At 38.7% G+C, this 123,265-nt stretch overlaps 2 protein-coding genes across 2 annotated transcripts; one reads left to right on the top strand and one right to left on the bottom strand.

Annotated features, from left to right (window-relative positions):
* Nucleotides 1–2,791: 2,791 nt before the first annotated feature.
* On the top strand, nt 2,792–28,629 carry LOC121384291 (vitelline envelope sperm lysin receptor-like). Its single transcript, XM_041514606.1, has 10 exons — nt 2,792–2,849; nt 7,712–7,766; nt 8,389–8,431; nt 9,425–9,636; nt 10,763–10,914; nt 11,678–11,817; nt 22,507–22,591; nt 25,401–25,554; nt 27,298–27,343; nt 28,381–28,629. Exons 2-10 carry the CDS (start codon nt 7,716–7,718, stop codon nt 28,608–28,610), a joined length of 1,113 nt encoding a protein of 370 aa, XP_041370540.1. The 5' UTR covers nt 2,792–2,849; nt 7,712–7,715; the 3' UTR covers nt 28,611–28,629.
* A 431-nt stretch (nt 28,630–29,060) lies between these two features.
* LOC121383621 lies at nt 29,061–65,451 on the bottom strand. The gene is made up of 15 exons (XM_041513714.1): nt 65,406–65,451; nt 64,923–64,970; nt 63,076–63,183; nt 60,420–60,476; nt 53,856–53,960; nt 53,148–53,276; nt 52,575–52,601; nt 46,736–46,840; nt 46,338–46,364; nt 44,238–44,354; nt 43,223–43,360; nt 37,610–37,657; nt 36,074–36,652; nt 29,705–29,822; nt 29,061–29,234 (listed from the first exon to the last, which is right to left on the bottom strand). The coding sequence occupies exons 1-15, from the start codon at nt 65,449–65,451 to the stop codon at nt 29,132–29,134; spliced, it is 1,755 nt and encodes a 584-aa protein (XP_041369648.1). The 3' UTR covers nt 29,061–29,131.
* Nucleotides 65,452–123,265: the final 57,814 nt, after the last annotated feature.

Raw genomic sequence — 123,265 nt, 5'->3', positions numbered from 1 at the left:
CCTAAACACGCTACCACGATTATCATCGCTTTCACCACTGCAACACTAATCCTTACCACCCTGCCACCATTATCATCACTTCTACCATTATAACCCTAACCCTAAACACGCTGCCACCATTATCTTCACTTCCACCATTACAACCCTAATACTTAACACGCTGCCACCATTAGCATCACTTCTACTACTATAACCCCACTCTAAACACACTGTCACCATTATCATTACTTCCACCATTAAAACCCTAACCCTAAACACGCAACGACAATTATCATCACTTCCACGATTATAACCCCACTCTAAACACGTTTCCACCATTATCATCACTTCCACCATTATAACCCTAACCGTAAACACGGTGCCACAATTATCATCACTTCCACCATTATAACCCTAACCCTAAACACGTTTCCACCATTATCATCACTTCCACCATTATAAACCTAACCCTAAACACGCTGCCACCATTATCATCACTTCCACCATTATAACCCCACTCTAAACACACTGCCACCATTATCATCACTTCCACCATTATAACCATAACCCTAAACACGCTGCCACCATTATCATCACTTCCACCATTATAACCCTAAATACGCTTCCACTATTATCATCACTGCCACCATTATAACCCTAACCCTAAACATGCTGCCACCATTATCATCACTTCCACCATTATAACCCTAACGTTAAACACGCTACCACCATTATCATCACTCCCACCATTATAACCCCACTCTAAACACGATGCCACCATTATTATCACTTCCACCATTATAACCCTAACGTTGAACACGCTACAACCATTATCATCACTCCCACCATTATAACCCCACTCTAAACACGATGCCACCATTATTATCACTTCCACCATTATAACCCTAACGTTGAACACGCTACAACCATTATCATCACTCCCACCATTATAACCCCACTCTAAACACGATGCCACCATTATCATCACTCCCACCCTTATAACCCGACTCTAAAGACGCTACAACCATTATCATCACTTCCACCATTGTAAGCTAACTCTAAACACGTGGAACCAGAATAAAAAAAAAAAAAAATACATAATATTTTTTTTGTAACTGCGTCGTGTATGGAAAAGAAAGAAATGTTTTATTTAACGACGCACTCAACACATTTTATTTACTGTTATATGGCGTCAGACATATGGTTAAGGACCACACAGATTTTGAGAGAAAACCCGCTGTCGCCACTACATGGGCTGCTCTTCCGATTAGCAGCAAGGGATCTTTTATTTGCTTCCTACAGGCAGGACAGCACAAACCATGGCCTTTATTGAACCAGTTCGGATCCCAGTACCTACCTGCCTGTTGACCGATGTCCTAATCACGACGCCACAGAAGCCGGTTCTTCCTTCCATGAAGCCGATTAACAATTCACTGACAGTTGAACGCTTTAACAGTTCTTGATTTAAGGGGTGCTCGCTTGATGAGCTGTTTTTTTGGGATCGACTGGTATATCAAAGGCCGTGGTATGTGCACTCCTGTCTATGGGATGGCATATATATATATATATATATATATATACGATCCCTTGCTACTAATAGAAAAAAAAATGTAGCGGGTTTCATCTCCAAGACTATATGTCTAAATTACCAAATGTTTGACATACAATAGCCGATGATTAATAAACCAATGTGCTCTAGTGTTGTTGTTAAGCAAAACAAACTTTGGACTAGAATTATGAAATAAATTGTCAATTCTTCAATCGTTTCGTTACTTAATCAGTATCACCTTTTCTTTTCAAAAAACGATTTGATGAATTGCTTATAACTATTATCAAATTAACACAAATATTTTTTTTTTTAAACTTTCTGAACATTCGCTGCCACTATTTAATGATAGTATAGTGAGAGTCACAGTAACTTATAATGTTTTGATAGTCAAGACAAGGTTTTAGGGGGATAGGGTGGGGTCGAGTTATGCTCTCCTGAAAAATTTACTATTAAAAAGGACAATTGACTTGGAGCGAAGGGAGGGGTGCGACTCTCCACCCTCCTCCACCTCTGCACACGCACCTTGGGCTAATAAATATTTGACAGAAAGAAAGAAGTGTTTTATTTAACGACGCACTCAGCACATTTTATTTACGGTTATATGGCGTCAGACATATGGTTAAGGATCACACAGATTTTTTTAGAGGAAACCCGCTGTCGCCACATAGGCTACTCTTTTACGACAGGCAGCAAGGGATCTTTTATTTGCGCTTCCCACAAGCAGGATAGCACAAACCATGGCCTTTGTTGAACCAGTTATGGATCACTGTTCGGTGCAAGTGGTTTACACCTACTCATTGAGCCTTGCGGAGCACTCACTCAGGGTTTGGAGCCGGTATCTGGATTAAAAATGCCATGCCTCGACTGGGATCTGAACCCAGTACCTAACAGCCTGTAGACCGATGGCCTGCCACGACGCCAGTCAAATAAATATTTGACAGACGGTTATGTTGTGCAACCATACGCATGTGTCAGTAGTAATAACTACACAAGTTTAATGTCACGGTGTCCCTCACGCCCCCCGTCCTACCCCCCCCCCCCCCCCCCCCGCTTCCGACACCTATGGGATAGTGTCAGCGGGTTTCTCATCTAACTGTACTCCAGTGTGCAACTTTATTACCTAGTAGATTGTAAAACTATAAAGAATCGCTTGTGATGATATTTACACAAGTAAAGCAATACGTGACACCTTTAACACAATGTAGCACATGTTTTACATGTTGACACAATGAGCATGCTGCACGTGCAGGAAAAAGCATATAGAACAGTCTCTCAAGCTCAGTGGGATTCGGTGTTTTGCCGTCAAGGATATATTGTGCAGGTAAGAGTTTTAATATAGGCCTGCATTTCATACAGCGTATATGTGTTATTTCGCCCATTGATGTGGGTCAGTCGTAAAGCTCTTGTCCGTGCCTTAGATCAGTTTTTGTTTTTAAAGAAATATTTGCCTTAAAACATACTGTTTATTATAAAACGAATCCTTGTAAAAAAAAAACATTCTAGATAAGTGGGCAATACAATTGTGCTGTGCTGTGATGTTATTACATTTATACACTTCTTTCCTTGGCAAGAGTTCCTTATTTTGGAAGGACTTTCCTTCGTACCGTCACTAACCCTAACTCTATTTATAAGGTCGTAAGTCACTAACTGGTCACCCTACAAAGGTAGAGCCGTTGCAGTTTTTCTAAAACACCAGTTTTTAAATGTTGCTACAGCCCATAATAATGGTCCTTTTACAATGATTTTGGTATCAAAAGAAAGGGAAATCTGTCTAGTTTACTGTGGGGGGGGGGGGGGGGGGGGGGGGGGAATATATAATACTTTATGAGTTATGTAGAAAAATATGAATTAAGTCGGGGGTGGAGCATGCAGGAGTGGGGTGGTAGTGGTTGTATTCATTTATGACTAAAGACATCTATGGGTGTTAAAACGGCTTTAGTTTCAGGTTTTACCACTAAATGTCAGTTAATAGCCATAGAAGACAATAGAGGGCAGGTAATTATACATGTCAAGATGTTTTCTTGAAGCCATGCAGCTCCAAGCCTTTGTCTTGACATTTTAATGACAAATTTGCTCATTCTTACCATTACTCTATGGTAAATGATTACTCATGATACATGATCATACTTATGATATATCAGTTAGTGAAAAGGTAATTAAAGTAAATGACTATCCTGTTTTTGTCCAGAAGCCAGTGTTCCAAATCCAATGCAGTTAGCTAGACAAGACAGTCATATGGTCATTTCACTGTCTTTCAGTTGGATGAAGTTCCGACAATGGTTGTCATGTTTTATACTCATTTAGAAAGCGGAAACACGTGAATGTACCAACTTAATTCATAAATAATCTGATATAATAGTTCTCATTTTGGTAGTCACATGTAGGTCCATATTAATTTTCTTAATTGACCAGTAGGTTGCAGGACAATGTCACTCAAACATGTGACGATGTCTTAATTGCAGAGTGATTCAGCCACATCTACAGGATTAAGATTTTTGTGGGATTGGCATTCACATTTTATTAGATATTGCATCTAAATTCAATTATATATGTCATTTCAGGTTTATTTGAATCATATGAGATCGCTTTTTCATCTGTGCTGATATGCCGTACTTGCGGAGACAAATTTTCACACGGATGATATAATGTGTTTCCTTAACTAAAGTCCAACAAAATGTTTCCCATGCTTTTTATTGAATCTTAGGGGTGTCATAAACGCCAGTGGTTGAATCTCTTCTAAATGGAAAGTTTTAAAGATTTTTGTGAGAAAAATTAATTTGAAATTCCAGACAGTTCAAACAGTTCAGACCCACCTTTTTGTACAGATATTTAGATAATGTTCTCAGGATCATTGAAATCAGATGGATATTATTGTCTAAGGCCAATTGTATCAGGGTAGGTACGATTTGAGAAAATGCCAAAAACGTGTGTACAGTGTAATGCATTTTCTATTAAGTTTGTTACAAATTTTAATATCTTTGCTAATTGAAGGAATTTATTATTTCTGTTTTAAGTTTTCTGACCACTAGTGTTCTATTGTCCGAACCAAATTGTTAACAACTACGAAAAATTACTCTCCTACCTTTAATTGCCGTTAGATTTCCTCCAAAGTTTGTCCAGAAACAAATCTTGAAAAAACCATTACAATGACAGATTCCACATACCAGAAGCTAACCATGTTATCTATATCGACTTCGCTGAGAGCGCATAGGGAAAAAAGCATGTAATTTTGTATCAGCTGCCATTTTGACTTTTTATGGAATATTCTTCAAGAGGGGTGAAAGGATAGGATGATTAACAACGTCATAACATGTTATGATATAAAAGCAAACATGATGACGTCATATTATTTTTTGTTATTATAATTAATATTTTAATGATACCACTAGAGATCATCGATTTCATTAATTGTGTCACATACTTTGGAGGCTTTCACCCCTCTTGAAGAGTGTTCCATAAACAAACAACATGGCAGACGGCAGAAAACTGCATGTATTTTTCCCTATGCAATCTCAGCAAAGACAATATCGGCGACATCAGTGCAGTCTCGTGTGTGGAATCTGTATATTTGTAGTGGTTTTTTTGCGATTTGTGTCTGGACAAACTTTGGAGGAAATCTAACGGCAATTAAAGGTAGGAGAGTAATTTTTTGTAGTTAACAATTTGGTTCGGACAATAGGTATTCATACCAAGAATAGTGAAAAAGTGGTTTGACCTCGCAACGCAAATTAGGACCAGTTAGTGACTCATGACCATAAGTATTTATTTATTATTACGTTTTATTATTGTCCCCAGAGCAATATGGCAATGCCAAGGTTGGGGTGCCTTGAGATCATGACCTTACAGTGTCAAACTATCATCACATATACATTATATGAAAATAGTAATAATAATGTCTTGATATATATTAACATAATACAACATTGTTGAATATCTATAATATGGGAAGTTAAAAATACTGAGTTCAACATGAAAATTAGGAAAAGAAAAAGGAAAGAAAACAAAATGAGTAAGGATTAAAATAAATGAAAGGAGGAATGGAAGAATCTAGCTAAAAGGAAATGAAAAGGAGGAATGGAAGAATCTAGCTAAAAGGAAATGAAAGGAATGGAAGAATCTAGCTAAAAGGAAATGAAAGGAGGAATGGAAGAATCTAGATAAAAGGAATATAATTTGTACTGTATTTGTATTTCCAAGCAAGCTGTGTTTATAAAAAAATAAAAACATAAAAACCCACTCATTTATATTTATTATAAATATTTTAATTAAAAAGGTCAAGCCTTGTTTAATAAATAATTCATAGTTACAATTTTTAAAAAGAATATATTTTTCTGTATCAAATTTTGTAATATGTCTTTAACGCTGTTAAAATTTAACTTCTTTTTTTTGTACTTTCATACTATAAATATAATATTTTACTTTAAGTGTTAACCAATTTACAAAATAACGGTTTTTGTTATTAATCATACCAAATAAGACATATCTTTGTTTTCGATAGTATCCATGCCTTTACATTTTTCCGTATATTATGAACCTTTTCACATTTAAAAAATAGATGTTGCACGGTTTCTGGATAATTATTACAAAAGTTGCAAATATTAGAATGTATATAATGGATCATGTGTATAAATGTATTTATAATGTTCTTTAGACGTGACGGTGCCAAAGCAAAGTCCTACCATTATATACAAGGAAAGATAAAAGGGTCGAACTCATGTCATATACAATACCTTTTAAAACAATTTGTTCTATAAAACCAACATAATGTTTATATTTCGTAATCCAGTATCGCTATATTTTGCCTTTGAAAAATTTGACATTTTGACAATTCTGTGTAAAATGTACTCCACAAGAGTGTTTTTGATGGTGCTTTTGTTAGAAATATAGCACAGAAGACAAAATGAGGCATTATTGGACTAAATCTTCGTTTTATTCCGTAGACGTTCGGTTCATTCCGTCAAAATACACCCTATAACATTTATAGGTATTAAAATGAAGTTTCACTTGTTAATCCACGGCGTGGTCGAGTGGTTGGAGTGCTCGACTAGTCCCGATGATCTGGAGTTCGCATCCAGGCCTTGCACTACGTCATTTCATTTGTAGTGTTTAATGCAATACCCAATTGATATGGCTAATTAAATACCCAAAATGTGGGGAAAATACGGAACTCTTTCCTTTGAGTTTGCGGAAGGCAAATGAGCTGAACTACCGAAGCGAGATTCGCAGGTATGTTTGAGAATATGATCCCCCAGAGAATTTCGAAATAAAAATGCTGTAAAGGTACAAGACGGGGGGAGCAACTGCTATCCCCGAATGTTAAGAGCAAATCCTCAAAATTCGGGCAAAATGAGCTAGCTTGAAACCTTATCACCAAATTTATATATTCTCATCATTCTATCCACAATATTACTTGTAATCCATTGAAACGCGCAGTGATTCTTTTGCAACCCTATATAGCTGTTCAGCAGTAATGCTAATATGAATTAATGTTATCCAGATTCTGACATTTTCATTTAATTCGGGCAAAAATCAGCCTGCCACACTACAAAAATGGGAGCCCGTACGCCTATGAAAGATACCCAGACGTGTTCTCAGGGCAAGTGTATATTGTGGATGATGAATTTCAAAATTGTCACTATAAAGGGCACTTCAAAATGGCGGGGGTAGGTGGGGTCGGCACGGGACTCCTATAACCCACTCTAGACCCGCCTATGGATAGCACCTGTTACGTACCGTTGGACTTCACACTTAGGCCTAACGATGATCTATAGAATGATATCAAATGTTCTTAATTGAGAACTCTGATCCGGATCCATAATACTGAACACGTTTTAAGAAGAAAACAAGTTGTTATTTTATACAGGGCTCGACCTTAGCGGGCGGGATGTAGCCCAGTAGTAAAGCGCCCGACTGATACTACGTACATTTCTGTGTGGCAATGCATTAGGGCAGGACAACGATAAATACGGACAGGGCAGCCCTATAGCGATGTTGGGCAATGTGTGTGTGTGGGTGGGGGTGGGGGTGGGGTGAATCTTGCTCTTCCGAAAAATATATTGAAAGAAAAGAAATTGCTTTAGCTGTGGGAGGGGATACTGGAAAAGCCTCCCATTGCACACACGCCTGCTAGTTTTAACATTGTATTATTAGTATGCACATGAATGTAATTAAACTTGTTTTTAGAGACATGGAGTCGAGCATTAGCTGGTTGTTACTGGTGTTGGTAGCGACAGGTTGGGTGAGTAACACTACTTTTATTACCAATATTCACCATCACTATTCTTTGTGTTCCATCTATACATTTATGGATGTATGTATGTAGTGATATATGTATGTAGTGATATATGTATGTAGTGATATATGTATGTAGTGATATATGTATGTAGTGATATATCTATGTAGTGATATATCTATGTAGTGATATATGTATGTAGTGATATATGTATGTAGTGATATATGTATGTATTTATGTATGTATTGATGTTGAATATCTATATATTGCATGTATGTCGAGGTTGACGATTACATACAGATATTAACACACTGGCGCAGGGGATAATTAAATCCTTTCTGGCAACACAAATTGTCCCATGCCGCTGTTGGGACTCGAACCTATGACATCGAATCGCCCGCAACTTGCAGACTTGCCACGATACCTTCTGAGTTATTGAAGAATCCATAACAAGGATGCTCTTTAACTCAACCATATGCAAGGGGCCTACAAGCTACGTGGTCAATTCCGCTTACGTGCATGAAACCTGGTTAGTTTATGATCTTAACCTTTAACGTTTTGCTCATGGTTTGCTCATGGTTTGCAAACGAATGGTCAAATAACAGGAACGTATCAATATTTATTTCAGCTCACTGCAGATGCTCTGATCCCTCCAGGATATATCCTACAAGGTATTAAATGTTTAGTATTTATGTCGTACACGGGAAATGTGATTTTATCATTAACACGGCCAGCTTGAAAAATTTGGCTATCTCTGAAAGTCGTACAATTAATAAGAGTTGTTTGATTTAAATCATGATTTAAATCACTGCAAAAAAAAAAAAAAAAAAAAAAAAAATCATGCATTTCGATTTAAAAAAACAAACAAATTATGCTTCATTTGATCTTTATGATTATTGCATTTATTTTTATTGATTATTTTGTAAACATATGATTTATCAATTAACTTGCAGTACAAAAAATGAAGTGTTATTTAAAATCAATAGTTACTTACGCTAGATAATGATTTTTACATATATTTATAATTGAATTGCAATTAGGTTTCAACACCATGTAGTCTTAAAAAGTCATACTGATCAGTGACAATTCCCCCAAATCTATGTTTGGGATGATCCTGGGAGATCAACAATATAGAAGGTGTCAAGTGAAGCCACTCTGCTTCAATGTGGTAAATTGGACGAATTTGGGGATGCTCTATAGAGTCGGATCTAACAGATGTGAAGTCAGCGACTTCAAGTCACGTGTCAAATCACCTTATATAGCCATTCTGGCTAAACACCAAGTACTTAAACATTAACACGATAATCCCCAAAATGCATGTTGCCTCATTTCTAGATATTCCTTTCAGAATGCAGTGAAGCTTCCAAATCGTGTATTTAATAGGGAGCAAGTATTCAATTCAGCAGCTCCAAATTAAAGTAAAAAAAAAAAAAAAAAAACATTTTTTTTCAACCCTGAGTAATAAAAAATAAAATCAGAACAAAATCAACTAAAATGTATAAAGCTCACATATAAATTATTTACAAAACAAATAGTAGGGCATCATCGTACTACGGTTAATGCTAAAATATGTCGAGGCATAATGTAGAACCATCATAACTTTTATATAGCACTATTTAATGATTATACAATAGCGGAAATGTTTCTGTTGGTTTACATTTTAGTCAAGCCGTACTGTGGCCTTAGTGCGACAGCTTCAAATGGCTCCATCCACATTGTGACCGACCTAGAAATAGAGGCCAGAGCTGAGTGTGCTAATGGTGACGTCGACTTCAACAACGCCGACAGCGTCAACTTCCACCTAGCCATCAGATACCCAGAGGCAAACAGCAAGTTAAACAACACGAGAGCCAACACGGGCTATTGTATGCTCTATGTAAGTGTATTGGTCAATAAACCAAAAGAGAGGTCTTAATGGTATAAATCATATTGTGTGCCTGCTATTTTAGCCATTAGTAGTTTAGTTTTGTAAATTATTTTTAAAATTAAAAAAAAATTAAATACAAAACTGGATTTGTTTTTAAAGTAGCAAGATGTATCTTGTATAAGCAATTCTTCCCAAATCGTAACCGACGAGAAAATATTTATTTGTAATAGAAATATATTAGAATCTTGAGTTCCATCCAGAATTTTAGTTTTTTATACAAAGTTTAAAAATTCTGCTAATCGTGCAGGGGTTTTATTTGGTGCCTGCCCTGACCAAAACCGACGAACAGTGAGTGATTACTCGCATGGTATTTGCGCTTTTTTCAAACCTAGTAAAAATCTGGTGTCTTTAATACGAATAAATGCATGACTAACGACACCAGTACAACATTTCACATGGGTATTGGGTGTCTAACAAAGGTAGGTATATGAATGGGATTCATTTGAATATCAAACTTATAAAACACCCCCTCCCCCTCCTCCCCTCCCCCCCCCCCCCCCAAGAAAAAAAGGAAGAAAAACGGTGGATGATTGGTAGGATTTCTATTTGCAAAGTAATGTGGGTTCCATATTCCCTTACTGTGTCGTTGCTGCCTGGCATGATCCTCTGGCAAACATGATCAAACATGATCAATGTCATAGGTATATTTAGAAGATGAAAAATTGCTCGAAAGCTAGGATGACATCGTGTCTAGGTTTGACTAGGTTTGACTTGGCTGATGAGTTTCCATACTTAAAAAAAAACACGTATTTTTAGTGTGTATGAGTACGAGCGCTTAAGCGGTATTAACAGCAAATGAAACCTGTTCGGCCAAAAAGTTTCGCACGAGGCTCAACTACACGAAGAAAAACAACAAACACTGTTATAGTATATAAAGTTTAGCGTGGGATGTACATTCAGTTTGAACTACCGTTTTTAAGGTAACTGGGTGAAAATAATCGGTGTGTGCGCTTCGCGTACTGACATACAATTCTTAATGTAGTAAATGTTTCGCATCCCTCCTTTTCAAATTGCTACATTCAGTCATATAGTTGGATATAACAAAATGGTTATTCTCCGTAATGCATTCTTTCAGGAACGTGCAGACAGTTTGTTCACGGTAAAAGTGTTGGTGTCGTGGGGCGAGACTGGCAGTGTGATTCACACGAACGAGGAGCAGTACCAGGTGACCTGCACATTCTCCCACAAAGGAATTGACGAAACCGCCAACAAAACTATCGTAGAAGGGTAGGTACCGCGCACACACAGGGTAGGCAACACACACACATGCATGCAAGCACACGCACAAGCGTAGGTAGGTATCGCACACGCAAGGATAAGTAGGTACCGCACACTCAAGGGTAGGTGGTATCACACAGGTATATCAAAGACAGCTGGGTGTGCAAGTCCTAATAAAGCCTGGATGAACCAATGTTTTTAGTCTTGTTTATCAGTACCATGTAGTTTTCCGAATTTGTTTCTTCAGTGCCTGAGCTGAAATTCTGTGTACAGTTTGATCATGTACGGTTTACAGATCAAGTTTGATCATGTACGGTTACAGATCAAGTTTGATCATGTACGGTTACAGATCAAGTTTGATCATGTACGGTTACAGATCAAGTTTGATCATGTACGGTTACAGATCAAGTTTGATCATGTACGGTTACAGATCAAGTTTGATCATGTACGGTTACAGATCAAGTTTGATCATGTACGGTTACAGATCAAGTTTGATTACCATGGGAATTTACCCTCGAATTTACCCTCGATGGACCCATTCTCCTATCTTTGGAAAATGTACTGGGCTTCTTAGAAGATTGAGTCAAATGTACGCAATATTTCACATCCTATAACCAATGATTAATAAACCATATGTGGTCTAGTGATGTTAAACATATAACTTTTTTTCATGGGGATTTACAAGCTTTATCAAACCTTGTGTTAATTTGTTTGTTGATTTGGATGATTGTTTTGTGTACATTATAGAAGTTCATTGCAATTGGTTTTCCAGCTTGATTGCTGCAAAGACTATTCAGTCTTATCACGGGAACACGAACTTGACCATGACCCTGGCCGTAACCGACGTTATCGGTGACACCATCACTAGCCACATCCACATAGGTCGCAAAATCAGGCTAAAAGGAAGCATAGGTAAGCAACACCGAACCTTTACGTAAATATGGATCACATTTAAAGCCCAACTATTTACATAAAAACATCTTGGTGCTGTGCATACAATCACTGGTCGGTGTCGCATACAACCACTTGGCGGTATACCCGAGGTGTATGCGTAGCAGGATAGAACTACCTCAGTGAATCCATTCAAATGAGGTGTTCTCGTTATAACCAGTGCATCACAACTGGTCAAAGGCTGTGGTATGCGCTTTCCTGCCTGTGGTAAAGTGCATATAAAAGATCCCTTGCTGCTAAAGAAAGAAAAAAAAAAAACGCTCGCTACCGACGCTGGTCGGGCTGCTTGTGTTCTTGCACATGCCAGGCGCGAGCTGTCCCCTCTGCCACCCTCACCCGGCCGCCGCTAAATTTTGTGAAAGTTATAATTTTTATTATATATTTATTTTCTTCTTTTTTTACGATCCCCCTCCAAACCTCCCCAACAGTTCCCTTGGCATTCCGCCTCATGTCATTCGCGCCCCCCCCCCCCCCCCAACAATTGATTGTCTGGATCCGCCACTGCCAACGTCATATAACCGTAAATAAAAATGTATTGTGCATCGTTAAAACATTTTCGTTTGATCTTACATTTACTAGAATATTGTCCAATGTCACTATTTATTCATGGGGTTGGGGAGAGACAATCACGGTGTACAAACCAAGACAGTTATTCCCCTTAGTACAAAACAAAGAAAAAGTACAAAACAAAGAAAAAGTGCTATAGTATTGAAAGAGGTATTTTTCTATAATTTGGTACCTATATATCAAGTATTGAAAGAGGTATTTTTCTATAATTTGGTACCTATATATCAAGTATTGAAAGAGGTATTTTTCTATAATTTGGTACCTATATATCAAGTTTACATGTACATGAATCCTATTAAATTTTAAAAACAGGCCGTTGTTATTTATAGATATATATTCGTAACCGTCATCGGTGACGCAGTGGTTAAGCCATCGGACTACAGGCTGGTAGGTACATGATTCACAGCCCAGTACCAGCTCTAACCCAGAGCGAGTTCTTAAGGGCTCAATGGGTAGTGTAACGCCACTACGCCCTCTTCGCTCACACTAACCAACCAACTAACTCACTGTCCTGTACAGACAGTCCTGATAGTTGAGGTGTGTGCCCAGGACAGCGTGCTTGAACCTTAATTGGATATAAATACGAAAATAAGTTGAAATGAAATGAAAAAAAATATATATTCGTAATAACGGATCGCATCTTTAGCCCTCGATGGGGTGGGGGGATGGGGTGGACACGAAGCTACACAGTTAAGTAATGACGCGTGACGTCACAGCAGGGCTTAGCTCCGGTATTGGAGACCGATACAAACACGTGGAACCAGAATACAAAAAAAAAAAATACATAACATTTTTAAAAAATATTGTAATGTGTGGATAGTCTTTGACACATTCTACGATAATAAATAACTGCGTCGTGTGTGGAAAATAAAGAAATGTTTTATTTAACGACGCACTCAACACATTTTATTTACGGTTATATGGCGTCAGACGTATGGTTAGGACCACACAGATTTTGAGAGGAAACCCGCTGTCGCCACTACATGGGCTACTATTCCGATTAGCAGCAAGGGATCTTTTATTTGCTTCCCACAGGCAGGATAGCACAAACCATGGCCTTTGTTGAACCAGTTATGGAGCACTGGTCGGTGCAAGTGGTTTACACCTACCCACTGAGCCTTGCGGAGCACTCACTCAGGGTTTGGAGTCGGTATCTGGATTAAAAATCCCATGCCTCGACTGGGATCCGAACCCAGTAAATACCAGCCTGTAGACCGATGGCCTACCACGACGCCACCGAGGTCGGTCCGCGTCGTGTATGGATGCACAAAAATTGCTGTGAAAGGTATTGGAACTCTGCGCATCCACGAATTACCAATACTGGCAACAGAACTTTGTCTACATTCGACAATCGTAGCCCACAGGAAAGAACCTTATAGGGTAGAACATGCAGCGATAATCTTTTACCAAAGACTACGATAATCACAAGTGTCAAGTGGACGTTGTGGGGGTTTTTTCGTGAGTTTTTTTTTTTTTTTTTTAAGCAACAAAAAATGCTTGAAAATGTTTTCTGTTTAACATTACTCGTGGGACCAGCACACGTGACGACCTGTAGTACGATTGGGCAAACTTGAACATTTAATCTGAAAACGTTTGATATCGGTTAATGGCAAACATTCTAAATGGCTGCCATAAATGACAATTTTCGTAATGTTAGATTTATTTTTAATATATTATGGCTTGTAATATATAATTTGTTACGATTTTCATGATGTTTACCTCAAATATGATGTCCAAAATGTGATTTGATGCATGGATATTATTTACTGGCAAGGTATAGAATCACATTAATTTTGTCTAAAATGTTGTATCCAATCGTCCAGGTGCCAGATCCCATGTAAAGATTGTTTATAGTTATCAGAGATGCCATCCAATATTCCGTTGCTGTTTTATTCATTAGAGTAAATGAATATAGAAATACAAAATAATGTGAAACATTGTATAAAAGGGAATGGGAATTCAAAGCCTAACAACCTAATGGAAGTATTCTCATGTGAATAATGATATACTTATGTAAGAAACCAACCAATTTATAACTGTAGGTACTGGTAATAATCTAGTAGCTGACAGTGTTTGTATTGAGTAGATAAACACATGTACACCAGTTAAATCTCCAAAATATACTTTGTAATGTAAAGGATACTCGATATTATTGTTGTAACTTGTCCTGATAGTAACAACTGAAGAAGCTATTATTGCATTCAACTCATTATCATATCAATGACATGCTTATAAATGGATATGTTTCTTGTGCCTATTAGTAAGACAACACGACTGTTGACTGGAGTTGAGGCCATACTGTCGAAGTCTGGATCTAAGTCACTAGGTTCTTCTATTTATAATTTGCGGCTTATAAGTCTCATTGGTTTCATCTGTTTATTCCAGATCGATTATTTTAGTTTCTTCTCAAATTTCTTTCTTTTCAACCACGAGCTTGATACCGTTATCTTATGTTACGTATTGCAATGTAGCTTTCATCTGTCATTGTTAACCAAGCTCATGCTCCAGTTATCTTTCATACTCTTCATTTTTCTTCTATTATAGGCATTCTTGTCATGTTATCATTAAATGACCTTACCACCTTATACCCTTTTTCTGTTTTATATTTCTCTTCTCATAGCCTTTTTTCATCTTTGACCAAAACCTTAGGTCAATAAAGCGATATTCTGTTGTATTTATCAATTCACTATACAAGTTCTCAGCTACTAGATTATATGAAGTATCTAAAATAGCTTTCTTTGGTTTCTTGCATAAATATATCATTGCTGCCATTCCCTCGAGAATGGGGCGGGACGTAGCCCAGTGGTAAAGCATTCGCTTGATGCGCGGTCGGTCTGGATCGATCCCCGTCGGTGGGTTATTTCTCTCTGCAGCGAGTATACCACGACTGTTATTTCAAAGGTCGTGATATTTCAAAGGTCGTGGTATGTTATTCTGTCTGTGGGATGGTGCATATATAAGATCCATGCCAGTGTTTCTGCCAGAAAGACATTTTTGGGTATGGCACCATCGAATTGAATATTTACTATTGTGTGTGATGAATGCAACCACAGTCTATAGGGGGTATGGGGGACCTCCCTCGGAAAGAAAATGGGTTTGGGTTAGGGTTAGGGTTTTTAAAAAATCATTGCGTCAAAAGATTAACTTTAAAAAATAAAATCTGCGAACAATTTGGGTATGGCGCCATACCCGTTTTACCCTCTGGCAGAAACCTTGCTTACTGCTAATTGAAAAGTGGCGACAACGGGTTTCCTCTCTCAGTATCTGTATGGTCCTTAACCATATGTTCGACGCCATATAACCGTAAATAAAATGTGTGGAGTGCGTCGTTAAATAAAACATGTCCTTCCTTCACGAATAGCCTCATTTTGTAGCTTGGTAGTGACTTTGAATATACATTCTTATGTCATTCCAGGCAAACGTTCTTATGTTTGCCTTTTGAGTTTCAGTATCAGTTTATTGTACAACATAAGTATAGGATAGAAACAAGGAGAACTTCGACCAATCTGTACGGCTATAATCTTTCACCTGGAATAATGGATTCATATAGAATACTAAACGAGCTGGTCTGTCACCATTTATGACTTGAGTGAACAGTTTTGGTATAGGACTAGTAAAAGCGAGTCGGATACCAACACTGTTCACGAGCTTCATAAACATGGTAAGGGCGGACTTTATTTCAGTCGGTTGAGTGCTCGCCTGAGGTGCTTGCGTCTTGGGATCGAATCGCCTCCACCGTAAGTGAGTGAGTGAGTGATATAAATAAAGAATCGCGTAGAATCTTGTTTACAATCTCGATTACACCGCAACGCTCAACGAAAAACAGTCCCTAGAGATTATATATATATATATATACATACATACATACATACATACATACATACATACATACATACATACATACATACATACATACATACATACATACATACATACATACTACTACTACTACTACTACTACTAAGAATTTAAGGGTCAAAAATTTATAACCAAATAAGTTTCAGAGTGTATTAGATTGATGATGTAAACTACACCAACATTTTTATTTTTTGTTCCATATTTACAAAAGACCATAAACGTCACTGTATACAAGAAAGTCACATGACATGCTGTCAAAGTTGAAGGTTGTCAAACATGGATTTTACACATTAGAACATTCGTTTAATAGTGGGTGAATCCACCCCTAGCGCGAATACACTCGACACATCGTTGCCTCATGCTGTTCATCAGACGTCTGAAGAACTCTTGGGGAATGGCCTGCCACTCTGCCATAAGAAGTTGACCCAGATCATGAAGGTTGGCCGGAGGGGCATGGTTATCCCGAACTCTCCTGCCTAATTCGTCCCAGGTGTACTCTATTGGGGCCAAGTCAGGCGAATATGCTGGCCAATCCATCCTGGCGATACCTTGTTGTCTGAGAAAGTCCGTTACCACCCTGGCGCGGTGAGGTCTGGCATTGTCATCCTGCAGAACTGCCCGGCCGCCAATCTGCTGAAGGCCTGGGAGAACCAACAGCCGGATAATCTCATTCCATTCAGATTGCCATCCACCACATAGAGGGGGGTCCTGTGGTGGATAGAGATGCCGCCCCACACCATGACGCTGCTACCACCGAAACGGTGACGTTGTCTAACGTTAACGTCAGCGAAGCGCTCCCCAGGATGTCTGTAGACACGAACCCGACCGTCGTTGAACTGGAGATTAAACCTGGACTCATCAGTGAACATCACTCGACCCCACTGAACACGTTGCCACCGCAGATGAAGCGTGCACCAGTGACGTCTGGTCGTTCTGTGACGTGGTAGGAGTGGTGGTCGAACAGCCTGGCGACGGCAGCGTAGATTATTGGTTCTCAGACGATTGCGTATGGTTTGATCAGACACTCGAGTTCCAGTCGCAGTCCGCAGATTGTCACGTAATCGGCGTGCAGTGGTTGTGCATTGACGTAGAGCCATATTGGTGATGTAGCGGTCCTCTCTATTTGTAGTGCTTCGGGGTCTTCCCGAACGTGGATGATTTCGAACAGAATTCGTTACTTGGTACCGTTGCCACAGTCGGCCAACGACACTCTGACTGACACCAAGTGTCAGAGCAACATTTCTTTGCGTATTGCCATCCTGAAGCCAAGCAATAGCCCTTCCTCGATCTTCGATAGTCAGTTGAAGTCGTACCATTGTCGAATTTGGAGTGTGCACCGTACACGAACGCAAGCTCCAATTATACGGAAATTCAGCATTGGGAACATGGAATACACGTGCAAAGCGTGCAAATGAAGCGCTTTGTGAAAAAGCAAGTTATGGGCACTTGGCAGACCTTTCGCTTTCGCCCTAATTTACGTGCAAATGTAAACATGTTTTCGCCATTAGAACTAGTCGACAGTGTCAATGACAGTGGATTTTAATTCATTTATGGGTTGCTTAGACCCACTTTCGTCAAAATGGAACAATACCATGCGTGACATTATGGTCTAGCTAATATAATTGACATTCAGAAAATAATGTCGAAAATATCGTCTGACCCTTAAATTCTTTTGAGTAGTATATTTATGTATAGGTATAGGCATCTTTAGGACACCAACTTACATGTTTCTTAATTTAAATATTTCAACTCTCACTTATTATCTCAAGGGAGCAGGATCTAGATGTCGGTAGAGTGCTCATCTAGGGTTCTTTAGTTACAGGAAAGAATCTCCTCGGTGAACTATTTTCTGAATGTTTTTGTCCATTCCAACCAGTGCCCCATGACTTGGATGTCAAAAACGCGTTGTCTCAGCTGTCGATCAAGATGATCCCAGAGATGCTCTATGGGATTCATGTCTGAAGAACATGATGGCCAGGGCAATACGTTGACGTTAACGTTTTTTGAGATAATCCTGAAAAGTCTGGCTGTATGAGGTCGTGCATTGCCCTGCTGTTGACGCAAGAATGGCACTACAACAGGTCGCAACACTTCATCCCTGTATCTTTGACCAGTCAGATTTCCACGGATTATGAGAAGCCTTGTCCGTACGTCGATAAACACGAACTCGGCCATCATTTCGGAACATGTTGAAGTGACTTTCATCCGTAAACAGCACCCTTTACCAATCACGCCGCTGCCACCGACGTACAGTTCGTGCCCATTGTAATCTGCGTTGACGGTGTGGAGGGGTCACGGCCATTCCACGGAAGGGGCGGAAAGCTCTGATACCAGCCCTGCGGAGTCGTCGTAAGACTGTTCATCTGCTGATGGGATGTCCCATTGCCGTCGCCGCCTGTGACATCGCCGTCACGAATCGGTTCAGCAGGTGGATTGTCCGGATGTTGCGGTCTTCAGCTGGCGTTGTGACCCTTGGTCTTCCCGATCTTGCACGGTCTTCTGCCTGGCCTGTCTGCTGATAACGATAACGACTCAACAAGTTGCTGATGGCGGCTTGACTGCAGTTGAAGGTTCTTGCAATCTTCCGTTGAGGCCCCCATATCGCCCATACCGATAGCTCTGTTGCGTTCTGCTTGGGTAAGTCTCGGCATCTCTCTGATGTTCTTTTTGATACTGCTTCCTTGCTTTGTCCCACACCGCTATTTATGCAACAATCATGCACGAGCATTTTTAACAAATTCAAATTATGCTGTTTTTCACATTTTTCATGACTGCACGAAATTCACTAAATCCGGAAACAGTGACTTTTTGGAAACACAGGGTGTGTTTTGGCGAATGTTTTCTCATTACTTTCAAACTTATTGCAGTATCTTTAATTCAGATAAACTTATTTTAAGTGATAAGTTTCTTTTGCCCGTTAGTTTATGTCTTTGTTTTGCAATTCTCTTTTCGGCTCGGACGGGGTTTAGCTTAGTCGGTTGAGTGCTCGCCTGAGGTGCTTGTCGCAGGATCGAACCACATAGGTGGATCCATTCAACTGAGTTTTTTCTCGTGCTGGTATGTGCTTTCCTATCTGTGGGAATATGCATATAAAAGATCCCTTGCTACTAATGGAAAAATTTAGCTTATTATATTGAGCTCTCAACTTATTATTTCAAGCTATCAATGTATTATCTCAAGCTGTCAATGTATTATCTCAAGCTATCAATGTATTATCTCAAGCTATCAATGTATTATCTCAAGCTATCAATTTATTATCTCAAGCTATCAATGTATTATTATTTCAAGCTAGCAATGTATTATGGCAAGCGCTCAACATTTTAATTCTCGTTAAGATGCATGTCTTTTTCTTTAGCAATTCTCTTTTGTCTGTGCAGTACTGATGCAAAAGTCGAGAGCTCAAGATAACGAGTCGAGCACTGGAGATAATAAATCAGCACTCGAGATAATAAGTCAAGAGTTTAACATAAGCTGAGCAATCAGGATAATGTGGCTCGAGATAATGTCAATCACTTAATTCAGTAAGTTGAGCAGTTGAAATAATAAGTCAGCACTCGAGAATATAAATCGAGCGCTTGAGATAAACAGTAATGTGCTCAAGATAATAAGTCAGAGCTTGAGATAATAGTCCATAAGCCAGGACCAAAAATTTAGCCAATTGGTACCACCTGGGGGGAAGAATGCTCAGTGATTTTTGTCAAGGACTACATCCCTAGGAATAGAAAATGTATGATAGCATTGCAGGACTCACAGCTTTCTGTGTGTATACACCCATTTTGTGGCCCTAACCCTATTTCCACGACAGTTATATTTTTTATAGAATTGCCAGAAGGTGACTAGTTTAAAAGCATTGTAAAATATTTGTTAGGGCATTTAGGAATGCAAAACGTGGAGGATTGGGATGTAATGGATGGGTGAATTCAGATATTTTACCAATATTGGAATCCTTTGAGGATTAGGGTCTCGTATAACACTTTCTGTAAAGTTACAAAACAATTCAATTTTTTTTTTCAGTACAAATTTAACAAAGTTTAGGCTCAGCACCTCAAATAACTCTTTTTGAAGGATCATATCGCAGCAGAAGCTTGTTTTGACATCTAGTTAATATTTACATCCTATATTAAAAAAAAAAAAAATTGGAAGTGTTTTTGTTTAACAACCTTTTGATAACCCTACCCTCTTTCCTCAAAAGCAGTATTTCAAAGGAACTGTTAACAGGATAACTAAATAAAAACATCCGACAATATTTATTAAGATATACATTGCAAATCTAAAGGTAGACAGTTGATGGGATATAAATCCGAGAAATAGAAGCAATAGTGACCATTTGAAGGTTAGGGTCTCACATAACACTTTTTGTTGAAAACTAATTCCAGTTGAAGTTTAGGTTTACACCTTTTTAGGGCTTTAATATACCTGAATGTTTGTTGGACTCCACGAATTATTTAGATTTCCATATATAAAGCATTTCTTAAGCTTTTTGAAAAACAAAATGTTAATACAAATTTTATTATTTTCTAATATAAACCATTAAAGGTTCCTTTCAACTTAAAATGTACTTTGATCACATATTTATTGTTACATGCAGGTGATAATAAATAGTATTGTTTAAAATCATTGCTGTACAAAAGTCAAAACAATAAATCGGTTGGAAATGGATACATTGCCTAGATAGATTAAAAATACCGCGATAAAGATACATTTTTGTGCTACATTTCCATCACGGTCTTCATCCGGGTTGTCAAAATCTCCAATTATGAACATTATGAACATTATACCAGTCTATATAGATGTTGTATGTTATAGTAGTCTTCTTCTGTTTCTGTTTTCCAGCTTGTATCAACGGCACTTGGTGTCACTCTACATTACAATCTGGATGGTTGAATGTTGTGTAAATACTGTTTTATCAAACAATCCCTACATAGTTACGCTTGGTGTATTTCGAGGTTGATTGCATGCTGTGTATGTTTTATCAATCACTGCATAGTTACTTTCGATTCTGCCCTTCGATTCAACCCTTCTTTGCACAGAACAGAAACATATCCCTGGCAGGCTCTAATCTAGAATTGAAAAAGTAGAAGTGAATTTCTCCTTTTCAAGAAGAAAGAAGAAGTATGATACAAATAGGCTTATTACCAGTAATATGGCATATAGTCATAATCCATTTAAACGTTTGTCTTTGGAAACTCTTTATGATAAAACATTGATGTTTTGCTGTATCTGTTTAGCAGGAGAATTTAGCCGTAACCCAGTTTTTGTTCACTTAACTTAGTGTTTTTTAGGAATGCACCCACAAATATTGTTGTCATACATCTGATAACAAATGCTGTCAATCTGAAAGGCTTCAAACATATCCGGGTGCTCAGTTGGAAGATAGGTTTTGTGCATAATAAGTCGGTGTGTGCTTAATAAAGTCGGTGTGTATGTGCCATAATACAGCTTGTCAAAACAGCACCGTGGAATCACCAACTTAATAGCCCTAAAGAGTAATTCCCACATGAGATGTTCGTAGAAGGCTAAGCAATACATATATGTAACTGCGAGGCATCAAAAATGCTGAAAACTTCATTTCTGTGTGACAAACATTTGAATAAATCTTTTTAGAGATTGTTTAACTCTGCTAAAACTTAGTAAACTGCTAGGCTGTCAAATTTCATTTGGTACAAGTCTTTAACCATGCTGGGGGTTTTTCTTTGGTTGGATTTTTGTCTAAATAGTAAACTGACCAAGCTGGTCTTACAATACTTTTAGACCTTCATGATATACTTGTTCATGGTTGTACATCTTTACTTCAAGGACTCAACTACGTCTACAGCAATCGTATACCACTATACCACTACACCTATGTACAAGCCTTGAAATCACCATCATATGATGCCTATAGCATTAAGAATAATTACATTCTTAAGATAATGACATAGCCGTCTTTATGCCTTTGCACACTGTTTGATTCATCAGTACGTCAATGGTTTGTAAAGGTGGTTTTATTCTGAGATGCTCTGGTTCTGGTTCACAATTTGAAAACCAATCATCGGCTCTGAATAAGATGTATTGATAGTAGGCAGGGATATCATTTCGATGGGTTGGTTGTATTCCGAATCACACTAGGTGCGGCGTTCATTTAGTGAACAACAAACTGTCTCGAGAGGTTTTAAAGCGTACAGTGTTGTATATTTGATAAAACGTGTATATGCTAGTAATGAAGTACTATATAATATATTTCAGATTCTCTGGTAAATGGATTGCATGCTGTGGGCTGTGACGCAATAGGGAAGAATAACAATAGAAGATATGCAATTATCCGAGCTGGGTAAATATGTATTTTAGCACTTTATTTCTAGCTTTGATATGCGAAACTATTTGATAATTACAACCCTGGGTAAACCACTTACAGGAAATGGTCACGTTCTGAACTGCAATTTTTGTGTATTAAGCTATAGACATAGCACAATGTTTTTGAAAAATGCTAATATATAATGTACTGTTTAATATTTTAAAGTTTTTAAACTTTAAATTCAAACTAAACTTAATGGGTGGACGATGGCCCGAAATGTTTTGGCAACACGAGCTAACTACATCTGTCAGATCTGATCAAAAGAAGCCTACTAGGTTTTTGTTTTCTTCTGTACTTCGAGGAGTTTCTCACTTCACAGATCAGTTTCTCACTTCACAGATCAGGCATCGAAATAAGCATTGTCTGGTAACCCATTTACAGGTTACCACGCAATATAGCCTGGTAACCTATAGGTTACCACAACTATGATAGTTAAAATTGAATTCCTGTTACTACTACCTTTTGTGTGCCAGATTATTTTAGTATACTTGCATTTATAAACGTTCTGAAATTGTATCGGTGCGCGCAAACATCGGTACGAGAAACGAAATCCTGAAGTAAATTTATCTAGTGGGCGCTGCTTAAGGTAGCACTAAACCAATTAATTTCCGGCTGGCTCAAAGTTCGAAGTGCACCGAACTTTTGATAAATAAGTTAACACCACAGGTCCTGTGATTGGTTATAAATGTGAGTGTTGGTTGTAAAACAATTAGTTTCATCTGAGCTAAAAAAAAAGACTTAATTTTTGTGTGAAACTAGGGGTATTGTAGAAACATAAGGTTATACCGAAAATGAGCCATGAAAGGTACCATTTTCTGCAGTTAATACCTTGAGGTAGAGGTTGTAATACTAATATTTATAGGTCATAGTTTGGTTGACATATTGCATATAGTGTTTTTAAACACAAACGTTAACATGGTCGCCTATGGGATCTTTAATTGGTATAGTCCAACCTTAAACGCGGATTGCCAAAATTTACTTGCAATTGCACAAGTGCGCACGAACGTCAGTGCAAGTTTGAGCGAGATAATGAAATGCGGAAGTAAATTTATTAAGTGGACGCTGCTTAAAGGGACATACCCTAGTTTCAAACCGTGAAAATTAACACTAAGTTTAGTTAATCTACAAACCTGAAACACATTTGGATAAAGTTACAATTGAGTGAAACATGAGTCTGCGACTTTGAAATGGTGAAAATGCACTCTAAAAATAGACTAAAACTCGACTTCATAACTGTTACTTCTCAGACGCACGTGCATTTTTAAAAATATGACAAATGCAAATGCATTTTGTGATATTAAAAACATCAGGATTACTAAAAACTATCGAATGTACGGAAATGGATAATCTAAACAATAAAATCTAAAGTTTCAGTTTTCAAAAACGGCTCTAATAGTAAACAAAATATGCCGTAGTGTTTAAAACCTAGGGTATGTCCCTTTAAATGCGGAATGACTATAATTGCTTGCAATTGCACAAATGCGCGCGAACATTGATGCAATTCCTTACTAGAAAATGAAACGCGGAAGTCCGGAATACATTGCCTTGGTTTACGTTCGGAAACGAAACTACCGTTCGTTGAAATTTTTGTCGAGAACAAAACGCCTGACATCCAAGCAAACAATGGTATCGAGTAGTGGGATATGACACAGGAACCTTTTTAATGTTATTAATAAGCGATAAGGTACAATGTTCTCCACACAATAAACAAAGCTCATTTAAAGTGTAATCGTCCTACTTACAAATGTCCCCGCCACTGGTCACCCCTAATTTCCCGGCATGCCCCCCCCCCCTGCCTCCACCCCCCGGCTACGCCACTGCGTGGAAGTAAAACTATGCACTGGCGCCAGAAAAGGGGTCACTATATTTTCGAATGTTTATAATCAACTATGGTCAAACAATTTTAAATATGAACTACATTCTTATGAACTGTTGAATTAACGAAAAATAAATATTCAGTAAATCCATATTTACATCGTCTTTCATCTGGGGTAAAGATACATGGGATATTGTGGGGGATTACCTGGAGATGGGGGGGGGGGGGGATTGTGTTCTAATGCCGTTCTCCCCACTCTTCCGACGTCTGTTATATGCTATTGAAAATTTCCTCTTCTGGGCCCAATTTCACAAAACATCGTAAACCTAGTTTTGCACGTAAATGTAAATCTACGACTAAACAAAATTCTTATTACTATTGCAGTACAATTTCCGTAATGGTGTAATTTTCTTCGTGAAATAAGATACCCAAAACTTGTAAATGTATGCCCGGTATAACTGCTAGTCGCAGACGTACAAAGTTAAGTTGTTTTGTGAAATTGCAACCTGTCCTCGTTTTGTTCTCAACTTCTCATCCACTTCCTCTGTCCCTGCTACAATTAGTGGCGTCTACCATGATTCAGTTTTAGATGAGCCCCACAATTTTATTCCCCGCTCAATTCGCATTCGCGATATTATAATTTAAATATTCTTCAACTGTATGTAGACAAATTTAAGATTATTTATTGGTTATTCATCAACGAAGTATAGTCATATATACAACTGAGATTATACAGGTATGAGGTTTTATGCATAAAACCTACAGAAATCGCAAAACCGTCTTCGACGTGAACCGCAATTTCGTTTTCTAGTTACGCGTTGTAAATGGTAACATCTCTAATATAAATGGCCTGTGTACATATGACTTTCGCTAGTAATGACAATATGCACACGTGTTTACGTTTCCCATACACATATACGAAATGCCACGTGTGGTTTTTGTGTGTTTTTTTTATATTTGTATATACAGTTGTGGTGATGGTATAGTGTTCCAAAAGGATGCTGGTTTTAAAACTAAAGACAACGTCACCTGGAGTCCATACTTTGAAGCGTTCACTCTTCCCGGAAACACTGCAATAAGCTTTGAGTGCAACTTTACTGTGTGTACACTACCGTGCACTGCCGTGAGTTGTTTTGACAGATAAATGCCTATTAAATGTGTATGTACGTAAGTTACTGTAGATTTCCATACGCGTAGGACGATGCCACAAACCGATGATGTGAGGTAGAGTGGAAGCTGTTTAAATTCATTTCAACTGTATGTCAGATGGGTGGGGGACCAAGGTACAGTTCGGTTTTTAAATGCAAACATTGGAAAGGAAACTAGAACATGCTTTTATTTTTAAGTTATTTATTAATGGCCACAGTATCTTGAATCCACAAGTGCATCAATACATCTGGTTGGTATACTGGAAATTAAAACTACGAAATAACGCTCTTCGGTGTGGACAATGTACCACTATTGTTTTTAGCACATACTCGGAGGTATCATCCTTGCCCAAAATATCACGTAAATGTTAATGGAAGAACGATGGAAATAACTAGTTGGCACGTTTTTAACACAAATAATTAACTTGAGCACATGCCCTGTGAGGTTTGTCATTGTCTTGAGAAAACTGCCGAATCGCTGTAAGTTGCAGTTAGGTTTCATCGTACCGTCACTAGTCGGGAGACGAATGGACATCAGATTTATTCTCCATTTGCAATGACACCCCATTAGACACAGCCGCCTCAGTTTTGTGAGTCGTGAGAAAATGGGGAGGTTTAATTAATGCTTAATTTTTTTTAAAGTAATTTATTGATTTTTAAATTAAATGTTCAGTAGGCAACTACAAATTACGATATATTGTATCATACTACAAACGAAGTCATATAAATTAGAGGCTATTTCATGGGGTTTTTTCGAATACTGTTTTTATGTCAACGAGTGATGTGTGAAAAGCATATTTTTACGAATTGCGAAGCATAGTGAAAATATAGTATTCACACATCACGAGTTGACATAAAAATCGTATTGGGAAAAACCCCACCCCCATGAAATGGTCTAATTATTATGTACATTTTTGCTAATTTTTTTAGAATATATTTCACTTTTTGTTAATATCTTTCGGTTATCCTATCGAAAACCGTAACGCCATGATATATTTCTTCCGATGGAACTTTTCCCAAAAAATTTACTTCACCATCGACTTTTTAAAAGATATTTGAAAACAAATTATCGTTATTTAATTTAATTAACATTTAATAATGCTGCTGTGCAAACATACCTGACAAAGTGATCCTTAAAAAACCCACCCCAGAAACATAAAAAAAAATCCTACAAAAAAACCCCCACAAAAAAACAAATCACAAAACAAAAACAATCGAACGTCATTAAGTTTTAACTTGAACTCAGTGACAGAGGACATTGTCATCATTATTTAGCTTCGTATTCAATTCGTTTTAGATATTTATCTTAATTGCACTTCATATCCATCGTACAGTTGTTTAAATTACTTCTTTTTTTTCATTTTTCAAATACGATCAAATGCATTGGTAATTCAAACCAAAATACCAAGAAACGACACAAAGGGAAATAATTTAATCATGAACTTTTACCAAAAGTAAATATGATTTGTATATTTTCACTGTAGCTAAAATATTGAGAAAATATGACACTTCACTGAATATCACTTTTATGGTTTCTGTAGATCTATGTATTTTATTGCTATTCATATAATAAAGATATCACGTACACTTCGTGTGTATAGTAAGGAAATCAAATAGCATAAAATTCAAACGTTATGCATAGGGTTTTCTGTTTGCGCTAAATATGGCTAAAACAACTTGATGAAAATGTTTTGACTACAATTGATGACATTTTTCAGAATACCTGCACAAGCCGAGTTAAGAGGCAAACGAATGAAGATGAAGGTAGACCTAAACTGTTTTGGTGAAATCTCATTGCATTGTGTACTTGATGCGTCTAAGATAAAAATTAAGTTTATCTTTCTTAATTATAATTTTCATAGTAACAAAATTAATGGCAGTTGAATGGTGCAAAAATTCACAGAAAGTATTCAAGAAAATATTTAATAGAAATACCTTAACTACGAAATTTGCGCTGAACTGTTGCTTAGTTATTTGGAAAATGGTATGTTTCTATATTGCATTAATATTATAAAGTTAAGACCGGCCTGGGTGGTGGTGTGGTAAAGCCATCGGGCATAAGGCTGGTATGTACTGGGTTTGCAGCCCGGTAACGACTTTTAACGACTCATTGGGTAGGTGTACGACAACTACACCCTCGTTTCTCTCTCTCTCTCTCTCTCTCTCACTCACTCACAATAGCTACTAACCCACTGTCCTGGACAGACAGCAAGAAAGAAACGTTTTATTTAACGACGCATATTTACGGTTATATGGCGTCGGACATATGGTTAAGGACCACACAGATATTGAGAGAGGAAACCCACTGTCGCCACTTCATGGATTAATCTTTTCGATTAGCAGCAAGGGTTCCTTTACATGCACCATCCCACAGACAGGGTAGTACATGCCACGGCCTTTGATATACCAGTCGTGGTGCACTGGCTGGAACGAGAAATAGCAAAATGGGCCCACCGACGGGGATCGATACCAGACCGACCGCGCATGTGAAATTCAGCTATGTGTATATTCCATCCATTAAAGAAGCCTAAACAATTTTAGTAATCTTGAGTTAACATGAATTATTTAGGAAATGTCGGCCACTAATTTTGAGTTGCTTTATAATGTGTTAAACGAGAAATATTGACTAAAAACCGTTTTTTTACGAAAGGGTCGTCATGTACGTTTAAAATATTTTTCCCATTTTGCAGTTAAAAATTATTTACACGGGCTCTTTTACTCAGTACTATTGTAGTTATATATACAGAATATTTTTATTGTGGCGAGACTTAACATGAAGACTTCGTGACTGTTTATTCCAGACGAGTTGTACATCATGATGCAGTCTGATCCCATAGCGATCAGCCCGGAACAAGGGCCATCTGGCACTGTGGTTCACGCGTCGAGCGAGCGGGGTCAGCAGACATCAAACGACGTGAGGTTCTGGGTGGCAGTCGGCTTCATCACCGTACTGGCCACTACTTCACTCGTCCTGTCTGTGTGCGCGCTCCTCAACACCAGTAAGCGGAGTGACGTGCAATACAAAGTGTAAATAAACTATTTCCTGCACATCGAGTGTTCGTGTTTCTTTATTGGCGTCATAAGATGTAGCCCTCTCAAGGAGCACTCATCAAGATCTGAGGGGATATGGGATGCAGGATCATCACAATCTATTGGCTTTTTTCTCATCGTCCCAACGAATGGTCAATAAAAGGATGTGGTATGCACTGTCCTATCTTTGGAAAAAATGCATGTAAACCATCCCGTGTTCTGTCGGTAGTTGTCCATCTGGCGGCAACAGGTTAAAACTTGGCTCAGCTAGAGGACCAAGAGGGCCATGCCCCCCACCCTCCACCCTCCACAATCGCATCTTTTTCCTCCCATCACCTTTTTAGTTTTGCCTGTCGATTCGTAGGCAGTGTAGTTGCCCGTTTCCCCTGATAAATAAATAGTACTTTACTTGTTTTAGCAGATCAGAGCCGTGGGATATCGTAATGACACGTTAATTTAACCAGTTTTATTATAACTTGTAAGTTTGTTTACGGACACTGCGAGAGATCTAGCAGCAGCCGGTTATTTGCCTTTGTGCACAGGGTGGTGGAATGCACATTCTAGCCGTGGACAGCATTGTCCTGGAATTGAGACCAGAACGCAGTCTTTCTGTTCTTCTGGACACCTGTTGATGACAAAACCAGTATTGTATTAAAATTAATTTGAAGTACAAAATGCGGTAATGTAAATATTTTTTTTATTTTTTTTTTTAAAAAGGCAGCTGGAGCGTTTTAAGAATTGTTGAATTTCTTAACATCGTTAAAAATTGTAATTCTGGTACATTGCAATGGCAAAACCAGATAAATAATATGATTCTATTTTATTTATTTATCGAGTTTGTAGTCCTTGTAATATGTTCGGCCTTTTTTGTAATTGTTACAAATGTTTTTAATAGCTCAATATAGTTTTTATGCTCAAAATATTTAACTAATTTCCTTTCAACTTTCATTTAAACCTATAGGTTTTATTACCCAGTCGAGTATTACATGTAATACTAGGTATATTAACCTAACTGCATAGTCGAGAACGGCATTGGTTATTAATATAAATAATTTTAAAACCCGATTCTTTCAATAGTGTTGTATATCTACATACTTTAGTGGCTGACATTTGATGATGTTGGACGATGCATGAATACATTTACAGGACTTGTCACATTCCGGAGTAGTCCATGCTTGGCCCTCTTCGTAGCCCATACCCCCTTGAACGCATTCTGTATAATATAAAAAAGAAAGGTAGGTGTGTCTATATATATATATATATATCTATCTCTTATCATCCATCCAGTAAGACAGTTGTTTCCCTGTACCAAGAATAAACGTAACGTCTTGTTCACTGTCGAGGTCACCATGAGAAATAATAAACAAATGTAAGTGCTTTTCCAAATTCAAGCACTTTCCAATTCAGTATTAACATCAAGGGACTTCCAATTACATAAATTTAACGGAACTAATTACACTAGGCTCGGTGTTCGAGATAACGGTATCCCGATATCCCAATATCCCGGGGATACCAGATTTTAATTTTGGATACCATATAATGTTGGGGTTTTTTAATCCTGAGTTTTTATTTTTCGTTGAAACCATGAAAGTGATAGTTTTTTCGAGCTCGTACCCAGTCTAATGCTACGCCGAACAATACCACCAATACCCCCCCACCCCCCACCCCCACCCCCCCCCTTATCTCGTACCCAGTCTAATGCTTCACTGGAGCAATAGCAGCATAGCAAAAGATTGGGAACCGCCGAGTCGCTGTTGTTTTTTGTTGGGATGTTTCCTTCCAGTTAAGTTCTTTAATTAGGCCAAGTGTTCTTTAATTAGGCCTAGTAATTCGTCTATAAAAACACTGAAAAGGCAAGTAGACATTATAAAATGTTTTCAACCAATACACCCCTTTTTTATTTACTAAAATTAAAATTGGCTTGCTTGATATTTGAATGTCGGGTAACCATATGCAAAAGTTGGACACTAAATTCTCAGGTGGGATACTAGATTTTGAAATGTTAGTATCCAAATGGGATACTGTACAAAACCTTTTTAATCTCTAACACTGCTAGGGACGTTTTGTTTTAATGCAGTCTGGGTATATCATCTGGGCAATTCCACGGTCACGGGCGTTACATTCAGGGAGGTTGGAGGTCATTCCAACTGACCTGATTGCTAGAGTGGTACATCCAGTATATTGGTATTGTGTATGATAATTGCCAATGTTGGTGTCTATTTGATGCCACAGAGAAATTTTCTAGAACTATATATGGCTTGGTGGGTTATCAGAAATATGTGCGAGACGGACTTTACTTCAAAAGGACATGGGCTAACTTCATTTACAAATTGTGTAAAACCTTTAAATTGTACAAATCAATGTTCGCCCTTGAAGTAAAGGTAACATGACTATAGAAAACTACCAATTACAATTCAGCTCTAAACAAAAAATGTGAGGAAAAGTATAACAATTGTGTGTAACGGATGTTACATTTTGTCCACCGACATAAAATGAAGTTGTGTCTATAGAAAGCAGTATATTGTCCACTGATGTGATGATAAAAGTATTTTAATGCATGGTGCATATCATAATTTTGATTAATTTTAATTCCACAGACTTTCAATTTAATACAAAGCCACCGAGGATTTATCAATATATCCATAATATCTTAAATATGTGTCATGCAACAGCTTTTAATTTTTTTTTAAAGGAAAACGATCATGAACGCAGTCAGGTTGAAGACAAACACTGCCCTAAAGTGGTTTCAAAAGGTTTTGCAAATAAAAAGGAACCTGTGTTATATCGGGGTGTATTGATTACCATTGTATGGAAGTATTTCATTACATGTCGCAGTAGTTACTGGTGTCGTACGATATGGATTAATTAAACATAGGTGTATCAAAAACAATGGTTAATCAAAATTGGGGAATCTCGCCTGGCCCCCACCACGCAACCCCACCCCAGTCATCCATTGTGTTCATCATGAAGGGTGGTGGCAGGGTTTTCTTTATCTTCTATCTAACACGGACGATTTTGTCCTCTTTGAATGGCCATTTCCAGGTAGTACTTACCTTCGTGATTTCCATCATAAATCTGAAAAGTGTTAATCATTATACATGTGGTCAATAACCCACCAGTCAGGGGCGAGACGTAGCCCAGTGGTAAAGCGCTCGCTTGATGCGCGAGCTATTTCTCGCTCCGGCCAGTACACCACGACTGGTACATCAAAAGCCGTGGTATGTGCTATCCTGTCTATGGGATGGTGCATATAAAAGATCCCTTGGGCGTCTTGTGAATTAATTTGGACTCTTTGTATAATGACAAAATGGAATTTAATAGTTCCTGTTATGTCCCTTGACTCGCGGAATTGCCCATCTATCAATCTGATTGAAATTAGCTCTACTGGTCTACCAGGTGACATTTCGTCTGTAAATAATAATTAAAATATTGACCAATCACACTTCGCCTTTTATAACGTTATTTGGGAGCATACCAATTCTAAAAATATCGGGCGAGACTATGTAGCCGCCGTACGGTACCACGAACCATACCAATACGTGCGTGGGCAGGGTTAAGCGACTGCTCAACTGCAATATATTATATTGTACTAGTATCTAAATCATTTTTTTAACATTACAAATTATTTATTTTATAAAATAAAATGTTTTAATGCATTGGCATGATCGGTCTGGTGAGATACAAAGTTACTGCAAAGGTGGGTTTTTTGGTGTGTGGTTTTTTTTGTTTGTTTTACGAACTACCAATAACTACGGTGGTAAATGTAGGACACAAACTTATATTTTTCTTACTGCAAAGATCTCGACGTATTATCTTGAGTTCAACTTGTTATGTGGAGTGCTCAAATTATCTCAAGGGAGCAGAATTTAGCTGTTGGTAGAGTACCCACCTAAGGTTCTTTGGTCAGAGGAACGAATCTCCTCAGTGGACCATTTTCTGAATGTTTCCCCGTCCCAACCAGTGCCCTATGACTGGTATATTAAAGGCCTACCAAGGCGCATATAAAAGATCCCTTGCTGCTACTGGAAAAGGTATGTTGAGCTACTGATTTATTATGTCGAGCGCTCAACATATTAAATCTCATCATAAAGTATGTCGTTTTCTTTTTGGCTGGACAGTCCTAATGCAGAAGGTAAATGCTAGACATAATACAAGCGCTCGAGATAATAAGTTGAGCCTTCAAAATAATATGCCAAGTGTTCGAGATCTTTAAAGTAAGTAAAATAAGTGTGTCATAAATATATTATGGTGGTATATTTAGGGCTCTCGACTTACCATCTCAAGCTATCGACGTATTATGTCAAGCGCTCAACATGTTAACTCTCGTGAACATGACTGTCTTTTTCTCTTCGAATTTTGTTTTTGTCTATACAGTACTGATGCAGAAGTCAGGAGTTCAAGATAATAAGTTGAGTGCTGGAGATAATAAGTGAAACGCTGGAGATAATAAGTCGAGCACTCAATATAAAGTCGAGTCCTCGAGATAATAAATCGAGCACTCTACAAAAATGTCGAGCACTCAATATTATAAGTCGAGAGTTTCAGATAATAAGTCACACAGTCAAGATAATAAACTGAACACTCGAGATAATAAGTCGAGCACTCAAGATAATAAGTTGAGCACTCGAGATAATAATTCAAGCATTTGAGATAACAAATCGAGCACATGAGATAATAAGTCAAGCGCTCAAGTTAATAAGTTCAGCAGTTGAGATAATAAGTCTAGCACTCAAGATAATAAGTCAAGCCATTGAGATAATAAGTCAAGCACTCAAGTTAATAAATTGAGCACTTCAGATAAGAAGACGAGTGATTGAGATAATAAGTAATTCTCCCAAAATAATAAGTCGAGAGTTTGAGATAATAGGTCGAGCACCGATGATAAGCCGTGCACCTGAGAGCTCGAGATAATAAGCTGAGTGTGCATTCATCATGCGCAGAAAAAATAGTCGATCGATGTTTATTTGTGTCTTAAAAAATACTTTGGTGACGTCAAATTATAAAAACGTAGATATAAAAATGCACGTTTCCGTGCGCAGATCACGTTAATGGAAAGTGGGCCTTATGTTGAGACCTCGACGTATTATTTTGAGATCTTGACTTATTATCTTGAGCATTGCATGTATATTTTGAGATCTCAAACTATATTGTTGAATGGTATATTTATCTCTTATCTCGATTAAACAAGTCCAGATTTTAAGATATAACTCGAAGTTCAATATCTTTAAAAGAGAGAAAAAAAAACTCTGTGTCCTAAATACCGGCCTCGGTGGCGTCGTGGCAGGCCATTGGTCTACAGGCTGGTAGGTACTGGGTTCGGATCCCAGTCGTGGCATGGGATTTTTAATCCAGATACCGACTCCAAACCCTGAGTGAGTACTCCGCAAGTCTCAATGGGTAGGTGTAAACCACTTGCACCGACCAGTGATCCATAACTGGTTCAACAAAGGCCATGGTTTGTGCTATCCTGCCTGTGGGAAGCGGAAATAAAAGATCCCTTGCTGCCTGTCGTAAAAAGAGTAGCCTATGTGGCGACAGCGGGTTTCCTCTAAAAACAGTGTCAGAATGACCATATGTTTGACGTCCAATAGCCGATGATAAGATAAAAAAATCAATGTGCTCTAGTGGCGTCGTTAAATAAAACAAACTTTACTGTGTCCTAAATATGCCACCATATTAATTAATTGATGTTTGTTTTGTTTTTTTAGATTGTATGAAAAGAAAGTTTGAGGCCTCAGTACATTTTAAATTACTGGTGTTTATTTTGACATTGTATGGCCGAACGTTCATTCATTTCTGTGACAACGGGATTAAATATTAATCGTAACCATTTTTAATTAAATTTATATAGGCAGTTTTCGGCTGTTACGGACGTGGTTCACTCAACCGCTCCAATTCAATTACATTGTGACTGTCGCTATAGTCGCGAACACATTGGCCTATTTCAACAATAAAAAAAAAATACACTGGGGGAGGGGAGCGCAATAATAAACTCTGTGTACTAGAATAAATAGATTTTATGGCTATACTCTCAAGGGGTTTTTTCCGTTTTGAAACGAAAGTGCAACATTAAAATTTTATATTGAAATTAAGTTCCGGCATACTTCGTAATTCACCCGAAGCATTTCGTATACCCTCGGCATAATTCCGAATGTTTTCATTCATTTATTTCAACTTATTTTTTTGCTTATATCCAATTAAGGTTCAAGGACGCTGTCTCGGGCAAACACCTCAGCTATCTGGGCTGTCTGTCAAGGACAGTGAGTTAGTGGTCAGTGAGAGAGTAGAGGGTATATCAGTATTATGTCCGATGGTTTAACCACGATACTACCGAGGCCGGTGAATGTTTTCAAATTCTTTTCAAATCACTGGCATGATTCTGCAAGTAAGGTTTTGATTGGTTGAATGAAAGGTCAACTGGACATGAGCTTCAACGGGATGCTGTTAGATCCACAGGTAATAGTTATTAACCAGTGGAGCTAATTTTAATCATATTGATCATCTGTTTATGGCGAATTACGGTAATGTTTTGTAACGTTAGTTTATAAAATTACCTTTGTTCCACTCGAATAGAATGCATATTGTAAAATAATTGTTGTAATATTAGATTGGTAAACCTAATGTTTTAGTGTCGACGCTTAAAACGTCCATGTAATAATCATGTATTGTTTCCTCAGAGTGGTCTTGATTTCATGCAAGTATGAACCGAAAAACTCTACATAGAGGTTGTATATGACGACAGTCAAGTTGTAAGGGTGCTCAGACTAGCAACTGGACAGTCATAGAAGTCCAGAGATCGGCGAGTTGTTCAACTCCGACGTGACAGTTGGTAGTCTGAGTCTAGCTTAAAGTCGGCGGCTTTAAAAAAAAACAAGTGTCTGGGTCGTATCACTGTCGTAGAGGGGCACGGGGCCATGCCCTCCAAACATTTCTTTTTTCAAAATGTTTTATAATCGAGACCGCCAGAGCTGGTGAAGGTGAGGGCTATGCCACCACTGTTTAGAAAGTCAATGTTATACGTTCATAGTTTAATAACAGAATCCTTACTTTTGTAGTTGTGACACACTTCTTAACTGTAGGATTGCATAACTCTTCCAATCTATGGCTATGCCAGTGGATCGTCGTCTTCGCAAGCCAAGGTACCATTCCGTACAGTGTGCTACGAAATGCAGTGTGCTGTACTTTCCGGAAATTACCTTGGCTTGCGAAGGTTCTCGATCGTCATCTTCGCAAGCCAAGGTACCATTCCGTACAGTGTGCTAGGAAATGCAGTGTGCTGTACTTTCCGGAAATTACCTTGGCTTGCGAAGGTTCTCGATCGTCATCTTCGCAAGCCAAGGTACCATTCCGTACAGTGTGCTACGAAATGCAGTGTGCTGTACTTTCCGGAAATTACCTTGGCTTGCGAAGGTTCTCGATCGTATATATTAAGACCGTTAAGTTTTAAATAAAAAAATGTTATACCTTTTTTAGTAGGATTACTGGGTGTAGAAGAGTAGGATTCCATACTATAACTTTTTGTCGCCGATTGTTCATGTGTTCCAGTTGGTACCTCATTTGTTCCAGTCATAACCTCCATTGTTTCAGTTGATACTCCCATTGCTTCAGTCGGTCCAATCACTGTTCCATTTGGTATCTTCATCGTTCCTTTCGATATATCCATTGTTCCACTTGGTACCTCAGTCGTTCCATTTGATATTTCAGTTTTTCCTGTTGGTATATTACTTTGTCCAGTGGGCACTTCTGTTTTTCCGTTTGGTACTTCTGATTTACCAGTTGGTACTTGAGTTTCTCCAGTTTTGCCAGTCATTGGTACTCCAGTTACACCTACTGTTGGTACATGCGAGTTTCCTGTTGCTACTCCTGTTAATCCAATAGTTGGAACATACGAGCTACCTATCTTCCCAGTTGGTGGTACACGAGATTTCCCTGTTGGTACTCCAGTTTTCCCAGTTGTTGGTACTCCAGTGTTAGCAGATGGTAATTTAGCTGTTCCTGACTGCATTTCTGTTTTCCCCGTCAGAATTTTAAGTGTCGTTGTCACTAACAATAAAAGACATAAAATGAAAGGTACCCAGACTTTTACCCGACAAATTGTCGCTAACAGACGTAGTTCATTATTCGTGAATATAAGAAATTAATTTCTCCCATACTTGCTAATATATACTGGTTACTAAACAAAAGTAGATAACATTTCACAGCATTTGGCATCGCATTTTTAAAAATTAAATTTTTTAATCTGTTGCTCTTTAAACAATAGACCGGCCTCGGTGGCGTCGTGGTTAGGTCATCGGTCTACAGGCTGGTAGGTACTGGGTTCGGATCCCAGTCGAGGCATGGGATTTTAATCCAGATACAGACTCCAAACTCTGGATGGCTCGATGGGTAGGTGTAAACCACTTGCACCGACCAGTGATCCATAACTGGTTCAACAAAGGCCATGGTTTGTGCTGTCCTGCCTGTGGGAAGCGCAAATAAAAGATCCCTTGCTGCCTGTCGTAAAAGAGTAACCTATGTGGCGACAGCGGGTTTCCTCTTAAAAAAAAGTGTCAGGATGACCATATGTTTGACGTCTAATAGCCGATGATAAGATAAAATATCAATGTGCTCTAGTGGCGTCGTTAAATAAAACAAACTTTACTTTAAACAATATTTGACCTATAAGCCTACAATTTTCTCTGAATATGGCAAATACCCATATAGTAATGAGTGAAATATTATAATCAGTCCCAATACCTTTCTGCCAATTCCATATTCAGTAGGATTATCGTTTATTTGGGGGGGGGGGGGGGGGGGTGGGGGGGGGGCAGCCGATATATCCATAAATCATAAGTTCAGTTTGCATCAAGAAATATTACTGGTTCAAAGCATCGGTGATTGTGATGTTATTACCTGTTCAGAATAGAGAGCAATATGTAAAATTGGATTGTTTTTCATTACATATGTACGCTTATGAGCCGTAAGCTACGCTGTTAAATAGTCGTTATTTCTCTTACTTACTGGTAGTCATCTGCGAAGTTGTCGTACCACATGTCGGCTCAAAGGGTTCTGCAGTGAGACAAACAATACAAGGTTTAGCGTAAACAGAGTAGTAGTTATACATCTGACAAAGAAAAGGAGAATACTATATAAACGACTGTGAGATATCATCTATCCTACAATCGGAGCCAGGCGTAGTTCAGTGGCAAAGCGTTCGCTTGATGCGCGGTCGATCTGGGATCGATCCCCGTCAGTGGGCCCATTGGACTATTTCTCGTTCCAGATAGTGCACCACGACTGGTACATCAAAGGCCGTAGTATGTGCTATCCTGTCTATGGGATGGTGCATATAAAAGATCCCTTGCTGTTAATCGAAAAGAGTAGCCCATGAAGTGGCGACAGCGGGTTTCCTCCCTTAATATCTGTGTGGTCCTTAACCATATGTCCGACGCCATATAACCGTAAATAAAATGTGTTGAGTGCGTCGTTAAATAAAACATTTCATTTCCTTTCTTTCTATCCTACAATCAGTTTAATCCCAACTCATAAAATGAGCGAAAGCATATATATGTATATATACACAAATAACGAGTTCTAAGATGAGTGGTATCTAATGGTTACAATTTCTTACTACTGTTTGATAGGTATTGGTAGTGTTCATTTCAATGGACGGTTTTAAAATCACCACATAAGCGTAATAGACGGGGGGGGGAAGGGGGGGGGACAACATTAGTTGTGATCCATGTCAAAAGTCGCAGTGATTTATTTGCAACCTTATATAGCTGTTTGGTAGTAATGCTAGTATGAATAAATGTTATTCTGATACGGGTATTTTCGTTTAATTCGAGAAAAAACAAGCATGCCACCGCCCCCCGCCCCCCTCCCCCTTCTACAAAATGGGAGCCCGCACTCCTATGCATCACCATGACGAAACTAATCATAATGCCTTTAAATCAATACCAATATATGTGTGATATCGTTCTATGATACAACAAAAAATCACCAGCGAGTGTAAGAAATTAATTTCTCTCATACTTGCTGAAATATATACTGGTTCCTAAACTTGACAACAGTGATCTCCATACACCCATTTAATACGTGTGAGAGTTGTATAACTTAAAGAGACAATTTCAACGACAAAAATATAGTATTATTTTTTCTTGTGAAATATGTAGATTATTCCTTGAATTAAGTGCTCACAAAGACTAAAATAAAAGCATCACATTTACTAGTATTTTATAAATTGATATCCTTGCATGTATTGAAACACGGGGCAGGATGTAGCCCAGAGGTAAAGCACTCGATTCCCGTCGGTGGGGCCATTGGGCTATTTTTCGTTTCTCCTGTACCACGATTGGTATATCAAAGACTGTGGTATGCACTATTATGCCTGTGGGATGGTGCATATAAAAGATCCCTTGCTACTACTAAAAAAGATTAGCGGGCTTCCTCTCTAATACTATATGTCAAAATTACCAAATGTTTGACATCCAATAGCCGATGATTAATAAATCAATGTGCTCTCGTGGTGTCGTTAAACAAAACAAACAAACAAACTTTTCATTTTTGTGTAATCAACGTATACATTTTTCAGATTACATACTTTTAGAATTTGATAACTCTGCAAATTAGATGCAAATTACGTGTAAATTAATCAGGTCACGGCACTACATTTATTGACATTTAAGCAAACGTTATACGGTGACACTTCATAACTGACGTACGCAGTCATAGGCAACAAACAAAAACATTTCAATAGTTTGAGGTCATTTCCATTCAAAACAAAACTGTGTCACATATTTTTTTTTTTTTTTTTTTTTTTTTTTTTTTTTTTTTTTTTTTTTTTTTTTTTTTTTTTTTTGGGTTTTGGAGTTCTGCGAAGATTTATTTATTAAAATATTCCTTCCATTACACACACGCACACATATATAGACTTTAAGATGAAAAAGGTATATTTACATATCGATGTACACCGACATACACATGAATGTTCAGACTCAGAGTAATGGCCGACTGGAATTAAAGTTGCGTATACAGTTTATAAAAACACGTTAAGTTTGAAATAATATGATAAAGAGATTATTACCCTTCTTTGTTTCGGAATCATCAATATGATATATTAGAAATAAATTAATGTATTATGCTCGCCAGAGGCTCGTATAATACAATTTTTATTCCTAATACATGATATTTGACCTTCTTACACACCCTTTGGTGAGAACACCATGCGTTATTTTTGGTTACAAATGGTTGTTTAGACATGAACGTGTGTTAACAATTTTAAGACATACGACTGGTTGCTCCTAGGTGATGACCAGGTCACCAATGCCATATATCCAATGAAAAACTACACGTTGGAAATCTATTAGACTGTTAGGTATAGTTAACCTGATATTCATATGTCTGTGACGCGTAAGTCAGCTACAAGTGCAACGGCTGTAAAAAAAACTTTTAGTCGAAAAAGATGTTAAAACTTGCTTAAAACCATGTTTTTTGAGGATATGTAAGAAACAGAATACTACTTTCGTGTCCGTTAGATGCCATTTATCTCACAACTCGTTGTTTAAAAACGTATCAAACTTGATTTCGCTCGTTAGATACATTTTAAAACAACTTGTGAGATAAGTGGTATCTAACGGCCACTCATGTATTATTCTCTATATACCACATAAGCGTACGAGACGGGGGGTAGGGGTGGGGCAAATAATCAAATTTGGACAAAATGAGCTGGCCTGAACCCTTATCACCATATATTTCCATCATTGTACCCACAATATTGGCTGTAATCCGTGTAAAAATGCATAGTTATTAGTTTGAAACCCTGTTTAGCCGTTTGGCAGTAGTGCTAATACGAATAAATATTGTTATACAGATTCGGGCATTTTCATTGAATTCGGGCAAAAATCTGCTTGCTCTCCCCCTCTCTATAAAAATGGGAGCCCGTACTATACCGAAACACACCCTGGTAATACCCCCCCCCCCCCCCCCTCTCTCTCTCTCTCTCTCTCTCTCTCTCTCTCTCTCTCATATATGTACGAGTGTGTACACACACACACACACACACACACTTAGTGCAAACCGGCATCTGTATAAAGTTGCACAGTTGTAAAGTCCTTCCAGCTACCTATTAAAATTTCAGGAAGAAGTATTCACCTGGCGTCTATTGGTTGACAAAAAAATCTGAAATGGTTCTATTAACTATATTGTGTGACAGTTTGTGAGTACGGACCATAGTAACTTTCATTAGTTCGATTTAAAACAAGAGGACATTGCACGGCAGTTTTGATATTAGTGAAGATCGCGGACTGTTGGTTAGCGAACAATTATTGAAATACTCCAATTTAATCCAATTGGACATTGCTTTGTGTAGTGGCATTCTTCCATTGTAAGGTACTATTTCACATGAATGTGTGTGTGTGTGTGTGTGTGTGTGTGTGTGTGTGTGTATATATATATATATATATATATATATATATATATATATATATATATATATGGTTGAAAATTGGCAGTCGCCTGGAATTTTACAAAGGTCTGGCGAGTAAGGTACCAGTTGAAAAAGAAAGACACTGAAACTGAATTGAACGTATTGAAGACACTGCGTGTATTTTTAAAATCTGGAAGTGGTCGGCTTATTGGAATGGGCTGGATATACCATAATTACCAGGTAGACCTACTATTTGACAATTGTTATACATTGTTATGGTAAAAAGGAATCATATTTAATTAGTTTCTGGGACAAAATCAAAATCTATCTTGTAGTTTTAATTCACATTAACGTGAGTGCATACAGGCATATAAAAATAACAATGAAATGTTCCATTACTACAGGGCTTATTCCAAAAGTAAGTTAATTGATTGTCGTTGTCGGTATTGTTTTAAGTTTAAGCGATTTGCATGAAATAAGAACAGATTAGATCTAAAGTGACACCAGATCTAGTGTCACACGATGTCATAACCGTCCAAATATTACTGTAATAAACAATAAGTACGTTTTTATGCTTTGTAATATAACTTAAGTCCATCGTATATTTTTGTCAAATGTTGTTGTTGTTTTGTGCTTTTTATACAGATTTATTTTCCTTTCGACATTTATTTTATTAGTAGCCTACTACTGCAGCATTTATAGTATCCAAATTAAGCGCACATGTGTGCGTGCTTCGTCTATAGGATGATAGCCACTCCAGAGGAAATCCTTTACTGAATATTTTACTCCTCTTGCATCGCCACATTTTAGTTTTGATTTTTTCTGCACAGTTAAATTTCAATTTGATAATTGGATGGCTAGTTGAAGTTGAGAAAGGCCAGTAAGATTTTTCTACTACTGACGACCATGGTTTTCATTTTCATATTAATTTTCAACCATATATATATTTATATGTGTGTACATGACAAAAATATATTTTGTCTTCATCACTTAGAACACTTTTACTATTTAAAATCAATTTGATGTTTGGTGATCTGACGTCAAAGTCAAATAACTTCCAGATGGGTCAAACTTCGAGGTGAACCAAACTTTTGATAAAGCATTTAACACCACAAGTCCTGTGATTGGTGTTAAATGTGAATGTGTTGGTTGTAAAAAAAAGGTTTCTTCTGGGCAAAATATGTATGCAATTTTATTTCGTCTAATACCACTGTGTCATGTAGCCTTGTGCTTGAAACATGTATGGAGTACCTATAAAAATATTCAAATTTGTGAGGAATTAGGGTAGTCATAGACGCTTCCCGTTATCTCTGAAATGAGCTGCTTGACCCCCAATTTTTTCTCATTCACTTTAACGGTGAGGGGTGGTAGTATTTATATCCGTAGTGTTTATTGATACGATGTAGGTAGGAGTTTTAGCCACGTATGTTACTATGGTCGTCTATGGGATTTGATTTGGTAGTATACACCCTAAAATATGCATTCTCAAATTTAAAACCGCCACATTTCGCTTTTTATCCATGTATTTGTGATAAATAATTACAAATTAATCGACCCCACATATAATATTTGCATTATAAATACAATAATATCAAAATTGTAATGTCCTGCCACTCAGTGTAAACAGCTGTTTTGACAATTCTTAGCAAACAATGTAAAGTACAGAAACATAAGTATCGCATATCCATTAAAATAGCAGCTAGTTGTTTGTGAGGTATGCCGCCGAAGTAATCGATACTGAAGGTTAAACTGTATGCTTTACCATGGCTGTTCCATCAGTTGTCTTCATACCTTTATCACAAATAAAATTTAACCTATGCAATTTAATGGTAATTTGTAAAGAAACTCTTTTTTTATTTTCATTGATTTTTGTTGTTGTTGGTATGGTATGGTTTGTTTGTTTGTTTGTATGGTTTGAAGTTGGTATGGGTTTAAAATATAATTATATGTTTTTACATGCATTTTAACTTCATTCATTATAGAGTTACATGCCATTTCATTGGTTCCCTTTTTACGCAAATGGACTATAGTACATTTGTTTCAAAAAATGCGAGATAAATTTAATCAAGTCAAGTGAGATAAAAAGTAGGCCTACAACCTCGGTGGTTACCTTTTCTGTAAAGAAATATCACGTGAACTGTTTGATAGAGCTATTCATCCACGAACAAAAGTGCTATATGTAAAACAAGATCTACAAAGTTCCTTACGCTCGCACACTTTACAGAAGCCAGCACAGTTTTCTCTCACGTAGTTGTAAAACTTGATATTAGTGCAGAGATCAGAGTTCATTGAAGCACAAAGCGGGTTTCGATCAAAACAAATCCTTGGTGTGGTAACGGCTGGTGCTGCAAACAAAGCAAAGCATAATGGTTGTGGTGGTGGGGATGATGATGATGATGGTGATGACGACGATGATGATGATGATGATGATGATGATATACCAGCTTCGGTTTGTTTTGGGCCTAAATGGATATTTCTGCTGTACTGACAAAGGAGTTTGGTTATCTTAAACGTTGTATAGCATTTCTGTCAAATATCACAATTGCTTCTTTAAAACACTTCTAGTCATATGGAATTTATGGTGTTTACAATTTTTTACAAATTCATCAGACAATACACAAACCAAACATTTCAAATCTTGTCTAAAGATGAGTGCATGTTTATGTGTACGATCGGAGTTTTCGATCATAAAAATAATTAAAAAGAAAAAAAGGGGAAAACAGTATCATAAAACAATTCATCAAAAGGTCACACGAAACACATGCTTGGATCGTCTGCACATCTTAGAACAACCACAAACAGGCTGAATACTCAGTTCTAAGTGACATATTCCAAGTAGAAACATCTACTACGGTGAACATCCAGGAGTATCATGCAATGATTTCAGGGGACGTTTAAGTACAATCATGCTTATTTTATTAAAGCAACTTTCTATCAGTCTACATGGTGCGTGCCTGTGTGTGTGCGTGTGCGTGTACTTGTACGTGAACGTGTGTGGTGTGTACCAAGGGCCTGGGGTACACACGTGACGTGTATATGTCTGGTGTGTACCAAGGGCCTAGGATGTATGCGTGAGGTGTACATGTGTGGTGCTTGCCAATGACTTGGGATACACGTGTGACGTGTACATGTGTGGTGTGTACCAAGGGTCTGGGATATACACGTGACTTCTAGTTCCCGCCCTCCCCTCACTCTAGACTTGTACAGACCAGTGTTACTTACTACAAAATCCGCACCATACAGGGCAGTTCCATCTCGCCCAGGCGTAGAACTCGCCACAGCACTGTGTTTTCTTGTCTGTGTACCCTTGACAGGCTGAACTACGATCAACACATGCAACTGAAAATAGTGACATTAAACAATATGTTAATTGTTTATTTCTGACCTTTATCAATAATAAGACGGCCTATTGGACAGATAATACGACGTTACCACCTTGATACATATATAGATTAAATTACAATTCACGATCCAAGTGAGAATCAGGAGCGGCTTCATGATATATCTACGGTGGAGGACTAACGTCAAAAAAGGGCTGCTGTAGTACTCACAAGTATACTAGTAGAGCTGTCAGACCTGTTATGGAATACGGATCATCAGCCTGGCAACTGCTGCAAAGACAAACTCCAACAGACTGACAAAGATACAGAACACAGGAATGCGCCTTATAACAGGTGGCATGAAAACCACTCCAATCAGTGCACTGGAACAAACAACAGGACTGCTGCCACTAGACACACGAAGAGAGGAGAAACTCTTAATCACGGCCGGGAAACTAAAGAGGCTTCCATCTCACCCAGCACATCAACAACTCCAAGAGCGAACAAAAAAAAACGTTTAGAACGAAGCACCATAAACCATCTTGCCAGACAGCTTGGACACACATGCTCTAATATCCTACCAAGGACACCTGAAGAACGGGAACCCTTGATAGATGTAGAGGATTGGACAACATCATTAAAGGGACATTCCCGAGTTTGCTGCATTGTAAGATGTTTCCGACTAATAAAATATTTCTACGATTAAACTTTCATATTAAATATATTTTCTTGTTTAGAATATCTGGTCGTCTTAATATTTGTAAGACGCCCAAACTGGATTTTGTCTTCAAATATTTTTTAGGAAATAAAATGAAAATTAACCTAGTACAAATATTACAACGATCAAACACACGTTTAATATACAGCCACTAATATTCTAAAGAAGAAAATATATTTAATATGTAAGTATAATCGTAGAAATATTTTATTAGTCCATAACATCTTAAAACATTGCAGCAAACTCAGGAATGTCCCTTTAAAAGAAATAACCATTGTAGAGGATGTTCCAGGAATCACCAGGAAGGGAGAACAGTCAGATGCCATCCTAAAGTCTCTCACACTGGAAATGCTTCAAGACAAGTACAACACCTCACAGTGGACCCATGTCTACACAGATGGCTCAGCTGAAGAGGCAGTAAAGAATGCTGGTAGTGGTGTCCATAAGATTTTCTGATGGACGAGTAACTTCAGGATCATACCCAGCAGGAAAACAGGCAACAAACTTCAGAGCAGAAACAAATGCCCTTCTTCAAGCCACTAGAATCATCAATTTGGAGAATTTACTTCCATCACATGTTGTGTTCCTGACAGCTTGCAAATCTCTCATTCAGAGCATACAGTCACCTGAAGACAACCTAGTAATAACAGTTCAACAGGGACTGGCTGACCTTTCTCTACACATGCAAGTTGTAGTCCATTGGGTTCCAGCACATTATGTTATTGCAGGGAATGAACATGCTAACAGGCTGGCAAAGGATGGAAGCACAATGGAACAGCCAAATCATCCAATCTCTTTTAGAGAAACAAAAAACATAATTAAGAGAAAGTTCCGATGCACCCACGCTACAACCATCTGGAGAGATACCAAGAGACAACGATTATCAGGCTAAGAACCGGTCACTGCCATCTCAGATCCCATATGTACTGCCTGAAACAGGCAGACATTGGTGAATGTCCATGTCAAACAGGACCACAGTCCCCAGAGCACATCCTGCAATTGTGCCCCCCTCTACAATGAAGCCAGGATAAAGTACTGGCCGAACGAAGCAACACTGGCTGTCAAGCTTTGGGGTTTCAAAGAAGACTTGACAGAGACAGCGTTTTTTATCACCACAACCGGACTCCAAATCTAAAGCATGATCAACTCTAACTTGAACGCAGAAGAAGAAGAAGAAACACGTCCGTCCGTATTTCTTCGCACGGAGGTACACAAACCTTTACAGCCATTTTGCCAAGAATACAACTATTTTCGAATGCATTTAAAATACTGAAAGTTACTTACTTTGAGTTGTCGGTTCAGTCGTTGTAACTGAAAAAACAAAACAATATAAATGAATGAATGAATGTTTATCGTTACAACAGCATGAAAAATACATTGGCTATTAGGTGTCAAACTATACAAGGTAAATGAAAATATGATGTTAATAAATACAATAACTCTCTCTCTCTCTCTCTCTCTCTCTCTCTCTCTCTCTCTCTCTCTCTCTCTCTCTCTCTCTCTCTCTCTCTCTCTCTCTCTCTCTCATGACTTTCTTCCTCCCTCTCCCTACCTCTATTACTCTTTCACACAAACACACGCGCGCGCATGTATGTATGTGTATGCATATACGTGCATGTGTATGTGCGTGTGCGTGTGTGTGTGGACACAAAATGGTGGAGGATTACAAAAGGCCATCATACCACATCGACCGCAGTAACCGGAACACCAGTGGTTAGCCCAAGCTGAATGTTTCACGCAGACGTCACGTCCAAAGTGTGCACACCGGTCTGTGTAATCCTTGCATTCTAAAACACAAAATCAGTATTAGTCTTCGAACCACGTAAGGTTCAAACATGATGTCGTGGGCAGGAAACCCACTGGCCGAACTTGCACGCCTAAACATGTGCTAATAAGTTGCTGAATGAGTTACAAAATAGCTGATTTTACTATCGAATTAGCAGCAAGGTAGCTCTTAAGTCCTTCACTCAGGGTGAGACTTGAGCCATATCGTACATAGTGCCAAAACGGTCAACTTCAAAAAGACGATTAAACGGTCGTTAAGTACCGTTTCCAAACTGCCCACGGTTCCATAACTCACACGCCATGAACCTTTGGTGATTATTTTGGAGTTTACTCATAACATTAAACGTACAAGTTGGTGACTAGTACAATCGCTAAAATAACAAATCCGACATCTCGAAACACAGAGGGAAGCAGTTTCGGATAGCCGTGCTGTTTTTGTTTCTTGTAGTGTTTGTTCTAGTCACTAACAGGCACTTTTAATAAGACCCAGATGAACTGCCAACAATCAGTGTAACGATATATGGCGTCAGGAAAGCTTGTATAGCAGAGAACAGGTGTTGGGTGATTGGTAGCATTAGAAAGGACACTTTATAGCACCAAGTAAGTCCTAGACTTAGGTTCACAAATATAAAGAGGATTTCCTTGAAAGGAAGTAAGGAATGTTTTATTTAACGACGTACTAACACGTTTTAATATAGCTCTATGGAGGACCACACAAATAATAAGAGAGGAAACCTGCTGCCACCATGCAATGGATTATTCTTTACGAGTAGCAGCAAGGAATCTTTTATATGCAGAATATTTAAAACTACTGCACCCCTTAAGCAATAATACGTGTTAAAGGAAAGCTTAAGCAAGGCTTTTGGACTGGTATGCATATTCAAAGATATATAATGCACATTATTGCTTAATATCAACAAGTATAGTAATATATTTAATTAATAAAACGGTTAAATGTGACGGTTATTAGATATAACGGGTGCAGCCATTTTGTTCCATTCCAGTGAATACGCCCTCCTGCGAGCTGGTGGTTACGTAATACTTAACACGTAACGTCAGGAATGAATCTTAGAACTAGAGAAACCAAATCTACCTGATTTTTGGGGGATGATAAAATAGTCATGCATTGCAATGTTCTGTAATAAAATACATCCCAGTAAGCCAGCAATAAGTATATATTATTTTTCAATATAAAATAAAACACCATTGTCAAAGTGGCTACATAACAAGTCGAAATAATTATACCATGTTTTCTCCATGCATTAACCTACACGTACGTACGGAAATGAGTGTTTTCTTAGCTAATTGGTATATGCTGTTAGTTGCCTCTCCCTGTGATTCCTGATTGGCAGGTGTGCATTTGGCATTGTGTAATATTACCTGTCGCCCCTAAAATGGCAGTGGGCATAGTTTATTACTGTAAATAGTTCTGTAAAGCTATTGATTAAGTAGATTTTCCCATCTAAAACCACAGAACTAACCAATTACGTAATCCCAAAGAAAAGAAAATTATCACTTGGGTACCGTGGGTTGTCGTTTTTGCTCCAACGTAGCATACCAAGAGGCCTAATAGTGTACATTTTTCCTTTGGATTATTTAACAGAGAAAAATATTATAACCCCATTTTGTTCGTTAATGCAATTTGAACTATATTTAGTTAAATAGTTTATTATATTATCACGTCATTTATGTTGTTTTACAGGTTGATCACAGATTCACAGAGAAGCGCCTTGTCGAAAGTTACTCTTTTTGTTTACGCTGTGCATACAGGAGTTGGTCAGCAGCTGACGTCAGTTCGCCCCAAGCTAGCTGTACCGGACGCCTCGAAAAGAAAAGAAAATGACTGCCCCCAGTTAGTAGGAATAATCACGTTTTTTTATTAACACTAAAATTGGTCGTTTTTCATTTGTTAAAGTGTCAATATGTGTTGGTGGTCCGGGTACGCATGTTTCCAACACATAAGGCTCATGTTTTAGTTTAATCTCCCTTTAAACTACTCAACTAGGAATGTTAAAAGTGTGTACAATAATACATGTTAAACTACTCACCTAGGAATGTTAAGTATGTACAATAATATGTGTTAAACTACACACCTAGGAATGTTAAGTATGTACAATAATACATGTTAAACTACTCACCTAGGAATGTTAAGTATGTACAATAATATGTGTTAAACTACACACCTAGGAATGTTAAGTATGTACAATAATACATGTTAAACTACTCACCTAGGAATGTTAAGTATGTACAATAATATGTGTTAAACTACTCACCTAGGAATGTTAAGTATGTACAATAATATGTGTTAAACTACTCACCTAGGAATGTTAAGTATGTACAATAATACATGTTAAACTACTCACCTAGGAATGTTAAGTATGTACAATAATATGTGTTAAACTACTCACCTAGGAATCTTAAGTGTGTACAATAATACATGTTAAACTACTCACCTGGTAATGTTAAAAGTGTATAATATGTGTTAAACTACTCAACTAGGAATGTTAAAAGTGTGTACAATAATACATGTTAAACTACTCACCTAGGAATGTTAAAAGTGTATAATATGTGTTAAACTACTCAACTAGGAATGTTAAAAGTGTGTACAATAATACATGTTAAACTACTCACCTAGGAATGTTAAGTATGTACAATATTATGTGTTAAACTACTCAACTAGGAATGTTAAGTGTGTACAATAATATGTGTAAAACTACTCACCTAGGAATCTTAAAAGTATGTACAATAATATGCGTTAAACTACTGATCTAGGAATGTTAGTGTGTACATAGACAAAACTACATCGGGGTTTCCTGCAGGAAATACACGAGTGGAATACAGAAATCAGAAAACCACATACATGTAGTTTTTTATTTATTGCATACCCTAAATTTGAATTTTATTTCCAAATAATAGTTTAAAACGTGTAACACTGCTAGCTAATAACGGGGATTTACCAATTTACGCAACTAGGTCAGCTGTGTTACTACGTGGACCGATGAACCACGAATTATTACACATAGGAATATAGCTCTGTTTAAACAATAAACTGAAATAAGAAAGACTAAGTGAAAAGTTACCTATAATTTCAATGATATTGTTTGAAATGCCTTTTAAAGACTATGTAATAGCTAAAATTCACGAAAAATGTAATATTTAATTTGTTCGTAATACGTCACAAAACCTTCAGCGCGCCAATTTTATCAACGAAGAAAAAATGTCAAGAATAATTGTTCACTCAATGTCTGTGTGTCATCGGTGTGTTTTCTTTTATTGATGTTCACTGAATTATTCGTTGCTGAAAAGTTGAAGTTCATATTAAATGTGTCTCCATAAATCATCGCTCCACCGAATAATCGGTTGTTAGTTCATCCAATTTTTCTACGTGAGGAGACGGTGCGTGCAAGTCATTGTTGCTAAATTCGACGAAAGTCACTTTTCGCACCCTTGTTTTGGCTTCCTACACAATAAATATAACATATCTTACCGTAATTTCACTAGAAATCCATATTTCGTAAAAGGTACAATTTTTTAATCACAAGATTTTGTTCAAACACATCCAGATGCATTAGTAATGTTAAAAATATTCAATAGCAATTTTGCATTGGAATTTTTTCAATATTCTTTATGGTTATTGTAAGGAGATGCAAAGTGACGTCATTGGAATACTGACATCATTTAAATTCAAAATTAGATATATTATCAATGCTTCGCCATATTAAAATAAAAACTAGTCTACTAACCTTGACCCCAGTGAAATTCCTATAACAAGCAGACAACGCTGTTTACAGGTCAGTATTTTTTTCTTTTTTTTTATAATCCTGGACAAAATATTAATTTTAAGTTTTAAGAGATGAAAGAAATAAAAAGTACCTTTTGTCAAATATATCATATCACAAAATTAATGTTGGATATGTTTTATTTATTGTGTAGGCCTACGTAGCCAAAACAAGGGTCCAAAAAGTGACTGTCGTCGACCTTAATCGTGGATTAAAAGCTCGTTGGTGAGTAGTGTTCCCGTCTCCAGTTTTGGTATCGCGCTCTCGTCTGTTTTCAGTTCAAATGTTCCACGAAATAGCATTTTAAACATGCATACCAGTTAACTGCTTTAATAGGCAATTCAAACCAAGCACCAACTGTGTTTACATATCGCTAAGGGCATTCCCGGTAACCATGTGCTATAAACAGTAGCGTTGAATACGGCATAGTTCCGGCAGTTGAGTTGAATACGGAAAAGTGTATTTCATTTTTGTATTCAGGACTGTATTTATATAGTAAGATTTAATGGGTATGTAATAAAATAATACATGTTAAACTACTCACCTGGTAATGTTAAAAGTGTATATTATGTGTTAAACTACTCAACTAGGAATATTAAGTGTGTACAATAATACATGTTAAACTACTCACCTGGTAATGTTAAAAGTGTATATTATACGTTAAACCACTCATTTATGAATGTTAAGTGTGTACAATAACATGTATAAAACTATTCAACTGTATAATAATATGAGTTAAACTACTCACCTAGGAATATTAAAAGTGTGTACAATAATACTGTTAAACTATTCACCTGGTAATGTTAAAAGTGTATAATAATATGTGTTAAACTACTCACCTAGGAATGTTAAAAGTGTGTAATAAAAAGACGTAACATACATTATGACGATAAAGAATCTGCCATTATTATACCTCAGCACCAGACGAATTCCAAAAGATGTGATGGTAAAGTCGCACTATGACTCGCGGCTGTCACGTGAAAGAACCGTTCTACAGCTAAGTGCACACACGTGTGTGCATGAAATCAATTAGTTTGTTTAAGGAACAATAAGTATCTTACAGACATACCGCTCAAATACACAATATCACAAATATACATACTGAATAAAACAATGATAATAATATTAACAGAATACATTTTTATTTAACGACGCACTCGGTTATAATATGGTTAAGAACCACGCAAATAGCGAAAGAGGGAACCCACTGCTAGCACGCCATGCATGGGTTATTATTTTTTACTATTAGCATACCACAGCCTTTGTTACACAACTTGGGAAGCACTGGCTGGAAGGAGAAATGACCCAATTGTCCCGACTTGGAGGATCAATCGTAGACCAATGACGCACGAGGCCACCGCTTCACCACTGGGATACGTCCCGCCATCACGGCGTCGGAAGTTACTATTATATCAATTCGCATTTTAACCAGATGAGCATACATAAAGAGTCGGGGTGAACCAGTATCCTCCTGCAAATCACCCGACACTTATCCCATACACCGATACTTGCTAAGATGCAAGTCTAGTTAACATCACTAATTTGAAGAACGGATTTCCCCTCAAGACGTCTTATGGTTTCTTGATTTCCAGATTAATCTGTTGATGCGAATAAGACTTTCCGATCGCCGAATATTTACAAATGTCGATGGTTTAGCAGACATTGGCATCTCGACTGTAGATGACCAGATAAGACTGTCTGAGACAGCAGAGTTGACCAAAAAAAAACCCCAGAAAATTAGTTGTCTGTCTGCCAGATATAATTTGCCTTTCGCTCTTCTCTGTTTTATACACAATGCTATACATGCAAACTACATAACCATTGGCACCATTTGGAGTCTTACACAACACTTCTACTCTACGCATTACAATCACAACTGTTCATATGAGACTATCAATGTGTATATAGGTTTCCAAATTACGATGACTAATTAATTTGAATATTAAGAACTACATACCTCGTGGCGGTTTCTTGGGTGTTTGCCCTGAAATCGAGATAAACCAATCAGCCATGCATTTTGTATTCAAGAATATTTATAGCTCTTTATTTAGACCAGACACTTTCTCTTTCAGCTACTTTAGATCACTCCTTTCTACAAAACATTGTCTGTATAACACTGAGCCGAATATTATGAAGATGCTTTCTTCCCCTGGAGTATCATCTCTCATGGACAACGAAAACTAAGTAAAAATAAATTATAGGGCTTTCTTTGTCTTGCCGTGTCTGGTTGTTTATCATTAAAAAAAAATCAAAAAAACATTTTGTTCCCAGATGCTTTATAATATAATAATAACAATATCATTTCTAAGTAATCACCAAAAACAAACAAAACAAAAATCTGACTTGGAATAACAAGCAAGATAATATAACTGTTTACTCTCTTATTAGACATAATGGATGTGGGGCTTTCTTTATGGTACCATTCCGCAAAATCAACCAGTCCACAGTTTGAGTTCATATGAAATATCACATCCTACATTGACTATTCTATCACCACACCATACAAGGTGAGTGCTGTGCGGTATCTCACCTGGACAGAGCCCACAGAATCGTCTGCAGTGTTTGTGTCGGAAGATCCGGAGTCGGGGCGCCCAGCAGAGGTCGCTATCCAGCCTGTCACAGTTAGGGTCGTCGTCTTCACACACTTCCGGCTCGGGAACTGCACACATATTAAAACAAACGAACAGTCCACGGGCAGAACGAGCAAGTCACATTTTGGTGGAGTTTTTCACTATCCTAATCTGCTGACAGCATGAGTGCATTGTGCATTTGTGAAACAGATTAAATTGTTATGTTCCACTCGGGCGCGTGTTCAGAAGTGTGTGTATGTGTGTGTGTGTGGGGAGGGAAATTCAAAGATCGAAACTCCCCAGTACCAAGCGAATTTGCAGTGACGTAGCGAGGGGTGGGCACGGGGGCAATGTCCCCTCTTAATTAAACTTCTGGTGGGTTTTTCTTTTACCGTATTAAATTTTATAAAATCATACATACATACATACATACATAGTGGGGTTGCCCCATCCCCTCCAATAGTGGGTTGCCCCATCCCCTCCAATAGTGGGTTGGCACCTCACACTATAAAATATGCATTTTGTCTGCATACTATATATTCCCCAAAGTAGGTGTCATATTTTGTTTCTTTGGTGCTGTATTTTGTTGTTGCTTTTTTTCAATAGTTTTAAGTGTTTAAAATATGTACACATGTATATAATATCACTAAGACACATGGAGTACTCACGCACGCAGAATTTACAATATTTCTGACACCGATAGCGGGCCCAAGACTCGAATGGACCACTGCAACTGTCATACACTATACAGTCGGGTATACGATCCGAACAGTCTGTTAGAAAGAGAAAACACACACAGCATGTGAACACGATTTCGGTATACCTAGGGCATAGACTTGTATTAGAGGAACAATCATTCTCAATTTGTAACTCAAATATTACACTGGATTATTCTACATCTTGGTAATAAAACTTGTAAAACGTTTCAAAGGAAATGCATAATATCGACAAAATATAAGTATATTGTAATTTTAAAAATGAGAAAATATTATATTAGCCGAAACATTAAAGTTCGATGGCTAAACACTAAACCTTTAAAACAAAGCATGATTATGTTACTGATGACCACACCACGCTAGTAACGGTGGGGAGGAGACTTAAGTCTACTCAAAATAAAACGTTTTTCCAAGGTATGAGTGATGTTGACACCCAATAGCTGATACCATTTCGTACTGGGAAGAGGTTAAATATTCATTCATTCATTTGGGTGGGTCGGTTATGTATATACATTAGCTTTTTAACTTGTGCGCCAGTGTGTCATATTGATGTAGTAGTGTTGGTATAAAGTGCTCCTACTGGCAGTAGCTAGTGGGTATTACCCTATTAGCTCAGTTGGTAAAGCTCTGGACTCTTGCACTGAGAGTCCGTGGTTCGAATCCCTTCAGTGGAGGTTATTTTTCTGTTACATTTGGAGCCGACGTAGGGACAACTACAGTTTTCAGAGGATCAACGGAACATTCAAAGTTGGATCTATGTCAGTTCATCATCTCCACTAAAGTGGAAGTGATTGTTTAAATTAGTTGGTGACATTAACATTTAAATTGTGATTGTGTAAAATAGTTTCACTGGGCTCAGTCTTCGTTATCTGAAGGTAGTTTTTTTTTATTATTATTATTATTATTTTGTTGTTCTCCACACACACAGAGATAGAGAGAGAGAGAGAGAGAGAGAGAGAGAGAGAGAGAGAGAGAGAGAGAGAGAGAGAGAGAGAGAGAGAGAGAGACATATACATATGCATATACAAATGTGTGTGTGTGTGTGTGTGTGTGTGTATATATATATATATATATATATTACAGATGTAAGGTATAAAATGTGTTTTTGTTTTGTGTTTTCCTGTTGTATATTTTTGGGGGTTATTTTTCTTTTTGTTTTGTACTTGGGTTTGTTTTGGGGTTTTTTAAAGTAGTGTTCCGGAACAATTGATTATCAAGTGAGCTGGTTGATTATTTATGTAAAAGTGACTATTGTATTTTTTTAATGTGATTTTTTATTTTCGATATTTTAAATAATTGCTTTATTATACATATACATGTAGTGAAACATTAGTTGGGATTTTGTTTTTCATTGTTTTGTTTGTTGCAATGCATGTAGTTTAAAAATAAATTAATAATAATAATAACAATAAAAAAATGTTTGTTTTTTTTTAATTTTAGTGTTTGAAGTTGGAAATGTGTGTTTGAGTTTGTTAGATGTTGAATTGGGTTTGTTTTGCTTTTTTGTTTTCCCCTTGCTTATTTATTTGTTTTCGTCCATTACTTGTTTCTATTTTCCATCAATTACTTGCTTGGTTGTTTATTTGTTTTCGTCCATTACTTGTTTCTATTTTCCGTCAATTACTTGCTTGGTTGTTTATTTGTTTTTGTCCATTACTTGTTTCTATTTTCCGTCAATTACTTGCTAGGTTGTTTATTTCTTTCATCAATTGTATTCTATTTCGTTTGTTATAACTATAGTTGTTTCTGTTTTATCTTTGGTCACTGCATAAACACCATATTACTTGACATACATGTATTCGTATACTTATATATATATATATCTACTCGTATCCATGGTATTGCTTTAGTGTGTATGTAGCTTGGATGAAACGTTAAACATGGCTGATAGTTTACTGAAGGTTTATATAGGAAAGTGTATTGAAGCTACAATTGCAATTTTATTTTTTCTAGTGACGTGTAACCATAAATTATGCGTTGGTGTTGTTGAATGTATGTATGCTGATTAACAATGCAGATTGTTTTCATTTGAACAGGATTCCTGGAAAGAAAACATCAGTGTGCACACTGTAAATAATTTGTAATAATACTTACTTTTGATTAATATTGTAATTTGTTGTGGGGGTTTTCCGATATCTACAGATTTAAAAAATTTATTTATGGTTTGCACTTTGTACTTGCAAACTTTGTATTTGTGTACATAGAATCATGGCTTGAGCATTAACTGAAGAAGAAAGGAAAGATTTAGCGGAGACATTTTAACGGTTACGTGTTCGCCCAGAGGTGAATACACCCGATTCGTTTAGATGCTGGATGGCATCATATTTGTGAGGAGGAGGGATTGGTTAGACCTAAGTTTGAGGGGAATGGCAATTCTTGTACTTTAGGTTTTCTTCAAGTTCCTCGTTTGTCTTTATTCTATGGAGATGTATCTTCTGCAGGTAAAGGGGACACACTTTATGATCAATGGGAATATGAAGTTTCTTGTTTGTTACAAGAGGGTATATATTCTCAGTCTGCAATTAGTCAAGCTGTTAGGCGATCACTTATGGGTGAGGCTGTAAGAATAGTTATTAGGTTAGGTGCTGATGCTGATCTTAGAGTTATTTTCAGAAAGTTTCAGGGTGCTTATAGTACAGTCGAACCATCGGAAAGTCTTCCAGCTCAGTTTTACAGTTCCAGACATGGAAAAAATGAAGATGTTTCTTCTTGGGGGTGTAGAATTGAGGATCTTCTTACAAAAGCTGTCAGGCAAGGAGATGTTCATCATTCAGATACTAATGAGATGTTTCGATCCGTTTTCTGGAGGGGACTACGAAAAGAACTTCATGATATTTCTGGTCACAAGTATGGTAGCATTGGTGATTTTGATGAATTGAGATTCATGGAAATTGATCAAATGCAACAATCTGGAAAGCAAAGATAAAAAAACCCACATCCTGTAAAACAAGCATCAGTAAGTACAGAGACATCTAAAATGCAACAGATCAAAGATATGATCAGATCACTTTCTTCTGAAATATCAGACCTGAAGAGGAAGCAGGAACAGTCTTGTTTTGCTGCACAGCATCAAACATTATTTAGAGATAATCGTCAACCTTTCATGTCAAACTCCAGGACATCCTCTGCATCTGCTGGTCGAACTATGCCCAACCAAGATTATACTCAAAGAGGACAAGGTAGAGGTAACAGTCTGGAAAGTGAAGATTACGTACCAACATGTTATCGATGTGGTCAGCTTGGACACATTGCTGTTGGATGTGGAATTCGTTTAGATCATAGACGGCGTGATTTAAACTTGAATCAGAACATGGGAAGAGGTCGTCCATAGGTGTTTGTCACAAAAGATATCATGATACAACTGATGATGTCCCAAGTGGTTTGATGGGTTCATCTAATGAAGTAGAAATTGTTGTTGAAGGTGTTGTTTGTCGTGCTTGATACAGGGTCTACAGTGTCAACTTTGAGTGAATCATTTTGCAGAAGCATTTTCCAGAAGTTTCTCTTCAACCATTAGCTCATATTCTGGATATTGAATGTGCTGATGGGTTGTCTTTGCCTTATTTAGGTTATGTTGGTGTTGATATTTCTGTGAAAATAGTTTTTGGAATAGACTCAAACTACTCTTTGATGTTAGTATTTCCGCACAGTCAGTATGCTGACAAGATTCCTATTATCTTGGGTACTAATATACTTTCTTCTTCTTTTTTGCAGGATTGCAGGAAAAAACATTGTTAAAGACTTTTGCAGAATGTCGATATGCATTGTTAAAGCTTATTTTGATAAGGAGGTAGACTATACTGCTAGTTGTGCCATGTTACAGCAAACCAAAGATGCAGCAATACCAAATGATATTGACATTGTTCCTGGGTTGATTTCGTACAAATATCGAGATACTGGGAATATACAAGTTTGTTTATCAAATATCACTACTACAACTGTTGTTATGCCCCCTAGTACTGTTATTTGCGAGATTCAACCCGTAACAGTAGAAGATGCATCCTTAGTAGAAACTGTAGAGGGAGCAGATTCTATACTTAGCAGTATTGATTTGTCCTCTACTGATTTGGATTCAAGACAGTTGGAGAAAGGTGTTGAACTTATCAACAAGTATCGAGATATTTTCTCAAAGAATGATGAGGATATTGGTCTTGCTGATTTAGTGAAACATAAGATAGACCTGATTGATAAGATCCCATTCAAACAACGCCATCGTTGCATTCCACCATCAGTGCTCGATGAAGTGAAGACACATTTACAGCAGTTGTTGACAAGTGGAGTGATTAGAAAATCACACAGCCCATGGTCGTCGAATATTGTTTTATGCCGAAAGAGCAATAGAAAACTACGTGTGTTGATTTCCGCCAGTTAAATCAGAAGACGAAGAAAGATTCTTATGCTTTGCCCCGCATAGATGAGATTCTAGGTTTATTGTCTGGTTCTTCTTATGTTTCAGTATTAGATTTAAAAAGTAGCTATCATCAGGTGGAAGTTGAAGAAGATCACAAAGAAAGAATTGCATTTACAGTGGGTCCATTAGGTTTCTACGAGTTCAATCGCTTAGCTTGTGGTTTAACGAATGCTCCAGCAACTTTCCAGAGATTAATGGAACAGTGTTTGGGTGATCTTCATCTAAATATTTGTTTGATCTATCTGGATGATTTGATCATATTTACATCATCATATGAACAACATCTAGAAAGATTAGAAAGAATATTTGTTTGCATTCGACAATGTAAGATGAAGTTGGCACCACAGAAATGTGATTTCCTTAGGAATAAGGTGAAGTATGTTGGACACATAGTGAGAAGGGTATAGAGGCAGATCTAGAAAAGGGTATAGAGGCAGAACTTTTCGATTACGAATGCAACTCGATTACTGATGATAACTGGCCATGTTTCCATGTGAATGTATCTCATGAATACCAGTCATTAATGTCATATTACATTATTCATCAATTCATTAATAGTTTGTCGTCATTTGCAATGAAAAGTTGTTTTTGCGTTTTCATTGTGTTTCCGTATATAAGTACACTATTGTTTTTTTCTTCTATATATGGCTTAAAAGTAGATATAATTTCTGCAGTTGTTCTTTTTATTTAATTCTGATCTTTTTCTTTTTCTTTGCTTTACTGTGTCTTGTTCATTTCGTTTCAACCTTTTCCACTTCTTGCTCACAGAAAAATAATCCCTAACTACATAATTGATTAATATCTTAAAATATATATGCATCTACAAGCAGTCATATATGTGCATTGTGTGTGTGTGTGTGTGTGTGTGTGTGTGTGTGTGTGTGTGTGTGTGTGCATACATGTGTGTGTGGGGGGGGTCTGTGTGTGTGTGTGTGTATGTGTGTGTGTGTGCATACATGTGGGTGTGTGTGTGTGTGCATACATGTGTGTGTATACATGTGTGTGTGTGTGCATACATGTGTGTGTGTGTGTGTGTCAATACGTGTGTGTGTGTGTGCATACATGTGTGTGTGTGTGTGTGTGTGTGTGTGTGTGTGTGTGTGTGTGTGCATACATGTGGGTGTGTATGCATATGATATGATATATAATTATATGTATGTAAAATATTTTACTATTGATGTGCATATTATTATAAGTATTTTTATATTAATCATAAAGGTAAGTGAGCTCGGGGTTCTCAACACCAACACTGTCAAGAATCTCCGGGGACAATAATATATATATATATATATATATATATATATATATATAGACATAGATACAGACATACATACATACATACATACATCTATGTATTTTTATATTTTTGAATATCTCTATTGTATGTATGTCGCGTTTTTTTATTTAAACATATATATATTCAATGACGCACTGCCACAGGGGATATTAAAATCCTTTATTGCCTTCACAAATTTCCTCATGCCGTTACCGAGACTCGAACCTGTGGCACCCAATCGCCCGCAATTGTTGGGCCGGAACGCTACCAATCAGACCAACTACGTTCTACAAAAATAGAACGATCGTTAGTCGACCATATTCGTAGCGGTCCAACAACCACGCGGTTCTAAGGCCCCATGGCTTGGCAACGTTTGACTTACATGCAGATGTGGACAGACCTGGCACTGGCTATATATGTATTTTTATATTTTGGAATATCTCTATTGTATGTATGTTGGGTTTTGACTTAAACATACATATATTCAATGACGCACTGGCACAGGGAATATTAAAATCCTTTATTGCTTTCACAAATTTCCTCATGCCGTTACCGAGACCCGAACCTGTGGCACCCAATCGCCCGCAATTGTTGGGCTGGAACGCTACCAATCAGACCAATTACATCTATGTATGTATGTATATATGTATGTATATATGTATGTATGTATGTGTGTATGTATGTATGTATGTATGTACCTACCTACCTACCTACCTACCTACCTATCTATCTATATATAAACATTAGCAAAAACCATTGGCTCCAAAGAAATGAAGAGGACAATGATTTATAATGATGTATAATTGTCAGTAATTGCACGGTAACTCACTCGATTCGACACGTGGTGCAGGTGTCATTACTGGCGTGGTTGTTGGGACGCCTTGTCCTGTAAACAAACAAACAAAAAGGGAATTCAGTGTACATATATAAATAGATAATACTACGTGAGTAACCGTTTGATACCGTTTATCTCACAACGAATTATTCTAAAACGAGTTGGAAACGTTTTAAGACAACTTCACTAGTGACTTCATAGCATACGATGGTTTTACAACTTCACTAGTGACTTCATAGCATACGATGGTTTTACAACTTCACTAGTGACTTCATAGCATACGATGGTTTTACGATTTCATTGCGCTAAGATTGCTTTAAAAATCCATACATTTTTACATAATCTCAAAAACAGTTTAAAAATAAATTTAACCGCCTATTCCAACTAAAACCTATTTACGGTCCTTGTGCTTGTAGTTAACTTATGCGTCAGAGACACGTTAATTTAGGGGATAACTATGTTGTATTTGACCATTTGCGGACGTTAACACTGGTTTTACAGTCGCAAATTGAGTTTTACCGGCGACACATTAACTTTTACCGCACCCTCCCCTTTTGAATGTTTTCGGTTCCTAAATTCACAATGGTGGACTGTTTCACGCTTCACCGGACTAAATCTACCCCCTAAGGCAAACTTTAACATTGCATAATCTCTGATTTGTGTCGCGGACAGGTCACCAAGTAACCTTAGTGCTACCCCTCTCAGACTGATAGAAAGCTATGAGAACCTTTTCATTATCTGACCAACTATTCCAAAAAGCTACTTGTTCAAAATGGCTTATGTAATCTAACCAATCAACACGTTTTCCGTCAAATTTATCTGGCTCTCTTTCTTTTCTCTTAAGTGGATTTCTTACACACCTATAGTCATGTTTTTTAAATTAACATCTACACTCCTTAACCCTGATTCTACTCTTCCTTGTCTGAATATCTTAAATTTTTCCCCCTTTTTCAACCCCTACACAATGGGATTTGCGGCTGTTTTGTAACTTTTGGCCCAACCCTCTTGTGCTGATTCTTTATTTGTCTAATCAGAAGAGACCTGTTGTAAAACAAAATCACCAAAATTATTTCTTTTGAAAACAATTTGGCCAGACACGCCCAACCGGCTTTCATTGAGAACCATGCCTTCATTTCAATGTTGTGAAATGTTTACTATTTCACAACTGTCATCAAGTGTATTGTGTGTCTACTGTGTCCCTTTAGACGATTTATGGAATTCTTTGAAGTGATTGTTACATTGAAATCCATCGGCAATATTTACTATTGCGAAAAGCGAAAAAATTCATGTTCCATATTTGTAAAGTCGATGAAGCTTCGACGCAGTGTTGTGAGCATCATGTTAGCTCCCTCATCTATGTCAAGAGTGTGATCATGATTTGTAGTTTTGAAAAACGGACATTCAGACCACGGGAAAATATCGGGCTTGGCGGATTTTGTCAAACTTTATGTACCGGAGATATTCGAAACACCAGAGTTTATTCAGCAATTGTTATTTGAATTACATACAATAGCCCTGTGTTATTCTCACTTTGGATTTGTATTTGTTGGATTTAAGCCTATGTCGGACGTAGCGAGTTGCTCTGTGCTTTCGGGAGTCAACTCGATACGAATGTGTCCCGTTGCCGTAAACCACAGTGCAAAACTTTATCAAAATATGTTTAATAAAGGCCATGATTTCAACAGGAACAAAGCAGGTTTGAATGAATGGATGAATTAATTAATTAATGTTCAAAGACACTCCAGCATGAAAAATACATCGGCTATTGGGTGTCAAACTATGGTAAAGGCAAATCTAAAGTGATGATTAACATCAATATAAAAATTCAACAGTTAAATAAAAACAGTGTAAAGAACTGTGCAAAAGTACAAATATTACAGATAGGTAATATTAAAATTAAGATTAAAAGTCAGTATCTCGAAGAAATTGTAATAAAAGTTCTGGATGGAATCGAAAGGATTCCATCACAGTTCTTTGTCCAAAAAAGAGCAGGTTTGACGTATGTATTCTTACCCTCACCCTTATCCCAGTAATAAGAAAACAAAGCTAGTCCAAATAAAATCAGAGAAACGAAAGTGGTTCTTCAAAAAACAAAAAAACAAAACACACGAAAGAAAAAACTAACAAAAAAAGTAGGATCCAATTAGACTTTAAATTTAGAAAATCATCCAAACAATCTGACACCAAATTCAACAGGATGACTGGGTTGATTACCGGATGATTAATAAATGACCGAATAAAGAAATGGGGGGGGGGGGGGGGGCATGCCCCCCCCTCCTGTTTCTTACGTCAGTGGTATATGTTTTTGTTTAACAACACCACTAGATCATATTGATTATTTAAATATCGACTATTGGATGTCAAACATTTGGTAATTGTAACACGTAGTCATAAAGAGGAAACCTGCTACATTTTTCCTAATGCAGCGAGAGATCGTTTATATGCATTTTCCTAAGGAATACTACGGCCTTTGTCCAGTTGTGGTGCACTGGTTGGAACGAGAGAAAACCCAATCAGTTGAATGGATCCACCGAGATGGTTCGATCCTGCGATGTAAACACCTAAAGCGAGCACTCAACCGACTGAGTTAAATCTATTTACAAACATACACATGTACGTACGTACTCACATACATTTAACTTATATTTACCATTGCAAATGCCGCAGTATTTGGAACAGTATTCGTTCGACCAATTTTTGTAATCTTCACATGTCTCGTAACCGAAATCCGTGCAGTTTTCTATGGCATCCTTGCATTCTGTAAAATGTTACATATACTCAATAATTACTGAAAACTATATATGTTCCATAATTTCGATATATTGTTTGGAATTGAAACACAAAACATTACAACATAAAAGTAAAACTGTTTCTGAGAAACCCATTACAGACAAATCACTGTATAAATGATGACAAGGTACACCATAAACGTGGCCCGATGACCGCTTTATTCAGGCTAATATATACTCCTTTGTATACAGCAAGATGGATTGCATGTTTTATCGCTTGTAACATTAAACCATATAACGTTATTAGTCCCCTACCGGTCTGTCCTTCTGTACGTCTGTCTGTCCATCCGTTTATCCCACATATAGTTTTTCCGATGGGTTTTTTTTAGAATGCCTTGAGATATTGAGCTGAAATTTTGTGTATAACTTTATCATGTACTGTTACAGACCAGACTTGACGTTCATGGCGATATTTTGAATATAGGCGATACAAAAAGTTGTTGGGTCCGGTAGGGGATACATATTCCTTTGGCAGTTATCTCAGAATGCTTGTTTACCACAGCTATCACATAATTACACTAGCCACATGTGTCGCATAAACAGATTTTCCATAGCTTCCCTGTAACTTTATTTGTTAACACTGACACATTGTATTTTTTTTCATGCAATCACACACACACACACGCGCACGTACACGTACACGTACACGTACACACACACACACACACACACACACACACACACACACACACACACACATATAGATATATATATATAGATATAGCTATAGATATATATATATATATATAGATATAGATATAGATATAGATATATATAGATAGATATAGATATATTCAGATATTGTGAGAAGCATGCGCTTTACTGCCTACTTCTAAATTCTGTAAACTATGCATCCCCAGTTAAAAGGCGAATCAATATATAACTGTCCCCCCCCCATCCCAACCGTTGGTATCTATCAAAAGTAAGAATAAAAGAGTTTTATAACAATTAAAAGTTTGGAATTGTATCTGACGTTTAACTATATTTGAGATAAATGTCTATATAGCTTTTTCGGTCGGAACTACTTTGCCCTAGCAATAACCAGCAAAGGAAGGTTGACATTAAACACTACAACTATACTATGTTAAATAATAATAATAATAATAATAATAATAATAATAATAATAATAATAATAAGTAACCTTAATACAAACAAAATATTTAGTATTATAAAAGATATTATTTGAATAAGAAGTATTTTGTTTTGTTTTACAGATATTCCAGGCGACAAGGTAAGACCTACTACTTTGTAAAACAGTAAAATAGGGATATAAAACGGTTCATTTCATTTATTTGTCGTACTTTGTAGGATTGTTTTAAAATAACCGCTTTATTATGCATGGAATATGTGGCGTTCGTCTGGATAAAGTCGAATTTTTATAACAGTAATCAGATATTTTCTATTTATTGGTCACAACAGTCATATTACTTTATTCGTCAGCTATCTCATTTAGGAAATGACTTGCGTAATATATTTAAGTGAAAATAACAGTTTTCTAACAATTAAAAGTTTGGAGTTGTGTCTGACGTATAACTAATTTATATGTGTAAGCCCGTCAATGTTTGCCTAAATGAGTTAAGTTGTTGATGTTTACTCAAATATATTTAGAGTTCTCTCCATAATTATATATGTAATTACATAACAATTTACATATAGTATACGTGTAACTCAAACATCATTAGGTAGCAATAATTAAATTTGCATTACCTTTTGGTGTACTTTCTGTAACGTTAATAAACTTGTCATCGTCAGCATCTGGTAAAAAAAAAAAAACAATCTTATTATACATGTTATTATTTAATAATAAATAGATACTTTTAAATTGTGCGAGTGTATCCTAGTGTGTTTATTTAAACGGTGATCTTATCTAACTATACTCGAAAACAACAACAACAAAATGACTGGTTTGTGTAGAGTTTACAATGTTTAAGGGAACACTTGACAGTATGATACAAATTTAATTGAGTAATGTCTGTATAGCATTCAAAAATGTAATGTAGGACTGAAGGTCAATAATATAGGACTGAAGGTCAGTTACACTGTTAACTTTACACACAATTATTTTCGAGTCTGTTGTCATCAAAAAGCTATGCAAGACTGCGCCGCCAATAACATACTTGTGTTCTACCATGACACATTAAAAAACCAATGACTGTGAATATAGTGGACAGTTAAAGTAAGTTTTAAAACCTCTTATTTGCTCGTTTCTGGTTTCACTGTGGGTGAAGAGTCCCATCTTGCTCAGGATGGTCGCTCAATTCCCAATTAATTTGAGTTAAAACATCAACAGTTACTGGGTTAGTTCGAATAGAAAAAGGCGGGACAGGTAAACAATTACTGGGTTAGTTTAATTATGTATCACCTATGTATGTCTATATGTATGTATGTATGTATGTATGTATGTATGTACTGATGTATGAATATCTATATATTGTATGTATGTCGAGGTTGACTATTACATACATAAATATTAACGCACTGGCGCAGGGGATAATTAAATCATTTCTGGCCTCAAAAAATTGTCCCATGCCGTTGCTGGGACTCGAACCTGTGGCACCGATTCGCCCGCAAATTGCAAGACTAACCACGTTACGCTCTGAGCTATCGAAGCTTCCATAAAAAGGAAGTTCTTTAACTCAACCATATGCATGGGGCCTACAATCTACGCGGTCGATCCCGCTTACGTGCATGAAACAGTGGGCAGACCTGGCACTGGCTAGTATGTATTGATGTATGAATATCTATATATTGTATGTATGTCGAGGTTGACTATTACATACATAGATATTAACGCACTGGCGCAGGGGATAATTAAATCCTTTCTGGCCTCAAAAATTGTCCCATGCCGTTGCTGGGACTCGAACCTGTGGCACCGATTCGCCCCCAAATTGCAAGACTAACCACGATACGCTCTGAGCTATCGAAGCTTCCATAAAAAGGAAGTTCTTTAACTCAACCATATGCATGGGGCCTACAATCTACGCGGTCGATCCCGCTTACGTGCATGAAACAGTGGGCAGACCTGGCACTGGCTAGTATGTATTGATGTATGAATATCTATATATTGTATGTATGTCGAAGTTGACTATTACATACATAGATATTAACGCACTGCCGCAGGGGATAATTAAATCCTTTCTGGCCTCAAAAATCGGCGACATAGATAGATGCAAAGTTTGGACTAAAACGTTTGCCCATAGCACAACCACACACTTGCTGATACATTTCTCCATCAAACTCAAAATCATTTCCTTTTAGGCTTAATTCTAACAGCTCAATAATGTTCGTATCTGGTCTGTTTGGATCTGGGTACTTATTGAATGCTCTCTTAACTGAATCAATGCCCGCATCAATACCTATGTTGGTGTACATGGGGGCAATCTAATTAAAATTAGCTCCAGTATTACATGTGGATCTAAAGACAGCCATTTGGAGCTCATGTCCACCAATCAAAACCTTACTTGCAGAATCCTGCCAGTGATTTAAAACTAACAACACTGCGTAGTCCCCAATGTCCAGGTAACACTTCGTCTGTAAATAATAATTTAAATATTGACCAATCACACTTCGCCTTTTATAACGTTATTTGGGAGCATACAAATTCTAAAAATATCGGGCGAGTCTATTTTAATGGCCGCAGTAGAGCGAACCATACCAATACGTACGGGGTGGGTTATCAGTCTTCAATTTTACATTAAAAATTATTTATTTATTTATAAAATTAAAAAAAACTAAATCAGTCTTCAGTTTTATATTACAAATTATTTATTTTATAAAATAAAACATGTTTTAAGGCATTCGTAATTCACACGAAACATGTATACCCTCAGGATAATTCGGAATGTTTTCAAATTATGTTTAAATCACTGGCAGGATTCTGCAAGTAAGGTTTTGATTGGTGGACATGAGCTCCAACTGGCTGTCTTTAGATCCACATGTAATAGTGGAGCTAATTTTAATTAGATTGTATTAAGGGTAACCAAGAATGAATCTTTTGGGATTTTTTTTTTTTTATATAATTTTGATAGAAGATCTTCAGTGTTTTTCACAAAGCTTTCATGTCTATTTGCAATTGGTTTTAAGTGAAAGTCTATGTATTCTGAAATATTGTACGATTCTGATCCACAGTCTGAAATGATTGGACGACCGGGTGGTGTGTTAATATCGGTCCATGTATCGACTGGCTTGTGGATTTTTGGAAGTAAATACAATTTCCGGGTTTGTGATTGTGACCTGACTTCTAAATATTTTACTTGTTTTTTATTTATCTTTTAGACAGTGAATAATTGCATTGAACTTTTTACAATTTTCAGGCAAAATAGCTTTGTCTAATTTTGTAGCACTTTGAATTATTAAGCTGTCGATGGGCTTCCCGGATATAGTTCTCCCTTGATAGAATGACAGTGGCTGACCCTTTATCTGCAGGTTTTATAACAATGTTGCGGTTTTTGCGTAGTTTGGTGAGAGAACGACGTTCCATGACAGAAAGCTTTTGCTGATTTGTGTAAATTGTCATATCACCCACTTTTTCCACTATCCTTTTATGAGCTTTAAGGATTTCAGGATCTACACTAGAGTTTGGGGGTAACCAGCCGGAGTTTTCCGTGAATGGGATATTTTCTCCAGTTGAACGCCGAAAATAGTCGGCCGGTTTCATGTTGTGGTCAAAAACTGCCGTATCCATTACACCATTATCAAGTTTAGCCTCTAAGCCTGTATGTATGCATGTATGCATATATGTATGTATGTATGTGTGTGTGTATGTATGTGTGTCTGTGTGTTTGTGCCTGTGTGCTTGTTTGTGTGTGTGTGTGTGTGTGTGTGTTTGTGTGTGTGTGTGTGTGTGTGTGTCTGTGTGTGTGTGTGTGTGTTTGTGTGTGTGTCCGTGTGTGTATGTATGTATGCATGTATATATATGTGTGTGTGTGTGTATGTATGTATGTATGCGTATGTGTGTGTATGTTTGTGTGTGTGTGTATGTATGTATGTATGTGTGTGTGTGTATGTATGTGTGTTTGTGTGTGTGTGCGTGCGTGCGTGCGTGTGTGTGTGTGTGTGTGTGTGTGTTTGACATTAAACTTACCAGCAAATTGATCCAAGTTTAACGCAAATCGACGATGTGCGTGTGCTTCGTACGAGAAGTGATATATCACTCCTATACTTGAACAGACTGAAAAAGAAAAGTCGGCCACACATCTAGTTACATTAACTACAACATGTTCTATGTTACTGTACTTTTAGGACGACCAGTACCCGCAGAACAAAGATTATTTTCAACACCCTGCAGTGTATCCTACCGTTTGTGTTTTCTTTCATTGTGTCTGTCTCAAACACTGATGGATACGTCTATGTTCTTCCCCTGTGCCTTATATTCCTAACACGTGCTACGTAGACGAGTAAATAACACATCTAGAGTTGACTAAATGATATAGTTACATTCCACAGACACAAGCTACTTAGACGAGTAAATGACACATCTAGAGTTGACTAAATGATGTAGCTACATTCCACAGACACGAATTACGTAGACGAGTAAATGACACATCTAGAGTCGACTAAATGATGTATCTACATTCTATAGACACGAGCTACTTAGACGAGTATATGACACATCTAGAGTGGGCTAAATGATGTAGCTACATTCCACAGACACGAGCTACTTAGACGAGTAAATGACACATCTAGAGGGGGCTAAATAATGTAGCTACATTCCACAGACACGAGCTACTTAGACGAGTAAATGATACATCTAGGGTGGGCTAAATGATGTAGCTACATTCCACAGACACGAGCTACTTAGACGAGTAAATGACACATCTAGAGTGGGCTAAATGATGTAGCTACATTCCACAGACACGAGCTACTTAGACGAGTATATGACACATCTAGAGTGGGCTAAATGATGTAGCTACATTCCACAGACACGAGCTACTTAGACGAGTAAATGACACATCTAGAGTGGGCTAAATGATGTAGCTACATTCCACAGACACGAGCTACTTAGATGAGTAAATAACACATCTAGAGTCGACTAAATGATATAGCTACATTCCACAGACACGTGCGCAAGACATTATGCTGGGGAAGGTTTTTCTAGTCTCTGGTGAGCGAAGATTTATGGGGAATAGGTATATGGTCTCCCGGAATTTTTTAATTTTTTTAAATAAATAAAAACTGGCTTGGAGCGGGGGTAGTGGGTCCACCCTTCTACACCTGTTCCAGTAAATACTGTACTTACAGTTCAGTACATAACACAGTTAAAGTGAAAAACATAGCTGCAAACTTGTAAAGGGCATAACTAAGCATAGTAATTATCCTTACTACAGTAGAGTAAATAATGTAGTAACAACCCGGTAAATACCGTAGACATAATCCAGTAAACACGATATCTACAGTTCAGTAATTATAACAGCTGTATATCCCAGTAAATAACGTAACAACTTTCTAGAATACAACGTACCTATTAAATATGTAGCAATTAAACCGGATAAACAACTGTTAACATTCAAAACATAATAGTCCCTGTGCGAGTGCGAATAATGTTTACATGCTCATATACCACTAGAGTTTCGAGCATGTCCGTCTCGGGGCCTGTCTCTGGATAGCCAGGGGCTTGTCCCGGGACAGAAAAAATTAAGGGGACAATTTTGAAATTTACATCAAAAAATTAAATAGTGGCCCTTTAAAATTTTGATGCGCATCTCTAATTAATATAATTAATAAAGAAAATTCTACTCATTAAATTTTGGCGCTAGATTAGATCGGGTGGTCAAAAAGAAATTAGATAAGATCGGTGGCCTGACTCAGGATGGAGGAGGAGGGGTGGGGGGGGGGGGGGTAGAGTTGAAAATGGGCAGAATTTTGAAAATAGCAATTAGTAAAAAGTTAATAGAATAAAAAATAAATAAAAAAAGTTACAAGCCAAAAATAAAAAGAATTGACTGCTCGGTCGAATATTTATATAATCTGGAGCATTTTAGAAGGACAGTCCAAAAATAAATAAGAGAAAGAAGAGAGGATCGGACTATTTTAATAATATTAAGTAATTTCGACATAAACTTTTGAACGAAGGTCTAAAAGTTTAAAGTCCGATCTATATGTCCACGTGAGTGGCCTCGTTAAGGCCGTTAGGGTGCACAGCTTGTAGGGACGAGATGGGTTGCATCCCGTCAAAAAAAAACCTAGATTGGCAGTCAATAGACGCTGAAGGTGTAGTGCTGTGCTGAAATACAGATCTTGAGAAGCCGGATCCGTCTGAACGAGAGAGAGAATCAGACTAGGGTATAGTCCAGTCGTCATGGGTTGGTATAGTGGTGCGGACGGGCCCGACTCTGGCGGATACGAGATGGTATCACAATAAAACAAAATAAAGTCTAGAAAAGAGTAGTAGGGGCCGACCCCGCTTCCTATTTCTTCTTAGAGTGGGGCGGTCAATCTTCCAGTGCTGCTAGGACAGGCTCGGACATGTAGAGACTAAACGCGAACAACCGTGGCGTTCTGCAGAATGGCCGTCATACGAGTCACGAAAAAAACAAGTCAACATAGTCAGACGGAGAAATGATGTGGAGGCAAGGAATCTCGCTAAAAAAGAAACCAACCTGGTGGTGCAGACTGTCGAAACGAGAAGCGTTCCAGCGTTCAATCAGTTCCAATGGCCGCATACATCCCGTAGAAAACTTCACTTCATTGACAAAAACAACAAAAGTGAAGGATCCCCAAGTCGAGCCGCGAAAGCACGTGCAGTGTGCACAAACACGTCTTACCGCGACGAGCTCGAGACTGGGAATATATAGCCCCTGTGACGTCATTCTACTACTACTACTACTACCACTACCACTACTACTACTACTACTAAATAACAAGTTCGCCAAGTAAAGTTTAAACTATTACCACAACTTGCAGGTGTAAATCCGTCATTTTCATGCCACTGATTGGTTGCAGTGGTCATGTGATTCACGTGAAATATAGCAATAGCTCAATACACTACACATCTAGAGCCCAGTAAATAACACGTTTAAAGCCCAGTAAATAACCCACCTGGAACACAATAAATAACCCATTTGGAACACAGTAAATAACCCAGCTAGAGCCTAGTAAATAACCCTGCTAGAGCCTAGTAAATAATCCACCTAGTCTAGTAAATAACCCAGCTAGAGACAAGTAAATAACCCCAGCCAGAGTACAGTAAATAACACAGCTAGAGTCCGGTAAATAACACAGCTTCAGCACGGTAAACAATACAGATAGTGCCCGGTAAATAACACAGCTAGAGCCCGGTAAATAACACAGCTTGAGCACGGTAAACAACACAGACAGTGCTCGGTAAATAACACTGCTAGAGCCCAGTAAATAACACAGCTAGAGTCCAGTAAATAACAGTTAGAGCCCAATAAATAGCACAGCTAGAGCCCAGTAAATAACTCAGCTAGAGCGCAGTAAACAACCCAGCTAGAAAGCAGTAAAACCCAGCTAGAGCCTAGTAAATAACCCAGCTAGAGCCAAGTAAATACCCTAGCTAGAGCCTAGTAAATAACACAGCTAGAGCCTAGTAAATAACACAGCTAGAGCCCGGTAAATAGCACAGCTAGAGCCCGGTAAATAACCCAGCTAGAGCCTAGTAAATAACCCAGCTAGAGTCCGGTAAATAACACAGCTAGAGGGGGCTAAATAATGTAGCTACATTCCACAGACACGAGCTACTTAGACGAGTAAATGATACATCTAGGGTGGGCTAAATGATGTAGCTACATTCCACAGACACGAGCTACTTAGACGAGTAAATGACACATCTAGAGTGGGCTAAATGATGTAGCTACATTCCACAGACACGAGCTACTTAGACGAGTATATGACACATCTAGAGTGGGCTAAATGATGTAGCTACATTCCACAGACACGAGCTACTTAGACGAGTAAATGACACATCTAGAGTGGGCTAAATGATGTAGCTACATTCCACAGACACGAGCTACTTAGATGAGTAAATAACACATCTAGAGTCGACTAAATGATATAGCTACATTCCACAGACACGTGCGCAAGACATTATGCTGGGGAAGGTTTTTCTAGTCTCTGGTGAGCGAAGATTTATGGGGAATAGGTATATGGTCTCCCGGAATTTTTTAATTTTTTTAAATAAATAAAAACTGGCTTGGAGCGGGGGTAGTGGGTCCACCCTTCTACACCTGTTCCAGTAAATACTGTACTTACAGTTCAGTACATAACACAGTTAAAGTGAAAAACATAGCTGCAAACTTGTAAAGGGCATAACTAAGCATAGTAATTATCCTTACTACAGTAGAGTAAATAATGTAGTAACAACCCGGTAAATACCGTAGACATAATCCAGTAAACACGATATCTACAGTTCAGTAATTATAACAGCTGTATATCCCAGTAAATAACGTAACAACTTTCTAGAATACAACGTACCTATTAAATATGTAGCAATTAAACCGGATAAACAACTGTTAACATTCAAAACATAATAGTCCCTGTGCGAGTGCGAATAATGTTTACATGCTCATATACCACTAGAGTTTCGAGCATGTCCGTCTCGGGGCCTGTCTCTGGATAGCCAGGGGCTTGTCCCGGGACAGAAAAAATTAAGGGGACAATTTTGAAATTTACATCAAAAAATTAAATAGTGGCCCTTTAAAATTTTGATGCGCATCTCTAATTAATATAATTAATAAAGAAAATTCTACTCATTAAATTTTGGCGCTAGATTAGATCGGGTGGTCAAAAAGAAATTAGATAAGATCGGTGGCCTGACTCAGGATGGAGGAGGAGGGGTGGGGGGGGGGGGGTAGAGTTGAAAATGGGCAGAATTTTGAAAATAGCAATTAGTAAAAAGTTAATAGAATAAAAAATAAATAAAAAAAGTTACAAGCCAAAAATAAAAAGAATTGACTGCTCGGTCGAATATTTATATAATCTGGAGCATTTTAGAAGGACAGTCCAAAAATAAATAAGAGAAAGAAGAGAGGATCGGACTATTTTAATAATATTAAGTAATTTCGACATAAACTTTTGAACGAAGGTCTAAAAGTTTAAAGTCCGATCTATATGTCCACGTGAGTGGCCTCGTTAAGGCCGTTAGGGTGCACAGCTTGTAGGGACGAGATGGGTTGCATCCCGTCAAAAAAAAACCTAGATTGGCAGTCAATAGACGCTGAAGGTGTAGTGCTGTGCTGAAATACAGATCTTGAGAAGCCGGATCCGTCTGAACGAGAGAGAGAATCAGACTAGGGTATAGTCCAGTCGTCATGGGTTGGTATAGTGGTGCGGACGGGCCCGACTCTGGCGGATACGAGATGGTATCACAATAAAACAAAATAAAGTCTAGAAAAGAGTAGTAGGGGCCGACCCCGCTTCCTATTTCTTCTTAGAGTGGGGCGGTCAATCTTCCAGTGCTGCTAGGACAGGCTCGGACATGTAGAGACTAAACGCGAACAACCGTGGCGTTCTGCAGAATGGCCGTCATACGAGTCACGAAAAAAACAAGTCAACATAGTCAGACGGAGAAATGATGTGGAGGCAAGGAATCTCGCTAAAAAAGAAACCAACCTGGTGGTGCAGACTGTCGAAACGAGAAGCGTTCCAGCGTTCAATCAGTTCCAATGGCCGCATACATCCCGTAGAAAACTTCACTTCATTGACAAAAACAACAAAAGTGAAGGATCCCCAAGTCGAGCCGCGAAAGCACGTGCAGTGTGCACAAACACGTCTTACCGCGACGAGCTCGAGACTGGGAATATATAGCCCCTGTGACGTCATTCTACTACTACTACTACTACCACTACCACTACTACTACTACTACTAAATAACAAGTTCGCCAAGTAAAGTTTAAACTATTACCACAACTTGCAGGTGTAAATCCGTCATTTTCATGCCACTGATTGGTTGCAGTGGTCATGTGATTCACGTGAAATATAGCAATAGCTCAATACACTACACATCTAGAGCCCAGTAAATAACACGTTTAAAGCCCAGTAAATAACCCACCTGGAACACAATAAATAACCCATTTGGAACACAGTAAATAACCCAGCTAGAGCCTAGTAAATAACCCTGCTAGAGCCTAGTAAATAATCCACCTAGTCTAGTAAATAACCCAGCTAGAGACAAGTAAATAACCCCAGCCAGAGTACAGTAAATAACACAGCTAGAGTCCGGTAAATAACACAGCTTCAGCACGGTAAACAATACAGATAGTGCCCGGTAAATAACACAGCTAGAGCCCGGTAAATAACACAGCTTGAGCACGGTAAACAACACAGACAGTGCTCGGTAAATAACACTGCTAGAGCCCAGTAAATAACACAGCTAGAGTCCAGTAAATAACAGTTAGAGCCCAATAAATAGCACAGCTAGAGCCCAGTAAATAACTCAGCTAGAGCGCAGTAAACAACCCAGCTAGAAAGCAGTAAAACCCAGCTAGAGCCTAGTAAATAACCCAGCTAGAGCCAAGTAAATACCCTAGCTAGAGCCTAGTAAATAACACAGCTAGAGCCTAGTAAATAACACAGCTAGAGCCCGGTAAATAGCACAGCTAGAGCCCGGTAAATAACCCAGCTAGAGCCTAGTAAATAACCCAGCTAGAGTCCGGTAAATAACACAGCTAGAGCCTAGTAAATAACCCAGCTAGAGTCCGGTAAATAACCCAGCTAGAGCCTAGTAAATAACACAGCTAGAGCCCGGTAAATAGCACAGCTAGAGCCCGGTAAATAACACAGCTAGAGCCTAGTAAATAACCCAGCTAGAGCCCGGTAAATAACACAGCTAGAGCCTAGTAAATAACCCAGCTAGAGCCTAGTAAATAACACAGCTAGAGCCTAGTAAATAACCCAGCTAGAGCCTAGTAAATAACCCAGCTAGAGTTCGGTAAATAGCACAGCTAGAGCCCGGTAAATAACCCAGCTAGAGCCTAGTAAATAACCCAGCTAGAGTCCGGTAAACAACCCAGCTAGAGCCCGGTAAATAACACAGCTAGAGCCCGGTAAATAACATAGCTAGAGCCCGGTAAATAACAATGTTAGAGCCCGGTAAATAACCTAGTTAGAGCACAATAAATAACCCAGCTAGAGCACAGTTAATAATACAGATAGAGCACAGTAAATAACCCAGATAGAGCACAGTAAATAACCCAGATAGAGTACAGTAAATAACCCACCTAGTCTAGTAAATAACCCAGCTAGAGACAAGTAAATAACCCCAGCCAGAGTACAGTAAATAACACAGCTAGAGTCCGGTAAATAACACAGCTTCAGCACGGTAAACAATACAGATAGTGCCCGGTAAATAACACAGCTAGAGCCCGGTAAATAACACAGCTTGAGCACGGTAAACAACACAGACAGTGCTCGGTAAATAACACTGCTAGAGCCCAGTAAATAACACAGCTAGAGTCCAGTAAATAACAGTTAGAGCCCAATAAATAGCACAGCTAGAGCCCAGTAAATAACTCAGCTAGAGCGCAGTAAACAACCCAGTTAGAAAGCAGTAAAACCCAGCTAGAGCCTAGTAAATAACCCAGCTAGAGCCAAGTAAATACCCTAGCTAGAGCCTAGTAAATAACACAGCTAGAGCCTAGTAAATAACACAGCTAGAGCCCGGTAAATAGCACAGCTAGAGCCCGGTAAATAAACCAGCTAGAGCCTAGTAAATAACCCAGCTAGAGTCCGGTAAATAACACAACTAGAGCCTAGTAAATAACCCAGCTAGAGTCCGGTAAATAACCCAGCTAGAGCCTAGTAAATAACACAGCTAGAGCCCGGTAAATAGCACAGCTAGAGCCCGGTAAATAACACAGCTAGAGCCTAGTAAATAACCCAGCTAGAGCCCGGTAAATAACACAGCTAGAGCCTAGTAAATAACCCAGCTAGAGCCTAGTAAATAACACAGCTAGAGCCTAGTAAATAACCCAGCTAGAGTCCGGTAAATAGCACAGCTAGAGCCCGGTAAATAACCCAGCTAGAGCCTAGTAAATAACCCAGCTAGAGTCCGGTAAACAACCCAGCTAGAGCCCGGTAAATAACACAGCTAGAGCCCGGTAAATAACACAGCTAGAGCCCGGTAAATAACACAGCTAGAGCCCGGTAAATAACAATGTTAGAGATCGGTAAATAACCTAGTTAGAGCACAATAAATAACCCAGCTAGAGCACAGTTAATAATACAGATAGAGCACAGTAAATAACCCAGATAGAGCACAGTAAATAACCCAGATAGAGTACAGTAAATAACCCACGTGCCCACAACTCAGTAAATAACAGCCATATAGCAAAGTGAAACAACGCAGTAAATAACAGCCATATAGCAAAGTGAAACAACGCAGTAAATAACAGCGATATAGCAAAGTGAAACAACGCAGTAAATAACAGCCATATAGCAAAGTGAAACAACGCAGTAAATAACAGCCATATAGCAAAGTGAAGCAACGTAACTGCAGTCCAGTAAATACCAACAATATCATACAGAACAATACATTATAAAACGATTTGACAGAAATATCAATACTGCTTATATAGTCTTCGGCTAGTCCTAACGCGGATCTTGTAAATTAAAGCGATAAACAAAATAATTAAAAGAACAAGGGTTTTTGTTTGTTTGTTGTTGATGTTTGTTTTGTTTGTTTTTTGTGGGGGTTTTTGTGGGGTTTCAACAATGCGATATTATAATTATTATTTTAAATATAAAAATACAAACCAACGACTACTCCAAAGAATGCAATGAACCCTTTCTGCATGTTATGATCTTCTTGAATCTACGACAAACTTCCAAATGTGGGACGATAAGAGAACGACTGTGTATATCAGTCCATGCCAAATCTGCTCTTATTTAGCGATACTGTATATTTGAAATCACTTCAAAGGGGTGTGGGATTGGAGAATTTCCAACTATTATATAATGGTTGGTAACACCGCAGAATTTATTTTTAAAATAAGGCAATGCCAGATTTAACAAAAAAAAAGTATATTTTATATATTGTGATGAAAACAATTGTTTCACACACCCATACCCATAGAGGCGTTTTTCTAGAACCGTCCTAATTCTATGAATGAGAATTTACCACCCACATACCATCTGGCAAGAATTGTAGATAGTCGTCTGCGTTTTGGGTTATCTCGGTGTAATTCAGATAACAAGATACAGAACTAGGTGGAACAAATTATGGATTGGGGGTGGGGTGGGGTCTACTCAAAGAGTAGAGCATTTTCAAGGCAAAAACTGACATTTTTGGCCACACCTTTCTGATGGAAGTTTATTTTTCTGGAGTTATCCTGCAATCACTATATATACTGGTATTGCCAAGGTATAATGACTAGATAAAGTTCTGTGTTTTCGGTTACCGACTAAACATATCGCTGTTTGGGACAGAATTACTTTTACCGTAGTTATGATCAGAAAATGAATTGATCTTTAACCCTACAACATAAACAAGTGATGTGATTTTAAAATATAACAATAATAACTTTAACAATAATAAACTAATTAGTGTTATAAAATATATTATTTGAACATAACTATTTTGTTTTGGTGTGTACATAGTTAAGATAACACGATTATAACCTCTTGGCGACAAAGAAAGAATATGAGTGGATCTTCAGCCTTCAATTCTAACTCATCCCAGCCAGTATACCAAAGGCCAAAGTATGTGCTATCCTGTTTGTGGAATGATGATAAGACTATATGTCAGAATTACCAAATGTTTGACATCCAATAGCCGATGACTAATAAATTAATGTGTTCCAGTGCTGTCGTTAAACAAAACAAACTTCTGCAATTCAGACCTTCGCAGGATGAGGCGATACGTCCAAAAAACCCTGAAAAACTATCACATTATATGTTTCATAAACACATGTGTAATAATCGTTGTATATTAAACGGTAATAACAGTTACAAAATTAGTTGGAACAAAGAATAAAAAACAAAAAACAAACCACTATTCTCAAAATAGGTTAGAATAGAATTTGTGTTCTCAATGCATGTGTAGGGGGAGTGTGTGTGTGTGTGTGTGTGTGTGTGTGTGTGTATGTGTGTGTGTGTGCATACATGCATGCATATACATCATGGTCGATATAATCTTATTTTCAGAGACGATTGCGGTGGATTGCCGACCAATTATGCTAGGAAGACACTATACTGTACGATAAATCGTGCGTGCGAGAACCGACATATATGCGAGAAACGAAAAACGATTTTCATGAAGACACTGGCAGTACTATAATTATTCCTATTATAAACAAGCGTATTTGAAACTGTTTATGTTTCGATCCTGCATCCATACTCTTAAGTTACTAATATATATACTCCATATATATATTATACAAACCATAGTATATTTTGTTACTTAATATATATACTCCAAGTTACTTAATATATATACTTAAGTTACTTAATATATATACTCCATATATATATTATACATATTGTTACATATACATTATTATATATATATAAGTTACTTAATATATATACTCCATATATATATTATACAAACCATAGTATATTTTGTTTATTTGAACCCTCCCCCCAAAGCCCCCAACCCCCTAAAAAAACAAAAACAAAAACAAAAAAAACACCTAACCTATTGCACAAAAAGTCACCCCTTCTTATAAACATAGTTATGAGCCTTAAAGGAATGCTCGCACAAGGCTTTTGGACTGGTATGCATATTCAAAGATATATAATGCACATTATTGCTTAATATCAACAAGTATATTATTATATTTAATTAATAAAACGGTTAAATGTGACGGCTATTAGATATAACGGACGCAGCCATTTTGTTCGATTCCAGTGAATCTGGCAAGCTGGTGGTTACGTAATACCTAACATTGCAATGTTCTGTAATAATATACATCCCAGTAAGCCAGCAATAAGTATATCCAGCAATATATATATATATTATTCAATACAAAAAACAAACCAAAAAAAACATTTTCAAAGTGGCTACACAACAAGTCGAAATAATTAACAATGTTTTGTCCATGCATTAACCTACGTACTGAAAAGATACACGGAGTGTTTTCTTAGTTAATTGGTTTATGCTGTTAATTGCTTCTACTTGTGATTCCTGATTGGCATGTGTGTATTTGATTGATAACCAGACGAGCCAATTAATTGACGCTGTCTAGACACCCAAATATATATCGGTATTGTGTAATATTACCTGTCGCTCCTAAAATGGTAATGGACATGGTTTATTACTGTAAATAGTTCTATAAAACTATTAAGTAGACTTTTCCATCTAAAACCACAGAACTGACCAATTACGTAATCCCAAAGAAAAGAAAATTATCACTTGGGTATCGTGGGTTGTCGTTTGTGCTCCAACGTAGCATATCAATAGGCCTAATAGTGTACATTTTTCCTTTGGATTATTTAACAGAGAAAAATACTATAACCCCATTTTGTTCCGTTAATGCACTGGAATCTGACTGAAATCAGGGACATGTCCAGGAGGGCCAGCGATCGTGGTCGCTCGCAAGACGGAGTTTTGTGCCTAACGTTAGATGATTCGCAAGCGCTTGGCCTCCTGAACTCGACCCTGTCTCACTGACCACTTGTTTGGACCTCCGTCGATAGGCAGGACTGAATGTAGCTCAGTGGTAGAACGATCGTAGAATGGATTTCTTTCACAACCAAATTTGCATATCGTTCCAATTACTGTATAATAACGACCGTGGTATATGCTGCAGTCTATGAAAATAAGTGCAATTGAAAGATCACTTAGTGTTATTCAACATGGGTAGTCTGTGTGGCAGCACCGTGTTGTTGTTTTTTCTCACTATATGAAACAACTGTCGAAATAACCATAAACTCATATATAGTAGCCGTAGCTTTGAATAATATGGATGTGGTTAAAAAATGCGTGTCCTTTTCGTTAACGTCAGTGTTAACGGTTAACGTCAGTGTTGACGGTTAACGTCAGTGTTAACGGTTAACATTAAAACGATGTGACCAGCTTTGTTCACTTAAACTGCTCGTGCATCTTTCTTATGGAAGCACCAGAAGGTGAGGCGGGATCAGATACTCATCAACAAAAATAGAAAAAGTTATTATTTTAGTTTTAAAATACGTGTCTAGTGGAAGAACATCATTTAGTACTTCGACCTGATTCAACTTTTTACTGCCGCTTCCCTGATCCCCTCATTTAGTTTACGTTTTGTACGATTCTCATTAAAACGATGTATATACTGTTGCAGATGCTAGGAGAAATAGAAGCTTTTCATTTTATAAGATACCATCACTTAAATACGTATTTTCGTGGAGTTGAATTAACCTCATTATTGTTTATCTCAGCATTTTCTGGAGATGTGTCACTGTCAGAGTGTCGAATCAACGCACTGACATTTCATAACCCTTAATAAATGATATTTTCTAAGATTTCGCGCATCTATCTACTCGCGAAGTACTGTATACGAAAAGCAACGTTAGCACTGGTAAGGTATCATTAATGTTAGTAAGATAATGTGAAGCTAATGGAAATACAGTTTATTAAACCGAGACAGCCGAGTAGTCGAGGGTGTCAAACTCCAAGAAAACCAGTTGACCCAAAAGTTCACCGTTGGCCTCGTACAAGTGTGAAAAGTGAATTGAGTAGTTTTGGTATGGATATGCATATTAATTGGGAAAACGCAGTTTCAAATGGTGAAACCTATGAAAAATATGTGTATTTTCAAGAGAGCGGTACATAGCCTAACATTATGAGGGATTAGTAATCAAGATCAGCCACTTGACACAGTGATACAAGATACCCTCCAGTAGACAAAACAGCCCCAGGACAGTAATACAAGATATCCTCCAGTTGACACAACGGCCCAAGGACACAGTAATTCAAGATATCCTCCAGTAGACACAACAGCCCCAGGACACAGTAATACAAGATATCCTCCAGTAGACACAACAGCCCCAGGACACAGTGATATAAGATATCATCCAGTAGACACAACAGCCTCATGTCAGTAATACAAAATATCATCCAGTAGACACAACAGCCTCAGGACAGTATTACAAGATATCCTCCAGTAGATACAACAGCCCCAGGACAGAGTAATACAAGATATCCTCCAGTAGATACAACAGCCACAGGACACATTAATTCAAGATATCCTCCAGTACACACAACATCACCAGGACACAGTAATACAAGATATCCTCCAGTAGACACAACATCACCAGGACACAGTAATACAAGGTATACTCTGGTAGACACAACAGACCCAGGACACAGTAATACAAGATATCCTCTGGTAGACACAACAGACCCAGGACACAGTGATACAAGACTTCCTTCAGTAGACACACCAGCCACAGGAACAGTGCCACAATATATAACCCCAGTAGACACAATAGCCCCATGACACAGTAATACAAGATATCCTCCAGTAGACACAACAGGCCCAGAACACAGTGATACAAGATATCCTCCAGTAGACATAACAGCCCCAGGACACAGTGTTACAAGATATCCCCCAGTAATCACAACCGTATCAGGGCAGTATTACAAGATATCCTCCAATAGACACAACAGCCCCATGACAGTAATACAAGATATCCCCCAGTAATCACAACAGCCTCAGGATAGTAATACAATATATCATCCAGTAGACACAACAACCCCAGGACACCGTAATTCAAGATATCCTCCAGTAGACCCAACAGCCCCAGGACACAGTCATTCCAGATATCCTCCAATAGTCACAACAGCCCCACACAGTGATACAAGATATCCTCCAGTAGACCCAACAGCCCCAGGAGAGAGTCATTCGTGATATCCTCCAGTAGACACAACAGCCCCAGGACACATTAATTCAAGATATCCTCCAGTAGACACAACAGCATCAGGACACAGTAATTCAAGATATCCTCCAGTAGACACAACAGCCCCAGGAGAGAGTCATTCATGATATCCTCCAGTAGACACAACAGCCCCAGGACACATTAATTCAAGATATCCTCCAGTAGACACAACATCATCAGGACACAGTAATTCAAGATATCCTCCAGTAGACACAACAGGCCTAGGACACAGTAATACAGGATATTCTCCAGTAGACACAACAGCCCCAGGACACAGTAATACAAGACATCCTTCAGTAGACACGCCAGCCACAGGAACAGTGATACAATATATCCTCCAGTAGACACAACAGGCCCAGAACACAGTGATACAAGATATCCTCCAGTAGACACAACAGGTCCAGGATATACCAATGCAAGATATCCTCTAGTAGACTCAACAACCCAAGGACACAGTAATACAAAATATTCTCCAGTAGACACAACAGCCCCAGGACAAAGTGATACAAGATATCCTGCAGTATACAGAACAGCATCAAGACATAGTAATACAAGATATTCTTCGGTAGACACACCAGCCACAGGAACAGTGATACAACATATCCTCAAGTAGACACAACCGGCCCAGAAAACAGCAATACATGATATCTTTCAGTAGACACAACAGACCCAGGACACCGTAATACAATATATCATCCAGTAGACACAACAGCCCTAGGACAGTAATACAATATATCATCCAATAGACACAACAGACCCAGGACAGTAATACAATATATCATCCAATAGACACAACAGCCTCAGGATAGTAATACAATATATCATCCAATAGACACAACAGCCTCAGGACAGTAATACAATATATCATCCAATAGACACAACAGCCTCAGGACAGTAATACAATATATCATCCAATAGACACAACAGCCTCAGGACAGTAATACAAGATATCATCCAATAGACACAACAGCCTCAGGACAGTAATACAAGATATCCTCCAGTAGACACAACAGCGCCAGGAAACAGCAACACAAGACATCCCCCAGTAGACACACCAGCCCCAGGACAGCAATACAACATATCCTCCAGTAGACACAACAGCCCCAGGACAGAGTAATACAGTATATCCCCCAGAACACACGACAGATCAAAGATACAGTAATGCAAAATAGCCTCCAGTAGACACAACAGCCCGAGGACATATTAAAACAAACATATCCTTCAGTAGACACAACGACCCAGGACACATTAATTCAAGATATCCTCCAGTAGACACAACATCATCAGGACACAGTAATTCAAGATATCCTCCAGTAGACACAACAGGCCTAGGACACAGTAATACAGGATATTCTCCAGTAGACACAACAGTCCCAGGACACAGTAATACAAGACATCCTTCAGTAGACACGCCAGCCACAGGAACAGTGATACAATATATCCTCCAGTAGACACAACAGGCCCAGAACACAGTGATACAAGATATCCTCCAGTAGACACAACAGGTCCAGGATATACCAATGCAAGATATCCTCTAGTAGACTCAACAACCCAAGGACACAGTAATACAAAATATTCTCCAGTAGACACAACAGCCCCAGGACAAAGTGATACAAGATATCCTGCAGTATACAGAACAGCATCAAGACATAGTAATACAAGATATTCTTCGGTAGACACACCAGCCACAGGAACAGTGATACAACATATCCTCAAGTAGACACAACCGGCCCAGAAAACAGCAATACATGATATCTTTCAGTAGACACAACAGACCCAGGACACCGTAATACAATATATCATCCAGTAGACACAACAGCCCTAGGACAGTAATACAATATATCATCCAATAGACACAACAGACCCAGGACAGTAATACAATATATCATCCAATAGACACAACAGCCTCAGGACAGTAATACAATATATCATCCAATAGACACAACAGACCCAGGACAGTAATACAATATATCATCCAATAGACACAACAGCCTCAGGACAGTAATACAATATATCATCCAATAGACACAACAGACCCAGGACAGTAATACAATATATCATCCAATAGACACAACAGACCCAGGACAGTAATACAATATATCATCCAGTAGACACAACAGACCCAGGACAGTAATACAAGATATCATCCAATAGACACAACAGACCCAGGACAGTAATACAAGATATCATCCAATAGACACAACAGCCTCAGGACAGTAATACAAGATATCATCCAATAGACACAACAGCCTCAGGACAGTAATACAAGATATCCTCCAGTAGACACAACAGCCTCAGGACAGTAATACAAGATATCCTCCAGTAGACACAACAGCGCCAGGAAACAGCAACACAAGACATCCCCCAGTAGACACACCAGCCCCAGGACAGCAATACAACATATCCTCCAGTAGACACAACAGCCCCAGGACAGAGTAATACAGTATATCCCCCAGAACACACGACAGATCAAAGATACAGTAATGCAAAATAGCCTCCAGTAGACACAACAGCCCGAGGACATATTAAAACAAACATATCCTTCAGTAGACACAACGACCCAGGACACAGTAATAAAAGAGTTCCTACAGTAAACAATACAACCCCAGGCAACAGTAATACAATATATCATCCAATAGACACAACAGACCCAGGACAGTAATACAATATATCATCCAATAGACACAACAGCCTCAGGACAGTAATACAAGATATCATCCAATAGACACAACAGACCCAGGACAGTAATACAATATATCATCCAATAGACACAACAGACCCAGGACAGTAATACAATATATCATCCAATAGACACAACAGACCCAGGACAGTAATACAATATATCATCCAATAGACACAACAGACCCAGGACAGTAATACAATATATCATCCAATAGACACAACAGCCTCAGGACAGTAATACAAGATATCATCCAATAGACACAACAGCCTCAGGACAGTAATACAATATATCATCCAATAGACACAACAGCCTCAGGACAGTAATACAAGATATCATCCAATAGACACAACAGACCCAGGACAGTAATACAATATATCATCCAATAGACACAACAGCCTCAGGACAGTAATACAAGATATCATCCAATAGACACAACAGACCCAGGACAGTAATACAAGATATCATCCAATAGACACAACAGCCTCAGGACAGTAATACAAGATATCATCCAATAGACACAACAGCCTCAGGACAGTAATACAAGATATCATCCAATAGACACAACAGCCTCAGGACAGTAATACAAGATATCCTCCAGTAGACACAACAGCCTCAGGACAGTAATACAAGATATCCTCCAGTAGACACAACAGCGCCAGGAAACAGCAACACAAGACATCCCCCAGTAGACACACCAGCCCCAGGACAGCAATACAACATATCCTCCAGTAGACACAACAGCCCCAGGACAGAGTAATACAGTATATCCCCCAGAACACACGACAGATCAAAGATACAGTAATGCAAAATAGCCTCCAGTAGACACAACAGCCCGAGGACATATTAAAACAAACATATCCTTCAGTAGACACAACGACCCAGGACACAGTAATAAAAGAGTTCCTACAGTAAACAATACAACCCCAGGCAACAGTAATACAAGATATCTTCCAATAGACACAACAGGCACTTTCAAACAAAACACCACATGATGCCCTAGTGTCCACCGTGTCACAACAGTACAGCAGTGTGGGGACATGCCGGCTGTCCACCATGTTACAACTGTACAGCTATGTTGGGGATGTGCCTGCTGTCCACCGCCTTACAACAGTACAGCTGTAATGGAGAAAAGCCCGCTGTCTATCGTGTAACACCAGTACAGCTATGTTGGTATATGCCTGCTGTCCATAGTGTTACGACTGTGCAACTGTGTTCGGGACATGTCTGCTCTCCACCGTGTCACAACAGTACAGCCGTGTTGGGAACATGCCTGCTGCCCACCACGTTACAACAGTACAGCTGTGTTGGGGACATGCCTGCTGCCCACCACGTTACAACAGTACAGCTGTGTTGGGAACATGCCTGCTGCCCACCACGTTACAACAGTACAGCTGTGTTGGGAACATGCCTGCTGTCCACCGTGTCACAACAGTACAGCTGTGTTGGGGACATGCCTGCTGTCCACCGTGTCACAACAGTACAGCTGTGTTGGGGACATGCCTGCTGTCCACCGTGTCACAACAGTACAGCTGTGTTGGGGACATGCCTGCTGTCCACCGTGTCACAACAGTACAGCTGTGTTGGGAACATGCCTGCTGTCCACCGTGTCACAACAGTACAGCTGTGTTGGGGACATGCCTGCTGCCCACCACGTTACAACAGTACAGCTGTGTTGGGAACATGCCTGCTGCCCACCACGTTACAACAGTACAGCTGTGTTGGGAACATGCCTGCTGCCCACCACGTTACAACAGTACAGCTGTGTTGGGAACATGCCTGCTGCCCACCACGTTACAACAGTACAGCTGTGTTGGGAACATGCCTGCTGCCCACCACGTTACAACAGTACAGCTGTGTTGGGGACATGCCTGCTGCCCACCACGTTACAACAGTACAGCTGTGTTGGGGACATGCCTGCTGCCCACCACGTTACAACAGTACAGCTGTGTTGGGAACATGCCTGCTGCCCACCACGTTACAACAGTACAGCTGTGTTGGGAACATGCCTGCTGTCCACCGTGTCACAACAGTACAGCTGTGTTGGGGACATGCCTGCTGCCCACCACGTTACAACAGTACAGCTGTGTTGGGGACATGCCTGCTGCCCACCACGTTACAACAGTACAGCTGTGTTGGGGACATGCCTGCTGCCCACCACGTTACAACAGTACAGCTGTGTTGGGAACATGCCTGCTGCCCACCACGTTACAACAGTACAGCTGTGTTGGGAACATGTCTGCTGTTCACCGTGTTACAACAAGACCACTGTATGGTTATATGCCTGCTGTCCACAGAGTTTCAGTTGTACAGTTGTGTTCGGACATACCTGCTGTGTCCACAGTGTTAAAACAGTTCAACTGTGTGGCGACATGCCTGCTGTCCACAGTGTTTCAACAGTACAGCTGTGTGGGGACATGGCTACTGTCCACAATGTTAAAACTGTTCCGCTATATGGCGACATGCCTGCTGTCCAGCATGTTACAACGGTACACCTATGTGGGGGACATGCTTGCTGTCCTCCGTGTTACAGTACAGCTGTCTTGAGGACATGTCTGCTGTCCACCGTGTTACAACAGTACAGCTGTATGGGGACATCGCTGCTGTCCACAATGTTAAAACTGTTCAGCTGTTTGGCGACATTCCTGCTGTCCACCGTGTTACAACAGAACAGCTATGTATGGATATGCCTGCTGTCGACCGTGTTACAGTACAGCTGTCTTGAGGACATGCCTGTTATCCAGCGTGTTACAACAGTACACCTATGTGGGGGACATGCTTGCTGTCCACCGTGTTACAGGACAGCTATGTGGTGACATGCCTGCTGTACATTTTACAGTATAGCTGTGTGGGGACATGCCTGCTGTCCACCGTCTTACAACAGTACATCTGTATGGGAGACATACCTGTTGTTCACCGTGTTAAACTAGGTAGCAATAATGTAAATAATTTCCGGCTGGGTCAAAGTTCGAGGTGTACCGAACTTTTGATAGAGGATTTAACACCACAAGTCCTCTGATTGGTTATAAATGTGAAAGTGTTGGTTGTAAAAAAACATTAGTTTTATCTGGGCTAAATATGTATGCAATTTTATTTTATCTAATACAACTGTGTGAAGTAGCCTTGTGCTTGAAACATGTATGGGGTACCTGTAAAAGAAAGTACTCAAATTTTGTTCGAAACTAGGTGTGTTGTAAAATATCTGGTTATACCGAAAATGAGCCATGAAAGGTACCATTTTCTTCAGTTAATACTTTGAGGTAGGGGTTGTAGTACTGATATTTATGGGTCATAGTTGGTTGATAATTTGCATATAGTGGTTTTAAACACAAACGTTAACATGGTCGCCTATGGGATTTTATTTGGTATAGTCATATACATATGGTCCCATGAAGTGCATTTTAAGTGTATACTAGATTTAGATCCAATTATTCCAGATTTGATTATCTACCTTGGTGTAAGTTGATAATTTATTTTATTGTTAAAGCTGTATTATCCAATGTTAAGAGCTAAATAATATGCTGGATTACAGATTGTAGGAATATATCCAATATATATATATATATATATATATATATATATATATATATATATATTATATTGATTTGGATTAGAAAATAATGCAATAAAATAGATATTCGGGTCATTTAAAAACATGGTTTATTTTAGTAATGTATAAAAAAAAAAAATGTGAAAGCTGCATGATAATTCCAGATATCACAAATATTTGAAACCTCCAACTATAGTAGGGTATACATAAAATATAGTTAGGAATATTGGTGACTGCCAATGGTTTTGATGGTCAATTTTGAAAATTAGTTTAGCTGATGGATTTGAAATTCCCGAACCCGGTAACTTGAAGACACCCACCCTCAGCATACAGGACCCACCCCCCCCCCCCACCCCCCACCCCCAACAGTGATGTGCAGCACATTAAGTCATTACTTCATACAGGTGCAGTCATGTTTATTTTTTCTTCCTCAGACATTGTATATTTTAATACTGATATTTTTTGATATTCCATTATATAATCAAACTTATCAATTTCTTTTAGTGTTAACAATTTCCATTTCAAATTAGAACTTGTACATTGTTTTTTGATCCAAGTAATATGTTTTGCCATAATAAACATTTGGACATTTAATACCTCCATCTCTAATATTGTAATTCATTTGACCGTATCTGTTCTTCCTTTCCATATAAACTTTAAAAGTTTCTTTTGAAATTCTAGTATTAAATTAATCGAGGTGCACCGAACTTTTGATAGAGAAGTTAACACCACAAGTCCTGTGATTGGTTAAATGTGAGTGTGTTGGTTGTAAAAAAACATTAGTTTCATCTGGGCTAAAAATGTATGCAATTGTATTTTATCTAGTACCACTATGGGGTACCTGTAAAAAAAAAGTACTCAATTTTTTTACAAAACAAGGTGTGTTGCAAAAGCATCTGGTTATACCGAAAATGAGCCAAGAAAGGTACCATTTTCTTCAGTTAATATTTTGAGGTAGGGGTTGTAGTATTTATGGGTCATAGTTTGGTTGATATATTGCACATAGTGTTCTTAAACACAAACGTTAACATGGTCGCCTGTGGGATTTTATTTGGAATAGTCATACCAGTACAGCTGCGTAGGGACATGCCTGCTGTCCACGGTGTTACAGTACGGCTGTGTGGGGACATCCCTGCTGTTCACCGTGTTACAACAGTCAGCTGGGTGTGGACATGCCTGCTGACCACAGTGTTACAACTGTACAACTGTGTTGGGGACATGCCTGCTGTCCATCATGTCACAACAGTACAGCATTGTGCGGGACATGCCTGCTGTCCATCGTGTTACAACAATACAGCTGTGTGTGTGCGGGGGGGGGGGGGCGCATGCCTGCAGTCCACCGTGTTACAGTACAGCTATGTGGAGACATGCCTGCTGTCCATCGTGTTACAACCGTACAGCTGTTTTGGGGGACATGTCTGCTGTTCACCGTGTTACAACAGTACAGCTGTGTGTGGACATGCCTGCTGTCCACAGTGTTACAACTGTTGAGCTGTGTTGGAGACATGCCTTCTGCCCACCGTGTTACAGTACATCTTTGTGGGGATATGCTTGCTATCCACCGTGTTACAACAATACAACTGTTTGGGGCATGCCGGCTGTCTACAGTGTTACAGTACATCTGTGTGGGCACATGCATGCTGTCCACCGTGTTACAGTACATCTGTGTGGGCACATGCATGCTGTCCACCGTGTTACAGTACAGCTGTGTGGGCACATGCATGCTGTCCACCGTGTTACAGTACATCTGTGTGGGCACATGCATGCTGTCCACCGTGTTACAACAATACAACTGTTTGGGGCATGCCGGCTGTCTACAGTGTTACAGTACATCTGTGTGGACACATGCATGCTGTCCACAGTGTTACAGTACATCTGTGTGGACACATGCATGCTGTCCACAGTGTTATAGTACATCTGTGTGGGCACATGCATGCTGTCCACCGTGTTACAGTACATCTGTGTGGGCACATGCATGCTGTCCACCGTGTTATAGTACAGCTGTGTGGGCACATGCATGCTGTCCACCGTGTTACAGTACATCTGTGTGGGCACATGCATGCTGTCCACCGTGTTACAGTACATCTGTGTGGGCACATGCATGCTGTCCACCGTGTTACAGTACATCTGTGTGGGCACATGCATGCTGTCCACCGTGTTACAGTACATCTGTGTGGGCACATGCATGCTGTCCACCGTGTTACAGTACATCTGTGTGGGCACATGCATGCTGTCCACCGTGTTATAGTACAGCTGTGTGGGCACATGCATGCTGTCCACCGTGTTACAGTACATCTGTGTGGGCACATGCATGCTGTCCACCGTGTTACAGTACATCTGTGTGGGCACATGCATGCTGTCCACCGTGTTACAACAGTACAGCTGTGTGGGCACATGCATGCTGTCCACCGTGTTACAGTACATCTGTGTGGGCACATGCATGCTGTCCACCGTGTTACAGTACATCTGTGTGGGCACATGCATGCTGTCCACCGTGTTACAGTACATCTGTGTGGGCACATGCATGCTGTCCACCGTGTTACAGTACATCTGTGTGGGCACATGCATGCTGTCCACCGTGTTACAACAGTACAGCGGTTGCTATTGTTAAGGCTTTGTCGTTTACATGAATCAATGCTGGGAACAGGACGTAGCTCAGTAACACAGCACTCGGCTGACACAAGCTGTTTAAATAGCCGTGTGACAAGCAAATTTAACGACACATCAACACATAGACAGACAAACACAGATACAGACAGACATTAGGTAGACAGACAGATATGCACATATATACGCGGGCAAACACACACACACACACACACACCCACACCCACACACACACCCCACACACACACACACACACACACACACACACACACACACTTGTGGCACCTAAGTCTGCGCACCTAAGTATTTGTGTTCTATTTTAAAGTTAAAAGTTGTCTTTAAAAATATTTGTTTCACTGCCACAGTGCAATGTAACAATAAATGTGTTACTACTAAAAGTTATTTATTTATTTATTTAAACTCAAGTAATGAACACATTTTTAGTGGCACCACCCAACACCCTCCACCTCCCAACCCCCCCCCATCCCCCCCCATCCCCCCCCCCACCCCTGTATTTACTGGCCTGCATGACGGCGCAGCAATACACTAAAACAACCACTTCCTTCGCTAATATTCAGAGAAACAACATGTAATGAATCCGACTTTTTGTAAGTTCTATACAACAAACACTTCATATTACAGTCTGTTTCAGGAAAGTTTAGATTATGAAAATGAGATAAATATACAGAGCCACATTCATCTACAGACCCACATTCATCTACAGAGCCACATTTTAGTACCACATTCATCTACAGAGCCACATTCTAGTACCACATTAATCTACAGAGCCACATTCTAGTACCACATTCATCTACAGAGCCACATTCTAGTACCACATTCATCTACAGAGCCACATTCATCTACAGAGGCACATTCATCTACAGAGCCACCTTCTAGTACCACATTCATCTACAGAGCCACATTCATCTACAGAGCCACATTCTAGTACCACATTCATCTACAGAGCCACATTCTAGTACCACATTCTACTACAGAGCCACATTCTAGTACCACATTCATCTACAGAGCCACATTCATCTACAGAGCCACATTCTAGTACCACATTCATCTACAGAGCCACATTCATCTACAGAGCCATATTCTAGTACCACATTCATCTACAGAGCCCCATTCATCTACAGAGCCACATTCTAGTATCACATTCATCTACAGAGCCACATTCTAGTACCACATTCATCTACAGAGCACCAATTCTACTACAGACATTCATCTAACACATTCTAGTACCACATAGACAGACACATTCACTACAGATACAAAGCCACACAGACAGAGCCACATTCATCTACAGAGTAGACATCTACAGATATGCCACACATATATACGCGAGGCAAACACACACACACACACACACACCCACACCACACACTACACACACATTCACAGACACATTCACACACACACACACACACACACACACACTTGTGGCACCTAAGTCACTACACCTAAGTACCATTTGTGTTCTATTTTAACAGTTAAGCCACAGTTGTCTTTAAAAATATTTGTTTCACTGCCATCTACAGAGCCACATTCTAGTACCACATTCATCTACAGAGCCACATTCTAGTACCACATACAACTAAAACCACATTCATCTACAGACATTCATCTACAGAGCCACATTCATTCATTACAGAGCCACATTCATATTTATTTATTTATTTATTTAAACAGAGCCACATTCATTAGTGCCACATTCTAGTACCACATTCACCCAACACCCTCTACCTACAGACCCACCCCCATCCATTCTAGTACCACATTCCCCCCCATTCATCTACAGAGCCCATTCTAGTATTTACTGGCCTACATGCCACATTCTAGTAGGCACAGCAGCACATACACTAAAACAACCACTTCCTTCGCTAATATTCAGAGAAACAACATGTACAGAGAATCCCACATTCATGTACAGTTCCACACAATCTAAACACTTCATACAGAGCCACATTTAGTACCTGTTTCAGGAACAGAGCCAGATTATGACATTCATGATTCTAGTACACCAGCCACATTCATCTACAGAGCCACATTAATATACAGAGCCACATTCATCTACAGACCCACATTCATCTACAGAGCCACATTTTAGTACCACATTCATCTACAGAGCCACATTCTAGTACCACATTCATCTACAGAGCCACATTCTAGTACCACATTCATCTACAGAGCCACATTCTAGTACCACATTCATCTACAGAGCCACCACATTCATTCATCTACAGAGCCACCTTCTAGTACCACATTCATCTACAGAGCCACATTCATCTACAGAGCCACATTCTAGTACCACATTCATCTACAGAGCCACATTCTAGTACCACATTCATCTACAGAGCCACATTCTAGTACCACATTCTACTACAGAGCCACATTCTAGTACCACATTCATCTACAGAGCCACATTCATCTACAGAGCCACATTCTAGTACCACATTCATCTACAGAGCCACATTCATCTACAGAGCCATATTCTAGTACCACATTCATCTACAGAGCCCCATTCATCTACAGAGCCACATTCTAGTATCACATTCATCTACAGAGCCACATTCTAGTACCACATTCATCTACAGAGCCACATTCTAGTACCACATTCTACTACACAGCCACATTCTAGTACCACGTTCATCTACAGAGCCACATTCTAGTACCACATTCTACTACAGAGCCACATTCTAGTACCACATTCATCTACAGAGCCACATTCATCTACAAAGCCACATTCATCTACAGAGCCACATTCCTCTACAGAGCCACATTCTAGTACATCATTCATCTACAGAGCCACATTCATCTACAGAGCCACATTCTAGTACCACATTCATCTACAGAGCCACATTCATCTACAGAGCCACATTCATCTACAGAGGCACATTCATCTGCAGAGCCACCTTCTAGTACCACATTCACCTACAGAGCCACATTCTAGTACCACATTCATCTACAGAGCCACATTCATCTACAGAGCCACATTCTAGTACCACATTCATCTACAGAGCCACATTCATCTACAGAGCCACATTCTAGTACCACATTCTACTACAGAGCCACACTCATCTACAGAGCCACATTCTAGTACCACATTCACCTACAGAGCCACATTCTAGTACCACATTCATCTACAGAGCCACATTCATCTACAGAGCCACATTCTAGTACCACATTCATCTACAGAGCCACATTCATCTACAGAGCCACATTCTAGTACCACATTCTACTACAGAGCCACACTCATCTACAGAACCACATTCTAGTACCACATTCATCTACAGAGCCACATTCATGTACAGAGCCACATTCTAGCACCACATTCATCTACAGACCCACATTCATGTACAGAGCCACATTCTAGTACCACATTCATCTACAGAGCCACATTCATCTACAGAGCCACATTCTAGTACCACATTCATCTACAGAGCCACATTCTAGTACCACATTCTACTACAGAGCCACATTCATCTACAGAGCCACATTCTAGTACCACATTCATCTACAGAGCCACATTCATGTACAGAGCTACATTCTAGTACCACATTCATCTACAGAGCCACATTCATCTACAGAGCCACATTCTAGTACCACATTCATCTACAGAGCCACATTCATCTACAGAGCCACATTCTAGTACCACATTTATCTACAGAGCCACATTCTAGTACCACATTCATCTACAGAGCCACATTCATCTACAGAGCCACATTCTAGTACCACATTCTACTACAGAGCCACATTCATCTACAGAGCCACATTCTAGTACCACATTCTACTACAGAGCCACATTCTAGTACCACATTCATCTACAGAGCCACATTCTAGTACCACATTCTACTACAGAGCCACATTCTAGTACCACATTCATCTACAGAGCCACATTCATCTACAGAGCCACATTCATCTACAGAGCCACATTCTAGTACCACATTCTACTACAGAGCCACATTCTAGTACCACATTCTACTACAGAGCCACATTCTAGTACCACATTCTACTACAGAGCCACATTCTAGTACCACATTCATCTACAGAGCCACATTCATCTACAGAACCACATTCATCTACAGAGCCACATTCTAGTACCACATTCTACTACAGAGCCACATTCATCTACAGAGCCACATTCTAGTACCACATTCTACTACAGAGCCACATTCTAGTACCACATTCATCTACAGAGCCACATTCTAGTACCACATTCTACTACAGAGCCACATTCTAGTACCACATTCATCTACAGAGCCACATTCTAGTACCACATTCATCTACAGAGCCACATTCTAGTACCACATTCATCTACAGAGCCACATTCATCTATAGAGGCACATTCATCTACATAGCCACCTTCTAGTACCACATTCATCTACAGAGCCACATTCATCTACAGAGCCACATTCTAGTACCACATTCATCTACAGAGCCACATTCTAGTACCACATTCTACTACAGAGCCACATTCTAGTACCACATTCATCTACAGAGCCACATTCATCTACAGAGCCACATTCATCTACAGAGCCACATTCACCTACAGAGGCACATTCATCTACAGAGCCACCTTCTAGTACCACATTCATCTACAGAGCCACATTCATCTACAGAGCCACATTCTAGTACCACATTCATCTACAGAGCCACATTCATCTACAGAGCCACATTCTAGTACCACATTCATCTACAGAGCCACATTCTAGTACCACATTCATCTACAGAGCCACATTCATCTACAGAGCCACATTCTAGTACCACATTCTACTACAGAGCCACATTCATCTACAGAGCCACATTCTAGTACCACATTCTACTACAGAGCCACATTCTAGTACCACATTCATCTACAAAGCCACATTCTAGTACCGCATTCTACTACAGAGCCACATTCTAGTACCACATTCATCTACAGAGCCACATTCATCTACAGAGCCACATTCATCTACAGAGCCACATTCTAGTACCACATTCTACTACAGAGCCACATTCTAGTACCACATTCTACTACAGAGCCACATTCTAGTACTACATTCTACTACAGAGCCACATTCTAGTACCACATTCATCTACAGAGCCACATTCATCTACAGAGCCACATTCATCTACAGAGCCACATTCTAGTACCACATTCTACTACAGAGCCACATTCTAGTACCACATTCATCTACAGAGCCACATTCATCTACAGAGCCACATTCATCTACAGAGCCACATTCTAGTACCACATTCATCTACAGAGCCACATTCTAGTACCACATTCATCTACAGAGCCACATTCTAGTACCACATTCATCTACAGAGCCACATTCTAGTACAACATTCATCTACAGAGACACATTCATCTACAGAGGCACATTCATCTACAGAGACACCTTCTAGTACCACATTCATCTACAGAGCCACATTCTAGTACCACATTCATCTGCAGAGCCACATTCATCTACAGAGCCACATTCTAGTACCACATTCTACTACAGAGCCACATTCATCTACAGAGCCACATTCTAGTACCACATTCTACTACAGAGCCACATTCTAGTACCACATTCATCTACAGAGCCACATTCTAGTACCACATTCTACTACAGAGCCACATTCTAGTACCACATTCATCTACAGAGCCACATTCATCTACAGAGCCACATTCATCTACAGAGCCACATTCTAGTACCACATTCTACTACAGAGCCACATTCTAGTACCACATTCTACTACAGAGCCACATTCTAGTACTACATTCTACTACAGAGCCACATTCTAGTACCACATTCATCTACAGAGCCACATTCATCTACAGAGCCACATTCATCTACAGAGCCACATTCTAGTACCACATTCTACTACAGAGCCACATTCTAGTACCACATTCATCTACAGAGCCACATTCATCTACAGAGCCACATTCATCTACAGAGCCACATTCTAGTACCACATTCATCTACAGAGCCACATTCTAGTACCACATTCACCTACAGAGCCACATTCTAGTACCACATTCATCTACAGAGCCACATTCTAGTACCACATTCATCTACAGAGACACATTCATCTACAGAGGCACATTCATCTACAGAGACACCTTCTAGTACCACATTCATCTACAGAGCCACGTTCATCTACAGAGCCACATTCTAGTACCACATTCATCTACAGAGCCACATTCTAGTACCACATTCTACTACAGAGCCACATCCTAGTACCAAATTCATCTACAGAGCCACATTCATCTACAGAGCCACATTCATCTACAGAGCCACACTCTAGTACCACATTCATCTACAGAGCCACATTCTAGTACCACATTTTACTACAGAGCCACATTCTAGTACCACACTCATCTAAAGAGCCACATTCATCTACAGAGCCACATTCTAGTACCACATTCATCTACAGAGCCACATTCATCTACAGAGCCACATTCTAGTACCACATTCCTCTACAGAGCCACATTCATCTACAGAGCCACATTCTAGTATCACATTCATCTACAGAGCCACATTCTAGTACCACATTCATCTACAGAGCCACATTATAGTACCACATTCTACTACACAGCCACATTCTAGTACCACGTTCACCTACATACCCACATTCTAGTACCACATTCTACTACAGAGCCACATTCTAGTACCACATTCATCTACACAGCCACATTCATCTACAGAGCCACATTCTAGTACCACATTCATCTACAGAGCCACATTCATCTACAGACCCACATTCTAGTACCACATTCTACTACACAGCCACATTGATCTACAGAGCCACATTCTAGTACCACATTCATCTACAGAGCCACATTCATCTACAGAGCCACATTCTAGTACCACATTCATCTATAGACCCACATTTATCTACAGACCCACATTCATCTACAGAGGCACATTCACCTACAGAGCCACATTCTAGTATCACATTCATCTACAGAGCCACATTCATCTACAGAGCCACATTCTAGTACCACATTCATCTACAGAGCCACATTCATCTACAGAGCCACATTCATCTACAGAGCCACATTCATCTATACATTCATCTACAGACCCACATTCATCTACAGAGCCACATTCTAGTACCACATTCTACTACTTAGTCACACCACATTCTACTACAGAGTCACATTCTAATACCACATTCATCTACAGAGCCACATTCTAGTACCACATTCTACTACAGAGTCACATTCTGGCACCACATTCTACTACAGAGTCTCATTCTAGTACCACATTCTACTACAGAGTCACATTCTAGTACCACATTCTACAACAGAGTCACATTCTGGTACCACATTCTACTACAGTCACATTCTATTACCATATTCATCTACGCAGCCACATTCTAGTACAACATTCTACTACAGAGTCACATTCTGGCACCACATTCTACTACAGAGTCTCATTCTAGTACCACATTCTACTACAGAGTCACATTATAGTACCACATTCTACAACAGAGTCACATTCTAGTACCACATTCTACTACAGTCACATTTTATTACCATATTCATCTACGCAGCCACATTCTAGTACTACATTCTACTACAGAGTCACATTCTAGTACCACATTCTACTACAGTCACATTCTAGTACCACATTCTTATAGAGAGTCACATTCTAGTGCCACATTCTACTACAGAGTAACATTCTAGTACCACATTCTACTACACAGCCACATTCTAGTACCACAACCACATTCTGGCACCACATTCTACTACACAGCCACATTCTAGTACCACATTCCACTACACAGCCACATTCTAGTACCAAATTCTACTACACAGCCACATTCTACTACACAGCCACATTCTACTACAGAGATACATTCTACTACAGAGATATATTCTACTGCAGAGACACATTCTACTACAGAGCCACATTCTACTACAGAGTCACACCACATTCTACTACAGAGTCACATTCTTGTACCACATTCTACTACAGAGTCACATTCTAGTACCACATTCTACTACCGAGTAAAATTCTAGTACCACATTCTACTACAGAGTCACATTCTAGTAACACATTCATCTACAGAGCCACATTCTAGTACCACATTCTACTACAGAGTCACATTCTAGCACCATATTCTACTACAGAGTCACATTCTAGTACCACATTCTACTATAGAGTCACATTCTAGTACCACATTCTACTACACAGCCACATTCAAGTTCCACATTCTACTACACACCCACATTCAAGTACCACATTCTACTACACAGCCACATTCTAGTACCATATTCTACTACACAGCCACATTCTAGTACCACATTCTGCTACACAACCACATTCTAGTACCACATTCTACTACACAGCCACATTCTAGTACCACATTCCACTACATAGCCACATTCAAGTACCACATTCTACTACACAGCCACATACGACATTCTACTACACAGCCACATTCTACTTCAGAGATACATTCTACTACAGAGATATATTCTACTGCAGAGACACATTCTACTACAGAGCCACATTCTACTACAGAGTCACACCACATTCTACTACAGAGTCACATTCTAGTTCCACATTCTACTTCAGAGTCACATTCTAGTACCACATTCTACTACCGAGTAAAATTCTAGTACCACATTCTACTACAGAGTCACATTCTAGTAACACATTCATCTACAGAGCCACATTCTAGTACCACATTCTACTAGAGAGTCACATTCTAGTACCACATTCTACTACAGAGTCACATTCTAGAAACATATTCTACTACACAGCCACATTCTAGTACCACATTCTACTACAGTCACATTCTAGTACCACATTCCACTACACAGCCACATTCTAGTACCACATTCTACTACTCAGCCACATTCTAGTACCACATTCTTCTACAGAGCCACATTCTTGTACCACCTTCTACTACACAGCCACATTCTACTAGACAGCCACATTCTACTACAGAGATATATTCTACTACAGACATACATTCTACTGCAGAGACACATTCTACTACAGAGCCACATTCTACTACAGAGATACATTCTACTGCAGAGACACATTCTACTACAGAGCCACATTCTAGTACCACATTCTACTACAGAGTCACATTTTACTACATAGATACATTCTACAGCAGAGACACATTCTAATACAAAGCCACATTCCAGTACCACATTCTACTACAGAGTCACATTCTACTACAGAGATACATTTTACTGCAGAGGCACATTCTACTACAGACCCACATTCTACTACAGAGATGCATTCTACTACAGAGCCACATTCTACTACAGAGCCACTTTCTACTACAGAGCCACATTCTACTGCAGAGACACATATTCTACTACAGAGCCACATTCTACTACAGAGCCACATTCTAGTACCACATTCTACTACACGGCCAAATTCTAGTACCGCATTCTACTACACAGCCACATTCTAGTACCACATTCTACGACAGTGTCACATTCTAGTACCACATTCTACTACAGAGTCACATTCTAGTACCACATTCTACTACACAGCTACATTCTACTACAGAGATACATTCTACTACAGAGATACATTCTACTGCAGAGAAACATTCTACTACAGAGACACATTCTACTACAGAGTCACATTCTACCGCAGAGCCACATTCTACTACAGAGCCACATTCTACTACAGAGATACATTCTACTACAGAGTCACATTCTACTACAGAGCCACATTCTTCTACAGAGTCACATTCTACTACAGAGACACATTCTACTACAGAGTCACATTCTACTACAGAGACACATTCTTCTACAGAGATACATTCTAGTGCAAAGGCGCATTCTACTACAGAGCCATATTGTACTACAGAGCCACATTCTACTACAGAGCCACATTCTAGTACCACATTCTACTACACGGCCAAATTCTAGTACCACATTCTACTACACAGCCACATTCTAGTACCACATTCTACGACAGTGTCACATTCTAGTACCACATTCTACTACAGAGTCACATTCTAGTACCACATTCTACTACACAGCTACATTCTACTACAGAGATACATTCTACTACAGAGATACATTCTACTGCAGAGAAACATTCTACTACAGAGACACATTCTACTACAGAGTCACATTCTACCGCAGAGCCACATTCTACTACAGAGCCACATTCTACTACAGAGATACATTCTACTACAGAGTCACATTCTACTACAGAGCCACATTCTTCTACAGAGTCACATTCTACTACAGAGACACATTCTACTACAGAGTCACATTCTACTACAGAGACACATTCTTCTACAGAGCCACATTCTTCTACAGAGCCACATTCTACTACAGAGATACATTCTAGTGCAAAGGCGCATTCTACTACAGAGCCATATTGTACTACAGAGCCACATTCTACTACAGAGCCACATTCTACTACAGAGACGTTTTCTACTACAGAGCCACATTCTACTGCAGAGACACATTCTACTGCAGACACATTCTTCTACAGAGCCACATTCTTCTACAGAGATGCATTCTACTACAGAGCCACATTCTACTACAGAGCCACATTCTACTACAGAGCCACATTCTACTAAAGAGATGCATTCTACTGCAGAGACGCATTCTACTACAGAGACACATTGTACTACAGAGCCACATTCTACTACAGAGCCACATTCTACTATAGAGCCGCATTCTGTCACAGAAGGTACAACATCTGTACGAATAATAGGAATTGTTTCATGTAGGTAGACAGGAAAACTTAACAGTCATCCTAGTTCCGTATGGCGCTATAACGGTACACTCAAAGGAATGCAAGTGTACAATTAGCACCCATACAAAACAGGCTAGCCTCAGATTTGGAATGCCAATCATAGAGACGATTACTTCTTCCAAGTAAGGATTAAAACACGCTCACAGCCATTATTCTTCGGCATCATTATTTGTTGTCGGTATTCATTGGTGGAATTCATAAAGGACAGCAGCTGGTGAGACGTTATGTTGAAACACGTCATTAAAAACGTTAACAAAAAATATATCTTGAAGAGAATATACTCGTTGTTGATCATAATGATGGCATTGTAACTCATTTCTACTGATACAAATAACGTACAAGCATGCTTTCTTGGAAGAACTGGGAGTAATGAGATAGTGTTGAGAAAGGAAAAGGTCTGACACGTAGTACTTATTGCCTATGGACGACTAGGAAAGAAAAGAAAGAAATGTTTTATTTAACGACGCACTCAACACATTTTATTTACGGTTATATGGCGTCAGACATAAGGTTAAGGACCACACAGATTTTGAGAGGAAACCCGCTGTCGCCACTACATGGGCTACTCTTTCCGATTAGCAGCAAGGGATCTTTTATTTGCGCTTCCCACAGGCAGCATAGCACAAACCATGGCCTTTGTTGAACCAGTTATGGATCACTGGTCGGTGCAAGTGGTTTACACTTACCCATTGAGCCTTGCGGAGCAATCACTCAGGGTTTGGAGTCGGTATCTGGATTAAAAATCCCATGCCTCGACTGGGATCCGAACCCAGTACCTACCAGCGTGTAGACCGGTGGCTTAAACTACGACGCCACCGAGGCCGGTGGACGACTAGGAATTCTGTCATTATTGTTTTAGTTTCCTTCTCATTAGCAAATGATTTTATATCGGTGTCTGATTAAAGGAAAAATCCCACTTTATGAAGATGAATAGTTACAAAGCAGAACATTGATATTTTACTCAAAAGCAGTTTATTATATTGTATATTGACGGGGAAAGTGTCGTGTTAAATGTTTACACTGGCGCGATGAGTGTTACACGTAATGTCACACATTGCTATACCAGGGATATGAGAACTTGTACAACATATACTGTACGTATTAACGTCGATTATCGCACCATTTTCTTTTCAAACAGACAATCATTTATTTTCTAGGATAAAAGAAACCCACTTCTATATTCCTTTGAATATTAATTTTTTCCCAAACGTTTAAACATGTTTTAAATTTCTTCCTGCTGCAACGCAATGGACTCTCCGAGAAAGTTGACAGGGTCGTTTAGATATATTAGCGGTCGTGCGGACAATATTACCCGTAGAGAGTGCTTTAAAAAGAAACCTCGACATGTTGGGAGCAAAGTTAAGACTCTAAGAAATAAAGACTATTTAAGCCTATAATAAAATAATATAGGCTGTAAGAAAACAAACCTGTGGGCCAATCGGCTATCAATTTTAGTACGTACACTAAATTTTGTGTACGTTTCCACTGGTAAAACATTTCTTGACATCATATTTTGTATCACGCGCCATTTTAAAAGCATGACATATATCAAAACTCAAATTGTTCCATCAATACACAATTAAATACAATAAAGTGGTTTTGTTCAATTTTCATTGCACTGCATATTATTCTTTTCCCCCGCTATTCAATTTAATCATTGGATATATATTAACGTACAAAAGAAACGTTACATAGAGTTTATATAAAATTTGAATATTTTGACAAATATTGTTGCTAATCGAAAAGAACCAATTTAGAAACCATCCTACAAGCGCTTTGTATGTATGACGAATAGCACTGATTTAATAAACTTCAAATATGTACCAATTAAAACATACTTTCATATTCCACCGTACCATTTGTTTTTGTTCTGCTATAATACAATTTCAAACATGTTTGTTTTGGACGTCAGTATATTATGCATTGTTCCCCATGAACGGAATATCACGTATACCAGGAGTGAGCACGTGGTGGGGTGGGAAATAACTCTGAGCAGGATAGATTATACAGACGGGTGTTCTAACCCCTAGTCTGCATATCGTTTTCATTGTTAAAGTTGAAATAAAATATTTCGCAATGGGGTATTACCAGAGTGTTTTTCGGTATCGTCAGTATCATATATTAGGAATAAAAATTGTATTATGCGAGCATCTGGCGAGCATAATACATTATTTTTATTCCTATTATATGATATTGATGATACCGAAATACACGAGGGTAATAATCTCTTTATCATATAAGCTCAAGCTTAATACAACGTGTTTTTGTAAACTGTACACGCAACTTTAATTCCAGTCCGCCATTACTAGATATTCAAATGACGTAAGAATATGTGGCGCAGTGTATTTTGAATGGAAATGACGTCAAACTCGAATGACGTCATTTTGGATGTCCTTACATCAAAATAAAGTTATTCCCAATAGTGGGGTTGCTTAATCAAAAAATCGATACCGACTTGAAGAAAGCACCAAATTTGGCATACATGATCCTTAGGGAGTGCATATTGGATTTAGAAGGGGTGCCACGAAATCGGGGGTACGGATGACCTTCAGACTCTATGTCAAGGTCACATTTCATAATAACACTGTGATTTTCTAGTTTGGCTAGATTTAAGTACCTCATTCTTTATCAAAGGTGTCCAGATAAAAGAAAAAGCAATGTAGAAGATATATTTTGCATTGTGTTGTCATGGCATTATTTTCAAGGTCACGGTCAAGGTCAAGGTCATAATGATAAAACATGAAAATCAAAATTAATTATTTTTGTCAACCCACAAGATCATGGATATTTATGTATTATATTCTCACCCTAGTATCTAATATGTCAAGGCGAGACCTTGGTAATGTAGGTCAAGGTCATGACATAGTCATTTTATCATTCAAGGTCATCAAAGATGAAATTGAAAATGATGCCCATGAACAAAATTAAAACAGTTTTCTGAAAATGGCCACAACTTACATGCATATACCGGGTATGTTCTTGCAAAAAACAATCTCTCGTGTTGTCATTATCAGTCAATGATGGGTGTCATCGGTGATGACTACAAAAGTCTCAGTAGCATCAGATGCCAGTCAGTTTTTCACATTTAGATTTTACATAAATTTAGTTATAAATGTACTTATGTTCCACATGACCCACCACATTTGCACATTGTAGTACACTTCAGCCCTGCCAATTTGTATTTGCAATGTTTGTGACACCAAGGTTGAGCTTTGCAACTGCATTTGACAAATTCTCTGCAGGCCTTTGCTGATTCTGGCAAGAGGGTCCAAACTGGAATCCAAGAATCATCATGCTTTGTCCAGCCATAACCCTGGGGACTAGGCTGCTTTGGTTCTGACTGAAGACAACTGGTCCATATGCTTGCTTGATACTGTGCCCTGTTAACATGTTGCAGTAATGCAGCCTGGGTTGGAGGTAGACTCTCCATTGCATGTGTTGATTGTGAGAAGAGCTCTTGTCTTAAGTCATTTACGTTGCTCTGGTTGGTGGTCTTATCATACAGAATGCACGTGAATCGTTCCAGTGAAGCAAATGTTGTCATTTCCAGTTCAGTGATCTGAAACGGATGGTCAGCCATATGGCAGAATGATTCGGTGACACTTGGATATGATTACCAGGCTTCCCAGGCTTCCCAGGCTTTTTTCTTCCCCTTTCCAAAGAATTGTGACGTAGTATCAGATCCTGTTAGTGAGTGGAATACAGGTAAGGCTCGACTCTTCAAATTTCCGAGTTTCTTGCAGATGTTGTTGATGGAATAGTATTGAAACCATTTTCCAGAACCAAATGCTACCCACAGTTCAATTTCGGGGCGACTTGATTTAAGAGTGAAGAATATTCAAACGAGTATGACGATGACATCTGTGTCAACTGTTCGTACAAGGATCATCTTTGCACCTTTCTCAAGAGCGTCACTGATGTGGATGCACATCCTCGAGTCTGCCTCTTCATGGGTACAGGGTCCCATGGGGTGCTTGGAGCCAATTGAGAGAACTGATTCTCCCTTGGTGATGTAGACCTCTTTTCCAGGTGGAAACTTGTGAAGAGCTGTCTTCTCAGTCAGGAGATTGAAGAGCTCTTCTTTGTTCTTTGTTCTTTGGGTCTCGCAAGAAATCTTTAAACTTTGAAGGCAGTTTGGATTGACCTCGAACTTTGCTTCTTGTTCCTTTTCCTCTCTTTTCTCTAGTTGACTCCTTCAGGCTGTCAGACTTGTATTTGTCCCACACAATGTCGATCCTGTCAGTATTGTCCATTTGATTTGTGATCCATGTGATGAAAATCTTCTCACAGTACTCATCAAATGTTGAGACCTGACAAGTTGGGAGGAGATGAACTACGAAAGCACCATCAAATACCTTGGCATCGAAGTACGCTGGTGTTTCAGCTTGAGATTCTGTGTGAAGAAATGTCAGTAGATCTGACTTTTTGGTTGGCAGTCGAAGCTTCCCATTATCTGATAAGGATGGTGGCTATGAGTGGTTCTCATGTGAGAAAAACTCTTTGGGATCAACATCTCGGAACATGCTTGCAATATAAAGCTGACCAAAGAGAGTGCAGTCACTTTTAAGACTGGCCATTGTTTGCTTTGCTTTTTTAGATCCTGATGCCTGAGGACGCTTAAAAAGGGGCAGAGAGTTCTTCTTGATTGGTTCATGGATTGACACTATTCTGTCAATGATGACTTTCTTGACATATTTCTTGTACTGACTTTGACCTTTTTCATTTATTCCTCTCACTGTTTCCACCACAACCGCATTGGCACAGTTGTGAGTGTCCAGAGTTGATAGTTCAGGACTATCATCACAAAATGGATTGCCCATTTGTTCAATGGCCTCACACAGACTTATCACCTGTGCTTTGAAGGTTTCTTGAGTTGTGGGTCCTTGCTCATGGTGATCTACTGCCAGTACGTCATCCTCTATGAATTGACTCTCGAACTCACTCAGCAGCCTTGCTTGCTCTGGCCCAGCAATCATCCACTGTCAAAAGGCTACTGGATTCTCCATCAGTCCAATAGCTCCATCAGGTGTTTTCACAATCTTATTGTTCTGTTCATGTGCCTGATCTATTGATATGCAGGAAAATTTGCGCTGTGTCTTTTGAATGACCCAGAAACATTTGAAGTCTTCTTCAACCTCTTGTGGCAGTGCTTTCATATCTCGTATGTGTATCGATATCCATCGTGCGTAATTTTGATGATCTAATGCAAAATACCAAGGAGCTAGAGCCTCTAGTGTTTCAACATATAGGTCAAAGTCACCAGTGCGTTGTGATCTGATTAAAATCATGACCAGGATCTCAAATTCAAGAATAATATTGGAAGGTCGGACATGTTTCATATCCCATACTGATGTCTGATGCTGTATGGTCTTGTTTGATCATCTCCAGCCATGCATTATTCTGAAGCTTTGCCAAAGATACTGCTGTCACCTGATGGGCGTGTCTTGTCCTGGTAAGGTGAGATACTTTCAGAAATGAATCTGCAATGCTTCACTGAGTGCTGTTGTCCAACCAGATGCTTGTAGAAAGTCACCAATTGTGTTCCAAAGTGACATTTCTATGTGAAGCCCTCCGAGCATTACTATGTGCATCTGCTCTCCATATAGATCTGGCCATTTCCACTGGACGTATTTGGCAAGTGTAAAGAGAGGTTGGTCAAATGTTGACACAGGTATCTGTCCTGGATTTAGGTAGGCAGTGATATCCCTTTGGATGTCCATGTCATGCTTTATCATGGCAACTGATGCAGCCTTCTCATAAAACAATGGGAGTAAAGCACTCACAGCTGGTGGATCGGATAATTCTGGGTGATTAGAAGCATGATATGCAGCCCAGGCAATTCGATCACCTTTGTCAAGTTTTTCCTTTTCTAGGAGTTCAAATGCTTTTAAAATCCAAGCCTTTTCGATGGCTTTAGCTTCTTCACGTTTTCCATCTACTTCTTTGAGATTTGTAGGAGGTACACTCAGGTTGTGAGTCTGGATGGCCACAGCAGGAACGGTAGTGTAACTTTCAGGCAAAGTGTATGTTGATTTGGTTTTCCAGTCAATGGTTATGGAAGCCCGTGATTCGCCTAAGCTCTCCACAGTAGGAAACTGAAATATGCTTATGCCAGTACCATGAAACGAGTCCACAGCTGTTGTCGATGATGGATTGTGGTCTATGTTGTCTTCAGCACTAACCATTAAATATAACGTAAAGTGGCAGCCATATTGATAAATGGTGGCCATCTTGAAAAAAGAACTAAACAACAACACAAGAAATTTATTTCATATGAACATATTATTACCAAGAAATTTTAAAACGTGATATTGTAGAACCTGAGACAATCAATTTTTTTTCCCAGAAATGCATTTAAGCCACGACCCCCTCCCCCATTAGAAAATAGGCTGCCATCTAGTGTTGCTACCATAATTCAACCGTGAATCAGGGCTAGAAATGATCCTGAGACACCCCCTAGTAGTGTGAGGTGCCAAATCAACTGTGTAGTGGGAGTTGCATGACAAAAAAACAACAATACACTGTTTATCTCATATGAATGTTATTAGCAACATATCTTTAAACTTTATGTTATAAGAACCGAGAAAATCAAATCAAAATATTTACTATTACACTAAGCCACGACCCCCCCCCCCCCCCCCCCCTTACATTCCTTTATCGTGACCTTGCCCCATATGCTGAAGGTTATTCATGTGTTCTAACTATAATTTATGCTGAATAGTAAACAAATTGACTTGAAATAAATGATTATAGTAAACCAGAAAGATAAAGACATAACATATTTGATATTTTCAGTATTGTGACCGTGACCTTGATTTTGAAGGTCACCCAGACCTCTGATTTCGTGGCACCCCTTCTGAATCTGATCAGTAGGCCCTAGGGGTCATGTGTACCAAATTTGGTGCTTTCTTCAACTCGGTAACGATTTTGTAAAAAAAAAAAAAAAAAAACAACATTATAACGTTTTTTGTTTTCTGAACACTGGACAGCTTTCAGTGTCAAATTGCCATTGAAATGTTTGTATTTGATGACTATGAATGCATACGTCAATCATGGAGTGTCACCCAAGTACGTTTGCTTAAATGTCAATAAACATAGTGCCGAGACCTCGACTAATTTACATCTAATTTGCAAAGTTATCAAATTCTTAAAGTATGTGATCTGAAAAATATCACATACTTTGATTGCACTGAAAATGTAAGATATTATATGATAAAAATAGAGGATTCGTCACGAGTATTTTTTAATATGGAAAATATCAACTGAATTGAATTGAATTGAATTGAATTGAATTGAATGGATGTTTAACGACACCCCAGCACAAATAATACATCGGCTATTGGGTGTCATACAATGGTAATGAAAATAAATAAAGTGATGATCAACATCAATATAAAAATTCAAGACTTAAACAAAAACAGTGTAAAGAACTTGGCAAAAACACAAATATCACAGAATTTTACGGATACTGAATTTTACTCAAAACTTCAATTTTGTGCTGTATTGGCTATTCTCAAAGAGAATGTTACACCCCTGCACCACGGTGAGGTTACAGCACACGCAGGGGAATATCAACTGAGTCTATGTTAATCGGTATTTATCGAGGCTCTGCCGAGACAAATACCGATTAACTAGACGAGGTTGATATTTTACATATTAAAATACACGAGTATCGAATTCTATTATCCTATAACACTTCTAAAATAATATTCTAATTAATATTTTAGTAAATCACAGTACTAAAGTCGCCGCCATCGATAATATGACGTCATCACGATTAGCACAGATTAGTTTGACGTCACGCATTTTAAACATATCTTTAAAAACGTTACGCTCAGGTACACGGGTCTTGTTGGCTTTTAGCAAACGACCCATCCACAGCAACACATTACCTAGAGACCTTGTAAATTTGCATACCATTATTAACCGGGTTAATAAAGTAACTTATTACATGGGTTTATGACATGGATATCATGGGTAAGTTATAGGATAAATATCGTTACAATCTGGCTTCGGATAACCATACCACCAAAACGTAAACTGAGCATTCTGGAATGTGGTCGAGCCCTGTCGTGTCTGAATGATAGCATATTGTAGCGTGGCCTCTCTTCGAGTGGTTAACTGACAAAATTATTTGGGTTCGTTTGCTCGAGTCATCGGCTTTATAAAACCTAATATGGAAATAAACACGTAATTCAATGCGTTTTAAAATTTATACATTTATTTTTCTTTCTTTCTTTTTAATCAATGTGTCTACTAATTCTTCTTCTGTATTCCTATTAGTATAAATATGACTATAATTTATATAATTAGTTGTCTAACAACATGAAAACGTTTCTCCAGAATTCCTCCATGGAGAGAGTTCCTCCCAGTTTCCTCCATGGGAGAGTTCCTCCACGTTTCCTCCATGAAGAGAAAGCGTCAACAAACACTGGTGGAACACGTCAAACTAAATAATTATTCTGTGACTAAACTTCCAAATCATCACCAGCTACGTTACCAAAAAGCAACTTTGGAGGCTGGCGGCCCTCTAGTGGTGATTTCTACAGTGGAGAGTGTTCCTCAACTTTTCGTACAAAATTCCTCACTGGAGAGAGTACATTTCTCCAGCTAACAACTGGCGATCTCCGCCAGACCAAAACTGTAATAAAGTGCCATTATACGTATTTACTTAAATACTGCACTAATATATATAAATAAAAGTAAACATTTTTTATTTATTTAAAACTAACTATATATTTCTTTCCGGTAACCCGACTCATCTTAAAAAGAACAAAACGACTAGCGCGTTCAAAATCTAGTGAAGAACTCTCCTTTCAAATCTATGTTATTAGCTCATATCCGCACAAACGTTAAGTAATGACGTCATGAAAAATTACGCCAGAGATGTGACGTCATTATTATGACGCTGATTGGAATGCTGTGTTTGTAAACATTGCATGGCTTTTAACCACGTGTTACGAGTTTATTTATAAAGAAAATTTAATCAGATTATTGATAAAACACTAAAACAACGTGAAAATTTATGCACAATTTATATGGCCGTTACAATGCCCCCACCTTAATTATGGATTTGGTCCCCAAATGGAGAGCAAAGAGCAAGTTACATGTGAATTAGTACTTGAATAACTTAAGCATAAAATATATAGAGGATAATAAACGAGTTACCAGTTATTATCAAAGTTATGTCCCGAGTGAAATAATTTTCATTTGTCACGAGCTGTATTACCTCAGCTATTTTTGCTCTAAAAACCTTTATTTTCCACGCACATGCACGAAGGCCAACCTGTATGGAAACAATGTAAACCACTTTACGCACTGTTCTGAGAATAACTATAACGTTAATCACGTTCATAGATAATTTTCAAAAACACAAGTTCTCTTTATTCTACTTCAAAATCTATAATGAATTGCATTAAAATTACATTTTGTTATAAATTTAACACCAAAAACAGAGCCGTAAACGCAAACTCTTTAAACTACATGACGTCATTTTGTGTTTGTCAAATCGTGATGACGTCATATTTAGAACCGACAAAGTCATTAGTTAGTGAGCGTCAAATTGTCCAGTAGTATTGTTCGTTAGACCAATGCAGAATATTTCTCACTGAGAAAATATGAAAAATATTGTCCCTGTTATGAGTGACCGCTTGGGTAATAAATCTTGCTTCGTGACAGATACACTCGAAACGGTAGAACAAAGTAGGCCCGTAACAAGTATTGAAACAAACTGTGTGTCTCAATCACAGAATTATGAACACACCACACTCCATATATAGAAATATCTGCATTAAACAGTTATTTTAACACACAGTTGAACTATAATATAAGCTGCGTTTATTCCATCAAAGTTTCGAACACAACGCTGAAAATTGAAATATAATATATTGTTTCTTCCACTATACAGTTATGGACCCATATTCACAAAACACCGTAAGCCTAGTTTTGCACGTAAACGTAAATCTACGACTGAAGAGCTATTAACCAAACAACGAAAACGTAAGTTACGTGTAAAGTTGACGTAAATATAAGAGTGCCTCCAGTTACAACTAACGCTGCACGTAAGTCGTGTTCATATAATAAATCAAGCACGATCGCCGTTATTTACTATTATTTACGAAAACTGGCAGCAGTTCCAATAACTGAAGCAGTTTGCGATGGCGAACGCCCACGGATTTAACATTTTTTTGTTGGTGATCGAACGGATGTTTTTGACTCGGGCAAATTCTCCTGAGTTATCTTTTCCTTTTTAAGAAATATCCTCAAGTTCGTACCAAAACGCGGATCCTCACCAATACCAAAATGCCATGGTTCTCCGTTCGCGATGTTATTGTTAGCAGACGGCCTCAGACCACAATTAATTTCACTATGTATTCTCATGTAGCCCCAGTGGCTGTAGCACTTTTATTAATTTCACCAGGCCATTAGCATTTCACGGGAAACATTACCTGCCTGGGCCCATTGAACACTCGAAAGGACGACATCTGTTGTCCATCTCTTTTCCGCGTTATATCAATGTAAACAAACACACGTGGGCTAAGGGACCGAATCACACCCATTTCTCTGCATTTTACACAAATTTTGCATGACTTGAATGTGCTCTGGGGGACATTATGCAGTATCCAGTGTAAACCAAGTGCACATATTCACTAAGTGCATCCTCTTACCTGTCAAACCCAGTGTAACAATCGAGTATACTAAGCAGCTCCCCAGCCATTAATCACATCACAAGAAAACTATATTTTCTCGCATTAGTTTCCGTATTTGGACAACCAAATGGGTGGATAACTCTAGTCTGAGGCCAGACGACAAACGAAATTGAGTTTTGCGCATTTGTTATTTATCCAGTAGCCATCGTTTCTAATGGGGTTTTTTATTTCTCCGGTGAGAGTGTTAAATCGTAGATTTACGTCCAACTAAGTTACGTTTACATTTACGACCGTCTTTGAGAATACAGTGCTTCTTGCACGTAAACGTAAATCTACGGCAGACGTAAGTGCTAGTCGTAAACGTAAATTTACACCTTTTTGTGAATATGGGTCCTGAACACCACGCGAAAAATGAAGTATATTATGCTACGTTTTCTTCACTGAACAGTTATGAACACCACGCGAAAAATTACAGTATAATATGTCATGTTCCCTTCACTGAACAGTTATGAAAACCACGATATAAATTTTAAAATAATATTGTATGCTTCCTCCACTGAACAGTTATGAACAGCTTGCCATTGACGGTTTCAAGTAGGCCAGGCAGACGATAGTACGCAGCTTCCAAAGCTAATTCTTTCAGAAATCGGTAATCTCGGGGAAGAAAGGAAGAAAAGCTGGCACCATTTCTGTAATAAGTGGACGGGATCTCTATTAAAAAAAAAAATCTGTCTCTTAGTTTGTTGCTCTTTTGTGCTGTAGATAATATTGCTAGTAGTGAAGTTGGAAAGTTATGCGTGACGTTGTGAATTTGGTCCGCCCCCCCCCCCCCCCCCCCCCCCCCTAATATCCAAAACAATGCGTTGCTTTTCTATCTGGTGGTGCCTTATCAGGAGTTGAAGTATATCTCCCTCTCCACTACTGACTGGCGTTTCCTTTGCATCTTGTTCAGTGTGCAAACTGGCCACACTTTTTCTCGAGTCACTTGAACTCGATCTCTCTGAAGAAGAGGAGGAGGAGGATTCACGGTCATAGCACCTTATAGTGTGTGAACCCACGCGTGGTCTTGATCTTTCAGGTGATTGGCAATCTTTAGAACGTGACTGAGATCGGATTCGAGATCTTGGTGGCGATTGTGACAACTCGCCTGCTAGGATGGCGATCATCATCAGGTGACATTAATCTCACCCGCTTTCCTGGATGACGATCCTCAACAGGTGACATTGATCTCACTCGCTTTCCTGGATGGCGATCCTCAAAAGGTGACATTGATCTCACTCGTTTAGACGCTGGCTCTGGGACACTCGCTCTTTTATAGATGACAGGCGACCACTGTCGTTCTCTGACTGTAAAATATCGTGAAACACTATTTCTTTCAAAACCAATTATTAATGTTGGTAATGTTTCTTTTTTGTACTTTTCAAAAGACACCTCTGCATTTTCTCCTGAAATGCCTGTTGCCCTTTCAAATAATATTAAATCTCGTCTGGCACTTACTCTGTCATTATGCACGGCCTTCCGGGACCAGATCTTCTTGCAGCTTTTGCATTTCCAGGCAAACCCAATATGCTGTTCAAGAACATGACGTTCGGCCAGGTTTTGTCTTCTAAAGTTGAAATTCTTGCATAACTTGCATTTTAATGTGTCATGACCATCCTAAAAAGACAACAAAATGAAGACAGGTTAAACTAGTAAAATTAAATCATACTGAAGTTTCTCTTAGTGGTTTTTTTAACACCTAATCAATATTTTCTTCACTACTAGTTTGTCAACCTCTATAACACTATACATTTTATGACAACAAATCAAACTGCCAAGGTACAGGAACTAATTCTACTTGTATTTCTGTACTAGCGTTTATTTTAAACCATTCTGGTTTCTTCTCACCAGTATATGGTCTTAAACGGTCATGGTGAATTATTTTGGGTTTTGACCGTGGACCGTCTCGAATTCTATATGTTGCATCATTTAATCTATGAGTAACAACAAAGGGACCATGCCATGGTCTTTGTAATTTCGGACACACACCAGTCGTGCGTTTCGGGTTGTAAAACAATACAAAATCTCCAGGGGAGTATATGTGTTTCATAATGTTGTGGTCATAACCCTTTTTCATTCTATCACTAGCTATTTTAATTTTATCTCTAGCTAACTGATGAATGTCTTCTAGTTTGCTTGACAGCTTATAAGCATAATCAGACTGATACTGACTATGATGCTCACCATCTGGTATACCAAACAGCAAATCTGTCGGCAACTGTATTTCTCGCCCTAACATCATAGCTGATGGCGTCTGACCAGTTGTTTTATTGATAGATGATCTATAAGCCATCATCACAAATGGAACAAATCTATTCCAATCTCTCTGATGATTGGAAACAAATGCAGATAACATGTTTTTGATGGTCTGATTACATCTTTCAACCATTCCATCTGATTGTGGTCTACATGGTGTTGTTCGGGTTTTATCAATTCCTAACAATTGACATACCTCTTTAAACACTGTTGATTCAAAATTAGTTCCCTGATCTGAATGGATCATCTTAGGGACACCAAAAACAGATATGATTTTACCTATTAATGTCTGTGCTACAGTAACAGCTTCTTGATCTTTTATGGGTATGGCCTCGAACCATTTTGTGAAATAGTCACCAATCACTAACAGGTAACGAGTTCCCTTATCAGAGCAAGCTAAAGGACCCATTACATCAAAGGCAATCCTTTCCATTGGCGCTCCAACATTATATTGCTTCATTGGTGACTTAGGTTTGGGGCGGGGACCTTTATTGGAACCACAAATATCACAAACCCTACACCAATGAATTACATCTCTTCTCAAACCATACCAAAAATATCTTTGTCTAACACGACCTAGTGTTTTTGTGACACCTAAATGACCTGCAGTTGGTGCTCCATGAAGCTGTCCGAGTACAAAATGTCTCAACACTTTAGGCAGCACTACTTGCAAATCAATCTTACTTCCTGTATTATTTTCCCATTTACGAAATAATACTCCATCTTTTAGAGTTAGGCAATCCCATCTTGCCCAGTAATGCTTTACAGCTCTATTTTCATGTGCAATTTCAGACCAGTCAGGTCTCCTATTTGCTTCTTTCCACTCTACAATTGGTGCAAGCATAGTGTCTTCCATCTGAAGTTCGTGCATTATTTTCATTGAAACCACTTGACCAATGCTCTCACCAGTATTATTTGACCGCATTTCACTTTGTTGAGATGAACCTTCAAGAGGATCTTCCTGCTCGTCTCGTACGGTTGCTGCATTAACAAAAGGAACTTTCCGCTGCTCACAGGGCGTAGCAGTAGCCTCATATTCATCTAGCCACTTAGCATGCGACATACAGTCAACCTCTCTGGTACAACTGTCAGAGTGTTCAATTTCTTCGTTTTCTAGCTCAACAAACTTCATATCTATTTTTTTACAATGTGAACATTTCGTTACAAAGCAAGGTCTTCTAGACAATGCATCAGCATTGGAATGAACTCGACCAGCTCTGTGTTCAATTTCCATATCTTACATTGACAAAACTTCAAGCCATCTAGCCATTTGTCCTTCAGGATTTTTAAAATTCAACAACCACCTAAGAGCACCATGGTCAGTTCCAACTTTAAAATGTCTACCATACAAATAATGGTTAAACTGCTTTATTGCAGATACTATAGCAAGAAGCTCTCTCCTGGTTACACAATAACGTCTTTCAGCCCGACTAAAGGTTTTACTTATAATAACAAATTACTTTTTCAACACCATTCTCTACTTGTGAGAGAACAGCGCCCATTCCGACATTGCTAGCGTCGGTATCTTGTAAAAACTATTTATCTGGCTCTGGATATGCCAAAATTGGTGCACTAATCAGGGCTGCTTTCAATGTATCAAACGCTGTTTGACATTTATCTGTCCACTCATATGGACAGCTATGTTCTGTAAGTCTATGCAGTGGTCTAGCTATGCAACGTTTCTGACAAATCTGCTATAGTAGAAGAAAAGACCAAGAAAAATTCCGATTTCTTTCACATTCCTTGGAATAGGCCAATCTTTCACTGCCGTCACTTTGCTCGGGTCAGTGGCTATGCCATTCTCATTTACAATATGTCCCAAGAATGACACCTCTTTCTCAAAAAGATTGCATTTCTTTGGGTTTAGCTTCAAATTAGCAATTCTAAATCTTTGAAAAACTAATTTCAAATTTGTTATTTGTTTTTCAAATGATGGTGCCATCACTATGACATCATCCAAATATATCAAACAAGCTTGCATGGATAAACCAGATAAGACACTTTCCATGAGGCGTTCAAAAGTGGCTGGCGCATTACACAGTCCAAATGGCATTACTGAAAACTGCCAAAATCCACAACCCCACGTAGCAAACGCTGTCTTTTCTTTGTCGGACTCGTCCATACCAACTTGCCAAAATCCACTTTTAAGATCTAGTGTTGAAAACCACTTTGAATTAGATAACTGATCTAGTGTATCATCAATTCTTGGCAAAGGATGACTGTCTTTTACAGTAACATCATTTACCTTCCTACAATCAATACAAAAACGTATTGTATTATCAGATGTCTGCACTAACACAACAGGACTAGACCATGGGCTAGTAGAAAGTTCTATAATACCTTTCTCAACCATACTTTGTATTTCTTTCTCAACTTCTTTCCGTTTTGCATGAGGAACCCGTCTTGCCTTTTGTCTAATAGGATGAGCATTTCCAGTATTTATTCTATGCTCAACTATGTTAGTTCTTTCTGTGTCATTGGGTGTTAGACTAAATACATCTTAAAAATCTTTCAACAGATTTTCTACAACATTTGTCTGACACTCATCTAGATTTTTACAACTTCTTTCAAATAAAGGCTTCAGAGACTCGTGAAGCGTTTCAGTCTTGTTAATGGACAATCCCGCTGCTTGCATCATCCTTTGTATCTGAAAAATAAATATCATGTTGAAATGATCTATTTCCAAATTTCATTTCAACAGAGGATATTCGTAAGAAAGGAGACACTTCTCCTGTAGCCGTGAGTAGTGTGGCTCTTACACTGTATACTAGGTCGTGATGAAGGTGGCCACTACTCAACTAGTGATTTGTTAACAAGTGTGATATTTGCTCCTGTATCTACAAGCATAACCATAGGTTTATCACAAATTGTAACATTCACAAACAACCCTTCATCACTACCCCATGTACTTCCAACTATAAATTGGGTCTCTGACCTAGAAACCGAGCTCTGGCCCCTACGTCCGGTCCTTGAAAGTTTTCCTGCTGCCTAAATGCATATTGTCTCTCAATTTGGTTTTGCATAAAACCTCTATTTGAGTTTCTATGATTCATCCTATTGTGATGAATTCCACTATTTCCAAAATATTCACCTCTGTGATCGGCTGTGTTGTAAAGTCGCTGCACTGACTTACTCATATTATCTAATTTGTCTTGCAAACTTTGTATTTTCTGTTCAAGCACAGTCTTTTTATTAGCCATATCTGACTCAACATGTTGATCAACAAAGCGTACAAACCTAGAGCGTTGTCTGTCTGTTAATCTGTAAGTCTCGAACCTTACAGCCAATGTTTCTGCATCAACAGGGTCTCGTGGCCTTGATTCTTTCAAACGCAATCCCATTTCACTATCAGGCATTGAATCTATGAAATGATCTAACGCTAAAAACCTAACTTTGGAGGCTGGTGGCCCTCTAGTGGTGATTTCTACAGTGGAGAGTGTTCCTCAACTTTTCGTACAGAATACCTCCCTGGAGAGAGTACATTTCTCTAGCTAACAACTGGCGATCTCCGCCAGACCAAAACTGTAATAAAATGCCATTATATGTATTTACTTAAATACTGCACTAATACATATAACTAAAAGTAAACATTTTTATTTTATTTAAAAGTATTCATATATTTCTTTCCGGCAACCCGAAAAGAACAAAACCACTAGCGCGTTCAAAATCTAGTGAAGAACTCTCCGTTCAAATCTATGTTATTAGCTCATATCCGCAAAAACGTTAAGTAATGACGTCATGAAAAATGACGTCAGGGAAGTGACATCATTGTTATGACGCTGATTGGAATGCTGTTTTTGTAAACGTTGCATGGTTTTTAACCACGTGTTGCGAGTTTATTTACAAAGTAAATCTAATCAGATTATTGATAAAACACTAAAACAACGTGAACATGTATGCACAATTTATGCGGCCGTTACAATATCCATGAGACAAGTAGTGAGATGCCTGGAAGTGAGCCATTCCGTCATTTGCAAGAGCGTTTAGCTGCAAGAGCGTTTCCATACCACTGGCACAGCAAATGGGCTACCCCTATCATACGTAGTGTCCATGTGACCCGTAACTTGTGGAGACCGCGGGTTTCTTCTCTTTCTATTAAGCAAGTGTCGGATGTATTTTTGTATGGCCCACTTAACTAATTTAAATCGAAGCTGTTTTTTGTGTATTTGGTAATTGTAAATCAATGGGTTTCTTTTATCATTTTAAAAGTGGAATTGACAGTGGATACATTCAGTTGAATAAAAAGGGAACATTTTATTTAAAGTGTTGTTGTTCGTCCTAATGATTGTAGTAGCCCAAACATACAAACATACATATATACGTGCGTGCCCAGCTGCCCATGTCCCGCTTTCGAGTACAGCATAAACCTAGACAACTGATTTAGTCTTGAGAAACCCGACTGATCCACCAATGACAATTGATACTAGGATCCATACCACAACAGGTGAGAGCTTTTTCCCTGAACTACATCCGCCCCTGTCATCTTGCAGCATCCACTGAAACCGAATAAGGCCCAACAAGGCAACACTATTTACACCCTACCTTCCTACCACCAACAACCAACCTTCTCCATCTTAAATTTAAAATAAATCAATAATAATAATAAAATAAAAAATCGGCATTATCGAAATTCCAACGCTTTTGTAGACGTTAGGATAACGAAGTGTAGGCCTACATAAGTGGATGCTAGTATTCTAAGCAAGAAGTTAATGCTAGTATCCTAAGCAAGAAGTTAAATATAGTATTCTAAGCAAGACGTTGATGCCAGTATTTGACGCCATATAACCGTAAATAAAAAATGTGTTGAGTGCGTCGTTAAATGAAACATTTCCTTCGCAAGACATTAATACTAGTGTTTTAAGCAAGAAGTTAATACTAGTGCTCTAAGTCAGAAGTTAATAATAGTATTCTAAGCAAGAGGTTGATGCTAGTACATGTATTCTAAGCAAGAAGTTAATACTAGTATTCTAAGTAAGAAGTTAATACTAGTGCTCTAAGTCAGAAGTTAATGCTAGTATTCTAAGCAAGAGCGTAATGCTGGTATTCTAAGTAATAAGTTAATGCTAGTGTTCTAAATATTAAGTTAATACTAGTATTCTAAGTAAGAAGTTAATGCTAGTATAATAAGCAAGAATTTAATGTATGTTAGTATTCTAAACAAGACGTTAATACTAGTATTATAAGTACGAAATTAATGCTAGTATTCCGAACGAGACGTTAATAGAAGTTAATGGTTAGTATTCTAAGCAATAAGTTAATGCTAGTATTCTTAACAAGAAGTTAATACTAATACTCTAAGTAAGAAGTTAAAATGCTAGTAGTCTAAATAAGAAGTTAAAACTAACTTTCAACCTGTGCCATATTGTAGTTTGTCTTATCTGACAGATGACCCCAAAGCGCAATAATGAATGTCGCAAACCTGGCAATTTTGAAAGGCCTGCTTATCTATGTAAGTTCATGAACCGTTTGATCGTTACAAACACTATTTCGTTTCTAGCCAAACTCTAACGACTATTCAGCCAACTCGGTCTTAAATAGAATAAAATATGCAAGTTACAAGCTTGTTTAAAGGATAAAAAGTGTTTAGATTTTAGGAATATTTGATCATTATGCATATGTATGCCTACAACGCTATTACAGACACCACATGACTATCCTACTACTTCAGGCAAGACAGTCTACAAAATTAATTTTAATGTTGAAAGAATTTATTTACACAATTGTTCTACGTATGCACTTTAATAATACTATTGCGGTTGTACTTTACCAAATAAAATCCCATAGGCGACCATGTTAAAGTTTGTATTTAAAAACACTATATTATGCAATATATCAACCAAACTATGACCCATAAATATCAGTACTATAACCCCTACCTCAAGGTGTTAACTGGAGAAAATGGTATCTTTCGGTATAACCAGATGTTTTTACAACACCCCTAGTTTCGCACAAATGTTGAATTATTTGTGTTCACAGGTACCCCATACACGTTTCAAGCACAAGGCTACTTGACACAGTGGTACGAGATTTTTGCACAGATAAAAAAAATTTTTTTTTACAACCAACACACTCACATTTATCACCAATCACAGGACTTGTGGTGTTAACTTCTCTATAAAAAGTTCGGTGCACCTCGAACTTTGACCCAGCCGGAAGTTATTTCGTTTAGTACTACCTGTGAAACAGTGAAGTTTTCAGTGATAGGTTATCCTTCCAGCGTCGAACCGATCTGTATCATTTCAGTATGGGAGTTTAATTACAACGCAGCTACACATAATTCAATGAATTTATTCCACAAATTGAACAACAAATTATGCACAATGTTGTCGAGATCACAGTGTTTTGAAAGACTCAAAAAGCAAAACCTAGTACATAAGTTTAGTATATAAGATGTTTTAGTGTGAGGATTCCAGTTGCACAGAACGTGTATCAACATGTTATAACGAAAGGACTGCCACCAAACAAAGGAATGTCTGTTCAATGAACCGAGCACATTTTAAACTGTGGCTGGTAGGTGTTTAACATAATGTATGGTTCGACGGAGTATTATAGAGTTTTATATTATATACATTCGTGCTTGCTTTTACCGATTTAGAGCAAATATAATATATATATATATATATATATATATATATATATATATATATATATATAATGGACGTTAAAGGAATCTACACACTTCTTAAAATGTCATATGTTCTCAACTATGTTAACACATGTTAACGTTCGTACATTAGACTGTGTCCACTGACCCCTAATCAGCGTGCATACAGACAACAGTGCCCACTGGGCCATATTCAGCGTGCGTACAGACAACAGTGTTAACTGGGTCCTACTCAGCGTGCGTACAGACATCAGTGTCCACTGGGTCCTACTCAACGTGCGTACAGACAACAGTGTCCACTGGGTCCTACTCAACGTGCGTACAGACATCAGTGTCCACTGGGTCCTACTCAGCGTGCGTACAGACAGCAGTGTCCACTGGGTCCTACTCAGCGTGCGTACAGACATCAGTGTCCACTGGGTCCTACTCAACGTACGTACAGACATCAGTATCCACTGAGCCGTACTCAGCGTGCGTACAGACAACAATGTCCACTGGACTCTACTCAGCGTGCGTACAGACAACAGTGTCCACTGGGTCCTACTCAACGTGCGTACAGACATCAGTGTCCACTGGGTCCTACTCAGCGTGCATACAGACATCAGTGTCCACTGGGTCCTATTCAACGTGCGTACAGACAATGGTGTCCACTGGGTCCTACTCAACCAGCGTACAGACAACAGTGTCCACTGGGCCCTACTCAACGTGCGTACAGACAAGTGTCCACTGGGTCCTACTCGGCGTGCGTACAGACAACAGTGTCCACTGGGCCCTAGTAGTAGACATGGCACTTGAGACTCATGTGTACTCGTTGACCTCTGAGGTCACGTGACCTGGGCGTGGCCTCTTCTGATTGGCTGACCTCTAAGCGTGGGTGTGACGTCACGGGGACGCTAACCTTGACCTACTTCGAGTACATAGACCTAACTAGGTTAATAATTTGGACAGCTGTGGGCTGGGCGTGGGAACCTGACCTCTGTGTCAGGAAACACCGGATGTCGACCAGATTGATGGGTGTGTTAACCGTCGGGGGTCCTTTGATGTACAGGAAACAGATGGCGCGGAAGTCGTTAATGACCCATAGAATGGTTTCGAATGACCGGCGGTTTATCTGACTGTGACAGCTGTTTCTTCGATGTACAGGAAACAGATGGCAAGATAGCGTGGGTGTAATGGGTTTGGTAGCTGTCTGGGGTCTAAACAGATGGGGCGGAAGTCGTTAATCAGATGGCAAGATGGGTTTAATCGTTTTGACGTGTGTGTCAACCAGATGTGAGGCAACGGGGAGTGGAAAATTCCAAGGCGTTTGAAACGTGCCCATATATGGTCATGGCGTGGGAACACCATGAGTCATCCCAGAACGTGTTTAGAGACGACTTGACCTCGATATAGCGTGGGGACGCTACCGTGGAGCCTATTAAAAAAACCCAGATTCAGGACGCTTGCCATTCTCTCAGCGACACTGCTAGAGAGAAGTCGTATACCATTGATGAATGATACTTACGTTCCTGTGTCTGATTGCGCTGTACTTGGAAAGAAGGAAATGGCATAAAAAAAACACTACAGAGGACCTTGTGAAAAACGAAGAAAACGAAACGAGATGTAAACTAGACCTCGGCGGTAACGTCTACGTCGTGGCTAAACTGTGGAAGGGGGACATTGCCATTCACGTTCGTCAGTTTGACGAAGACCATGGAAAACATTTTCCCACCAAGAAAGACGTTTCTCTGACGATGAAACAGCGGCTGGAACTGGCCACCTTCAAACTAGAATCGAGTGTACGGCAACATCTCGGTGGGAACGTCTACGTCGAGACCATTTACAAAGGTGTGGATATTCGTCAGTGGTGGTATTGTGATCAAGAACTGAAACCTTCACGTTGCGGCGTTCGACTGACTGCCGAACAGTGGAAAGAGTTCCAGAAATGTTTTGACACCATCTACGACTCTGTGCATGAACTGAGAGACGTTATACCGTGCCACTTGATGATCAAAATCTGACAGGTGCCATAGAGTGTTCGGAATGCAATCCGAGATATTAGACGTGTCCAGACGTCACGGGAAAAAAACCCAGGACGTGTTTGGACATGCTCAGACATTGTGCATATAAACCTTAGATTTAGAACTGTTCG

The sequence above is a fragment of the Gigantopelta aegis genome, chromosome 10, assembly GCF_016097555.1.
Source record: "Gigantopelta aegis isolate Gae_Host chromosome 10, Gae_host_genome, whole genome shotgun sequence".
Lineage (NCBI taxonomy): Eukaryota > Metazoa > Mollusca > Gastropoda > Neomphalida > Peltospiridae > Gigantopelta > Gigantopelta aegis.
The sequence above is the reverse complement of the archived record's forward strand: the minus strand, read 5'-3'. Positions and strand labels throughout refer to the sequence as shown.

What these genes read in the sequence shown, in the direction of transcription:
- LOC121384291 (XM_041514606.1), top strand. Translation starts at nt 7,716, where the DNA reads ATGGAGTCGAGCATTAGCTGGTTGTTACTGGTGTTGGTAGCGACAGGT. An exon ending in TGTTGGTAGCGACAGGTTGG is followed by an intron (nt 7,767 to 8,388) that starts GTGAGTAACACT and finishes TATTTATTTCAG; the next exon opens with CTCACTGCAGATGCTCTGAT. An exon ending in CGGGCTATTGTATGCTCTAT is followed by an intron (nt 9,637 to 10,762) that starts GTAAGTGTATTG and finishes GCATTCTTTCAG; the next exon opens with GAACGTGCAGACAGTTTGTT.
- LOC121383621 (XM_041513714.1), bottom strand. Translation starts at nt 65,451, where the DNA reads ATGGGACTCTTCACCCACAGTGAAACCAGAAACGAGCAAATAAGAG. An exon ending in ATACTGCGGCATTTGCAATG is followed by an intron (nt 60,477 to 63,075) that starts GTAAATATAAGT and finishes GTTTGTTTACAG; the next exon opens with GACAAGGCGTCCCAACAACC. An exon ending in ACCCAAGAAACCGCCACGAG is followed by an intron (nt 46,841 to 52,574) that starts GTATGTAGTTCT and finishes TTTGTGTTTTAG; the next exon opens with AATGCAAGGATTACACAGAC.